Consider the following 123,068-nt stretch of genomic DNA (forward strand, 5'->3'; position numbering starts at 1 on the left):
ACATAATATTATAAAGCACTTTATAAAACTCTAAGCACTCTAGAAATACTAGCTATTAGCCATAGATCTAGAACTGGAAGGGAATTCAGAAGTCATCAATCTCTTATTTCAAATGCAAAGATGGAAGTCTATTTAGTAGATGCCTTATCCCATTCCTGTTATTGTTCAGTCATGTCTGACTCTCCATGACCCCATTTGGGGTTTTCTTGGCAAAGATACTTGCGTGGTTTGCCATTTCCTTCTTCAGTTCACTTTACAGATAAGGAACTGAGGCAAACAGGGTTCCTATAAACAGATAAGTGTTTGAGGCCAGATTTGAACTCATAAAGGTGAGTCTCCCCTATTCTTAGCCCAGTGCTGTCTATCCATGCACCATCTAGCTGCCCCACTCTTATTTAGCCCTGATACTTTGAACAGATGAAAATATTTCTAGGTTAAAAGATATCTATTAAATCAACCACTCAAAGGGCATTTCTACTAAGAGTATTTCAGAGGTGTGGCAGGAGACAGGAAGTCAGTTTGGATTGGTCATGCTTTGTGGGACTTGCATAAAACCACTGAGCAAATTTGGAATGATCATGCAAGAGTCTGGTAAGGAGAGGACACGGAACTATCCCAACCACTGTTAGATGGAGGTTGGCTGAGAGAGGAACCTCCCTCCTACACTCATCTTGACCAGAAGAAGATCTTGTGAATTTTAGAGGTGGAAGTATTTTGAACTTCCTATTGGCATTCCAGCCTTTGTCATGTCTTGGGACACTTGACATCCTATCTGCATTGGGTAAAGTAGACACACCAAAGGAGGGTAGCTTCAGGTATCTACAGGCAATCTAATAAAATTACAACACAACTAAGGGGAAATTAGCGAGTTCTCTACAACTTCCAGCAATGAGTTATATCCTTGGTCATATGTGCTCTCTACGCCTGGGTCTATTTTCCTCTGGACTGGAGATACTGGGCAGGAGAGTCACACACTTTGGACGGGATACGTTGTACTAGGGTTCTTACTATGCTATTCTAGCAAATTCCCCTTTCTAAAAATGAATTTTCCTTTTTTAAAAATAAGATTTTAAGTCCCACATTTTCTCCTTCCCTCCTTACTCTCTCTCTTCCCTAAGATAGTAAGCAACTTGATATATATATATATATATATATATATATATATATATATGTATATATATATATATCAAGTATATATATATATACATATATATATATATACATATATATATATATATATACATACATACATACATACACACACACACACACATATATATATATAATAAACTATTTCCATAATAGCCATGTTGTATAAGAAGAAAAAGAACAAAAGGAAAAAATAAGAAAGGGAAAATAGTGTGCTTTGATCTGCTTTCAGACACCATCAGTTCTTTCTTTGGATGTATATAGCAATTTCCAATGAATCTTTCAGAATTATTCTGGATCATAGTATTGCTGAGAAGAATTAAGTCTATCACAATGGATCATTACACAGTGTTGCTTGTTAGCCCTATGTGTTTGGCAATTGACTAACGAACATTACACAGATTTGGGCTGGTACAGAAATCTTCTAGTGAACAGATCCAGACAGTTGTTGGTATTGTGTACAATGTTTTCATAGTTCTTCTCACTTCACTTTGCATCAGTTCATCTAAGTTTTTCCAGGTTTTAAAATTTATTAAGTCTTGATGACTGATTAACATGAATCAGCAATCACAGGAACAACAAACTATATCAAACTATAAAATTAGAAAAACACTCTCAAAGTGCTAATGGAACAAGTAGCAGCCATCCTATGGCAACCTGACCTGTTAGTGCAAATGGAGGTGCCAGAGAAAAAATTCCTATCACTGATACAGAGATATAAGATCTATGGTCACTGGGATAATAAGTAGCAGAGCTGGGATACCACTCCAAGTCTTCTGATTTTAAATCTGGCAGTACCTTGTGGCAAATCCAATGAACTCTCTCCGTTTATTTATTATTTCCCCTCTGCTTGTGGCATCTGACTTTGCTATTCATACAAATCCTCCTCCTTTAAATTCTTCTCCAATCCATCAACAAGCTTTTATTAAATATTTATTATATATCAAGGATTATGTGAAGCACTGGGGATACAAAGAAAGGCAAAAACTACTCCTGCCTTCAAGGATCATTAAATTTAAAGCTAGAGACACTGGTTAACAGCTAGGGACATATAATACATATGTATGTGTGTGTGTGTGTATATATAAAATACAAGGTAACTTTTAAGAGGAAGACAGTAAGAACCAAGGGTACCAAGAAAGGCAGAAGGAGGTGTTTGGACCAAGTCCGGTAAACATCTTGCATCTTGTACGTACACAGTTATTCCTCCATTCAACTATGAGTATGAGCTACTCAGGAAGGAGGACTAGCTTTTGTTTTCCTTCATATCCCCCATGCTTAGCACAGTGCCTGGCACCTCAATACATACTTGTTGACTTGTTTTAACTGAATGTGGAAGGAAGCCAAGGATTCAAATAGTCAGGAACTATAAAGGGAGAGCATTACTATAACATTTCTGTCATCATCCCAGCCTGACTTCTGTTGAAGGGTCTTTGCTCTATTACTCTAGCCACCAAGAATTCCCTCTCTTCCATATACTGGGTGTGTTCCCCTTTTAAAATGTGAGCCCCTTGAAGGTAGGGGCTAGTTTGCCTTTCTATTTTATCACCACTACTTTGCACATAGCATAGTGCTTAATAAATGTTTTTTCACCCACCCACTGACCCAGCCATCTATCCATCCATCCAAGAACCCTCTCAGATACTGCTTCCCCTATGAAGCCATCTCTAGGAATAATACACACACACACACACACACACACACACACACACACACACACACACACTTTGTTTCTCTGTCTCAGAATCTCTTTGTCTCTCTCTGTCTCTGTCTCTGTCTTCTATCTGGCTCTTTCTCTCTCTGTATCTGTCTTTCTGTCTCTCTGTGGCAATCGGGGTTAAGTGATTTGCTCAGAGTCACACAGACCAGATTTGAACTCAGGTCCTCCAGGACCAATGCTCTATTCACTGTGCCATCTAGCTATTCCAATAGCTCTTTTTTTTTTTTTTTTTTTTTTTTTTTTGTTCTGCTACACTTGCAGTCTGCACTACACCATTTAGGGCTGAATTAGATACCATCTTCTCCTATAGAACACCCTGATCTCCAAAGAATTCATGCTTCAGGTCACCCAAAGGGCAATGGAGAGACACATGATGAGTGTGAGCAGGCTGCATTTCCAATAATAACTTGAACACAATTAAGTGACCTAAAAGATCTCATTAAGGAAATGTTGATTGCAGGAGCCAAGCCAGGCAAGTGGGAAGATTGAAAGCTACAGATGGATGGCTCCAGTGCTGCCCCAGGACCCAGAAAATATGGGGAGACTTCCAGAGACCTCCAAAATGTTGGGGAGGTTATGGGGATGTTCTCTCTGGGGGAAGGAAAAGAGAACATAGTTAGGTGTGACAAAGTGCGATCTGTCCCAATGAAGACACAGCCTATATCAGTGAGACTGGGATCCACAGACTAATTAACATAAGTATGTTATTTGTTATTATTTTCTGTGTGTTCCCTTTACCTGTCATGGAATCAACCAGCAGTATCCACTGTATACCAGACAGAGTGCTAGAAACTAGTGATACAAATACAAAGAATAAAACCATCCCTGATCTGGAGGAGCTTACATTCTATTAAAGGCACATAATACATACATATTGATGGATGTATAGGGCAAAATCAAAACAAATGCAAGATTGTCAGGTAATAATGGAGCTGGGGGATCAGGAAAGACTTTATAAAGAAATTGCATCACAGCAAGATAACTGCATAACTATGTATACATGTATTGGATTTAACATATTCTTTAACATATTTAACATGTCTGGGACTACCTGCCATCTAAGGGAGGGGTTGGGGGGAAGGAGGGGAAAAGTCAGAAGGTTTTGCAAGAGTCAATGTTGAAAAATTGCCCATGCATATGTTTTGTAAATAAAAAGCTATAATTTAAAAAAAAAAAATTGCAGTTTTTCCTTCAAGGAAGTGATTCTCCTAAGTGAAAGTGAGAGGGAATGTCTTCCAGACATAGGGAAATGGCCAGTGCAAAGTCATGTTGATGATAGAAGAGCATAGAAAGGACGTTTGCATGTAGCAGAATATAGTGTAATGAGGGAGGGCAAAATTGTAACTGGAGGATTTGTATATTTTCCACAAGGCAGCAAGGAGCCATTGGAAGTTATTGAGTAGGGGAATGCCATGATGAGATATGAAAATAAAGAAAATCGCTTTGGCAGGTGTGAGAGTGTGTGTGTGTGTGTGTGTGTGTGTGTGTGTGTGTGTGTGTGTGTGAGTGTGTGTGTGTGTGTGTTTGAGTTTGTGTCCATTTTTGTAAACCAGAATTTAAACATGGAGCTAGGTAAATAGAATCTGCCTGATAACTTGTTGACTTATAGGATGAATTGTAATAGAGAGAGATAAAAAATGGCCAAGTAGGAGGCCCCTGCAATATTCTAGCTGAGAGGCAATGAAGGCCTGACCCAGGGTACTGGCTACCTGAGGGGAAGAAGGGATCTACATGCAAAATGTCATGGAGTAGAAACAAATTGCGCCAAATGCAGCGCACCTCAGCTTCACTCACAGAGGCATGGAGAATCCCTCCAACAGTACTGGGCTCATGTTCTGAGAGACACATTGAGTCCTGTAGGGATGGTTCACCATGCGTGAATATGGTCGGCCATGAATTGACCATGTGAGTGAAGGAGAATGAGAAGTAGAAAACAGCAGGAGGCTTACAGAGCAGTCTCCTGCAGACCAGGAGACAAGAAGAATCTCTCCAACTAGATTTCAAACTCTTCCAGGAGGCAGGAGCTGTGCCTCAGACTTTAGATAATCTATTAATCACATAAGGCAAACATAATAGCCACCACCAGTAGCCTTTTGATGACCCTATAAGGTATGAGAGTCTCTTTGCCCACAACAACCCTGGAAAATAGGATGTAAGCACTTCATGGTCCTGTTTGAATTTCTCAGTGACTTCAGTGTTGACACTATCCAGGACATAAAGTTTCCACAGACTGCTGTGAATCTACCTTGGTATTTCGCTCCCAGGTCTCTCGTTGGCCCCTACCAGGAATGAAGATGACAATGAAAAGGATTGGAACTCAGAGCCCAGGTTTGAGCTTATCTCCTGCCTCAGACCCCAAGCTGAGAGAGGACGGAGGACTCCGGCTCTCTTTCCTGTTTTCACTCTTCCAGGCCTTGGTCCCTAACCCTAGCCAGACCTTGTGGCTTCCTAAAGTTACAGGGACTCAGAGACAGCCTCTGGTTTCCCTGGAGTAAGAAAACCCAAACACGGAGCCTCCAAAATTGAGGAAGAAATTACAATGTTACTCAGGAAATAGCTGCCCTGCTGTCAGAAGAGCTGTCCACTCTGCTTTTCCTTCTCCAGGGGGTCGCATTCTTTTTCTCATATAATAGCTCAATAAACAGCATACCCCATTCAGTCAACAAGCCTCTAGTAAGCACTTTTGATTACACAAAGGCTAGATTTTTCCAAAGGAAACATTTGTCCAGGGGTTATTACTCTTTTTCTTGTTAAGGACCCCTTGGGCAGTTTGGTGAAACCTGTGGAGTGCTTCTCAGAATAATGTTTTTATATGCACAAAATCAAATACATAAGATGACAAAGGAAACCAATTATAGTGAAATAAAGATTTTGTTGGACAAGTAGGTGGCTTAGTGGTTAGAGTGGAGTTAGGAAGACCTGAGTTCAAACATAGCCTCCGACGCTTACTATGACTTTTACCGTTATTCCTTATTTGTAAAATGAGCTGGAGAAGGAAATGGCAAATACTCTAGTATCTTTGCAAGAAACCCCCCAAATGGGGTCACACAGAGTCAAACATGACTGAACAACAACAAAGAAGTCATTATTATTATTATTATTATTATTATTTTTTTTTTGCTAAGGCAATTGGTATTAAGTGACTTGACCAAGGTCACACAGCTAGGAAGTGTTAAGTGTCTGAGACTAGATTTTAACTCAGGTCCTCCTGACTTCATGGCTGGTGCTTTATCCACTGTGCCACTTAGCTGCCTCAAAGTCATTATTTTTTCTATCCAAGTTCAAGGAGCCCTGAAGTCTATCCTTGAACCCCAGATTAAGAGCCTCTCCTCCTGGTCTGAGAAAGGAGGTGGATCTGAAGTTCAAGTTCGTGTCTGGTCCTGGAGATCCGCATAGACATAGCATGGGCTCCCCATCTCTCTGCCTCAGTGACTTGAGTTACAAAATGAAAGCTTCCTTTCAAAAGCTGAGCCTGAATTCACTCTTTGCTTCACTGATTCTAATTAATGAAGACATGGCAGAGACAATTCTTCTCAGTAATTAATTCCCCTTAAAATTTCTGTGTGAACATAAAACGGGGAAATTGTGCCAGCATTCATTCTTGGAGGCAGTTGTGTTGGGCTCAGCAGTTATTGCCCACCCTAGTGAGCTCTGGGACACCCCTTAAACCTTGTAGAGATGGCTCACCATACATGCCTGTATGTGGTCTTGCTAGGTTTCTGAACCTCCTAGGTTCCTTAGCTAAGGAGATAATATATATGGAGAATTCTTTGAGACAGCTGAGGCCCTCTCAAATTATTATTATTATTTTTAATTAAAGCTTTTTATTTTCAAAACATATTCAAAGCTAATTTTTCACCATTGACCCTTATAAAACATTGTGTTCCAATTTCCCTCCCCCTTTCCTCCCAATCCAATATATGTTAAACATGGTAGAAATATATGTTAAATCCAATATATTCATACATATTTATACAATTATCTTGTTGTACAAGAAAAATCAAATCAAACAAGGAAAAAAAAGGGAGTCTTCAAAGGTTGCTGCTGTAGGAAGAAGCTCTTTAGAGACCACCTTCCAACCAGGAATCTCACCCCCTGACCTATTCAGTCCTTTCTCTTTTTCCTCACCTATCCAGAAATATATTTAGTGACTGTATTTAAATCCTCTTCATTCTCTTAATTTGATTAAGGAGCTGAGGGGAGAGAATGGGGTGGGGACTAGCTTGGGCTAGATTAGAGAAGCTCAAAGTCTATCTTAGGCTAGGTGATAACTGAGTGAAGACAAGTTAAGAGCCCCATGGTATCAAGTGAGCACATAATTCAGAGGGAAGGACCAGGCCTTGTCATGGACAAGTATTACCCACCCCACTTTCTTTTATCCTCCCCCCCAGGAGAAATGGAAGCCAGAACAAGAAAGGAAGGGCTTGGAGGAACAACAGGAAGGAGGACATTTCTTGTGAGGAATACAGTGTCACAGTGATTTTTCTCTAGGCTGGGTGCTAAAAATTTCTGAGACCTCCTGGGTTCTTGCTTTATGGTGTTCGAGACCAAAAGAGATTGCCAGGGGAAGTACCGGGGAGCTGGAACAGAGAGCGCTTGGGAGGCATTTCTGGAGAGGTTATTTATAGGATGAGACAGAAGAGAAGGGTAGAGTCTTGGAGAGGTTTGAAAGGGAAAAAAATTTGGTCTTCAGAAGTGAAGGCCTTCCCCAGCTGCCTGCTAGTATCTCTCCCACCCCTATTAATTGTGCATTTATTTTTGCATACATTTCCAAACATATATATATACATATATATATGTACACACAAGCAAGCATTTATAGATATTTTTTAATTTAATATTCTGAACTTAACTACTTAACTTGTTCCCAAAGAACACATCCATTCACACAATGGGCTCCTCCCTAAAAAAAGGATTTTCTATAAAACTGAGCCTTTATTTCATGTTGTTTGACTTAAAAACATAAATTCCACATTGTTGTTGTTCTTCACTTATGTCTGACTTTTCTTGATTCTATTTGGGGTTTTCTTGGCAGAGGTACTGGAGTGGTTTGCCGGTTCCTTCTCTGGCTTATTTCACAGATGAGGAAACTGAGGCAAATCAAGTTAATTGATTTGCCCAGGGTCACACAGCTGGTAAGTGGCTGAAGCTGGATTTGAATTCAGATCTTCCTAAATCTAGACCCATTGCTTTCTTTGTCCACTGTACCATCTGGTTGTCCTAAGTTCCACATATTCTTCCATATATTTCCAAATATACAGCTTTTGAAGCAAGCCTTTATTAGGCATCTAGGTGCGGTGTTAGAATATAAGGATACAAATTAAAATCAAGATTACCCTTATCTCACTGGGGGGAAGATCACACACAGATACACACACACAGAGTATATAATATATAGACATTGTATACACACATATATACATATAAATATATGAGTATATTATATAGATATATTGTGTACATATATAAGTATGTTGTGTATATGTATTATATACTATATGTTACATATTATATGCTACAAACCTGTATGTGTATATATATACGTATCTATCTAACTTTCTCTGTATGTATTTATGTATGTAAATACCCTCCAACCTTCTCATACCAAGCAGAGACCAGGTAACCTTGTAAGGGAAGGCCCTGGCAGCCATGGGCAGTAGGAAAGTCCATGGTAGAGGAGGAGAATTGAACTGAAGGAAACGAGGGATTCCAGTGGGAATTGGGGTGGGAAGGGAGGGCATTCCAGGCATGAGGAACAGCCAAAGCAAAGGCATGGAGGTGGGAATGTCATGGATGAGGAATAGCAAGGGGGTCACTATGGTTGGATAGTACAGTGTATGGAAGGAGTAAGATGTGATAAGGCTAGATCAGTAGAATGGAGCCAGAGTGAGGAGGGCTTTAAATGTCAGGCAGAGGAATTGAGATTTGATCCTAGATCTAAGTGGGAATTATTGAATGAAGATGGCGTTGGGGGTTGGGGGGTGGGTAGCAGATGACACTGGCAGACTGGCCCTTTAGGGAAATCCCTTTGGAAGGTCATGTGGAGGATAAGCTTGGGATGGGGAGAGACTCAAGGCCCCGAGATTAGAAAAAAGCCTCCTGAGGCCCAGGAGAAAAGGGATGAAAGCCCGAATTAGGATAGGGTCTGTGTAAGTAGAGAGAGAATCAGAGAGCCACGAAATTTCTTGTGAATATAGGAAAAATGAGATTTGGCAACCGATTACCTTGGAGAAAGGGAGAGTGAGGAGTCTGCCCTGTTACCCCCAATAGAAGGGAAACTCCTTGAGGACAGGAGATTGTTTTGTCTTTGTACCCACAATACTTACCATGGGTCAAGGCACATAGTAGGTATTTATTTAATATCTATTCATTGATTGCTCTTGGTTAGATCAAAATGAAAATTTAAGCCAATTTTGCGGTCTGTCCAGCTACCAAATATAAATCAACATTTACAGCCCCACATTCAAGAGGCTGCAGGAAGGGAAGCGTGCCCACTTAGATGTTGCTGAGGCGGGGGAGGGAAGGGGGATTCTCTGTCTTTTTTCATCTTTCTGGAGAGCCATCTGGCAAAATGTAATGCGAGTTATAAATCTGTTTTTGTAGCCTTTGACCCAAATCCTCTACTTTGGGGAATATACCCTCAAAATATCCTACAGGGAAAAAAGCAATTGGAATAAAGATGTTCACTGAAGGGCTATGAATAGCAAGAAACTGGAAACAACCCAATGCCCCCACAATAGGGGAAGAGCTAAGGAAGCTCATGATGTCAGAGAATGTCTGAATGGGAAAGGTTCTTGGTGCACAGAATGCCAGATCTGGGCGGGATCTTGAGAAGTTGAATATCAGAATGGAAGAGACTTTGGAGGCTACCTAGATTCTCAATTTAGAGCTGGAAGGGACCTCAGAGGCTATCTAGTTCAACCCCTGCATTTTACTGATTGAGGAAACCAAGGTCCAGGGGGATAAAGTGATTTGCCTACAGCTACATGCTGTAGAATCTAGTAAAATAACCGAATCAGAAAATCTATTCAGAGTCTCAAGCATAAAACCAACCAAGAAGGCCGTTGGTGAGAAGAAAGATTCCATATGCACCAAGATATTCATAGTAGCATATTTTTTTGTGATAGTAAAAGTCTAAAAACAAAATAAATGTCCATCAACTGAGAAAGGATTCTGGAATATTCCTGTGCTGGAAGAAGTGATGAACATGATGAATACAGAGAAATGGGAAAGACTTACATGAACTGGTTGATATAAAGTGAAGGAACCAGACCTAGGAGAACGACGGACGCCGTCATGGCGACAGTGCCCATAGAAAGACCAATTACAAAACGGTTTAAAATAAATGTTGCAAAATGACAAAGAATAAGCTTGGCTTCCAGAGAAGAACTATAAGAACACTCCCCTTTGCTTTATAGAACATCACTTTTAATGTCTGATTTTTTTCAAAGGTTTAACCAATTTTATTGATTTTTCTGTTTCTCTTTTCCTAAGGGATGACTATAGGAGAAGGGGAATCTTCTGGGGGTGGGGGTGGGGAATCTAGGCAATGTGAAAACAAAAGATTATTAAAAGTGTATTAAAATGACATTTTTATGTGATTCATGTTGATCCATAGAAAGATGTAACATTGTGCATTACAGTTAACTCTTCGTATTATTCACTTCTCTTAGATCATAAGCTCCTCGAGGGCAAGAAGAGCTGTGAAAGGTAAAAATGACAGAACTTGGCAACAGATGATCTGTGGGGTTATGGGATGAAAGAGTGTCCTGAGTTAAGGACATGAGCCTGGGAGGAGAGAGGTGTTTTCAACAGTAACAGTAATTGGGAAAAGGGGAAGATTTAGGGGGAAACATGATGAGTTCTGTTTTGGACATGTTGAGTTTAAGATGTCTGTGGGATATCCAGTGCAAAGTATCCAATAGGCAGTTGCTGATCCATGACTGGAGTCTTGTTGTTCAGTGATATCTGACTCTCTGGGACCTCATTTTGGGGTTTCCTTGGTAAAAATATTGGAGTCGTTTTTTATTTCTTTCTCCAGATTATTTTTACAGATAAGGAAACCGAACCAAACAGTATTAAGTGATTTATCCAGGATCACACAGCTAATAAATGTCTGAGGTGGATTTGAACTTTTGAAGATGTCTTTTTGATTCCAAGTCCTATCCACTGCTCTGTTAAGTTTGGATAAATAGATCTTAGAACAAAACAAAACAAAACAAACAAAAAAAAAACCCCAAAGACAATGAACAACATAGAGATTGAATCCATGAGAACTGATTGCCAAATGAAAGAGGGAGAAGAGAGAAGGGGGTTCAGGGGATATTTTGGGAAAGGAAGAAGTATCGCATTTGATAGCTTCCTATTTTAATTAATCTTTTTTTTTTCAAACAGTTAATTGCTTTTATTCTCTCCTTTACTTAAAGCATTTTTTTTTAAATTTAAAATTAAATTTTATTTTTCAAGTAAGAAGGATTTATTTTCTCTCCCTCCCATGCCCATTCCCAGGGTGAAGGGAGCTTGTAATAATAATCAAACAAACCAAATTCTAGCATTGTCCATGTCCACAAATGTGTGTCTTACTCTGCGTATTGAGTCCCTGTCTCTCTGGTGAGATGTGAGTTCTCTGGAATCCAGTTGGTGGTCAATGTATTAAACAGAGATCTTGTCTTTCAAAAATATTTCTTAATTATTCTGGTAAAGTAGGTGCTAAGTTCAGTTGTTTCATATTGCTGCAGGAGTGGAAATGCTGTTAGTGCCCTTTGGGCAAAGCCCTGGTAACTCCACCCTTGTGATGGCTTTCTCCAGTGGGGCACCACAGTGATAAGGATTAAGTGAGAGATATTTGTATAATTCAAAATGGCCCGGGACAATCTCTGAAAGGCACCTTTGGAAATGAGCTCCCCAGGAGATTTTAAGGTGATCAAGTTGACAATGGAAAAGTACAAAGAGAACCCATGGGAGAGTTAGGTTCGGACCACATGTCAGGTTGGGTGCCCTCTGCAATGAAATATGGTACCTGGAATATTTCTAGGATACCTATCTCCATAACACTGAGCTCTCAAACAGAAATGAAGAAGGGAGAAAGGTGAAAGAAATTGACTGGATTCCAAGCAAGAGAGAGGGAAGAATCTTAACTTCTTTGGAAAGCAGCGTAACAGGGGCAACTTGCAATGCAATGGACAGAGCACCAGCCTTGGAGTCAAAAGCTTAGACTCTTCCTTCCTGTGTCAACTTGACTAGTCACTTACCTCTGTCTTCAAAAATGAGAAGAAAGGAGGAAAAAAAGGAAAGCAATGTAACATATAGAGGACTAGACTGGGAGTCAGCAAGATCTGGTTCAAATCCCTGCCTCACTGTGTGAACACAGGCAAAAAGCACTTCACCTGTCTGAGCCTCAGTTTTCTCATCTGTAAAATGGGCATGTTGCTAACCTAGATTACTCACCTCATGGAGTTGTTGTGGAGTTCAAATGAGCTAGCATTTGTATAACTCCCTAAGGTTCACAAAGTGCTTTTCAAATATTATTTTACTTGATCCTTACAACAGCCCTAGAAGATAAAAGTAAATTTTCATCCTTATTTTGCAATTGAGGAAACTGAGGCAGACAGCTGTTAAATAACCTACTCAGGGTCACAGAGCTTAGAAAGTGTTTGAGGCTGGATTTGAACTCAGGTCTTCTTGATTCCAAGTCTAGCACCTTTTACACTGACTGCTTGACTTACCCAGCCACAGAGTTCTCATGGTTTCAATGATCATGTCTATGCTGATGATTTTGAAATCTATTCAACTCTAACTTTTCTCCTGAGCTCTAGAATTGAATCTTTGTCTATCTCCTGGACTTCTTGAACAAGATATCTTCTAGATCACAGCTTCTTAAATTGTAGGTCATGATCCCATATGGAGTTTTGTGACTGAATGTGGGAGTCACAAAATTTGCCTCTATTGAAGCTCTCTAGACTTCAGTAATTTTTACTCCATACATCTATACTTTGATGGACCCATGATGTCCTTATTGGGGGCATTCCTTCTTCTCCACCTTCTTCATCTTGTGTGGATTCTTGTCCCCATCATTTCATAAGTCTCCCAGTGGATCACATGAAATTGAGTGGTGAGTTCTATTTCCCAGCTTCTTTCTCCAACTATTATGAGGTCTTGACATCAAGAATTAGAAAGATACAAGAGACTAATAGACTATTGAATTCAGGCAGAACTTGCTGCATATTGGGCCAGTCACAGCCATAGCTTCTTATATACCCAGGCAGCTCTGTGAGTAACTTCTTGACAAGGGGCATCAGGACAGGGATGAGGCAAAGGGATGGGAGGGCAAAGTTATTGACAGGTCCTCTGAATGCAGAAGCAGGGAGTGGGATTACCTGTGTAGGCACATGGTGGTTAGGATGGGAGAAGGGAAGTTCCAAATCACCATCAAAGTCAGATAATTTCAGATAAAGTCATGGAATCCTATATCTAGGGACTCTAGTCGTCATCTTGTCCAATCTCCTCATTTTATAGAGGAAGAAAGCAGGGCCCTGTAAAGACAATGAAGTTAAACATCAGAAGTGGGATTTGAATTCAGGGCCCTTGCCTCTCTAGCCTCCTGTTTCTTCTTTATAAAATGAGGGGATTAGACTAGATTATCTTTAAGATCTTCCCCATCTAGTTAAGAAGGTGATATTATTGAAAGGGCATAACTCTGTAGTTAGAGGGCTTGGGTTTAAATCTACCCTGCTTCTGTGGGACTTGTTTCCCCAGCTATAAAATTAGATGGCCCGTGAGGTCCCTTGCAGCTCTAGATTGAGGTCACTGTGACTTATCCAAGCTCATGTAAAGTTGTGTTTGGTTGGTTTTCAGGTATGTCCAGGTCTTTGGGACCCCATTTGAAAGTTTCTTGGCAAAGATATTAGAAGGGTTTGCTCTTTCCTTTTCCAGTTCATTTTCTAGATGAGAAAACTGAGGCAAACAGGATTAAGCTTGCCCAGAGTTATATAATTTATGTATGTGAGGCTAGATTTGAACTCCAGAAGAGGGGACTTCTTGATCCCAGATGGGCTGCTTTGTTTACTATTGTAACTGCCTGCTTTAAATTAGTGACATAACGGGGACTCAAATCCCACTCCCAATTTCCAGATTAGGGATCTTTCCACTAGGCTAGTCTATGTTCACAGAAGTACCACTAGGAAATAATCTCTAGTCCCCAGGAGCCACTGAGAGGAGTTGAGAGAGTTCTCATAGATCAGTATCTTTATAAGTGTGAGGTGGCAGCCAAAGAGTGAACTTGAATGAATGAATGCATGCATGAAAAAACACTTAATGAGTGCTTCCCTTATAACCTATATTCTGCATGTCTCCCGCTGAAGTGGCCTCCGGGATTGGAGATCACATTCCCTCCCGTACTCTTTTTCCCTTTGCTTTCCCATTAGATAGTCCAGAGGTCTGTGCTCAGTTCTGGGGGCCATGTTTTACGAGTGACATTGATGATCAGGAAAGTATCCAAAGGAAGGTAGGTGAGATAATGAAGGTCCTTACGACCATATGACCACGTTTCACTCTCATCCAATTCTTCTTGGCCCCATTTGGAGTTTTCTTGGCAAAGATACTGGAGTGGCTGGCCATTTCCTTCTCCAGCTCATTTTACAGATGAGGAAACTGAGACAAACAGAGTTGAGTGAGTTGCACAGGATCACACAACTAGTAAGTGTCTGAGACTCATGAAGATGTCTTCTTGATCCCAAGTCCAATGATCTATCCACTATGCTTCCCAGCTAGCCCTGAGAATATGATATATATCTTGAATATACAGTTTTTTCAAGTTGTTTCCTCCATTAGAATGTAAGCTTCTTGAGGGCAGAAGCTATTTTTACTTTATTGTGTCTCCCCAGAGTAACTATCATATGGTGAGTGCTGAGCAACTGACTATTGACTAACTGGTACCTTTGACCGACTTTGGCCATGGTTTCATTAGCTGGGTAATGCCCAAGGAAGTCATCTCATCCACTACCTTGCTTCCAAGGAACCTGCCCATTTTGATCGACCATTTGGAAGAAGTTGAGAGAGAGGAAGGTGTTGAGAGAACCATGGGAGCTGGGTTTTACTAGCCCTGTCAATGACTGGTTATGGGATCCTAAGAAAGGTACTTTTTTAGTCTGTTTCTTCCTTCGTAAAGCCAGGGGCCAGACTTTCAGATCCCTTGCAGCTGTGACATTCTGGCAATCGGGGCTAAGGTAGTTAGTCCGGGCCAGGCTCCTGGGCTTGAGAAGGGCTTCCTGCTGAGCTGAGGAAACACTTGACATTCTGCACAGCTTAGCTGGCTTGGGCTGGGAGTCTCCAGCAGGCAGGGTTTCATGTCTTGGGTTTCAAGACTGCTCCAGCTGCAGTGTGGGGAAGCAGGGTGGGAAAGTTCTTGCTTCTGGCCACTTTCCACACCAAGGATGGCTGTGGGAATGGGCAGCCTAGGACTGTGGTGCTGGTGCTGGTGCTTTCCCAGAATACCACAGACAAGGCCAGACAGCCGGTCTTCTGGAGGCCTTGATGGGAACAACGGGAAGAAAGAATGTTCTGACTTTACTGTTCCCACTCAAGCTCTGGAAATCCGGGGAGGGGGGCATGGCTTCCAAAGGTTAACAACTTCCTCCGATGGTCTCACAGATCATAAACCATGAAGACTCCAGACTCCAAGAAATGTCTGGTACACAACCGGTGCCTCTCTCTGTTCTGGCATTCTTTACTTCTTTCCCCTGCTGCCTTAAAAGGGATGCTGGAAAATTAAAACTGCAGATTGACCGCAACATAAAAGGTTAGAGATCATAAGATTCATTTCAATTCAGCTTAGTGAATTGATTAGACATCTACTCTGTTCTGGATCTCAGTTCAAATCCAGCTTTAGGCACTTATTAGTTGGGTGACCCTGAGCAAGTCACTTAACCCTGTTTGTCTCAGTTTCCTCATCTGTAAAATCTGTAAAAAATTTTTTGGAGAAGGAAATGGCAAATCACTCCAGTATTTTTGCCAAAAGGATTCCAAATGGGGTCACTGAGAGTCAGATGTGACTAAAAAATGACTAAACAACATCAATAATTATGTGCCAGGCACCGTGCTAGGTGTTAGGAATCAATAAGTATCTATCTAGGACCTCTTGCAGGCTAAGTCCTTTGCAAGGTATAGAGGATACAAAAACGAAAAAAGGACCTGCTCTCAAAGAGTCTACATTCTATGTACATAAATTTGTATATGTAAAATAAACATAATCAATAAATATTTATCAAGCAGCCTACTGCATGCCAAGTCCTAGGCAAGGTTCTAAGGATACAAAAATGAAAAAGGTCCTACTCTCAAAGAGTTTACATTTTATGTACATCAATTCATCTATATAAAATAAAACCAACCAATAAGCACTTATTAGGCACCTATTGCCTACCAAGTCCCTTGCAAGGTGCTGAGGATACAAAAATGAAAAAGGTCCTGCCCTCAAAAGGCTTATGCATCATGGAATGTTTGAGTTAAAGAGTGGTAGAGATACAAGGGACTGGAGAGATCACCTATTCTGATTCCCCCTACTTTACAGACATGAAAACTGAGGCCCAGAGAGGCAGTAACATTTGTCCATGGTAAGGCCAGAGTTGGAATTTCAAGCCATGCAGTCCTCTTCCCTGCAGTGTCGGCTCTGAATTTCAGAGCTGAACGGGACTGGAGGGTCAGTCTAGTCCAACCTGTTCTAGAATAAGACATTTCCTCCACCACAGGGTAATACAGAGACAAAGCTAGCAGTCAGGTATACAGCACCTGAGGATTTATAAGGTACTTTGCTTATATCACTAGAATCAGGCGTTAGTTTTCCCATTTTCGGATCAGGGGATTAGCCAAGTGGTGATTGTTCAGGTCACACCTCTAGGAAGCATGGGGGCAGTCTGAATCCATCCGTCCGCTGTTCAGTGGTCCTCTGGCCTTTACATGGAGGTCTTTAGTAAGGGAGAATCTATTATGATTCCAGGGCTTAAGAATCCAATTAAAATCCCATTTTCTGCAAGACTTCCATGTTCTCCAGTCCCCCTTCCTGCTGGCATCTTCCCTTTGAGATTACTCTCAATTCATTCTTTTTCCTGATTGCATCTTACCTGTCTCCCTTGGTAGACTGTGAGCTCCCTTAGGGCAGGGACTGGCTGTTTTTGTTTTTTGGCCTTTCTTCATATCGCCAACACTTAGTACAGTGTCTGGCTCATAGGATGTGCTTAACAAATAAATATTTGTTGACTTAACTTCTACCCACTGTTCCCATGATGCCTCCTGGGTCCCAGGAGAGTAAGGTCACTTCCTCTGTCCTGTGACATCCCTTCAGAAAGATGAAGATGGCTCCCAATTCCCCTGGAAGTAGTTTTTTTTTTTTTTTTTTTTTTTTTTTTTTTTTTTTTTTTTTTTTTTTTTTTTTTTAATTGTAACTGAGAGCCATCATTAGGAGCAGAGGAGAGAAAACCATTTCCCCAGCCTGAGATTCCTGGCTACATGGGAGGGAGTCAGCAGATGGGAGAGATGGTGGGAGAGCTCCTGCAGGAGGGAAAAAGGCAAACGTTGTCCTCCTTTCCAACAAGAGGGAAGCAGACCAGATCTACAAACTACAGGTTTGACCTTGATGTCTATTCTTGGCAAGTTCCTGTAACCTATTAAAGGGATGGCTAATGAACATGTAGAAAAGGTAACAGCAATCACCCAGAAGGGAATGAGTATTAAGCACCTACTATGTGCCAAGTGCTTTACAAATATTAACTCATTTGACCTCATGACAGCCCTGAAAGTTAAATGCAAGTCATCCCTCTTTTGGTTCAGGAAATCTAGGCAGCAGAGGTGAGAGCACTTGGATAGGATCATACAGTTAAATGTCTGAGACCAGATCTGAATTCACATCTTTGTGACTCCAGGTCTTATTCTCTACCCACTGTACCACCTTGCTGCCTCTAATAAAGAAACAGTAAGCCTGGATACCAGCCTTACCACATTTTCTTTTTTAGTAAGCTACCAGACTGATAATAATAATGATAATGGTAATGATAATAATACTTAAATGCATTTTATTATTTGCTAATGTTTTGCAAATATCTTATCTGATCCTAACAATTATCTTTGAAATAAGGTGATATTATTATCTCCATTTTACAGATTAGGAAACTGAGGCTCAGTGAGATCAGGTGACTCAACCAAGATCTCACAGCTAGGAAGTGTTTGAGGTTGGATTTGCACTCAGGTCTTCCTGATTGCAGGCTTAGTGGCCTATGCACTGTGATGTCTTCTGGTTTTCTCTGCTCCATCTGCCCTGCCACTGTGTTGTAGATGGAGTTTATCTGGATTTTAGTAAAAGATTTGACAGTGAATCAAATAAGGAAGCATTTATTAAGCACCTATTATATACTCATCTTAAAGTAGGTGCTAGAGAACAAAGATTAAGGCAAAGCAACCCTTGTAACTAAGGATTTCACATTCTAATACAAGATAAGTTGGAGGGATGTAGGTCGGACAGTAGTGCAGTTGGTACTGAGCTCTGGACACAGAAAGTCATCATTAATGACTGCATTGGTTTTTATGGAGATCTGCTGTGGAGTGACCCAGGGATCTCTGCTTGATTTAGGGCCACTAAGTAATGATAAAATTTTTTCATCAGTCATTAGGGACATATCTATCGCATACCTTTCAGATATGTAGCTGATCTACAACAGAGAAGAATAAATGACAAGAGTCATGACCTAGAAAGGAATTTTTTTTTTCCATTTATGGACCAAAATGCCTCTGGGGTCTCTTCCAAAGCTGATATTCTGTGAGCTCTTCCTTGAAATGAATTTATATTCAGACGGCATCAAGCTTCTGCTGAGGTTAGACTTGACAAGCACAGGGTCTCGGAATCCTTAAAATCCCTAAGGATACATATGCTGGACTTTTGATGTAGAAGGAAATTCAGATCCTCCAGAATCTTAGGAAAAAGTACCCACAAGCTCTAAAAAACAACAAAATGCCCTGAGAGCTTTCTTATTCAGGTGACCAGAGCTGTCATATTTGGGAATGAACAGACAGGAGAGAGGCAAACTTTGATCATCCTTTGCCCTTACATGGCCTCTTTGTCTAAAAAATAAATATAATTCTTGATAACTATTGTTTTTATATCCCCTATGTTTCTCCTATTGACCCCCTCCTCAGAGAGTCATCCCCTATAATAAAAAAAAAAAAAAAGGCAGCAAAAGTAATCAATTGAACAAACTCCCATTCATCTAAGTATTCCGGAGCCATGACCTCAAAGTGGCAGCTGCAGACTCTTTCTCACTTCTTCTCTAGGGCCATGCTTGGTCATTATAATGTCACAATATTCTGTTTTGATAGCTTCTTCATTGTGATTTACAATTACCTTGCTGTAGTAAGTGTATACATTGTTTTCCTGTTTCTTCTGACTTCCCTTTGCATTTGTTCAATCATCAAGAATTTATTAGGCACCCACTATGTGCCAAGCACTGGGCTAGGGCTTGGGACACAAGCACAAAGAATAATCTCTATTATCAAAGAGTTTCTGTTCTAATGGAGACAAGTATGTGTTAAAACAGAAAAAGAATGAGTATGAAGTGAATAAATAGAAATATATGTGAAGTAATTAAATATAGGAATATAGAATGAATATGAAATGAATAAATAGAAGTATATGTGAAGTAATTAAATATAGGAATATAGAATGAATATGAAATGAATAAATAGAGGTATATGTGAAGTAATTAAATATAGGAATATAGAATGAATATGAAATGAATAAATAGAAATATATGTGAAGTAATTAAATATAGGAATGTAGAATGAATATGAAATGAATAAATAGAAATATATGTGAAGTAATTAAATATAGGAATATAGAATGAATATGAAATGAATAAATAGAGGTATATGTGAAGTAATTAAATTTAGGAATATAGAATGAATATGAAATGAATAAATAAAATATATGTGAAGTAATTAAATATAGGAATGTAGAATGAATATGAAATGAATAAATAGAAATATATGTGAAGTAATTAAATATAGGAATGTAGAATGAATATGAAATGAATAAATAGAAATATATGTGAAGTAATTAAATATAGGAATATAGAATGAATATGAAATGAATAAATAGAGGTATATGTGAAGTAATTAAATTTAGGAATATAGAATGAATATGAAATGAATAAATAGAAATATATGTGAAGTAATTAAATATAGGAATATAGAATGAATATGAAATGAATAAATAGAAATATATGTGAAGTAATTAAATATAGGAATATAGAATGAATATGAAATGAATAAATAGAAATATATGTGAAGTAATTAAATATAGGAATATAGAATGAATATGAAATGAATAAATAGAAATATATGTGAAGTAATTAAATATAGGAATATAGAATGAATATGAAATGAATAAATAGAAATATATGTGAAGTAATTAAATATAGGAATATAGAATGAATATGAAATGAATAAATAGAAGTATATATGAAGTAATTAAATATAGGAATATAGAATGAATATGAAATAAATATATATAAATATATGTAAAGTAATTAAATATAGTTGGGGGAATCAGGAGAGACTTCATGTAGGAAATGATATTTGATTTGTATTTTTTTATTTTTTATTACATTATTTAAAATATATTTTTAAAAATTACATGTAAAAGCAACTTTTAACATAAAAAACTTCCAAATTCTTCTTGTCTCTCCCCTCATCCCTCCCTCCCTAAGACAGTAAGCAATTTGATATAGGATAGACATGTGCAGTCATACAAAACATTTTCAGATTAGTCATGTTGTGAAAGTAAAAAGACAAAAAAGCTCACACACAATAAAAAATAGTATGTTTTGATCTGCATTCCAATTCTATTAGTTCTTTTTCTGGAGGTAGATAGTATTTTTCATCTTAAATTCTTCAGAATTGTCTTGGATCATTATTTTGCTGAGAATAGTTAAAGTCATTCCCAGTTGATCATCCTACAGTACAATATCGCTGTTACTGTGTTCTTTGCTCTCATAGCTCTGCTCACTTCACTTTGTGTCAGTTCAAATAAGTCTTCTCAGATTTTTCTGAAATCTGCCTGCTCATCATTTCTTATAGCACAATAGTATTCCATCACAATTATATGCCACAGCTTGTTCAGCCATTTCCCAGTTGATGCGCATTTGCTCTATTTCCAATTCTTTGCCATCACAAGAAGAGCAGCTATATATATTTCACATATACCACAACCTTTTCCTTTCCTTTTTAAAAAACCTATTGGATTAGTTAGTGGAATTCCTAGGTCAAAGGAGATGCACAATTTGACAGCTGTTTGGGATTTGTTTCAAATTGCTCTCCAGAATGGTTAGATCAATTCACATTCTAGTGTCTGTGCATTAGTGTCTGAATTTTCCCACACCCCCTCCAATATCTGTTACTTTTCTTTTCTGTCATATTAATCAATCTGGTATATGTGAGGTGATTGTTTCAATTTGTCTTTCTTGAATCAATAGTGATTGAGAGTATTTTTTTAAATGACTCCAGAGAACTTTGACTTCTTCATCTGACAGCTGTCTATTCATATCCTTTGATCATTTATCAACTGGGGAATGGTTTGTATTTTTATAAATTTGACTCAGTTTTCTATATATTTGAGAAATAGGACCTTTATCAGAGATACTAGCTGTAAACAATTTCCTCCCATTTTTCTGCTTTCCTTCTAATCTTGATTACACTGATTTTGTTTGTGCAAACCTTTTAAAATTTAATGTAATCAAAATTATCCATTTTACATTCGTAATGCTTTCTCTCATTTGTTTGGTTATAAATTCTTTTCTTACCCATGGATCTGACAGGTAAACTATGCCATACTCCCCTGATTTGCTTAAATCACCTTCTATGTCTAAATAATGTACCCATTTTGACCTCATCTTGATATACAGTGTAAGATGTCAGTCTACACTGAGTTTCTACTAAAAGACTTTCCAATTTTTGTCAAATAGTGAAGTTTTGTCCCCAAAGCTTGCATTTTTGCTGTTTATCCAACACTATATTACAATGATCATTATCTACTGTGTATAGTGTATCTAATCCATTCCACTGATCCACTACTCTATTTCTTAGCTAGTACCAGATTGTTTTGATAATTACCCCTTTATTATAGAGTTTGGGATCTGGTATGGCTGAACCCTCATCCGCCTCTTTTAAAAAAGAGAGAATTTCTAAGGAAGAGTGTATTTCAGGCTTGTGGGATAGCTAGTGAAAAGAAATGGGGCTAGAGAGTCTGTCATATTCATTGTTTCTTATAGCACAAAAATATTCCATTACTTTCCTGTACCACAATTTATTTAGCTATTCCCAACTGATAGGATCTTCTATTTGTAGTTCTTTTCTATAAAAAGTGCTGCTATAAATATTTTGTTGTCTTACAGGCCTATCAGTGGAATCTTTGGGTCAGAGGATATTAATATTTTAGTCATTCTCTTTGCTTAATTCCAAATGTCTTTCTAGAATAGCCGAACCAATTCTCAGTTCCACCAGCAATGCATTAGTTTTGAATATCCTCTTCCTTGATGACTTCAACAAACATTACTATGGCAAAAACCAAGCAACAACAACAACAACAAATCCAAAATAAACCCCCCCCCCCCAAGCTGCTTCTAATTGGACAGGGAAACTGTACTATGGTTGATACAAAGCATATACAAATGTAAGGAGATTGCCTTGGCTATGCAGACAGAAAGCTACGGAAATACTACTTTGGTTAATGAATATGCAATCATGGGATATAATCATATTAACAATTTAAGTGATCATCTCTCTAAAGAGAGGGATAATTGAACTTAATGGAGAGATATCAGTTCCTTCAGCTTGCCAGGGATGCCCTAGAAAGGATTCTTGTGCTGGGAATGTGGTTGGATTAAATGGTTCCTTCCAGTGAAAACATTGGGTAATTCTTACTAAAAATGCTTATTTTGGAAAAAATATCAACATAGAAATTATAACACTCTTGAGAGATCCAACCCAAATCTTGGGGTTATTCTGAGCCAAGAAGACTTATCCTGATTCTTCCAGGTCCTCTGTAGTTCAGATCAGTGTTCCTGGAACTGGAGAGAAATTATCCCAGTTTGGGTTAAGAGATGTATAGATGACCTTTACTTGATCAAGGGTTCTTAACCTTTTTTAATGGCACTCTTTCTGCAGAATAATGTTTCTAAATACACAACTTAAAATGCATAGAATTACAATGGAAACCAGTTACACTGAAATGCAGTTAGCAAGATGTTTATTTTTTTAAGTTCATGGATTCCAGGTTAGGATCCCTTAGTCTAAACCCTTTTTCTCAGATACTTTTAAAATATCTCATTTCCTATTGTAGAATCTAGTTTATCTGGCTTTATCTACCTTTCCTCTATCTTGAATTCAACAGTGTCATAATAAATAAAACCAGTAAATGAAACAGGAAGGAGGAAGAGTCTTCCGGATCCAGAGTGCTTCTAACCCTGTACCCTAACCTTTAGGTTCCTGATTTGGGAATTTAATCTGGGGTAGTAGGGTTGGGGTGGAGGAAAAAGGAGAATGATTCATTCTTTGTCAGAGTCCCAGTTTTCCAGTGGTGACTGTCTCCAGCATGATGCAGCAAGATCAGGAGAACCCAGGCCTCTGACCTGGCAGGAAAGATGGGTTAGGCAGCATGTTAGCACACCAACCTTTGCCCTTATTTGCTCTGGGTGAGGGCAGCCCAGCCAGAAAGCAGACACTCCTCTCTTCTAGCCGTGTCTCTGCCCCATGTTCCCGATCCATCAGATATCCACCGTGGCTTGTGAGTGGGAACTACACTCAGCTTTCCACATTAATCAGCTGAGGGCACGTGGAGACGGCTGGTAGTCGAGAAGCCGGATGATCACTTCTAGAATGACAAAGAAGGTTTTTTTTGGGGGGGGAGGGAGGGGGGTTAAATGTCTTTGAGCACACCCATAAATGAAAGCTCCTCACTTTTGGCCACTTTTCAGAAGGCAGGCTTATCATTAACCAAACTGCCTTTTCTCTCCAAAAGTCTGGCCCCTACCCAGGGCAACAGGGCACACAAGCATTTAGGTTGGGTTGCCTGAGACCTGAAAGGGCAATGCCCCAAGGATGGGTGGGGACAGGTGGTTTTAGCCCCTCCTGAAGGTTCTGTCCTCAGCTCTGAGCCGGCAAGTCCCTTTTCAGGCTCTGCCTTTGTTGCCAATGAAATTGTCATTTTGAGGAACTTTCAAATGGAGGGGTGGGGAAAGAAGGAAGAAGAAAATCCTGTCTTCTGAGCCAGATTCAGCAATTTTCTGACTCCACAAGTTGCCAAAGCTGTCGAGGTATGGGTACACCTCTTTAGGGTTCCTTCCTCATTGTAAATGGCCAACACAGAATAAGCTCCTTCCTTCCTCTAGTCCAGTCCAGTCCCATATAACAAGTATTTATTTCCTCTCTATAAAGTGCCCATTGCCACGCCAAAGGCTGGGGGCACACAGACAAAATGAACATTAGTCCTCAAGGATGTTACATTTTACTGGAGAATGAGAAATTAAAAACAAAACAAACAAACAAAAAAAAACTTGAAAAAATAGATTGGCGACCCTACTGGGGAGGAGAAAACCAGGAAGAATGGAAGACTTTTGTTGTTGGGAATAATAGGGTCATCCTTGTGAATTATGAGGTTTATTATAATAGTTAGCATTGATATAGTATGTCCTACTTATCAGGCACTGTGCTAAACAATTATCTTCTGTGATCCTTACAATAGCCTTGGGAGAGATGAACAATATTTATCCCTATTTTAAAGATGGGGAAACTAGGGGGCAGCTAGGTGGCACAGTGGATAGAGCACCAGCCCTGAAATCAGGAGGACCCAAGTTCAAATCTAGCCACAGACACGTCCTAGCTGGGTGACCCTGAGCAAGTCACTTAAACCCAGCCTCAGAAAAAGAAAAAATAAAATAAAAAAAATAAAGATGGGGAAACTGAGGTTAAGTGACTCAGCCAGGATCACACAGCTGGTAAGTGTCTTAGGCTGGATTTGAACTTGGGTCTTTCTGTTTCCAGGCTTTATCCATTACTTTAGGTAATTGTGTGAGAGATTAGAGACTAGAGACATGAGAAATGAGAATTAGAACTGAGAAAAGTCAGCATTTTTACTCTTCTCCTTCATCCTGCCCCAGGCCAGAGAATCTTTACACTGATCTCTATTTCCCGATCTCTGAAAGTCTCTTCTCTGAAACCAGTAATATGGGAAACATAAGGGGAAATTTTGCATGCTGAAAGAGGCATTGAACTTCTGGAAGGAGGAGCAGCTAAATGAACTGGAGGAGGAACTGATTGCCACATAAAAGAAAAAAAAAAAAAAAGATTAAAAAGAATTTCTGGAAGACTTGCTTAAGTTTCCAAACCTTCATGGAAGCCCCTTTGACACTGGAGTGGATTATCATGGAGATCTAGAGAAGGTGTCTCATGTCTCTGGAATAGTTATGGGATAGACCTACCTGGAGGCAGGAGAATTGCTGAGCTGACCTCACTTCCTTTAAGCTCTATAATGCTAAATATTTTTTTTTCCTTTTTGGTAACTAGTATTTTATTTTTTTAATTACATGTAAAATAGTTTTCAACATTTTTTTTTAAAGATTTTGAATTTCAAATTTTTTCTTCCTCCCTCCTTCCCATCTTTCTTTCCCCAAATGACAAGCAACAAGCAATCTGATCTAGATCATACATGTGCAGTCATGTAAATGAGTTTCCACATTAATCATGTTGTGAAAGAACAAACAACTAAAGGGAAAAGCCACCAAAAAGTGAAAATAGTATGCTGTGATCTGCATTCACACTCTTGGGTCTCTGGATGTGGATGACATTTTCCATCATGAGTCTTTTGGAATTGTCTTGGATCATTACATTGCTGAGGAGCTAAGTCTGTGTGATTCTAAATACAAGAAATGGTTGGATCAATATTATCAGCTCACCCCAGAGGGGCAGAATAACCCTCTACCACAGAGGGACAGCAGGAGAGATGGCCTGCTCCTAGATTAGATCAGGACTCAAGGAGAACTGAGTTTTGCTCAAGGTTTGCTCCCTGAGTCCTTCTTTGTGTGACTTTAGGCAAGTCACTTTCTCTGAGGCTCTGGCCTTCAGTTTCTGGATTGGTTATAGTAACTCACAACTCTCAGATTGCTGAATGAAGTTGTAGCTGGAGTCAGGAAGACCTGAATTCAAATCCTGCTGTAGCTATGTTCCCCTGTCTGTCTCTGTTTCCTCACCTGTAAGATGGGGTTGTTGATAGCAGCATTCACCTCCCAGGGTGGTTGTGAGGATGAAATGGAATAATATTTGTAAAGTGATTTAGATTTTGTGAGCTCCTTCAGGTCCAGGAGGTATTTTGTCTCTATGGGTATCCACAGCATTTAGTACAGTGCCTAGCACAGAGCAGGTGTTTAATAACTGGTTTTTTTGTCTGACTGACATTTCTATAAAAGGTCATGTGGTACAATGGAAAAAGAACTGGCTTCGGAACCAGGAAGCCCCAGAAAACTTCTGCTTCACACTGGCTGTGAGCCATCCGACCTCTGTGTTCTGGGCACACTCTCTGAGACATAAATTCTTACCTGGGGGGCTGTGAATTGCTTTATATGTATGTATGTATATGTATATGTAAATATATGTATATATATGTATGTATTGACAATTATATTTTGATATAATTGTTGTTCTTTGTAATCTTACATATTTTATTTTATACATTTAGAAACACGATTTTGAGAAAGGGTTTGTAGACTTCACTCAACACTGTCCAAGGGATTCAGGACACAAAAGCAGGAGAAATACTCCTACATCTAACACTAGGAATGGAGAAGGTAGAACCTTCAATGTTCCAGGGAGTTTCCTACCTGGAGGCTTTCTATGCTAATGAAGCCACAGGTCCAGTCTCTCTCCCTCTCCATTCCCTGTCCTATCCAATTCTTTCTCTGACATGGACTTAGCAGCGGGGTAAGGCTGAGTAAGTCTCTGAGACTCTGCTTTTAACCTGTAAAATGGACATAGTAAAACTCTACTTGTAAACTCTGCCTGTACCCTGCACCTAGCCTGGTGTCTGGTACACAGTAGGTACTTAATTAATGAATATTTGTTGACTACTGAATGCAGCTCCCTCCAAACACTACAGGGACAATGTCAACTGGATTGGGATTCTTCTCAGGATGAAATAAAATAATGTATGTATGGTGCTTTGCAAATCTTAGAAGCGTTATATAAATATAATTATATATAACATAATCATAATATATTATTTGAGAGGAGAGATCACTTTCCCAGAGTGCTTTTATCTTTGCATAGGGAATCATAGTATCAGAGAAAAAGAGCAACTGCCTATTTTACAGATAAGGAGACTGAGGCACAGGGAGGACCCATTCCCATATCTCTGGTGTAGTCCGAGATGCTCAACAAAAGTCACCCAGCTGATAATTGGCAGAGTGGGACACCCAAACCCTTCAGGATGAAGGATTTGATGTGATCTCTCAGGCCCCTACTTTTCAATGCTGTGACATCTGGATATCCCCTTTAAGTAGAAGCTTGTTGCTATGCCCCTGGTTCCCTAGCCCCCTTCACCTTTCAGAGGGCATTCTGGGGGCTGGTTCTTTCCCAGCTGGCTGAAGATCCATAAAGGTCAGAGAAAAATATCCTTCCTTTTTTTTTTTTTTTACACAAATAAACAAAGCCAATGCATGTGCTAGAAAAGTTAAGATGTATTAATAGCCAGAGATTTTGTTTTCCCTTTCTGGTGCTTGTCCCATTCCACTTGGAGGAAAGATAAGAGAACACATAATGTTCTCCTTCACCCTTCTAACTAACCCCCACCCCCGGGACAGCAAGCCAGGGGGCAGGGACCATTCTGTTTAAAGTTGTCCCTAATGCACAGACTGAGAAAAGAGAATGAAAAGTTTACATTCAGTTATCCTTGGCTACTGTTGCTGCTCAGCAGAGAAACTCGATATTGTTTAAATCTTCCAGGCAAAAGGGTTGCAAGGCAACCTTCAAACAATAGAAATCACCCCAAACTAAAAAGGAAGGCTTTGAAGGTTGGAAATAGGGGTTTCTTTTTCTTTTCTTTTTTGGGGGGGCATTTTCCTTCTTGATGCATTGATTCCAGAATTGGGAGAGGAGGGAATATCTTGATCATTTGGCTATTTTTATTGCTCAGCTGGTCATTTCTTTGTCTGGTTCCTCTTTTAGGAAACCGAAAGTCCTTCTACTGACCAGTTTCCTTCTCCCAGAATCTCCATTTTTAAGGAAAGTATCCAGACCAGCCATGTCTTACTTCCTCTCCAGACTCCATTCCTGACTCAAGACTTTCTCCATTTTCTCCACCCTTCTCCATTTCCCTCATCATGTTTTCATCTTCTTATATATTTATCTTTCTCCCAGTAGAATGTAAGCTTTTTTGAGGGCAGGGATGCTCTTTGTCATTGTGATCCCAGATTTTTAGCCCATTATAGGACACATAAGACTGGCTTAACAAATGCTTTTGCCTTGACCTGGGAAGATGCCCCTAAATCAAACAAGGAGTGATGGAGAGAGCCATCTGCATTCAGAAAGAGGCCTATAGGAATTAGATGTGGATCACCACATAGTTTTTTCACCTTTTTTGTTGTTATTTGCTTGCTTTCTCATTTTTCCCCCTTTTAAATCTAATTTTTCTTATGCAGCATGATAATTGTGGAAATATGTCTAGAAGAATTGCACGTTTAACATATATTAAATTCCTTGCTGTCTAGGGGAGGGAGTGGAGGAAGGGGGGGGGAGAAAGATTTGAAACACAAAAGTTTTGCAGGAGTGAATATTGAAAACTATTTTTGCATATGTTTTGAAAATAAAAAGCTATTATTAAAAAAAAGAAAAAAAATGTTTGGAGGAAGCGTAGAAAATAAGAGAGGAAACAACATCCTCAAATCCCTGTATCTCATTCTCTCCTGGCACAGATAAGTGACAGTGAGTTGTTTATTTTAAATCAGATGTCATCATCTAAACAATTGAGAAAAAATATCAATTAATCAAGGGTAGACTGAGTTAATATAATAAAAATGAGAATTCTACCCCCTCCCCAATTAAATCATGGATGAATTAGAATAATCTGTCTTTCTTCCTTTTCCCCTTTCCCTCTACTTTTTGGCTTTCTCCTGTGGTCAGCCCTCCACCTTGGGATGGACAGAAAAAGGAAGTGGGGAAACTTCTAAAGGTTTAAAAAATGTTCTGTTGCTCCTCTGCTTTGGCAGACGTTTTAGGACTGCATCTTTATATTCTCCTGGACTTCTAGACTTTGTACCTGAGATTAGTTTGAAGTGGGAATGGGAGGAGCGTGGAGTGAGAAGGGGTGAAAGAAAAGACTAGCAAATGGGAAATCAAGATGAGTGCGATACCCTCCTAGCCTACTTTTGGAGCTTTATGGTCTCTCCCTTCCAATTCTGAAGCAATTAGCACACTCCTAGGTAAAGGGACACACTAAAACCACTCTTTCTTTGGTGATATTATCAAAGTCAACTTGTTTCCCTTCACTTTTTCACAGCAAAGTCAGATTGGGGAGGATTTTTTTTTAAATTTTTATAATTATAACATTTTCTTTGACAGTACATATGCATAGGTAATTTTTTTTTTTAAACAACATTATCCCTTGTACTCCCTTCTGTTCCGAATTTTTCCCCTCCTTCCCTCCACCCCCTCCCCTAGATGGCAGGCATTCCCATACATATTAAATATCTTATAGTATATCCTAGGTACAATATATATGTGTAGAACCGAATTTTGTTGTTGTTGCTGTTGCAAAGGAAGGATTGTATTTGGAAGGTAAAAGTAATCTGGGAAGCAAAACAAAACAAACAAACAAACAAACAAAAAATGCTCTCAGTTTACACTCATTTCCCAGTGTTCCTTTTCTGGATGTAGCTGATTCTGTCCATCATTGATCAATTGGAATTGAATTAGCTCTTCTCTATGTTGAAGATATCCACTTCCATCAGAATACATCCTCATACAGTATCATTGTTGAAGTGTATAATGATCCCCTAGTTCTGTTCATTTCACTCAGCATCAGTTGATGTAAGTCTCTCCAAGCCTCTCTGTATTCCTCCTGCTGGTCATTTCTTACAGAGCAATAATATTCCATAATTTACCCAACCATTCTCCAATTGATGGACATCCATTCATTTTCCAGTTTCTAGCCACTACAAAAAGAGCTGCCACAAACATTTTGGCACATACAGGTCCCTTTCCCCTCTTTAGTATTTCTTTGGGATATAAGCCCAGTAGTAGCACTGCTGGGTCAAAGGGTATGCACAGTTTGATAACTTTTTGGGCATAATTCCAGATTGCTCTCCAGAATGGTTGGATTCTTTCACAACTCCACCAACAATGCATCAGTGTCCCAGTTTTCCCACATCCCCTCCAACATTCATCGTTATTAGTTCCTGTCATCTTAGCCAATCTGACAGGTGTGTAGTGGTATCTCAGAGTTGTCTTAATTTGCATTTCTCTGATCAATAGTGATTTGGAACACTCTTTCATATGAGTGGAAATAGTTTTAATTTCATCATCTGAAAATTGTCTGTTCATATCCTTTGACCATTTATCAATTGGAGAATGGCTTGATTTCTTATAAATTAAAGTCAATTCTCTGTATATTTTGGAGATGAGGCCTTTATCAGAACCTTTAACTGTAAAAATGTTTTCCCAATTTGTTACTTCCCTTCTAATCTTGTTTGCATTAGTTTTGTTTGTGCAGAAACTTTTTTTTGGTGTAATCAAAATTTTCTATTTTGTGACCAATAATGGCCTCTAGTTCTCCTTTGGACACAAATTTCTTCCTCCTCCATAAGTCTGAGAGGTAAACCATCCCATGTTCCTCTAATTTATTTATGATTTCATTCTTTATGTCTAAATCTTGGACCCATTTTGATCTTATCTTAGTATGTGGTGTTAAATGTGGGTCCATGCCTAGTTTCTGCCATGATTGGGGAGGATCTTGCACGTATAGGCTGGCGTGCTGGACAAGGTACCATATCTCTGGTAGCCACTGATCTGGAGAGCTCATACAGGAAGAGTTAAAAGGCTTAGCACTGGAGGAGACCAGATTTCTCATTTAAAAGATGAAGAAATTGAGATCTAGAAAAACTTAATACTTGTTCAAGGTCACATAGCCAGAAAGTATCAGGACTGGGATTCTAGGTCCAGGACTCATACCAAGACTGGCTGACATATTGGTCATTTGATGGACTTTTAATAGGGATGTACATTATTTCCATGAACCCATTAGTAAATAGGGAGGCAACGGGGAGGTTGGTGAACATGATTAGGAATTCTAGTTCTTCCCCACTTTTTGGCTCCCTCACAATCAAAATTAAATATAAAATCCCCCACTTAGAAAAATTGGAACAAGGGGTTTGGCAATTGTCAATGTTGTAAAATTACCCATGAATATATCTGGTAAATAAAAACTATTAAATTTTTTAAAAATCCCGTTTAAAAATCCCTCATAATCTGACTCTTTCCCTCCTCCCCAGTCTTCTGACATCTCATTCCCCCTCCCTGTAGGTTCCAATCTAACAACACTGGTCTTCTTGCTCTTCCTTGCCCTAGACATTCCATATCCCAACTCTGTGACTTTTCTCTGAGGGCCTTCTCTCACTCTTGGAATTTCCCTTATCATTCCCACTCCTGGATTTCTTCAATTATCAGCTAAAAGACTGGCAAAAAGACTTTCCCAGTCCCCCTTAATGCTAATGCCTTCCTTTTGAGATTATTTCTGTGTTATTTGGACAGTTAAGCATTTATCATTCACTGTGTGCTAAGTACTATGTTAAATATTGAGGACACAAATAGAAAAGAGAATCCCTGATCTCAGGAAATTCACAGACCAGTGTATTGTTTGTACAAATGTTGTCTCCCTCTTTAGAGTGTAAGCTCCTTGAGAGGAAGGACATATTGTTGCCTTTTTTTCTGTATCCCCAGAATTAAGCACTATGTTTGGCACTTTTTAAACATTTATTTTTTAATACACATTGCTTTAGGAATCATCTTGGGAGAGAAAAATCAGAACAAGAAGGAAAAACCATGGGAGAGAAAAAAAAAACCCAGAAAAAAAGAAATGAACATAATGTATGTTAATTTACATTTAGTCTCCACAGTTCTTTTTCTGGATTTTTCCTGGCACTTTCAATAAATGTTTACTGAATTGAATTTGACCCGGCTTCTCTAGATGAGTCAGAAAGCTCGAGCCTCCAAGAGTTGGAAGGGACCTTGGAGTTCATCCAGTTCAAGTCCTCAAGGAGCATACATTCTAATGGGAGAGAGAATTTAATACCGATAATGTCAGAAAAATATAAAAACAGAATAGAAATTTAGATGGGATGGCACTAGGATCTGAGAGGACTAAGAGAATCTTCCCATAGGATATGGCCCTTGGTTGACTGCTTAAAGACATTTTACCCATCTGCAAAATGGCATTTTCTACTGTATGAATAAAATGAGAAGCGGGGACTGAAGGTCCGGGAATTGGAAGGATTCTGATTTTTTAATAGTTCATTGATTCAGAGACTACCATTCACCCATCCTCCACCCTCCCATCCAAACCTTTGATAAATGTGCTCTGCAATTGTCTCAAGCTGCACCAGACCAATTCATTCATCGATTCATTATTCTGAAAGCAGACTGGGATAGTGAGATCCTTCTTTTCTCCCATAACCTGTGACCCACCCCAAGCAGTCCCTCACAGAGAGTTCAGAGGGGAAAGGAAAACTGAGAGAAAGAAAAACAAATGATCCTCGGGGCTGCTGGCTTGGGACCAGAACCTGCTCGAGTTTCTGGGCTAGGGAGAGGTCTGGAAGAAGAGGAGACTTCGGAGCCCTCTGGCTTTTTTTGAGCAGACAGGGTTGTTGTTTTTCCTTTGGGGTAGCTCTGATTAAAACTCATGACCAATGTTCCCAAGCCTTTCAGAAGGAGCCTGGGAAGCCTTGACTACCGAAAAACAGTCACAAGCAGTTTGCTTAGGCAGTCACTGCAACTGGACCTACGCACTAGCTCTCTTTTCAGAATCGGGGTCAGTGTTTCTCCCCAGGTTCCAAAGCAAACTCCCAGGCTACCCTTCACCAGGACAAGTGGTACTGCTCGGAGAAAACTTCCCCACCGGTGGTCTTTGAGAACTCGCATGTAAAGACTGGCATGCTGGACAAGATACCCCCATTTATGGTAGCCACTGATGTAGAGAGCTCTCAATGCAGAAAATCAGAAGGCTTAATACTGGAAAACACCTAATTTCTCATTTAAAAGATGAAGAAATCGAGACTTGGGGAAACTTAATGCCGATTAAGCCTCCTATCAAACAGGCTGCCGAGCCTCTGGGGAATACTTTTCCAGACAAGAGCTTGATAAATACCACGTTTGGGTCCCAAAGGACTTCCCACTATTACACAGCCAACAAGTGGTCATCCGATGTCTGCTGATAGACCCCCCAATGAAGGAAGGTGCACTGGGGTCAAAGACAGCTCAGTCCATGTTGGATAGCTCTCCTTGTCAAGGCAGTTGCTCCCTGACATCAAACCCAAATTAGCTTTTTTTTGGTACCTTCCAACTGGTTCAGGTTCTGGTTCTGCCCTCTGGGACCAAGCAAAACACTTGATAACATTTCTGATATTTGAAAATAAGAGAGCTTTTCTTCTTTCCTCAGAGGCTGCCCTAAGATTCCTCATCCCCTGGCTAATCATCCCCATTTGAGACAGGAAGCTCAAGCTAGCCAAGTTTCTATCTTCCCAACACTCTTCACAGCTTTATCATTGTCCTTCCTAGAAGCGAATATGACTCCCCAGACATGGCCCGATCAAGGCAGAACCTGAAGGAGAAGAGACTACTGGGGCAGAGAGAACAACAAATCAAAGGCACAGAGGTGAGAAAGTCTGGAAAGCATTTAGGGAAGTCGTGACTGGTCCAATTTACAGGGAACATGAAGTACAGAGTACTGGAAAGGTCATGTTGGAACCCTGTTGCAGACGGCTTTCAGAGATGTGGGCTTAATTTGATGGAAACAGTGAATGTCCATCTGATACATACCCTGCTGTCAATGGAAATCCGATCACGAGAAGCCAGTGGCTTGTGATTGCCTCTAGGATCAAATATGAGCTCCTGTGTTTTAAGCCCTCCCTAATCTGGCCCTAACCTCTGTTTCCCCATCTCATTAAATGTCTCACCTTCCTGGGCTCTTCGGTGCTGCCAAATTGGCTTTCTCTCTGTTTCCTCACTAGTGACACTCCATCTTCTGGTCTCCACGTCTTTGAGCTGGCTACTTCACTGAGTTCCCTCCTAGCCTCCACTGCATAGAACCCCTTCTATTCTTTGAGCTGAAGCCTTTCTTGATTCCATTTGCCAGAGCCCTCCCCCTGAAATACCCATATACACACAGATTAGTTTGTATCTCTGTGTGTATGTATGTATGTGTATACACATATACACATAAACTAGTTTAGTATATAACATATAAATGAGTATGTTTTTTGATATATTTTTATATATGTATATATTTAAAATATATTAAAGTCTCTGTATGGCAGCTATGTGGTACAGTGCACAGATATCAGGTCCTGGAATCAGGAAGACCTGAGTTAAAAAATGACCTCATACTTATTAGCTGCATGATCCTGGTCAAATTATTTTGTTGTTTGCCTCAGTTTCCTCATCTATAAAATGGGGATAATAATAGCAGCTACCTCTCAGATTGTTGCCTGAATCAAATGAGAATTGTAAAGTCCTTAACAGAATGTTTAGCACATAGTGGGTGCTATATTTTAGTTGTTGCTAATAATATACATTTATATTTCAATTTAAATATTATATATATATAATATGTATTTATATTTTAGTTTAAATATAGTTATATCTGAGTTCAGGATCACAGTGGAAGGAAGATAAGAAGCAGCAGGCAAATATCGGGTTCCACATAGATGCCATTTGTCCCCCTGGAAGGATGGTGCAGTTTTTGGAGGGCACCCGGGAGACGGGGCTTAAGTGATTGGGTTCAAGAACTAGGGTCTTGAGTAGGCTTTAAAGGCGATAGATGCCAGAGGCTGTGTGTAAATGTGGCAATGCAAAGGCCAACCACCTATAGAAATGCCCAGAGTGGCTAGGACCAAAAGGTGGGCCCTGGGCCAAGACCCTACAAAAGAGCGAGGGGAGGCTGGGGGCAGGGTGCGGAATGGAGGTGCAAGGAAAGTGGCCCTAGTGCTGTGAGCTGGAGAGGAGAGCTGAATAGAAGTGACAAGGGCCTTTTCAGGGGCCTGGCAGAAACCCCAGGGATTAAAGAAGGGAGCAGCCAGCATGCAGTGGCTGGTGAACTTCCAGGGGTCTCGGCCAAAGGGCTGATTGAGTGTATCTAAACTTGGGTAACCCGACCTGGACTGCTCTAAGTCCCTCAAAATAAATTATGGCTCAAGTAATAATAGAAGCAGGAACGTTGGAGCTGGAAGGCCCTTCGGGTTCATCATACACTCCCTTCATTGCGCCTTAATTTTAAAATGCAACTTATCCTACATGAAACTGTCTATTTGAATCCAGAGGCACCCGGCCCACAAGGCAGGCTGCAGGCGGCCCTCAAGCCCCCAAGTGTGGCCAGACCCAGAGTAAAATATAACTGGGAAAACCTGAGTGATCATTTTGTGATTTTCTAAGCCATCATATGGCCGGCAGGGCTCTGATGTGAGGGGCTGTGGGGCACAGGGTGGATGAGTCAGATCACCGGCCAAGGAGGAAGACCCCCTCCAGGGCCCAGCTTTTGAGAGCAGAGAGATTCCCCTTTGGGTTGTGTATGGTGGTGGTGGTGGGGATTCGGCAGACAGACCCCATGCTAGAACACCACGGAACCCTTCTGTCCCGCAGCCAGCAAGCTCCATCGCTCTAGCTCCCCCTCCCAGAGCTGCCCCTTTCAGACACTCCCTAGATTGTTATTCTTCCTCTGCACATGTTTCCATGCTGAGGACAGCTGCCCCAGTTCTGGCTATTAGGAGATGACATCAGGAGGGAGAACTTTCAGGTCAGGTGCAAATATGGCTGCAGAAAAACAGGGAACAAAAAATGGAAAGAGGGTGCTGAAAGGTATATGAGGCAAGAATTCCTTGAACATGTGCAGACAGAGCTGCTGCTTGAAAGAAATCATGTAAGGGCCAGAGGCAGCGCGGAGATGGGGCCAAAAATGGGAGCAAACACCACTTCGTTTCCCTGAGAGCTGAAATTTGGGACGGAGTCTAATGTTGGCCCTGCGTGCTCTTTATTCAAGGATTCCCATCCTTGTTTGGTCTCGGGATCCCATTTTCTGCCTCTTATTCAAAATAAAAGGAAATGAATTCTAGAGCAGTTTATTTTTTAAGGATGATTTAGGGACTTCTAGAGCAGTGGCTTTAAGTGCATAAATGGCTTGCAGTGTCACAGGATGACAAAGGAAACCACTTCCATTGGAATAGCATCGTTGGATAATTAAAAAGCAAGTTCACGGCATCTGTGCTAGAGTTTGCCATGCACATGCACATGAGAAATAAAAATAGCTTCCTTAATTTAAGAGTAATAAGTCACTAAATACTCCCCTTCTCCTTTGACAAGCTTTTCCTACTGAATGGGAGTTCACGCACCCCGGGGAGGGGGGGCAGCCCATCTTTACACGTCCTTATCCCAGGATAAGGGATGAGATAAATAGGGATGTGGCTGACACAAGCCCAGCATATCAGGGCAGATAGCAAAAGTTGTTTTTCAAGTTTGTTTTTCACTCAGCTTCGAGGATGGATTAGAATTGATTTCTAAAAAGTTCAATAAGGACATCTAGATGGATAGAGTGTCGGGAATGGAAAGACCTGATTCAAATCCACTTCTCAGCTGTGTGACCCTGGTCAAGTCACTTTGTCCTTTTTGCCTCAGTTTCCTCATCTGTAAAATGGTTTGGAGAAGGAAATTGCAACGTGCAAGAAAACCCCAGACAGGACAAAATGCTTTTCTGAGAGCCTGGAAACCCAGCCAAGTGATCATGAGGCCCCTCCTGGGTGAAAGGCTCTTGGGAGATTGCCCTTCAAGGGCTAGCGGGACATGATAAGGGCTGAGCTTCGAATCCAGAGTCCAGCAGCTTTCCTATCACCAAAACGGCCCTATTCTACATAGCCTATCTCGGTGGTTTATTGTCAAGCTCGAATGAGAACATTTCACCTTATTCCTGTTGTCAGAAAGTGTTCCTGTTCATGTCCTGGAACAGTCAACATGTCTACAACCTGCATACAGGTGACAGGTTGTTCTAGAGGCTTAGAGTTCAAGAGGATGAGGACTAAAATAGCACATTAATTAGCATAATCCAACAAGCTTTTTCTTCTGCTAGAAAAATATATCTAGGGACCTGGAGAGATTTTAAAAGTGAGATTTAGGACAAAACAAACCTTTCTGACTACATCTATCTTCGTTTCTTTTCCCCGCTGATGGAGAAATGAAAACAGTCCAGTTGGGTCTAATTGTGCAATAATTTTCACTTCCTGCTCCCTGCCTAATTCTGTAACAAATGTGGGGAGGGAGAGCTGAAGTCTCAAAGCCCAAAACATCTCCATTATGCTAATGGTGAGTTTTCCATCAGACTTTTCTTTTTGAAACAAACCTGAAATCTGGTACGTGAACCCCTGGGTCATTTGTCCTCATTCCAAGCTTATGACTGATGTTATTTCAAGCTAATTCATCTGTTCACTAGTGTCACCATCCACCAGCTTCCCCTTTTAGCAAACTGGAAAGGTCATGGAATCCATCTTGTGAGTAAGGCACCAATTCCAAGAGCCAAGAAGGGCTTTTTTGATCCTGATCGCCAGCAAACTTCAAAATAGCAACATTGACGCCTAACTTTCTCTGACAATCCGATGTGACATATGAAGACTTGCGTTGCTCACTGCACTCACGAGAGAGAACAGCTATGAGCACAATCATCTCATATCTTTCCTCTGTATCATCAGGGCTTTAAAAAAGCAGATGCATTGTAACTATCTTAAGGTAAGAGGCCATCACCTCTTGATTTGATGTACTCAGACTGCTGGGAATTATTTCTGAGATTAGATTTCCAATAAGAAACTTAAATCTTAACTGGGAGGCAGTGACTCTGAAGGGTTGGTCCCAGTGGTGAAGCTAAATGAGGTTCCCTTTCTTTTCTCTGGAGCACAGTTTCTCCACTTTTTTGTGTATCCCGGATTCTTCTAAAGTCTGACAAAGTCCAGGGGCTCCTCATGATAATGTTTTTAAATGCATAAAAATAGCATAAGATTACTAAGAAAACCAATCGTATTGAAGCAGACAAAAACAAGTTCAAACAAAATAAATAATCCAGAAGCTCAGGCGCTCTAGAGGTCATTCAGTAGAGTTCTGGGGCCTCCATTCTAGCTCAGCAGGAGGGGTTGGCTGAGTGAGACCACTGGGGAGTGGGCACTTCCATATTTTTCGGCAAAAGACAATTCTGGCCATTTATGGGATGGGCCCTCCATATTCTATTTGACTTATTGGCAAATGTTAAATGTATTCGATTTGAAGTCTAATATTCCTTTCTAATTATACCACCTCATCTTACACCTGCAATAGTTGAGTATCCCTGACTCCCTAGAAACCAGGCTGTGATCAAGACAACTGGCCCATGAGCATTTCCACCCTTTTGAGAAAGGCTCTAAAATTTAAAAAAAGCTCCTTCTTGGCCCACATTGCCATGGGGGTAAAACAACACATTTCAGTTTCATCTTCCCAGAGCAATCACATCCTAGGAAGCATGAACTCTCCCCAGTTATAGCCCTGAGTGTGACAGTGCTGAGCCAGAGAAACAATGGACAGATTTTTTCCACTAAGCTGATCTCATGAGCTCTGCAGAGGAGAGCCATCAGTTCACTGAGTATTTACAGAGCAGCCTAGATGAGAACTCAAAGCACTTTCCAAAGCCCCTAAGAAACAGGATTAATCTAAATCTTCCTTGAAAAGTGAAAGATGAGTCACAATTGCTTTTTTTTTTTTCTAAATGAAAAAAATTCTTTGCCCAATTTAGAAACAATCACAATTTAAGAAGGTAGAAATCTAACCTGTCCCCAGCAAGAAGAGTATGATTAATAAAGAAAGGGTGATAGTATAAGAAAAGGGGAATTTAGAGGCAGCTAGTTGGCAGTGGATAGAGTACCACCCCTGAAGTCAGGAGGACCTGAGTTCAAATCTAGCCTCAGACACTTAAAACTTCCTAGCTGTGTGATCCCAATTGCCTCAGCAAAAATAAATAAACAAAAAGAAAGAAAGAAAGAAAGGAAGAAAGAAAGAAAGAAAGAAAGAAAGAAAGAAAGAAAGAAAGAAAGAAAGAAAGAAAGAAAGAAAGAAAGAAAGAAAGAAAGAAAGAAAGAAAGGAAGGAAGGAAGGAAGGAAGGAAGGAAGGAAGGAAGGAAGGAAGGAAGAAAGGAAGAAAGGAAGGAAGAAAGGAAGAAAGGAAGGAAGAGGGAATTAGAAGAACAAGTGAAAAAAGCCATTCTAATAGGGAGATAAAGTGGAAGTAGAAGAGTTCGAGAAGGGCAGAGTCAGAGGGAGAAAGAATTTTTACAAGTTTTTGCTGGAAACACATTAGATTTGTTCCCAATAAACAAACACATCTTGATCTAACCCTGGAGAAATACCAAGGTAGGATTTATAGGCACACAAAGCATGCTCTTGATTCATCGACACCCCAAACATTTGGATAAACCCCACTCTGTGCAACCTTGGAGGTATCTGAGTATGGATTTCTCTGGAGGCAGGCTCAGATAATAAAGGTTTAGAGAAACAGATCTGTGTGGCAGTTGCTAGAAATCCTTCCAGTCTTAGGCAGGTTGACAGAGAGGTGCTTATTCTTAAGCAATCAGTTCCACTGAACATCAAAGGAGGCATTCATCTGATTCAGAGTTTCTGGGGACAGAGAGAGTTTGGAGAGAGGTCCCACTGCCAAGGTGTCCTGGTAGATGCAATTAGTTTAACTGCCTCAGGAAACTGTGGTTCCTTTGCTTGGAGCTTTGTGTTTGTTTCCAGGGAATAAGAGACACAGCTTAATTTTGAAAATGAACAGTCCTTTCGCCTGGATTTACACTTGGGCTAAATCAGAGATGAAATCGAACGGGAATAAATGTAAAAGTCCTATATTTAGGCTGAAAAAAAAATCCAAAAGCACAAGATAGGGCAATCCTGGTGAGGTAGTAGTGGAGTGGAGAGGAAAGAAGGCAGGATTTGGAGCCAGGATATGGGTTTCAAATCTGGTGATTTTGTGATTAATGATGTGAATTTGGGATTAAGCTCTCTGGGTTTATTTCCTTAAGCTCCCATGACTCTGTGATCCAATATATGCAAAAAAGCCCCAGGAGTTTAAGGGGGACAGTGGGCTCAATATGAGCATGAGTCCCTGACACATTTTAGGAAGAGCACCGGGCGTTCAACAAACAAGCTGAAGGATCTCGGGATTGTACCCAATGAGGACCAGCCAAAGGAAGGGGAAATACTTGGCTTGGGGGAAGAAATCTCTGGTGGGGACACAGTGGATGTCCTCTGGGATCTGAATGGCTAAAAGGGTCAGACTTGGCCCCAGAGGACAGAATGAAGCAATTTAGATGTGATATAAGAAAATACTCTCTATCAAATGAGAGCTGTCCCAGAGGGGATGGATTACCCTGGAAGTGATTGCTTCCTTCTCACTGGAAGATCTTCAAGGGAACGTTGGTGGGTAGAGGGGACCCTTGGTCAGGTAGGGGTTGGACTAGGGGGCCTCTGAGATCCTGTAATTTCTGTTTTACATGCCTATTGACATGGTAGGTACAGCACCAAGTGCTGGGAATATAAAGACAAAAATGAAAATTCTGCTTCCAAAGAGCTAGGATTCACTGCTGGGATTTTTTTTCTTTTTGGCTGAGGCAATTGGGGTTAAGTGACTTGCCCAGGATCACACAGCTAGTAAGTGTTAAGTGTCTGAGGGCAGATTTGAACTCAGGTCCTCTTGATTTCAGGGCTGGTGCTCTATCCACTGCAATAAGGTGCCCCTTATTGCTGGGATTTTTAAAGCAACTATAATGTCTTTGACTTGGAAGGGATTCCATCAAGACTCAGCCATGTCAGAATGATATCTTCTCTTGAAGCTCTAATATTGCACGAGGACACAGCATATGTGCAAGTAAACCCAGTACAAAGGAAACTGAGGCAGGAGAGAGCCTTCACACATTGTGGGGCAGTGGGAGGAAGAACAAGGAAGACTTCAGGAAAGGAGAGGGCTACCTTTTACCAGAGGCCTTCAAACAAAAGCTGGAGTGACAACTAGTCAAAGACAGTCTTATTCAAATTTTGGTTGAATTTGATGGCCTCCAAGGTCCTTTGTAACTCCGAAATTGTAATTTTAAAAATTACTTGCCTCTGAGCCAACTTTTCCCTTGTGAAGAGTCCATTTATCTCAGAAACATTTTGTAGAAAAGAGAAAATCATCTTGTTTTCTCTTTCACTTTAAGAGTCCATGTTAACAACCTCATCATCACCCAGGCGTAGATGGACGAGTATGTGGTACCAGGAAAAGTAAACTTTATTTCTTAGCTTGTAAAATCCATTACCAGGGCATGATTAGCTCCTATTTATTTAATCAGGGCAGTATGGAGACTTAACTCAGACTTTAGTTCAACATCCACGAAAGAATGAAAATTTACACAGGAAAGCCACACCCATGAAATACCTGTTTGGATAAAAGAATAAATGTCAGATTAAAAAAATATCACGGGCTTTTGAATCAATGAAATATAATAGGACTGATATAGAAAGACTTATCACCACTGTCACTTGGAGGGACATGCTTAAAAATGCCTTAAGTGAGGGTAAGTTTTGGTAACCAAATTTGCTTGTGATCACTTATTGTTGACGGTCACAAACCATCTGGGGAGTAGGATCCATGCACTTGTATATTTACATGGGTATGAATATACATATGGAATCTTGGGATTGAAAAAGGCTCCGGGGGACCCTTGGAGGCCAAAGCCTCAGATGTGTACCTCACCAGGAAGTCCTTCTCCGAGCAGCCGTGACGAGGGACCTTCCAGCCTTTGCCCAAAGACTTTCAGACTTCACCCTCCCTTGTCACTGGAAATATCCCATACTATAATTAATCTATTCTATAACTGCACACACCTTAACCAGAGTGTCTTGGGCAACTCCAGGAAAACAGAACTCACCCCCATAATGTTCCTTCGTTTCATTATAGGACTGCCTTATCTGAGGGCCTAAATAACCCAACCCTACGGCTTTCAAGGCAACTGAGAAGAGCCAGTTGATAAGTGATAGACTGAATTTTTTTTTTAAAAAACTCTTGTCAAAAATGTCACCCCCAAAGGCAGAAGAAAACTTTTTTTTCTCAGATGAGACGGAGAGAGCACGAAAGTTGACCTTGAGATTGAAGCTTGAGATTAGGGTCAGCAAGGTTTTTTGCTCTCCTCTGGTCTGGCCAGGGGGGCAGTGCCCCTTGAAAAGGATCTGTCACAATGAGCAAAGTCCTCATTTAGACCTGACATCAAATCCCAGGGGACCCTGGCTTCCCATCGGACTTTGGGGGTTAGTAACAAAAGAGAAAGAATTAACCCCTTTTCCTTTTTTGTATGTAGAAGTACGCAAATCACACACACACACACACACACATGTGTATTTTAGTATAGTTCAGTTAAGGTTACTGAGAAGTACTCTGAGGGAAAAGCACATGAGCTTCTCAGGCCATTTTGAGGGCACTGATTACAATGCTAATAGGTGCATGTAGCAACGGAACATCTGGGCGGGGGGAAGGAGACAAAACCTGATAACACTATACATGAATGTTTAGCCATTTGCTGGATTCTGAGTGTTCGAGAAATATTATTCAGCAGCCCCAGAGAAGTCCTAAATTGGAAAAGCAGCTGAGTCCAAGGTCGCCTCTGTTGTTTCCAAAAATATCTTGAAACAAACGCAAGAGGGGCACTTGGCGGAATGTTATCTGGACATATATAGTTTCAATCAAATTCTTTAAGAAGTGTCAGAATAAAAGTTGGACATTAGTTTGACACTCCCAAGTCACTTGCAAGTGCATCTCTTTAAAGGTTGAGAATATCTTTGGCAGCTGTGAGAAGGACATTAAGACAGTTTATTCCCTCTCTCTCAGTAAAAATTAAGCCGTTGGAAACAACTAAAGCTTTGGGTTTTGTTTTTTTTTCTACTTTCCAATTCTCCACGCCACCCTCAGCCCCTCAGAAATAGAGGAAATCTTACCAAATTTGGGGAGGGAATCAAAAATCCTCCTAGTAAAAACACAGCTTTTTTGTCTTTATAGTTACGTTATTAAATCCTTTGTCACTACCAAAAAAAAAAAAAAAAAAAAAAAAAAAAGGATTAGGTATTTTTCAGCAATCTGGAGGAGAAAAAATAGCAAGTTGTAATCACACAATTTTGGAGCTAATGAGTTCTGGCAACTACTGATTGGACATTTGATGACCATCTAATGAGACAAACACCACTATTGTCTCACATCCCATTTTCTTGTCCATCCATGAATCTCCTCTGTAGATGACTGTTATCTTCATTTATTCAATAAACCTTAGTATATATTCGGTCCTGATTAAGACATTTTTTGGCCTTTGGAAACTGACATTCTAATTGAGGTCTTTCTCTTCAAGGTGTGATTGTTTTATTCTATTTAAAAAGAAGTGGAGAATATTTAAAGATAATTTTAGAGATTTCAAAACAAGTGGCCAATAGTTCATGACAATATAAGAAACTTGCTATATTTTGTCCTCAAATGATGCTTTCCAACCTGATCTTCCATCATTTTCCAATGGAAACCTTTAATTACCCCTTAATGGAATTTATTCCCCAGTGTTCTCATTGTTCCCCAAGTATGTCGTTCACGTTACTCTCCTCGGTCTTTGCCTCAATGGTATTTGTCCTTAAAGACAGTGCTCCAGAGTCTTCCTTGGCTACTCCAGCTAATGGTGAATTCTTTTTTCAGCTCACACATTACCTGTATCACTTGTGGTACTCTGTGATTTTGCTCAGGATCCTACTTCCCTCCCTCCCTCCCAGGTGACTCTGGACTCTCAGTGCTTTGGGCAATTTCAAAAGTCTCCAAGTTGGAGAGAAGGTGGCAGCTTTCATCAGCAGGAATGTTCTCATTGGGTGTTTCTCAATGCCAATAAAATTCTGACCGGTTCAATCCCATCCTTCCCCCCTCCCCCCAACACACACAGAGACTTATTGTTCCAGGCAGCCTTTATATACCTCTTTGCATCTCCCATAGTGCTTTGCTGTACAAATATTAAATGAATATAAACATTTGCTTGTTTATTTTACTGTACGAATACAAACCTGTATTTAAAAAAAAAAGGAAAAAAGGGCATAAAGTTGATCAAGCACGGCCTGTTTGGGCTGAAGCTGGACTTGGTCTTTCGAGATCATGATTATCTTTTCTAGATGTCTGCTACTAAGATGTCCTAGAATTTTGCCAGAAATCAAAATCATGTTCCTATGGTTTTTGGTTTTCAGTTTCTCTATTCTCTTCCCTTAAAAACATAAAAAAAAACCCCAAAATAATTCTTGAGCCTCTCCTGTTACTCTGCACTCAGGTGTTAGGCCTTCGAGAGTACTTTGGCTCTTATTCACATCATCTTCTTGCCTTGTGTTAGGAGTATTTGTGTCCGTGAGGTCCCCCCTCCCATGTTAATAGGAGATACTGAACACAGACACCTTGTTCTTTTTCACCTTTGTATGCAACAATGACCAACACATAGTAGACATGAAATAACGGTTTTATTATTGAATTGAATTCACAGGCTAAAACCTAGCTTATTGTTCAGCCATAGCTTAGAAGGCTTTGACTATAAGTTATATTTCAGAGGCAATGATTTGATTGGAAATGTAACTGAATCTCTATTAGTTGTGCTATAATGGGGTTCTGCTTTCCCTGTCACACATGTGGGGAACTCTCCCTGATTTGTTTTGGCTAGATTCAGCATTTCTACTTCAGGGAGACAAGAAAAGTGTAAATGTATTTTACTGAAGATTACGTGATTTAAGTAAAATGCATTTTTTGACATTTCAATGGATTATTTTATCTATTTCCATTCTCATAGTTTAATTCTGTAAACATAAAGATTTAAGTAATATTTTTTCAATAGTTTCAATAAGATCCAAATCTATAATTGTCATTTCCATGTATCATTTGACAGGTTCACATTTCAGCCAATGTATGTGTGATCTCGGAGCCTAGTACGATCTCCCTATACACACTGGGTGGTGAATGAAGTGAACTGGGTCTAACAAGTTTTTTCATTGGGTTTGTGTGCTCTCTTCATATGGCTAATTTTAATACAAAAATCCTGCAATTAATTTTACTTTTTTTTTTAAATTGGAAAAGTATTACAGATCCCTTTTCTTCTTACTCCTACCCCCCCTTCTCCACCTTTCCTTCTTAATCTCCCACTCCTTTTCAGGAGAACTGAAGGTAATACAACCAGGCTGTACAAGTGACAAACTGCCTCATAAGTCAGTGTGAGCTTCAGTAACATTAACATTGATAATATAGAAATAAATACTTCATATGTTCACTCCACTCTGTGAATTAAGATACAGCCGTTAAGAGTTGCTTCAGGGCCCCCAATCCAGGCTCCTCTAATAAACCTCTTCAAATTTAGCCAAGCTAATCCTTGGACAAACATACTGGGCCAGAACCTAAGGCCATTCTAGCTTGGAAGGCTTTGTCAGAACTTGTTTCCTACTATCATAATGTTTGAAATACAGGATCATTTCCATGCCATGATAATGACCTTGGAGAAAGGTCTTAAGTGAGTACTGCTTATTATATTGTCTTTTTCTTTCCATTGTGTAAAATTTATTCCAGAATTCTAGATTATAAAATCCTGCAACTAATGTTACTTTTTTTTTTAATTGGAAAACGGTGTTATACCATAGTCAATGACTATTGTAATTTAGTGATTGATAAACCCAAAGACCCCAGCTTCTAGAATTAGAATTAGACAAAATTTGCTGGGAAAATTGGAAAATGGTATGGTAGAAACTGGGCACTGACCCACATCTAACACCCTATACCAAGATAAGGTCGAAATGGGTTCATGATTTAGACACAAAGAGCAAATTAGAAAAACAAAGTTCCAGATTTGTGGAGAAGGAAGCAATTTGTGGCCAAAGAAGAACTAGAGCACATTTATGGAATACAAAATGGATAATTTTGGTTATATTAAGTTAAAAAGGTTTTGTATAAACAAAACCAATGCAGACAAGATTAGAAGATTTTCCAGAAAACTTGCAAAAATATTTTACATCCAAGGGTTCTGATAACGTTTTCATTTCTAAAAGAATTCTGATTCAAATTTTTAAGAATACTAGCTAACTAATAACTCTAACTGATAAATGGTCAAAGGATATGAACAGGTAATTTTCAGATAAAGAAATTAAAACCATTTCTAGTTATATGAAAAAATACTCTAAATCGATATTGATCAGAAAAATGTAAATTAAGACAACTCTGAGGTACTGCTACACACCTCTCAGATTGGGTAAGATGACAGAAAAAGATGATAAATGTTGGAGGGGATGTAGGAAAACTGGGACACATATATTGTTGATGTAGTGAACTGATCCAACCATTCTGGGGAGCAATATGGAACTATGCCCAAAGGGCTATAAAACTGTGCATACTCTTTGATCCAGCAGCCATTGCTGGGTCTGTAACAAAGAGATCATAAAAAAGGGAAAAGAACCCCCATTGTGCAAAAATGTTTGTGGCAGCCCTTTGTGTAGTGGCGAGAACTGGAAACTGAGTGGATGTCCATTAGTTGAGGAATGGTTGAATAAGTTATGGTATATGAAGGTTGTGGAATATTATTGTTCTGTAAGAAACTATCAGCAGGATGATTTCAGAAAAATCTGGAAAGGCTTTCATGAACAGATGCTGAGTGAAGTGAGTAGAATCAAGAGAACATTGTACACAGCAACAGCAAGATTATACGATGATCACTTCTGATGGACGTGGCTCTTTTCAACAAGTAGGTGATTTTGGCTAGTTCCAATGATCTTGTGATGGAGAGAGCCATCTGCACCCAGAGAGAGAACTGTGGGAGCTGAGTGTGGACCACAACATGGCATTTTCACTCTTTTTGTCGTTTGCTTTTTGTTTTCTTTCTCATTTTCTTTCTTTTTTGATTTTTTTTGTACAGTATAATTGTGAAAATATCTTTAGAAGAAATGCACATGTTTAACACATATGAGATTACTTGCTGATTAATGGAGGGGATGGGGGAAAGGAAGAAAAAAATTTGGAACACAAGGATGAATGCTGAAAACCACTTTCTTCACTTTTCCTTCTTAATCACCCACCCCTTTTTCAGAAGAATTGAAAGAAACACAGCTGGGCTATACAATAAAGTGATATACTACCTCATAAATCAGTGAGCTTCCATAACATTCATTAAAATTGATAATAAAGAAATAAACTTTTATTTAAATAAAACAAACATTTCTTTAAATACATAGTATGTGTAAATATATTTATTTAAATAAGTAACATATATTTATTTAAATCTATAGTAAGTATAAGTAAATGTATTTATCTAAATAGACAATATATAATAAATATCTTTAAATATGTGATATATAAAAGATGATTTAAATATAGTATATTATATTATATATATTTACACACACACATATATATACTACATATAATTACACATAAATATATATATATTTTTTGTTCTAGGTCCGTGACTTAATTAATGTAGGGGACTTTCAATGAGAAGGCCCTCTATTCCAATGTACACCAGCAACTACTCTTCGGTTTTAGCCTTGGAGAGCTGCCTTTGCAGGTTCTGCCCTTTGCAGGGTTCCACAGCTATCACGAGTCCAGAATTGGAATTTGAAGCTAGGTCTCTCTAACTCCAACTCTGGTTCTCTATCCACTGTACGATGACTTCTCCAAAATACCTTTATTGAGCTGCTCCTCCAGGTGATGCAGTGTCTTCAGCCAGGAGCAGGAGACTCCCCGTCAGGGAAGCAGTAAGGGAGGGGAAGGGTTGGATTAGATGGGCTGTAAGGTCTCTTCTTTTGCTCTGATCAGGTCAACTGCCAAATCAACTGGCCAGTACCTCCCAATGGAAGCAAGAGCTACAATATTTATGGGAAAATATGGATAATTTAATGTCCTATGCTTCTAATGGTGGATTCTGATTTCCCTCCACAGTTCCACATGCCTACAGCATGCCAAATGATTCTACCAACCTAGCAAGGAAAATGGCAAGTTCTCAGGGGAGTCTGCATTGGAAGTACTTTAAGATCTCCAACAGAGGGCACACATGAGCAGAAAAACCCAAACCCCAACAACAAGAACTCTGTAGGTCTCTTAAATGTCCTTCTGGCACGCTATTTTACTTTTTAATCTCTTTGCCAGAATGTGTTGGAACTAAACTCTAGATGAAGTTAACTTGTATTTTTTTGAAGCCTTAAGATGAGGGTGGGGTCAAGGATTAGAAAAACATAGATAATTTGAAATGACCCCTTTCCATCATCTCCAGACATGACACCCTACCCACTCCTGGACTGCATGCAGTGTGTGAAACAGCTTTTACAGGGAAAAGGGAAAGGGAAGAGACGCTGGAGCTCGGAGCAGAGGCACTGTACCGTTTCCTTCCTGGGCTGCTATGAACTGTCTGTCACCAAAAAAATATGGGGTTGGCAAAGGCCGTTTCGGGTTGATAGTCACCACAATGGGGGATTTAAAAAGTATAACAGACCAAATTTTAGGAGCGTTAATCATTAGGGTGCTGTCTTCCCGGCTCCCTCAGGCTAAACACTCCTTTATTCCAAAGAAGAGAAATGATGTGAACACCTGGAACCCTTTGCAGAAACAAGCCCTTGATTTACACTCCTCTCGTAGGTCACTAACTCTGGCCCAAGGCCTGACAACAAAACCCAGCTTTCAAGGTGCACTTTTAGTTTGTTTTCAACAAGATGGCCCATTTCAAATTCAACTCAAAACAGTTCTGGAGACATTTCTGAAATCTGAGCAATGTGTTTCTATAGCTAGCTTCCCCGGGGTTACCAGAAAGGGCCATTTCCCCCATTTTTCTAACAACTGTATGTATATTAAACTAATTGGGGGCTTCTCTGGGATTTCAGTGACTTGACATTTCATTCCCTCTCTGCCCAAGGACAGAAGCCGGAGGAGACCAAGGATTGCTTGCTATTTTCTTGGGCCCAGTTGGGTTTCCCTCCATCTTTCCGCCTTGTACTAGAGACCCAGATGCTGCTACACTGTCTGAAAATATAAAGTATATTATTTTGGAATGAGCATGAAGATTTACAACAAATATCACATAATATTATTTTAACTCCTTGAAATAAAAAGGCAGCCTTTAAAGTTGGATTTCTTCCTGATCCAGCAGAGCAAGCAAGGGGAGCAGTGGCCTTTTGAAAGGTACAGTTCCTACGCTGCGTCCCACACGACTGTTGGCAGCACCGAGTCTCAGAAGTAGGAAATCTGTTCATGCAGAAGCAGTTTTGACAGGCTATTGCCCATTTCTTCTCCTTCCTCCCCCAAGGCAGACAAATAATTTTCCAGGATGTGTCAATATTGTTACCAAATGTCCAGCGAGGCTATCCATCCCCAAGGGAAAAAATGTCATGAGCTCTTCCTTCTAAAAGGGTCATCCATAAAGGACCTGAGATAGTCAGAGGTTCTGAACATTCCAACCAAATCACCATCTGCAAAGTCACCAAACCCAAGCTCTTCGCTGGGTTAGCGTGTGACTAAAGCTACATGAAAATGGGAGCTAGCCTTGCAGCCGCTTCCATTTTTCCGCTTTCCTGGAGTGATGACTTCCTGCTTCAGTTGTGAAATAACTGTTGGAGCTGCCATCATGGCGCATCTGCAGCTTCTTTCTCAGCCGAATGAATATGGCTAGCACTAATCAGATTAGAACTTATCTACATGTCACTTTTTTTTTTTTTTTTTAAATAATGAAGAGAATGTTTTTTTTTCAGAGACAGTAGGAGGTTAAATGAAAACAAAACATTCATTGGGCTGGGTGTTCACTGACTTCTTTTTTGGGAGAAAATTTTTGTGGGAAGGGGAAGAGAGATGGCTTATTGAATAAGGCCCTGAAATTTTATTATATGTTATAATAAACATGCAATAGAATATTATGACATATTTATTATCATTTTATGAGGATATCCCATATACACATATATATATACCAAACTACATAATGAGTTCTTTAATAGTGTGTCTGTGTGCATGTGACGGCACCGTTCCAGGGAGTTCCCTGATGGAGCAGATGAGCTCACAGGATGGGGAGCTTCAGTGTGGAGCTTCCTGCAGGGAGGAGACAAGCTTGCTGGCTCATTCTCTCAAGTGTGGATCCACTAGAGATGAAACGGCTCACTTTGCTGGGCCAGAGTGGTGTGGAAGGAGCCACCCCTTGGGCCTGCTCATCAAAAGGAGGCATCACAGTGAGCGATTAGCCAGGGCGTGGATGACTGCCTTGAGACAGAGGCGCATAGGGAATGCAGGGGGAGCTTCCAAGATGCCTGGACCAGTGCTGGGAGCCAGGAGTCTCTTGAAGCATGGAGCCAGGAGAGGAAAATAAAAGATTTCTTCCATAAAGAGAAGGGGAGCTGCTAGCCAGTGCTAACTTCTTGGAGAGAGAAGAGAATCACGGGAAGCGATCCCCAATCATTTTGTACCTATCTTATATTTACTTCTTCCCTGGAATATAATTAAGGTCAGGGACCGTCTTGCTTTAAAATTTTTATCTGAGGCACCTAGAGCGGTGACTGGTCACATAGTAGGTATTTAAATATACTCATTGACTCATTGGAAAATACTCTTCTGGAAAGCAGAGCAGAGCTCCTCGAAGTGCCAAACCCTTAGGGAGGAGAGGATTACCCATGTGGCTCTTAAAGAATGAAAGCTGTGATAGGAAGGAACAAGAGAGTCAGACTACTATTCTGGTGATTTATTCAGAAGGCTCAGATCTCCACTCCCACCCCCAGGAGGCCTTTCACCACCCCTCCCAAAAAGAAAAGGTCACAGAGTCTTTCAGGAAGATTCCCTTTCCAGGCCAGCACACAGCAGGTAGTAGGCAGAGTAGAAAGGACCATTTCCGATACGATCTAGCTCTATGACCTTAGGTAAGTCATTTAAATCTCGTGTTTTTGGTTCCTCATCTGTAAAATGAGAACTCCAACATTCCTTTTGGCTCTAAATGTGATTCTACACTCCTCTCTCAACCATCTAAGTAAGTGAACTTTCCCCTAAAATGTCCACTTTGAGCAAAGAATAGGTCAAATGAGCATAGTCAGATCCTGCATGGAGACAGTCCCAAAGGTTTATCACGTTTCCTCAAACCTTAACATATGCACAAATGCTTTTTTTTTTTTTTTTTTTTTTTTTTGAGGCGGGGGGGAGGGGGGGAATGGAAATCTGGGTCTATGATTTCACTTGACGGAGTTCCCCATAAGAAAATTTCCTTCAACAATGTCTTTATCTTATATGTGTATAGTTTTTGCATTTGTCTCCACTAGATTGTGAGCTCCTTGAGAGGAGGATTATATTTTCATCTATCTTTGTATTTCTGGGACAATACCCAGGACATAGCAGATTCTTAATAAATGTTTGCTGCTCTCTCTATATACACCTACACGTCTATCAGCCCATGATATCTGGTACACAGTAGGTTTATAATAAATGCTTGCCTATCTATCCATCCGTCCGTCTATATCTATCCATCTGTATCTATCCATCCAACATGGGTCATTAAAATATTAAATACACAATTCTTATTCAATGCCTGAAGGCTCTGTGACTTTGCTGATGTGGGTCACTTCCCTCCTCTCCGATTCATACAGACTGTGGCCCCACTAACACCTGCCATTCTGGACCATTACAACCAACCTAGAACTAAGCTGGTTTAGACTGGTGTGTCACGGGGCCTGTAATGAAAGCCTTTCTAGATGAATTTGCTAGAGGTTGTCTTATACTGGTGCAATCCTTGGGAATTTAGTTTATCTGTCATGTCAAGGGAGCAGTGTGTATGTGGATGTCTACTGAATACATGAGTGGTCCTCAAACTTTTTAAATAGGGGGCCAGTTCACTGTCCCTCAGACTGTTGGAGGGCCAGACTATAGTAAAAACAAAAACTCGCACTCTGTCTCTGCCCCTCCACATAAATGTCCTCAGTGGGCGGAATCTGGCCTGCGGGCCGTAGTTTGAGAACCCCTGGAATATGTGAACATGCTGTGTGTATACAAAGGCACAAAGTTCACTAAATCAAAGATTTATGATCATTACATACCATCTACATATATATATATGTTTATATATATATATGTATATAAAAATATATATCAGTTCCTACCCTGAGAAGTTTCCACTTCACAAAATATTGTATTTCTGTCCTAGTGTGATTAATAATTTACCTACTGAATTATAGCCACAGAATAGTAATCAACATTAAACTAGTTAGGTAAAAATTCTCATCAAACAAAAGATGGCTTTTCCATGCATTATTTTACTGGAAGGAAGTTTATTCATTAAAAAAATTCCAGTAAGATATATCCCTGTTCTAGTGTCTATAGCTTCAAGCCATGGTTCCTTGTTTTTATGAATCTCATCCCCTTCTGCCATCATTGCTATCAGAATTACTCATCATCAAGATGCTTTCACTTTCTTAAATCCAAATTTAAATATAGCCTTCTGGTTTCTGTATTAGAGAAAACAGACATCAAAAACCACACTTGAAATAGTACTTCTTACAAGGCGGAAATTCTTCTTGCTCACTAAGATGACCATGACACAAAAATCCTTGGACATGGAGAATCTGTGGCAATCTTATTCTATGACTGTGGGCAAGTCACATTATTAATCTGAACAATAGTGTTCTCACCTCCAAAATAGGGATAATAATATTCTAGTCACTATCCCACAAGCCTGAAAATGTATGCAAATATTTTTAGTACTATCTATAAATGTCAACCATTGTTCACCAACACTCACTGGACTATATATTTCTGTGCATGGCCAACATTTTAATAGAAATTACTTCAGTTATGGGTTTAATTCAAGTGTTGACTTGACATTGACCCAATCCTAAATTATGATGACATTAAGACGCCCAGAGCTGGGCTCCATTAGTCCAACCTTTCACTCATTTTCTAGATCAGAAAATGAGGTTAAAGGACGTCCCCCAGGTCATAGAAGTAGCAGCAGATGTAGCGTTTGAACTCAGTTTTTTCTAATTCTTTAGTAATTTCTTCCAATTTTTGCTTTAATGCTTCTTAAGCACTAAAATCAGCTCAATCTGCACATGCTCAAACCTAAAGACAAAAACTGAAGCAGACATGAAAAATCAAATGTGAGACCATAAAATGATGAGTCCTTTCCCTTGAAGGTCCCAAAATCTAGATGAGAAAAAATCCAAAGTACAGACAGTTTCAAATTATCTTGACCAATGAGGGGGCAGATGGGTTTGGAGTAACATCCTGTACTCCTAAATCCCATTTACGACCATTTGTGTACAAGATGATGCTGACTTTGATAACAGCCATGTCCCTAAAAGTAATAGTTCCCGAGGCTTCTTTCCTCGAGAACACTTTTGCTATCGCAGAACAAACATGATATAGGAAGTAGAAGACTTCTTGGTCTTTGTGACTCGTGTGACTTTGAGGCGATCATTCCATCTCTGCCTGCCTTGGTTTCTTCATTTCTAAGATTAGGAGGCTGGACTAAATGATCCTTGATAGCTCTAGATTATAATTTCACACAATGCTCCTTAAATTTTCATTCATGCTACAGTTTGAAAAACTACTATAAAAATGATACATCTTGACACTAGTACCTATTGTCATTTAAAAAACAAACAGTCATGGTACGTGCAACAAGTTTTATTGGTCTTTAAGTTACATGAACAGAACAAAGCTATTAACACATTAAAAGTAATTTTTTTATTTATATTTAACAGAAGAAAGAGAAACTCTGAAGTAAACTGAAGGAACTGATGAATCTCAGATAAATGTTTCTTCAAAACAAGAGAGAAAAGTTCTTAAAAGATTCCTCTAAAGTTAAAAAAAGATTAAGAAAAACATTAAGACTTTGGGGTTATTATGCTTTTTTTTTTTTTTTTTAATAGAACTGTTACATGTTTCTTAACGGGCACATGTTTAAATATCCAGGTTGTAAAACTTAGTCACCTGTCCAAAAAAATCAGAAGACACCACTAATGTTTAAACAGAAAAAAACTGCCTATTCTTTTAAATAAAAAAAAATGAACAAAATTCCAAATTTAAGCCCTATATTCAAGATGACTTTCCATGAAAGATCATCAGGAAAAAGCTAATTTACTGTAACCAACATAGTCTATAAAAGTAACATTGTTTTCAGGTAAAAAAAAAAAAACAAAAACCATAAAACAAAAAACAAACAAAACAAAAACCAAACACCACGGGGAAAAGATTATGGCTAGTACCCATTATCACCCCAAAGAGATCACACATGAACTCATAGGATCAGTCGGTCCTCGCCTCCCTCCTGAATTACCTGACCAATGGAGGTTTGGCTTTGCTGTTTCAGAAAGCATTGTTTCTTACACTCCATCAATTGTTCAAAGTCACGCCACATTTTAGCTTGCTTCATATTGGGACCATGACTTTCTCGTACGGTTTTTTGTTTTTCCCGAAGTTTCTGTTACAAAATATCAAGGACAAGTGAATCTAAGCAGCAGGATAACTTTTAGTCACAAAAGTAAATACACTGAATTTCACACGTTTTACTTTTAGGGCTAAACTCTACCCAAGCTGTCCCTGGAATTCATCAAAACTGAGATCACTGAAATAAGTAAAAGAAATTTAATTGTAATGAGATATGAATTTAAAAATTTAAGTGTTGACAGAAAATATAGCTTGCAGAATAACACAAGTGAACTTCGGTGGTTTAGCTTGAAATATTCAATGTGAGCCCAGAAAATGAAAATTCTCCCAAAAACTTTTCCTAGAAAAAGGGAAAAGGTCTAATAATGGTCAACAATAGGAAATATGTAGATAAGCAAAAAACCCAATGTGTACTGCTTTTGTTACCAAGGACTGGAATAACTTAAAAGTGTGCCAGGGGTAGTTTATTATTGGTTACTTAATAACTGTTTATGGACTTGTTTAAGAAGAATACAAACATATATGTGACAATAACAGCTTCATTATCGTGTTTAGTTAAGAGAAATATGGGAAGGTAGAAAATGGGTTGACTGTAAAATGGTCAGTGATACAGATACAGAAACCAAAGAAAGGCACTATAATATATAAAGAGAAGAGTGAGCAGAGGAACAAAAGGGAACCTACATTTATAAAGATAAAGTATTTAAGAACTAAATATATCCTAAAGGAGTAAAAATGCTTTCAGAAACTGCCTCTCCAAACCAAAAACCACTCATCATAGGACAGTGGTTAATTCTATTAACCTATCATATAGGTTAATTTATAACCTATTAACCTATAATTATATATATTATAAATTTCAGCAGCACATAGGAATTCAGATAATGAGATAGACACAGAAAAATAAGACAGTCAAAATTTATACACAAAATTCTTTGAATTTCTACACTTAAAAAATTTTAAAGTTATGTTGAAATTTTGCAGCTATATGTACAAAATAGACTATCTTCTCTTGTACTTGCCCGGTAGACCAAATAAATTAAAAGCTAAATTTGGCCCACAGCCACAGCAAAACAGAACAGCAAAAAGAAAGAATTAAGAAGATATGATTTGAATGTATTCCATAAGCCACTGTATAACTAATACATACAGTCACTTAGGGTTTAAGTGGTTGTTACTAATAAAACTGCTTAAACTTTCTATTTTGTGCTAGTTAACAATAGTTTTAAGCAATTCAAACAAAAACATAAGTTTAAGATGCTACTGTTTCAATTACAACCTTTCTTAGGTTATTTTAATATTTAAGTACATAAATATGCTGAAGTCAGCTCATGAGAGCTGACTGCTAAATTTTTAGTGTGACCACCACCAATTCCACGAGTCAAGCCTTGATTTATTGTTTTGTTCATTCTCCAGACTAAAGCAATGTTAGTTGGGTTTATTTAACTTAGCAGTGTGTGATGAGTACATTTTTTTGAGAGGTGATTGTTAAGCATTTACCTGCACATCACCGTTGTTTGAGAACTTATGATGATAAAAGAATACTTTATGAATACAACTAATTCTTTTATGTAATATTATTTGTAATATTATGTAATATCACTCGGTCTTTTGAGAATGAGAATTGTTTTGTTTGTACTTGTAAAGCTATTACAAAATTATGGGATGTCACCAAGTAAGATTAGCAAAGTTTCTGAAGGTGAACTAAAGATTCTAGGATAGGAAAATTTTTTTTGGACAAATCTATAGGGTGATTTTAGTATTAGCTAGTTGAATGGATATAGATTTTTGCCCAGGTTTTTCTGAGGAAATTTCCCAGATGATTGATATATATTCTAATCTGGAGCATCCTGTATCTTTCTTTTTTAGAAAGACCAACTTAGTTGTGGGTCCACCCTAGAAGTGGAAATCTGCTTTTGAGAAGTGTATAAAATATTGGGCTAAATGATTAACTGGTGAATGAGGAACAAGTTTGGCTTTGCTAAATTCTACTACAATAATTCTCTTTAAAGATCCTCTAGTTGCCAAAATGAAACCCCAAATTGAAAGACAAGAAAGAATTCTGAGATCATATCTATCCAGTTAAATTTAGGCCTACAGAAAAACTAGAAGACTAAAAACATTTTTATGTAATATTTTTTCCTAAGCAAAAAGGGAGAATTTAAAAAATAGAAAATGATAAGATACATTTAGAAAAAGACATGTGCAGCATATCCCAGGCATGTCAGTTGTAATAATAACAATGATGACAACAACAACAACAACAACAACTCATATTTCTAAAATAGGGCTTTTTTTTCATATAGCTTTCTAACAAAGGCAGGGAAAATATTATAACATTCATTTCATGGATGAGGCTGTGATAAATTCAGTGAATTACTCCTGGTTATTCAGACAATGAAATATGCACCAATTCCCTGAATCTCCAGGAATACTGTCATGTATATATCGGGGTAAGTCTATACTAGCGATAAGTCTATAATAGTGACACTACAAGCAGATACTGAGTTTTCTAAAACCACTTGTAATTCAATATAACAAAAGCTATTTTGCTTCTCTAATGGGATTGATAGTGGTAGTACAAAGAGGGAAAAAATAATCTGAAACTCAGAATTAAAGAAAAATAATCTGGAACTCAGAACTAAAGCAAAAGGAGAAAATCTGCTTTCAAAGGATCCCTTTCATTTCCCCATTGGTATTAAGGAGTTTTATGTACAAATTATATAGGAAGATTGGCTCCATATCTGCACTATTATCCACACTGCTACTGTGGAAATCATTTTCCATTTCTGATGTTGACCTTTGGAACAATCAATTTCTTAGAAGTTGATTTAATTGAAGTAAATGATTATTTACACCATGAAAAAACCAATATAAGCATGGATATTTTTGTAATTATTACTAAACTATACAAGTGTTAGAATTTCTAACCATTTTATTTTTACTTTTAAGTTAGCAAGGAATGAACAAATCTTGTTTTTAAATATAATGATCATTGCTGGACTCAATTGTCACACAAGTTGAAAACTACAATATATTTCAATCATGTAATTAGAATCTCCTAATAGTACTTTCCAAAGAAAACTGAAACTCAACAATCTTAGCAGTCAGTGAATGAGCAAGTCAGTACTAGGCTAATGATTCACAAATGCCAATATCAATTGTAAACTACATGAGAAGTGAAAAAAACTGGGAAAAAACCCCATGGATTATTCTTTTCTATGTAACATGAAGTTAGAAGAAAAGAAACTAAGCAGAAGGGATACAGGGCAAGCCTGAAGAGTTGAGTGATTTGTCTAAGGCCGTGTTGATGGCTGCAGAACTGGGTCAGAACCCATCTCCAAACTCTCATTCAAAAATTGTTTCCATTTCCCTAATGCTAACTCTTAATATTATTGGTGACCTTTTAATATATTTTGATTATTTCTAATGACTCAGGGACTAAAATCTTTATGTTAAATAGATCTAATATTACTTTATTTGGTTGGCTATTCATACATTTAGGGTCTGATTCTCAACATCTTTTCTACTGATCTCTTGGTCATTTCAGTGCCCAATGACTCCTCCATGAGATGATGGGCAAGAGAAAAAAAATAATGGTAACATTGAGAAAAGTAAATATTATTTTCAGCAGCTCTGATAGGGAAGAAAAATGAAACTAATGTATATGATGCAGCTTTTGAATTATTATAATTTGTGTTAACTGATTAGTATACATAATTAAGAATTGTCAATAATCCTTTAAACTTTGAGCTGGCAGTTCCTTATGCCATTATTTGGGGATGTTAACTAACTAATCAAGAATGCAATATTTATGCTGTTGAAGTATTTTTTCAGAATAATTCATGCTATCCCTATTATGAAAAACAAATTCAGAAAGAAGAGTTAAGATAATCCTTAAGGAAATCAACAAGGTATAAGAACTTTTGCTTGTATCCTATACAGTACTATCTGAACAGGTGATCACAACACGATTTGTATACAGTAGTCTCTATTGTGACAGATGGTATTTTTGAATGAACAATGTATTCTTACCTTCCCAAGGTTTTCTTGTTCAGCAATATTCTTGGTATACTGTTCCCTAAGGAGCCAAGATAAGTTAGCTTCAATTTATTTGAAATGATTGCTCATATGACTTAATAACATTAATATTTCTATCTCAAGTTTTATATAGGTTATAGTACTAATATGAGGAATACAGTATCTATCCACTTATAGTATTTTAATATATATAATATGTAATATAATAATAATTATCTTCCTTAACTCTATTTAGTTCCAATAAATGGTCATTTAAGAAGAAAAATAAAGTTACAAATATTTTAAAGAATATTTTGTGATTTCATGAATATGTGGAATGCCTAGTGAAGAGACTTCTACTCAATGATCCATATCCTCAACCAGTCTGTCCTTTGGTTTTAGAAAGCTACCAATGGCTGAGTGACCTGCTCATTGAAAAGGCCTTTATTTTTCACTCTAACATGCTGCCTTTCACAGAAAAATTAAGAGAACGAAACTATTAAACACTGTTTCTGTTTAATCTTCCTTTAAGACATTAGCAATTCCTATAAATGCCACTTTTCATTATTTTAAAGAGATTGCAAAATAATTTGTATTTAAACTGAGAACTGGTACGAAATAAGCATATATGGAACTGCTTTTACACAAAAGTTCCATTGTAACTGGAAATATGCTCATCAAAAGAAGAGATAGTGAGGTATAAAGGGACTTATACTGGAAGAACAAAGGAGGTGAACTCAAAAGATGTGAGATTAGGTCAAAACTACAGAAGACCTGGGAAGACAAAGCAGATACAGGGGATACCATATCTGGAATGCATACACTAGAATAACTGAGTTTTCGCTAAATTTGTTCAAGAATATGTTATATTTTGAACAAAATAAAATTTAGAAAACAATCTGAGGAATTTAAAAAAAAAAAAGAAAGATTTGAGTAGTCTTAAGTGAAGAGAGATGGCCATTTAACAGACGGTGAAGCAGACCTGGTTAAAAGATGAGAGAGTTAAGAGGATACAAAATACTGGATCAATCAAAAGTATCCAGTAAGTACTTACTATGTACAAGAGCTTGTACTAAGGCTGAGGATATAAGAACAAAGAATGAAACAAGTGAAGATAAAAATGTGTGAATAGAATGAATAAATATGAGAAATTAGTTAAGGGCAAACAAAACCAAAATGCCATAAAAACTGAAGGATAGAGACATTACATAATGATTACAATTATATATCCTATCTCATACCCTGTAGGTTGCTCCCAGTTCTATTCTTTCTACAGAATAATGTTCTATAAAAAACTGTGTAGGACAGTACAGTCCATGCTCTGATGGTATTTGATTGCTAATGTTAGTAATTCCACTCTTGTTTTTAATTCTGTAAATCTGTAAACAAGGTCATGTAGGATCCTAAGATTCAAGGAAAAATCAATATAGAAGTCTTATAACGAGAAGATCTGTAGTAACTAAGAGTAATGGTACAAAAGTACAAATCTAGTAGGTTTATTTTCCATCAAATGAATTAAAACTAAGTGACAATGATAATCACCTTGTTAAATGTGACAATTTTTAGACTGCAGCTCAGTTAAAACTTTTCTTAGAGAATAAAGATTTTATGAAAACAATCCACTGATTGTGCTAGAACTATAAAAAGTCTCAATTCAGACAGTGAAAAGTCAAGACTTGAATTTGAATATCAACCTCACTACTGTGATTTTGGACAAGTCTCAGTTTCTTCATCTAAAAATAGGGATTACAACATTTGTACATTGTACCTTACAGTTATTGTGGGGAAAATACTATGTATATGTTAAGAAACAACTGTGATTTCTTATAATTATTGTAGATTTCTTTCAGTTTTGCAAAGGGCAAACATTTTTTAAACAACAACAACAACAAAGAAACTTATGTCCTTTTTCAAAATAAAACTGGGACACCAGACACAAATCGTAAACCAAACTAATCACTTTTATCTGTGGCTGTACCAGAAAAAAGCTACAAATCTTTGAAACGTATTTTAAAAATATTTCTCATTAGTAATATTCAAACAAATATGGGTGGAAACCATAACAATGAATTACACTTTGTTTTAATGTTCTCATTACATATAATTCTATTCTTGACAAATACTATTGAGGAAGAGGAGAAAAAACAAAGAAGTGGTAGGAGATTATGATAAAGAAATGAAGCAAAGCATCTTAACTGGAAAACTGATCAGAAAGTTCAGCAGTAGCATTTTCTTCTTTACTATTTATAATGACAACATTGGAAGGAATGTAACTTAATTTTTTAAAACTTTCTATTTTGAGAGACCAAAATTAACTTTTCACATTCCTTAGCATTGACCATGTAGATTTACTTGAGCTGAGTTGACATTCAATAAAGACATCTGAATAAGTACATTTTTGGTCCAATATAGCCTTAGGAAAGTGCTTGTTCTATAAATAGCATACTTTGAGTCTCTCAAATTCCCATACAAATTGAAAAGATTCAAATTCTGAAAAGAAATCCTATTTCTAGTTCCATTGTCTTTCTAAGAAAACTATCACTTCAAAATTATTGCTATATGGATGAAATATAAAAAGAGTCTTACTCCCAATCTGGAAGGTCAAAGTAAAATAATTATTTTCTGGATGGGAAAACTCCAACTTATTCTGTTGACAATTCAAAGAAAACAGCTTGTATTTGTGGTGTGGTTTACTTATCATACTATATCTCTAGCACTATCAAGAGCTGAACAAAGCCATGCAAAGGCTACTAGAATTTGTACACTTTTTATTCTTCACCACACCTTAATAGGCACTGCATATAACAGGGCTCAATAAACTTTAATGTTGAAAGTACAGCCATTTCTGGGGTACAAAATAATAGCCAGGCAGAAAACTGGGGCTTAGCCCACAAGGGATGTATCCAAAGAAGCAAAATTCCATGTTTTCCAAAAGGTTTTAAATCATGGGATAAGATGGATCCACAGCAAAGACTGAAAAGTTTGAAATGTGTTGGTATCAAGATGTCCCCAACAAATGGCATAGGAGTGTGATTTCCCTTAGTGCTGCCTGAGTTAGTCTAAATCCAACTTGAAACTATCATTCAGTGGGCTGGAGACATCCTATTTTAAAACAAAATTTCCTTAATAATCTTTGGGATCCATCACTTAAACATGTTTTTACAAGAATGAGACTTGGAAGGGACCTTAGGAATCATCTTGTGCCATTTTTACAGATGAAAAAACAGTGCCAGGAGATCTTAAATAGTACAACCAGTTGGGTAAAAAGAGAAAGCACTTATTAAGCATTTACTCTGGGTGGAGGAGACCCTATGGACCTCTGACTCCAAAGTCAGTGTTTTTTCACTTATCCCAAATTTCTAGGTTTTAAAATCCTAGAGTAGAACTGCTTTTGTTCCTAATATGAAATCTGCAATCTAATTTTCTTCTGAGAAGTTTTTTTCAAGTATATATTTTAAGTAGAATGATTTGGACCATGATTTTTCTAGTGATTTTTGGGTTATGGCCATATAAACACAATTGATCAACTCAGCAGAATTTAACTTTTAAAAGGTCAAACCAGCAACTGAATAGAATGGACAGTTGAGTAGAATTGAATAGTTTGCAGGAACAAAAAAATACCCCTCAAGATTTACATCTGAACAAGTGAACTTACATTTAAGAAATTCTATAGATCAGAATGGAAGTTATTGGGAATAAAAAATGTACTTGCCTAATTGCCTTTCGTTTTTCCTGCTGATCAGAGGAAACATAGGCCTTCATCTCATCAGTAGCACGCCGCAGCTGTACTTCTAGATTCTAAATGGAAAGAGAGTGCTTTGGAGATACTGCTGATTAAAACTCTCTCCAAAGTTTTTAATTCATTTTTCATCTTACCTTAATCATGCAGTTTGTATAATGGTATCGACTTTCTTCTTGAAGACATTCTTCCCGAAGCCCTCGAACTTCCTACAATAGGATAAGAATGGGCAACATTCTTCATGCTAAAAACAAACAACCTTCCGTTTCACTAAGCACAACTTAAAAGATGTAATTTTATGACAATTTTTCCTTTAGTGTTTTAACTTAACTGAAATACAATAGATGCTATCTACTATATATGTGAGAACTTTCAGGTATACATGGTTTATGACCATGGAGAAAGATGTTAGTTTGGTCCATAACACAACAGTGAGGCAATGACAGACATCAAAGTTAGAAGAAAAGTCAATATTCAGAAGATAGCTAGCTGGAATAAGACTTTTCCATAGGTAATGAATTCCAGTTTAACAAAGGCAAAGGATAATGATCACAGGAAAACACCGGCAAAGTAGTACACTGACTAACCAATGTAAGGAATACTTGTTCACCAACACTGTAGGGTTGCTGGAGGATGTGTTTTGCAACTGGAGGAGTTAGGGCTTTTGTCGTGATTAATGCCATTAATTCTGTGGCTAAAACAATTCTTCTCACCTGCTCAAGTTTGGACCGATTACTTTCTAGGCCTGCTGCACAGCTGTCATACTGTGTTTTCTTTTCCTCACATTCCTGTGTCAGTTCCTGGTAGGAAAAGAGCAGAGAATTATAAAAATGAAAACTGGAATTTAGCTTTAAAGCAGCACTTCTTGTTAATCTTGTCACTGAGCTCTTATACTCAGAATTATTTCAGTAAACCAAGGGGGCATAGGTGAATCACTAGAGTGGCATTTATTCAAGTTGCATATTAAAACATCAGATGAATAAACAATATATGCTTTTTCTTTTAATGTTTATATGTTTATTCGGTTCCATCACATTTGTCTTGTGCTGCTTAAGAGTCAAATATTTTATACTTTAAAATTGATGTTTATCATGTGTACAACAAAGAACAATATTAGAAAAAATGTCAGATCAAGTTATTTAGGGTGTTAGGGGAGTGCCCACAGAAATGTCACTTTAAATATATTAAGAAAGATTGTAAGTACTAGTAAAAATTCACTCTATTTTGTAAATACATTTTAAATTCCATTTAAATTCTTTCTTTGCAAAACTAAGATTTTATGATGAAAAATGAGAAATCTATCAGTTATGTTCCATGGACAATGCTCAAATTTTTAGTACTTTAATTTTCCTTGCACTAAAAACCTGTGCCTTATGTATTTAATATTTCTCCCAACGAACATACTTTTAAAACATTTATTTATTTTTTAATATTTTACCCCACTTACACGTTTAAAACAATTTTTTTTTTTTACATTTGTCTTTAAAACTTTTTTGAGTTCCAAATTTTCTCCCTTGTCTCCACCCCTAATCCTACAAAAACCTCAAGAAAAATAAAGTATTCAAACACAATCAGTTCCTTCTCTGGGTATGGATAGGATTTTTCATCATAAGTTCTTCAGAATAGTCATGGAGCATTGTACTGCTGAGAACAGCAAAGATCATCCCAGAATATTGCTATTATTTTGCAAATAGTATACTTTACTTTGCTTAAGTTAATGGAGGGATTTTCTAGTTTTTTTTTCCCAAGAGTGTCCTGTTCATTATTTCCCATAACACAACAATATTCCATTATAATCACACACCACAATTTATACAGCCATTCCTCAACTGATAGGCATTCCCCCCAATTCCCAACTTTTTGCCCTGAGAGCTGTTATAAATATTTTTGGTAATATGATCCTTTTCTTTTTTCTTTTTTTAAATTTCTTTTGGTATTCATGCCCAATGTTTAATACACCAATTCTTAAGGAATAATTAATACAAATTGATGTTTAATCCCTTATTCAACATTCCTTTATTGAAAAGTATTTTTGTTGCATTGTGGTCAATGAAGGGCGTTTATTACCCCTTTTCGTTCTGTTTAGAAGTTTTTCTATGCTGTGATGGATAGTCAATTTCAATAATAATAACAGCTAACATTTATATAGTATTTTAAGGTTTGTAAATTGCTTTTCAAGGTTTCTCATTTAATTTTTTTTATAATGGTGCTTCAACCAACTGAAAAAATATGTAAGCTCTTTTTTATTTCCATGAGAAATTAATAATATCTAAGTTTTCTAAAATTCTGTTCAAGTCTTTAACCTCTTTTTTTGTTTAATTTTTATTAGATTTGTCTAGTCAGAAAGGGATATATTGAAATTTCCCACTATTACAATTTTATTATTTATTTCTCCCTGTAATTCATTTAGTTTTTAAATATTTAGATGTTTTGTCGTTCAGTGCATTTATCTTAAGTACTGATACTGACTCACTGTCTATGGAACCTTTCAGTCTAATGTAATTTCCCTATTTCTTTAAAACAAGTCTATTTTTATTATTGTATTGTCTGAGATCATGAGCTATCCCTTTTTGTATTGTTATGTTTCAAGTTGTCTGAGCAGCTCTATAAGAGGATGAATTGCAAAGAAGGTTCTGGTCTTATTAGTGATGGGAGTTTCCTCACTTGATAGTCACAATGAAATCATGGGTCTAATTTCTATCCCTGTAAAGGATTTAACATGATATTTTTCAAGTTATTGGTTTCTGATTGATTTTAAATTAGAGCAATAAATAAGAGTACTGAGCAGCTCTGCTGTATTTCATTTTATATCAATGCCACTAGTTAAATTTATCAGAACATACAAGTTAGTAAGTAAACAGGCTGTCAGTTCATGTGAAATTTCCTTAAAACATGCTAGAGAAACATCAAAATTATCTTGGAGCCGGAAGTGAAGGAAGAGCTCATGAATTTAAAAAAAAATAGTCATATCATTTAGGAATATGATTAAGTGGCCCTGAATTCAAATCTTGCTTCTGGGCTTTACTCTCTGTGTGATCCCTGTCTCAGTCTCCTCACCCTAAAACAAGGAGAGATTGGATCACATGCCCCCCTCCAAGGTGTTGCCCAGCTTTACATCTGTGGAGTCAATTAGAGCTAACTGGAAAACACTGAGCAGTAGCAGACAGGAATCAGGAGTGGAAATAGCTCCTGAGTAAACAAGAAGCAATGTAGATTCTTTTAAATGGGAGTAGCTTTTAAAGAAAATGCCTGAAAAAGGATTCAATGGCATTGGAGAATTAATTGAATAGAATAGAGATATGGTTATATCTCTGTATAAATGAGAGGTAGACAATACTATATTGCTGGAATTTGGGACTGGGGCAATGTACAGAGAATGAATGGCATGCAAATAATCAAAGAAAGAAATGACATTCATATGTATATGTAACATTTCCAAGCATTTAACTATGTTTAAGGTGTATAATTTAGTATGTTTCTCACCACATGTGTAATCAAAATATGAAATTACAGACAGCATATATAACTTGTAAACCAGACATCTGTTTCAGATGGTTTTTCTAGGCCAACAAGGACAATATTATGACCTTATATATGTTACTTCAAATGCTTTTTCAACTTAAATTTTTATATTTAACTCTAACGGTTCAATGCATTCGAATACATATTTATTAAATGTCTAACATGCATAATCACTGTGCTAGCGCTGGAAGAAACAAAGACAAAAAATAAAACTGCTTCTGCTCTTAAGGCGTTTACATTTCATTGGGGGAGAGATAGTGGTACACATTTAATCAAGTAACAACCAACCAAGGACCATGTAAATCAGATGTTGTGCTAGACAGTGGAGTAATAATACAAAGAAATTAAACTTTAAACTGACAAAAAGCTTCCCTTCTAATGGGAGAGACAAGATGTACGTATATAAATACATACACCATCAAGAGAATGTGAAATAATACAAATAAATGCAAGACCATCCATTAGAAGGTAGTTTGAGAGACAGGGAATTATCAATTGAAGAGATCAGAAAAGGAAAAAAGAAATATTGAAACTGCATTTGAAGGAAGGAGACAGATGTGATGAGAAGGGCATTCCAGGCATAGAAGACAGCTAGGTCAAAGGATTGAAGACAGCAGATAAGAGTTTAGTGTAAGAGGAACAAAGAAAAGTCAAATTTGGCTGGACCACAAACTAGAAGACTATTGTACAATGAGTCTAAAAAATTGAGATAAGATTGATCAGGGCTCTAAAAGCTGAAGAAAAGACTTTATATTTGATTCTAGAGGCACTATGGAGCTTCTGGAATCTGGCGACTATGGGAGTGACATGTTCTGTAGAAGTCAAATTGGGAGGAAATTATGAACAGAAAGAACAAATAAGAGTCTGTTACAATTACCAGGCAGGAGGTGGTTATCACAGTTAAGGTGATGAGCAAAGGGAAGGAATGAGATGGAAGAGGTGTTGTGGAGCAAGAAATGGCCAGATTTGGGGACCTATAAAATACATGGAAGGAGAAGCGGAGTACCCAGGTTCCGAACCTTGGAAAACAGAAAAATGGTGCCAGAAGGAAAGAAATGTGGAAAGGGGCTGGAATGTGGGTTAATGAAAATGAGTTGTTTTGGATTTGTTGAATCTGAGATTCCTCTGGGACGCCAATGTATTCAATAGACATACAGATGCTGGTGATGCAGGACTGAAGCTCAGGGGCTAGATGTGGTCTGGATAAATAGACCTGGAAGTCACTGACATGGAACTGATAATGAAACCCATAAGAGCTGAAAAGAAGATAAGGAGAGAAAAGAGTACAGGGCTCAGCGCTGGGAGAATACTCACATTTAGTGGGTATGATCTGGATGACAAAATAGCAAAGAAAACTGAGAAGAAACTGTCAGATAGGGAGAGAACCAGGAGAGAGTAGTGTTATGGAGGCCTAGAGAGGAGAGTGTATTCAGGAGCAGAGGCTGGTTAAAAGTGTCAAAAAGTTAAATAAATCGCAAGGCAAACTGAGGAAAAACATAAGCCCGCACACCCAATTGTCAGGGGTGTTGAAAAAAGGTGAGAAGCCCTCTAAAATGCTCTCAAAAGTCCCCTCTAACTAAAACTCCAACTTAAATCGTCCTAAAGTCAGGAGTCAATAAAAGTCAAAATGAAGAGGCCAAGGCAGCCACCTCAGCCCAAGGCCAGCAGCTGCTGGGCTGCCAGCCTGACACCTCTGCTCACAGCCAGCAGCTACTGGGCTAGCACTAGCAGGGATCTGTTTCTGCCTGAGTCTGACACCTCTATTCCAGAGCAAGATAAACAGGGATCTAAAAAGATAGGAGGGAACAGCAAAGGAAATTTCTAACTACTTTCATGAGAATCAGAAGTAATCCTGCTTTATCATTCATGCAGCTTATTTCCACTGGACTGAGACCAATAACCATATTTTGCATAATTATAACTTTTGCTGACTGGACCCTAGCTGTGGGATGCACAAGTGGAAGAAGGGACTTTCTACAACTTAAAGCCTTGAAGCAGTATATCCCCTTTCATGCTATTGGGAGGAGCAGGTTTTGGGAATCCAAATAAGCAACCTACCCAGAGTAGTGCTTTGTGAAAATTCCATGTGTACAGAGAAGACATCAACACCCTGTGGTGACACAATTTTGAGTTGACTCAGCCATATGTTATGTTTTAAAAAAATGTTATCTTAGCAAAATGCCTTTGCTAAAGGCCAATTGCATCTACTGGCTAACTGTTAATAGAAAGCACTCCACATGGGGACTTGTGAGCTACGGTGTTAGAATGCAGGCCCCTAGGATTATCTTTTAAACTCAATTGTAATAATTACCCTCTGGGGACCCCCAATAAGTTAGGGAAGTAATCCAGAGGGAGTGCTACATTTATTTCTCATCATTTTCTACAGTTAGTAGAGTTTAACTATTAAAGCATATTCCATCTAGCCTATGCTAAAACTCATTCTAGGCATGGTAGGGTATAAAAGTTATTGTAATTTTGTTGTGCTTCTATGGACCTTCAATAGTCCTAATACTGGCAACTGACATTATTTAGTCACTGAAAAAGTGATGGCTTTAATAATATGTTTTAGAGTTATAAATTCAAGACATAAATAGCATTATTAAAATAGAGAGGATTCAGAACTAAATCTATGGTTTAGTGGAAAGATTACATGAGCTCTTACGGGTTTCATGTAATCTTTTGGCTGAGGCCAAAAGACCTGGATTTGTGGAGTACACTTACCTTCAGTGTGCTAATCTTTAAAGTGGTGTTAAGAACTAACTTTCAAGTAATGGCATCCCATTGCATATCCCAAGGTATGACAGCATTCATTATGACAGGGTTAGCTTGGCACCATTCCACATCAGCATGCTCTCAGGCTTCACCTGGCCACAGGAGAGTGTGACCACATATTTATAGCACTTACTTGCGTAAAAGTTAAATTGGGAATGTCACCTAACTGATTTGTGTTTAAGATAATTTCTTCAGATAATCTAAAGTCTACAACAATTAAGTAAAATAAATTACACAAAATCCCTTTAATGATACATAATTTACTCTGTTTCTGATGAAACAATTTTTATGACTAGCCTTAGTAAACAGGAAAGAACACATTTACCATAGAGAACATAAAAGTATTTAAAGACAATGTCTCCCCATATGGGTTTCCTACCTGGCACTTCTGTCGCAATTGTCTTAGCTCTTTGATAATTGGGGCTAATGCTGACTTCTTTTCAGCCACCAGTGAATTCAGTTTTTTTACCTGTCATGAAAACAAAAAGCATGAACAAAAGTGCTGCTGTTAGATTAATATAATCTCTTTGGAATGAAGGAAATATTTTTAAAAGTTTGATGAGAAGAAAAACTGAAAAAAATAACATGTTGAAGATTCACTAAAAGTTAGTTAGAATCTCACCCCAAAAGCAATTATTTTCACTAGGCACTATAGAGAACCTGTTTATTGGTATAAAAACTTTTCATAAAAGCAGTTTGAAAATGTATGTCACACTTTATTTGGAAAGCATTCCTCTTTCTTTTGGCCTAGAACTGGTTTTTTTTTACTTTGTTTTTTAGTTTGTTTCCTAGATACCCAAGAAAGGAAGAGAAATAAGTCATAGAATCACCATTTCCGACATGCCATCCAGAGTCCGGCCTTTCACTTCATCCACTTCACTCTTTAGTGCCGATACCCTCTCTAGCTCCTCCTGGGTGTAACTGTAGCCAGAGATACCCTTTTTGTCCTCAACAGTTTGCTGAAGAGCAAAGAAAAGAGAAAGAAAATCCCACAGAATGCATATGAAAGCCCTGGAAATCCACAAAACAAATTCATACATTTATGACAAGACATCAAATAGATAAATGAACAAACAATGAGAATCCTAAAAGAACATTGCATATCTTGAAATCCAAGAGATTTAACACGTTAAATTTGTATGGGTACAGTCACACTTAATTACCTACAGTATGGAAACTAGAGTTTGTAGATGTATGCTATTTTTGATTATTATGTAAAGAGACAGATGCTAAAAGTAGCAGTTTGTTAAAAAAAAAAAGTTTATCTATAATGCAGTTATTAAATGAATCCTTCATAAAAAGGCAAAATTATTCATTCTTTTAGAAAGTGTGAAGGGTCACAAAAGCCTGGAAGAGATTGAAAAGAAGAAGATGAAGATTGAAAAATATAAAGGCATACTATTTAAAATAACTAGATAGCATAAGGTTGGAATATTGCTGTGATGTAGGAAGTAATGACTTGGTAGATTTAGAAAAATATGGAAAGATTTAAATTTATGAAGGATGATGTTATCCATCTTCAGAAAAACAGAGGGCAAATAAGTGTATTAGCCTTACATAAATGTAGATGAAAGTACATGTATATATATGTATATGATTACAGATATCTGTCTATCTGTATGTATATATATATAAATATACATGTAGTCTTCCTGGGGAAGTTGGTGGAGAGGAAAGGGAAAAAAAGAATAAAAAAATACACAGCAGAAAACCTACAAAGAAAGGATGAACAGTTATGAATACAATGTGTATATTATATAATCATGTGTATGTAATTATATATAGGGAATATTTATTATATAGGCTTTCTTGGAATGGAAATTTATTGTTGCATATTTTGAGTCCTCTCTTTTGTTCTGTTGTACACACATCATTTTTTCTTTTTCTTTTTCTACTTTGAAATTTAAAAAGTTTTTTAAAAAAGATACAAAAAGACTTTTAAAAGAAGAAAGCCACTGGGAACTTCAGAGAGAACAGTGTCTAAACACTAGCTAGCGGAGAGGGGAAAAAAAAAAAAAAGATTGAGGAAGGAAGTGGACATAGATAAGAACTATACATTTAAGGTGTGTGTGTGTGTATATATACATACATATATATATATATATATATATAAATATAGTAGTATGGTCAAGGGACAAGATTTCAAGAGATGGGGTGTCGTGTTTAGTGACATACACCTTCAAATTTGTTTTGGGTTCTAATATCTTCCATGAGAGCTAACTAAAATGAGAAATGTGCTCAAGTTGGGGCTAAATAATTTAACAGCATCAATCTTAATCAGGAATTTTTGTAACATTAAAAGTATCCCAAAACTCAAGTGCTTTTTCCCTTATAGTTAACCAAATAACACTAATTTCTTGGTTTTACCAGGAAAAATGCTGACTTAACAAAGAGGTACAAATCCATGCATTTTCTTGCTCTCGTGTTAAGAACCACCTAGGTGAGAGCTAGACGACATTCTGTTACCAGCTGGTGCTGAATGTTCTCGTGACGCTGCTTTAATAGTTCTTCTGTCCTCTGCAGAAGGCCAAATTCCGCTTTAAATTCTGCTATTATTTGATGCTTCTTTTTGAAAACTGTACTCTTACTCCGAAGTTTACTAACGTAACGTTTAAACTGGAAGAAAGGAAAATAAAGTAACATGTAATTTGATTTTCAGAGTGGAAAAGCTGTTGAACTTAGCCTTATTTTCTCTTGTACTTGAGGCCTCTAGTGGATAAAGCATGGGACCAGGCAAAAAGAACTGAGTTCAAATTCAGCTTCGGACACTTAGCTTATATAACTCTGGGCAAACCTCTTGTCTGCCTTAGTTTCTTCACCTTTAAGAATAGGGATAATAATAGCACCTACCTCTCCTTGGATTGTTGTGAGGACAAATCACATCAGTAAACCTCTTTGCAAACCTTAGAGTGTGTATAAATAATAATAATAATTATTGTTATATTTCCCAACAGTTCCCCAAACTTTATTTCATACGACATATGCTAGGTGATAGCAATCATTTGGCTTAATTAGGAAATTTGAGAACACCATATTTTAAAAATACTTAAAAAACCACATATCAAATTAAAATATTCTTGACAGTTTTTACTTATCATCTAAAAAAGCCCCCAAGATTTAATGCAAACATGTGAAATTTTGGTCCTTTTTATTCACTAAGACCTTACAATATTCCAAAGCAAAAAGAATGTTGTATAATAAGGCTCCAGCAATAGAAAACAAATGGCTGGAATAAGTTTTGAATTACTGTATCCTCTCTATGTGTTAGAATTTATCTATTCCTCTGTTAAAATGAAATAAATAAATAAATGAGTCAGAGACAAAAAGAGAAGGAGACAGAGGAGGAAGACTATAATGTTAAATGGAGGTAAATGGCTGTGTTCTTTCAGTAGCAGAGTTTGACACATATTAGGATTAAAAACAAAGTTTAATGACTGTAGTTATTTCTAATGATTGTAGTTATTTCTCATTTGAGAAATTCATACATACGAAGAAGCTGTGATCTTTGTGTCTGAGTCATCAGGATAAAATGCACCTTCAAGTGCTGGAAAACTGTAGAAGACAGTGTTGTTAGAAAGACTTAATAGGAGAGAAATCTGATAAATAGTGTTATGTGATTAAGCTATCACTATTAGTAAAAAGGGTCTTTATAGCCAAATATGCCATTACTAAGGACAGAATATGTATTTATGAAGCTTGTGCCAAATAGCCTTTAAAACAAATGCCATGGACAGAAGGCAGTAGTATTTAAAGGAATTAATTTAAGGGCTAATAACATATAACTCTCAATTGGTGGCTTTCAGGGAAAACACCTGACAACTTTCCAACCAAACAGAAAAGTTTCTAATACTTCTAAAACTGCAGAATATAACACAACATACCTTTTTTATAAGCTCATACATATGTAAAAAAATGCTGCTCATTTCAAATACTTTTTGCTATGTACTGAATTGTATACATACTATTAACAATAATTTATTAATGAAGCTCTTCAACAGAAAGAACTTAGCTTGCTTCTTTAAGAAAACTACCTGGGACAGCTAGATGGCACAGTACAAAGTATCAGCCCTGAAATCAGGAAGACCCTCAGATACTTCACACTTCCTAGCTGTATGACCCTAGGTAAGTCACTTAAAGCCCAATTGCCTCAGCAAAAACAAAAGAAAACAAAATAAAATAAAAAACTATCCATAATAGTTATTTGCATAATGTCTGGCATATGTTAGGCACTTAGGAAATATTTATAGAATCCAATCTTTCTTGAAATTTTTTTTTTTTTAAAAAACATTCAATGTATTAAAGGCTAATTCTTCTAGCCTTAACAATGAACATCAACTTTAACATTAAGGTTTTTTTTTTTAAACTTTAAGGTTTTAAATAACACATTTTACTTAATAAAATTAAAATATTTGTAAGTTGTGGTTTTTCTCAAAGTATTACCTGATTTTTGAATATGCAAAAAAAAAAAAAAAAACTGCCAGACAATTCATAAGGAACTTAACTTAATCTTGCAGTGCCAGGTTTTTGGCCATCTGAAAAAGATTTTCTACTTTAAACTTCAAAAAAAATTTTGGAAGTCTTATTATAAATAGGGGGGGGGGGAGAAAGATGATTCCAAATGTTTTGTTAATGAAGGCTAGTCCATTCATAGTAAATGAGAACCAGTTTCAAAAACTTAAATTGCCCAAAAGTTAACTAGTGTCTAATAACTTGTGAATTTTCCTTTTGAAGAATCAATGCTTAAGTCTGACATAACCATAGATTCAGAATCCCTAGAGTAACTATATGTTCTATTAAAAGTGTCCTGGGCAATGTGCCCAAAATGAAATCAGCTCTGTTCATCTGCCATCCTGTGTAATATCTAGGCCAGAGCTTTTTCTATCTTGCAATACTCCAAAACTATTTTTAAAGCAAAAAGCTATAAAAGTTTTTGGTGAAAGAACAAACCTGCAAATTACTCAATGTGCTCAATGCAGAATGGAATACATGAAGCTTCTGACTCCATCCCATTTTACATTGTACATACTCCTGATGGCAAGGAGAGTCAAGGTCAAATAAATCATTCTACCATACAACAAAGTATGAGCTGGGGAGTAATGTTGACTGCTGTCATTTCTTCTTTTTAAATTACACAGTTAAATTATGCATTTAACAAGAAAAAAAATCACACACATTTTCAGTACTTTTGTTCTTGGGGAAAAGAAAGGATTCAGGCATTCTAGAATAGTACTTCTTTAACAAAAGAATTAATATTCATATGCTCCCCTCAAAAAAAGGATGTCAGTACTCCAGGTCAGAGATACGCAATAGGAAAATGTGTCATAGGATAATTTATTCTTGGAGTTGTTCTAGTTTCTTTCTTTCTTTCTTTCTTTCTTTCTTTCTTTCTTTCTTTCTTTCTTTCTTTCTTTCTTTCTTTCTTTCTTTCTTTCTTCTTCTTTCTTTCTTTCTTTCTTTCTTTCTTTCTTTCTTTCTTTCTTTCTTTCTTTCTTTCTTTCTTTCTTTCTTTCTTTCTTTCTTTCTTTCTTTCTTTCTCTCTTTCTTTCTTTTCTTTCTTTCTTTCTTTCTTTCTTTCTTTCTTTCTTTCTTTCTTTCTTTCTTTCTTTCTTTCTTTCTTTCTTTCTTTCTTTCTTTCTTTCTTTCTTTTTAAAGTGGGTCTCTTTGCTTTTTTAAATGTGTTTCTTGTAAACAAGAGATTCTGGGATTGATTTCCCTCTTTCTTCTTATTCTTTTTGTTCTTCTTCAGTCAAGTCTAACTCTTTATGACCCCATTTGGGGTTTTCTTGACTGAGATACCAGAGTGGTTTGCCTTTTGCTTCTATAACTCATTTGACAGATGAGAAAATTGAGGCAAACAGAATAAAGTGGTTTTCCCAGGATCATATAACTAGCTTCTGAGGTGGCATTTGATCTCAGGCCTTCCTGACTCCAGGCCCACTGATATTTCCACTGTGCTACCTAGCAGCTCACCCCCTTAGTCTAGGGCAGTTTTAATGAACGACAGAAATCCTTCTGATTCAATGGTGTACTATTAGTTCAGAAAAAAAAAATCACAACTATTTTAGAAGAAATGTTTTCACAAAAGAATAGGTATATTTTAATCATTATAACAATTGTAAAATCATTCAGAAAAGGGTTTATCTTCATCATCTGATGGCACAGTTTTACTTGTTTCTTTACAAATTGACACTATGGAGATAGGTAGAAAAAGGATTGTTGAATACATTGCTCAGTCATTGATTAAGGATCTACTGTATAATTTAATGCACTTCTCTAGATGTATGTGGGTAATGCAAAGATAAATGGGATAGGTGATGACTGCACTCAAGGGACTTAATTTAAAAGATAAAAGTAAAAGATACACAGAAAAATATAATCTAATTTAGAATATTTCCCAGGGTTCTGCCGTACCCAGATCCTGGTCACTTGCTTTTTAGTCTTTCTAATCTTCTTCCTAAAGTCTTTTCTAGAACTCCAGAGGTCAGATTTTGAATCAGAATGACACAACTCCCCGAATTTATCCCCCCCCCCACTTCTTCAGCTTCTCCACCTTATAGTGAAGCAGGTTTTTAATGATATAACATTAGTCTCTGACACAAGGTTGGTCCTCAAGGGAGGTCCTTTAATAATCACTATGGTATGGAGTAGCTGACAATGAAACAGGAAAATAAGTACATTAAGAAAGAAAATAACACAAATATACTACTAATAATAACACTATATATTTAGAGAGGTGAGTCTGCGATAAAGGATTTAAGACCAGAAGACTTGGATTCATATCCAGACTAACATTTGTTATTTATATAGACCTTGGTAAGTTATTTTACCTCTATGTAAAATGGAATCGCAAAACTTGTACTATATCAATATCACTGGTTGTTGTGAGGAAAGTGCTTTGTGAATCATAAAGCGCTAAAGAAATGATCATTATTACCGAATGACCAAGAAATTGGCAAATATTTCCCCAAAGAAATGGGGATCCTTAGACTGAAGGCTAGAAGGGATCATGGGGATCATCTAGTTCAATCTACCCAGAAAGATTGTTGATTTGCCTAAGGTCATAAAGGAAATAAGTAGGATAGGTAAGATTTGAAATCAGATCCTCTACTGTACCTCTATGAGGAGCACACTCTTCCCCCAAACTAAAGAAATTAAATCTCACAGTTATTTATGTATTTATTTAAAAGATTTATGTGTTTATGTATTTATTTTTAAGATTATTCAAAACTGTGTAAACTGTACAAAAAGTACATAATAATTAAATCTACTTATCTTAGTTGTATAGACTTGGCTATGTAAAGTTCATTCATGTACTTATTTAAATTTAAAAAAAAATTTCAGTTCCAAATTCTCTCCCTTCCCCCTACTAAATCTCCTACCCATTTAGAAGGCAAGAAATATAACGCTGACTGTACATATGAAGTTATGCAAAACATATTTATGCATTAGCTACATTGCAAAAAAAGGGGGAGGGGTAAAAATAAAGTGGGAAAAAAAAAGATTTCACTCTACGCTCTAGATTCCATCAGTTCTCTTTCTGGAAGCAGAAGGCATTTTTCATTACGTGTCATTGTAATGATCAGAGCTGCTAAGTCTTTCACAATTGATCACTGTAACACTATTGTTGTTACCTTGTGTGAGCAATGTTCTCTGGGTTCTACTCACTTTGCTTTTCATGTAAGTCTTTCAAAGTTGTTTATTTTTTTATTTTTATAGCAAAACTTCGTTTAAGAAGTTTTAAACGTGGATCACAACCCTATATAGGATCATATGACTGAATGTGGAAATTGCAAAATTATGATTTACTATCAGTAAATTTGTATTCCTATTTTATGGCTTATATATCCTGGCTTGTGTAAAAATTTCTCAGATGAAAAGGAATCTGTGATTAGAAAAAGTTTAAGCCCTGTTTTCTAGAACAATAGTATTTCATCACAATCATATACTTGTTCAGCCATTCCCTAACTGATGGGCATAACCTCAATTTCCAATTCTTTGCCACTATAAAAAGAGCTGCTACAAATATTTATGTACATATAAGTCCTTTTCATTGTTCTTTTATCTTCTTGGGGTACAGGCCTAGGAGTGGGATTATTGGAACAAAAGGATATGCCGAGTTTGATAGCCTTTGGGGCATAAATACAGATTGTACTGCTGAATGCTTGGACCAGTTCACAACTACACTAACAGTGCATTACTGTCCCTATTTTCTCACATCCCTTCTAGCATTTGTCAATTTCCTTTCCTGCCAGGTTAAGCAATCTGATGAGTGTGAGGTGGTACCTCAGAGTTGTTTTAATTTGAATTTTTCTAATTATTAGTGATATAGAACATATTTTCATTTAATTATTGATGGTTTTGATTTCTTTTGAAAACTGTCCATTCATATACTTTGACCAAGAAAGATTTGGAAAAGAGATGAATAATTTCAAAAGCTGCTAGGCTTGGTGAATTTTTCGCTATAATGGGTTTTTCTATGATTACTATGCTCAAATACAGATTATCTATTACATAATTTTGTAAGATATACATATATATATATACACACACATGTTTATATATATATATATATATATATACATATATATATAAATGTTAATAAGTTGAGATTCATTAATTAAATGACCAAATTTAGTTCCAATTTTTTATAATTTTTAAAAGGGACCTTTGACTTTTATTTTTTTTCTAGAATATGACATATTCCTTTCAGAGAAGGACAAAAAGATTTTTGAATGGCTGTTTTGGGATCTAGTAACAAAATTATTACACCAAACTTTTTTTTCCCCATTGATAATTCTTTACTGTATACATTTACTGACATAAATGGGTTAAATGACTTTTTGAAATCTACCTCTTGATAAGGATAGCATGTTAAGGAAAAATTCAAAGATGTTTGTGACCTAAATACTCTATCTTCCCAGACTGTTACTATAAGCATTTTATTCAATGAAACAAGCATTTATTGAGTATGCACTAGCACAATGCTAGGCCCTGATATATATGATGGGGTAAAAGGAGAGAGAAATGGGGGGAAGACACTACTTGAGAAGTATATGATAGAGGCAGCATTTAGCAAAGTCCTCCCAAATTTTTCTCCAAAAATTCTAAAAAAATGCCTCAAGTTGAATTCTGGACTGGTAGTACCCACAAAAGAGCGGATGAAACAATCTTCCAGTTCAAGACAACTTGGGAGGTCAGCAGGAAAGGTCTATCTCATCTGGGGGGATGATAGACTTTGGGAGTTCAGTGTGGCTTAGGCAGCACAGGCCATGCCTTGAAGGTGGCTTGCCAGCAGCAGCAGCAGCTTTAAGAGCTTTCACCCCCTGGATCATGGTTTTGTGAGGGGGGAAAGTGCTGTCTAACAATTGGCTGGAAGGAGAACACACGGGACCCTTTCTTGGCATTGGGTCCCTGTTATATTACCCATATGCAATTCTGGATTGCAGTCCCAGAACCAAAATAATTGCCAGCACTTGAAGCTGGTTCCAGGGTGGAGAAGAAGAGCTTGTGGTTGCTTATAGGAAAAGTAGGGATCCTAGTTTAAATTCTAAGCTTGAGAAAAGTATTAGCAATTGTGGCTTGCAGGAAAGCAAAGAACCTGGTCACAGTTCCAGGGTCAGGAGGAATGCTAGTGCTGGTGACTACAGGCAATAAGGTCCTTTCCTGGATAAAGACCAGAGCACTGGCTGGGAAAGCAGTGACTACATCTTTCCTTACATCATATTACCTTGGAAGCACCAAAAACCTACATGTCTCCAATTCTAGCTCAAAACACTGCATCAAGAAAAGAAGCTTAGGATAGCACCTGGGAGGCAAGCCCAACTTTAATACAAAGTTCAAAGTCAGGAAATAGGCCAGAGAAATATCTGTTGTTATTGTTTAGTTATTCTATGTGATCCCATTTGGGAGCTTTCTTGGCAAAAACACTGGAATGGTATGCCATTTCCTTCTCCAGCTCAGCTTACAGATGGGGAAACTGAGGCAGATGGGGGAAGCGACTTGTTTAGGGGTCACAGAGCTAGAAAGTATCTAAGGTGGGATTTTACTTATGTCTTCCTAATTCTAGGCCTTCCACTCTATCACCACCTATGTGACCCAACAAAAGGTCACTCAGATAATAAGTGTCTAAGGCCAGCTCTCCTTGCCACTTAGCTGCCCTACTGTGCACTGGAAAAATGAGCAAACATTTCTGATAAACCCAAAGACCCCAGATTTTGGGATAAGAATTCACCCTCTGACAAAAACTGCCATGAAAATTGGAAAACAGTATGGCAGAAATGAGGCATTGATCAACTTCTCACATGCCATACCAAGATAAGGTTGAAAAGAGTTCACAAATTAGACACAAAAGATGATACTATAAGCAAATAGGAAGAGCAAGGGATAATTTATCTGTCAGATCTTTGGAGAAGAAAAAAATTAAAGTCAAATAAATAAAGAATATTAAAGAATGCAAAATGGATGACAACTGATTACATTAAATTAAAAAGATTTTGCATAAACAAAACCAATGCAGCCAAGATTAAAAAGGAATCAGAAGGCTGGGAAATAAATTTTTACAGTCAGTGTTTCTAATAAAGACCTCATTTCTGAAATATACAGAGAACTGAGTCAAATTTATAAGAATATAAGTCATTTCCCAATTGATAAATGGTCAAATGATTTGAACAAAATTTTCAAATGAAGAAATTAAAATCATTTATAGTCACATGAAAAAAAGGTCTAAATCACTACTGAATAGAGAATTACAAGTTAAAACAACTCTGAGGAATCACCTCACACCTATCAGATTGGCTAAAATAACAAGAAAGAATGATAAACATTATAGGGGATGTGGGAAAACTAGGACACTAATAACATTGTTAGTGGAGTTATGAACTGATCCAGCCATTGTGGAGAGTAATTTGGAACTATGCTAAAAGAGTTTTAAAACTATTCACACCTTTGATCCAGTAATGTCACTCCTGGGTCTGTATCCCAAAAAGATTATAAAAGAGAAAAAAGGATACAAATGCAAGAAATAATAAGAAGGCTAATTTCAGAAAAGCCTGGAAATATTTATATGAACGGATGCTGGGTAAAGTGAGCAGAATCAGAACACTGTACACAGTAATAGCAAGATTATATGATGATAAACTATGATAAACTTAGTTTTTCTCAGCAATGAGGTGATCCAGGACAATTTCAATAGGCTTGGGATAGAAAATGCCACCTGTGTCCAGAGGGAGAACTATGTGTGTCCAGAGGGAAAACTATGGAGACTGAATATGGATCAAAGCATAGTATATTCACCTTTTTTTTTTTTTTCTGTTTGTTTTTTTTTTTTTCCTTCTTATGGTTTTTTCCACTTTGTTCTGATTTTTATTCTACTACATGACAAATGTGGAAATCTGTTTAAAGTGACTGTATATGTATAATCTGCATATCAAGTTGTTTGCTGTCTTAGGAAGGGGGAGGGAAAGAAGGGAGGAAAAAATTTGGAACTCAAAATCTTATAAAAGTGAATGCTGAAAACGATCTTTACATATAATTGGAAAAATAAAAATACTATTGAGAAAAAAAACAAGAAAAATAAACAAATAACTAAAAAAGAACCTGACAACAACAAATTACTATGATAATAGGGAAGATCAAGACAGAAACCCAGAAAAATTATGTCAAAGAAAATACAAGTAAAACCTTAAAGAAAAATGTGTATTTAATACAAGTCCAATATGAACTTCTGGAAAAGCTGAAAAAGTATTCTAAAAAATCAAATAAGAAAAGTAGCGGACCATTGGGAAAAGAAATGAGAGAGATACAAGAAAATTATGAAAACAGAGTGAACAGTTTGGCAAAAGAGGCACAAAAAATTCTGAAGAAAATAATTCCTTATAAACCAGATTTAGTCAAGTGGAAGCTAATGACTCCATGAGACACAAACAATAAAACAAAATAAAAAAATAGAAGAAAATATGAATTATCTGATTGGAAAAACATCTAAGATGGAGGAAAGCTATTTTAGGAGTTGCCAGACTACCTGAAAGCAAGTCTAGATATCATAATTCCAGAAATTATTAAGGAAAACTACCCTGATATCCTAGAACCAGAGAGTAAAACAGAAATGGAAAGAATCTACTGATCAACTCCTACAAGAGATCTCAAAATGAAAACTCTCAGAAATATAATAGGCAAATTCCAGAGCCCTCAGATTAAGGAGAAAATACTGCAAGCAGTCAGAAAGAAACAATTTAAATATCATGAAGCCACAGTACGATAACATAAGATTTAACAGCTTCCACATAAAGATTAGAAGGACTTGGAATGTGGTATTTAAGAAGACACCAGGGCCAGCATTACAAACAAGAGTAACCTATATCCAGCAAAACTGAATATAATCTGTAGGGGTGGGAGGATATCAAATAAAATAAAGGATTTTCAAACATCCCTGATTAAAAGATGAGAGATGAATAGAAAATCTGACTTTCAAATACCAGACTGAAGAGAAGCATAAAAAAGTAAATATGAAAGATAAATCATAAGGAAACCAATAAAGTTGTTTATAGTTCTATATGGGAAGATGATAATTGTAAGTCCTAAGAACTTTACCATTATTAGGGCAATTAAAAGAAGTGTTAAGATAGCCAAAGAGCAGAGGTATGAGACAGTTATGAGGGAATGATTTTAACAATTAAGTTAAGGACTGAGAAAGGCCTGAGGACTAGGGGAAGAGGAAAGGGAGAAGAATGGGAAAAATTATCTCACATTTAAAAAAAAAGTAAAAGGAAGAGCCATTACAGTGGAAAGAAGATTGGGAATGGGAATAGTGGGAAACACTTAAACCCTACTCTCATTAGAATTGGCTCAAAGAGGGAATAATATATATACCCAACTGGGTATAGAAATCTATAGAAGGGGAAGAAGGACTGACAGGAGAAAGAATAGATTAAGGGGAGTAGTAGTCAGAAACAAAACAAACTTTTAAAAGAAATAGGAGGAGGAAAAGGGAGGGGAGGGAAGAAAGGAAGGATTAAAGGGAAAAACAGGATGGAGGAAAATGTATAGTTAATAATCAGAACTGTGAATGTGAATGGGTTAAACTCAGAATAAAAGCAGCATAATGGAATAAAAACAAGAATCCAATAATTTTTGTTTACAAGAAACATATTTCAAACAGAGACACTAGAGTAAAAATGAGGGGCCAGAGCAAAATCTATTGAGCTTCAGCGGAGGTTAAAATAAAAAAAGCAGAAGTAGAAATTATCATCTCGGGCAAAGCAAATGCAAAAATAAACCTAAAAAGAGACAAGCAGGACAATTTCATTTTGGTAAAAGGTACCATAGGTAATGAAGTAATAAAATATTAAAACATATATGCACCAAACTGAATAGTATCCAAATTCTTAAAAGTTATAGGAAGAAATAGGAATTAACTAGTAAGGGACCTCAATTTTCTCTATCAGTACTAGATCAATCTAATTATAAAATTAATAAGAAAGAAGTTAAGGAGATGAATAGAATTTTAGAAAAGTTAGATATATCTTTGAAGAAAAGCGAATGGGAATATAAAGGAATAAACCTTTTTCTCAGGTGAACTTTTGCAAAAACTGATTGTGTATTAGGGCATTAAAACCTCACAACCAAATACAGAAAAGCAGAAATATTTAATATATATTTTTCAGACCATAATTCAATTAAAATTGTATTCAATAAAGGGATGAGGAAACAAAAATTAAAAATTAAATGGAAATTAAACACATAATAAATAAGTGGGTCAAAGAACAAATCATAGAAATAATCAATAATCTCATTAAAGAACAACATACCAAAATTTATGAGATGCAGCCAAAGCACTACTTAGGGGAAAATTTACATCTCTAAATGCTTATGTCAATAAAAGAAAAAAAAAAGAAAAAAAAAAAAAAAAAGAAGAGCAATAAATTAACCATGTAACTAAAAAAAAGAACACCCTAGAAAATAAACAAATAAAAAACCTCCAATTAAACACCAAATTGGAAATCCTTTAAAACAAAGGAGAGATTAACAAAACCAAAAGTGGATATACTTTGACCCAGATCAAAGGAAAATAAAAAGACCTATATTTACAAAAATATTTATAGCAGCTCTCTTTGTGATGGCAAAGAATTGGAAACTGAGGCTAAGCCCAACAACTGGTGAATAGCTGGACAAGTTGTGGTATATGAATGTAATAGAATACAATTGTATATAAGAAATAAGAAGACAGATTTCAGAAAAACCTTGGAAGACTTAAGTGAATTGATTCAAAATGTAGTCATCAGAACAAGAACATTGTACATAGTAACAGCAACACTGTGTGATGAACAGCTATTTTTTTCTCAGCATTACGACGATCCAAGAGAATTTCAAAAACTTCATAATGGAAAATGCCAGCCACATTCAAAGAAAGAGAATGTAGATGAAAGCATACTATTTTCACTTTTGTGTTTGTGTGTGTGTTTTTCCTTTTGGTCTGTTTCTTTTTTCACAACATGACTAATATGGAAATATGTTTTTTACATGATTACACATATATAACCTACTTAAAATTCTTACCTTTTTAGGGAGGGGAAGAGAAGAAAGGAATGGAGAAAATTTGGTGCTCAAAAATTTAAAAAAATTAATGTTAAAATTATTTTTGCATGGAGTTGGAAAAAATAAAATACTATTAAAAAAAGGATCAAACACTATGACCAGGTAGGATTTATACCAGGAATGCAAGTATGGTTCAATCTATCAGCATAATTGACCATGTCAATAACAAAACCAATAAAAATCATGACTATTCTTATTAAAAACACTAGAAATCACATGAATAATGGAGATTTCCTTAAAATGAGAAGCATATCTACCGGAAACCATCAGCAAGTATTACATGTAATGGAGATAAGTTAGAAACCTCTCCAATAAGATTATTTGTGAAGCAAGAATTGTTATCACCACTATTTATTATTCAAGATGGTTCTAGAAATACTAGGTATAGGATTAAGACCAAAAAAAAAGTAATTGAAGGAATTAAAATAGACAATGAGGAAACAAAACTATCACTCTCTGCTGGTAACATAATAGTATAGTTAGAAAAATCGTACAGATCAACCAAAAATCTATGTAATAATTAACAATTTCAGGAAAGTTATTTATTGTTGTTCAGTTGTTTCAATGGGGATTCACTTCTCAGCAACCCTGAGATTTTCTTGGTACAAACATTGAAGACTGGTTTTGCACTTCCTTCTCCAATTCAGTTTACAGATGAGGAAATTCAGTCAAACAGGGTTAAATGATTTGTCCAGAGCCACATAGCTAGTATGTGTCTGAGGTTAGATTTGAACTTGGGTTTTCCTGAAGGCCTGCTATTCTATAGATTATACCAGCTAACTGCCCCAAGTTGCAGGACAAAAAATGGTCCCAAATAAACTATCAGCATTTCTATAGCTAGTATGTCTATAGTTGACAAAGTCCAGAAGAGAAAGAGGATAAATTCCATTTAAAATGACTGCAGACAATATAAAATACTTGGGAGTCTGCTTGCCAACACAAACCCACAAACTATATGAACCAAATTACAAATAACTCTTCACACAAATAAAATGAGATCTAAATAACTGGAGAAATATTAATTGCTCATGGATAGATTAAGCCAATATAATAAAATTATAATTCTACCTAAATTAATATACTTATTTAGAGCCATACCTATCAAATTACCAAAAAAATTTTATAAGGCTACAAAAAATAACAAAATTAATTTGAAAGAACATAAAGCCAAGAATATCAAGGGAATCAGTGAAAAAATAAAGTGAAAGAAGAAGGCTTAGCAGTACTAGATTTCAAACTCTGAAGTGGTAATCATCAAAACAATCTGGTAGTATCTAAGAATTAATAGTGGTTGATCAGTGGAATAGATTAAGTATACAATATACAATAACAATATAGTGTTTGATAAATCCAAAGATCTAAGCTTTTGGGATAAAAACTTATTGACAGAAATTGCTAGGAAAGCTGGAAAGTAGTTTGGAAGAAACTAGATACAGACCAACATCTCACAATGTATACTTTGAAGGTCAAAATGTGTACCTGATTTAGATGTAAGGGGTAATTTATAATCAAAGTAGATGAGGATGGAATATTTTCCTTGTCAGATTTATGGACAAGGGAAGAATTTATGACCAAACAAAGAGATAGAGAGCATTAACAGAACATAAAATGGGTAATTGATTACATTAAATTAAAAAGTTCTTTTATAACACAGAATCAGTAGTATTTCATATGCACATTTCAATGTTAAACTTAGTTGTCAGCTCATCATCTGCTTTTAGGAAATCAGTCTTTGAAAATACACATGATACACATTAAAAGATATTAAAGTTTTGGATAAATTGTCAAATAGTAACAACTTGGAATTACTGATGGTTCTGTGCAGTGAAGATGATGGTATTTTAACTGGCACGGATCCTCATGTGATTTCATTTAGTAATTAATGGGTAGCAGATTACAGTTACTTAAAGCCAGCATTTTAAAGGCATAATCCTCCCTGAGGATAATTAATTCCATCTCCACATTGACCTCCTGAACTTTAATTGGAGAAAACATTTATTTTCCTTATCTGTTACAAAGATGGGATGTAACATAATATAGTGATGAATTTAGAAGCTGATTCTTGCACATAGTTTACAAAGTGTACAATAAAGTACGTAAGTATATTTTTAATATAAAAAGGTACACACTTTACAAAGAATATTATTTATCTGAAATAAAAGAATATACCATATTTTTAAACAAGACACAAGAATATCTGAGTTCAGAATAAATGGAATGTAAACAATAATAATTTAACAACATTAATAGCTTCTGAATGTCTTAAGGTAAATCCAGATATGTTCGAGGAGTTAAGGAAGAGATGGTTACTGTTTAGTTAGTCCAAATAGTAAAGTAGTAAGAGATTTGCAAGAAATTCAAAGGCAGGATAAAACTCTAAGCATTCTCCTCTGGACAAAACCATTGGGATTATCACTGGAAGATGATAAGAAATCACACACATCAGCAATATTTAGCACAGAGCCCAAATAATAATCTATTGTTACATTAAAAGGAAAAAAAAACCATCTTATGGCATGCTATCAAGTTGGTCAAATTAAGTAAATTATTTATCAAATATGAATTGCAAGCTATTTTCTAGGAAGCTTGCCATTGGGTAGGAGAGGCCATTATAGTATATATTGCTAATAATTTGGACACTGTTTTATTACAAAGTTACCATGGGACATGCTGAGATCAAAAATGTTAATGCTTTAATTCATACCCAAGGGTGCTGAGAGAGCATTCAATCATGTAAAGCTGCACTTTATATCTGAACTACAGCAGAAGTTTGGTCTCAACAATGAATTAATGCATGTTAGTGCAAACTTCTCACTTCAGCAACAATTCCATAAAATTAGCTTCTTTGTATGTATTATATTTGTAGAGGAATTTGACAGTAGCATTCCCTCTCTTTCCATTTAATATGTCTATAGAACCTTTGGCAGAAATGACTAACCTCTGTGCCCACCATATATATATATATATATATATATATATATATATATATATATATATATATATATATATATATATATATATATATATATTTTTTTTTTTTTTTTTTTTTTTTTTTGCTGAGGCAGTTGGGGTTATAAGCGACTTGCCAAGGGTCACACAGCTAGGAAGTGTTAAGTGTCTGAGACCAGATTTGAACTCAGGTCCTCTTGAATTCAAGGCTGGGCCTATGTTTTAATAGACACAAGCAGGCTGTCTCAATTATAACCACCTTGTTTTCTTCAATACCACCTAAATATCCACTTCAGAAGCTAATGTTAGGCCCATTTTTCATATCTATAGTCCATAACATTGTCCCCTTTAGGTAGCTACCACTGTGGATATTTATATGGAAAAAAAAAAAAAGATCTCTGCTCCTTCTGTAAACTTCCTACCTTTATCTCTAATGTGACAAGTTGCCATTTCCATAGCAACGAATTGAAGACTGGCAAATGAGAAGCAATGGGATAATAATATATTTTGTACTGTTTATCTCAGAATCACAAAATGCTAAAAATAGCCTTATTCCCACATTATATAGATGGAAACAGGTAAAGAGAAAATAGGACAACTCATCCAAGGTTATACAAGTCAGAAAGAAAAATGAGATAAGCTAGTACTTCTAGTGTATGGCTTCCATTTCCTAATTAGACTCTATTCTTATGTCACTTATACTACACTGTTACTTTTTTCAAAGCTCATGTAAGCTATAAGAATAGGCCAAGGACAAATATCAAAGTCTATTCAGGAATTGGATAGGTAAGGCATGAAACATTTTCATCATTTTATCAGGGTATTATCTTCTCTTTTTGATCCTAGACTTCAAGAGAAAATGAAAAAGCAATCTTTTAAAAATTTTTGGCAGTATCAAAACCCTCCAATAAATCATGTGGCCTCTTAATGGCCTGCTCTGGATCAGTCAACATACTTTATTATTTTATGCCCAAACAGCATTCTTTTCAAATAACCTACCCAAATGGTACTATTAACTAGACAGATACCAGCCTGATCTTCTACTACCTGTATTATAAGTCTGATCAGCATTAGAAAGTCAAATATAAACAGAATATGTGGTAGATGGATCACTGATCACAGCTACTGTTGGATGATCCATGAAAAAGGATCTGATATACTGAGAGAAATCTGTCCTTTTTTGAACTCTGAATTGGGGCACTCCTCTGATACAAATTCACATTATCAGCTAAGGTCTCTGTATTGCCATATAAATCAAATATCACCAGCTGTTGTTATATTTCTCAAAGAGCTTAAAAAAATTCTGGCAAGGAAGTCAAATATCTTTCTAGAATGAAAAGAAAATGCAAAATTCTCCCTAAAATTGAATTTTTAAATTACAGTCTATGACCTGGACTGTATTGTTTAATGTGCTACTTTATATTTCATCAAGTGAAGTCAAATTTACTTTGATTCTATTCTGTTCCAACTCTCAGGAACATTTAGGGCCGCCAAGCCCTCCTCTGAATGCTAAAGAGTACAATATGATTTGAAAGGATCTAAAAATACCAAAGGTTTACCCAGGGATCACTTGTAACTGAACCATCTCTCCTTTGAAGTGTCAAAATTTGATTTCTAATTTTTCAGGATCTGACAGCTGCCATTACACTTGCCAGCTTTCCCTGGGTTCATTGTCCCTTGGAAACTCTTTGTAAAGATTTCACAACCTCGCAGACGGTTTTGTTCTAGAATTTGTGCCGTTTGCTGTATAACAAAACTGGTCAACCACCTGCTGTTGATGTAAATATCCATGCTTCCCCCCCCACCCCCAATTTGGCTGTTATAAATAGTAGAAATTTCCTTGTTATGCTCATGGAGAAAGCAGCATAATAATGCCAATAATCATAATGTTAATGATAACAGCTGGTATTCTATAACACTTTAATGATTGCAAAATGCTGTACACATGTTATCTCATATATCAGTCCACTTGAAACACAAGCTGGGACTGACCTTTCCCTGGAGAATTTGCCGAGAGTAACCAACATGGGACAATGGTGATGGAAGAGAGTAGGGAAAACGCTATTGTACATATGAGGCCATGTGCACCTAAAGAGGTGAAATAATTTGTCCACTCTGGCTTACAGCTTACTTCTTGCCACTAGAACAAGGGAAATCTCAAAACAATCACTGGGCTGCCAGAGCTGGGCAGGTCAGGTTCCAAGGGAAGTATTATTAGGAATGAGAAGTTTGGGTAAGAAGTTGTTAAAATGCAGAGATATGAAAAAACCCAAAAGAGAAAAGCGGTCCCATCAAGCAGCTATAGCATTGGATCAAAAGATGAAAATTTAGGGGCTTCATTTCTAAATCCTAGCAAGAGGTCTTAGAATCCAAACTCTAACCTAATGGAGGGACACTTTTGATAAGATGCTTGAGTCTATTTGAATACTTCCACCAAAAAGAAGCTCATTACTTGATAAGGCATTCCATGATAAATGGTTCAAGTTATTTATAAGATCTCATCCTTCTCAAAGGAGTCGAGTGACAAAAGGGAGAAGAGATATACGATGATAGTTAGGAGAATGGGTAGGTACAATTCATTTTGGTATATAATTTGAACTTAATATTGAATTGGTCCTAATTCTTCCCTCTGAGGAACAAAGAACAAATTTTCTTAAAGCTACTTCCTCTTTCACATGAAGCCCTTAGATCCTGTCTTCACTTAGTCTTCATGATAAACCCCAATTTTTTTTTTTACCCATTTTCCCACACAATTCACTTTATCTCAAAGGAGTTTCTAGTACCTTCATCATTCTGACACTCTCCTTTAGAACAGTCTTATCTGTCAACAATCTTCTAAAAACATGATACATGTACTGAATATATTACTATGGATACTATGAACATTGCATTTCTATGAGCACAGCCTAGGACACTACTGGCTTATAATGAGTTTGTGGTAACTAAAAGCCTCATGCATTGCCATGCCAAGGCATTCACCCATCCTATATTTGGACAACTGATTTTTCAAACAGAAGCAGTGTGGTGAGCTGGAAACAGTATTAGGCCTGCAATCAGGAGAGATCTAGGTTTGAAAGGTATCTCTCTAGTGATCATAGGAAAATCATTTAACCTCTCTTTGCTGCCATAATTCATCTGTAAAATGGGGACAATACCACTTTTAGTAGGGCTATTAATGAGACTCAAATGAAATGACATATAAAGTGCTCTGCAAACATTAAAATGTGATATAAATGTCAGCTAATTTTATTTAGCCTAAATTGATTTTTTCTGTTGTATTTGTTATCACTCCCAGATTTATTTTATCTGAAAACTTGCTAAGCATGCCTTCATTCACAGGGAATTCAATCCCCTACCCCCAATTTATTAAACCTATATCATTTCACCCATATCACTGATAAAATATCAGGGCCAGGGCCAGAGGAGGAACATCTTATGATACTTTCCTAGAGACCGTTCTCAGATGACAGTAATCAATGATCCTTGATTATACAATCAACTACTAGTAACTCACCTGTTCGGATCATGAAAATTGAAAGTAATAGTAGAGGAGGCATTTTACTCACTATAAAAAGTAAAAGCATGTATTATGCTTCTTAAGACGCCATTCAATTCAAATCCAGGCAAACTTAGCTTACCTGCCAATAGCACAAATATGAAATGTAAAAGTTGAAAATATAAGTTTAAAAAGGAAAAATTCTTTCACATCAAAGGTACTTATGCTAACAGCAATGTTGTCAGATATTTTCTATCTTTTTTTTACCCCTTTTATTTCTCTTAAATACACAAAGAGAAGGCAAGTGAAGAAAGTGCTGGGTTGGGAGTAAGGGAAGTCGCCTGGTAATGTGGCCTTTAGTAGCCACTTTGTTTCAATTTCCTCATGCACCCAAAGGGGATAATACTGCTTTTACTCCACACCTCTTGGGGGTTTGATGAGAAAAGCATTTTAGAAACCTTAAAGCACTATAATAAATGGGATTCCTATTACTCACTTTGAATCAGAAAGAGAAGGTAAAAGGGAGAAAGGAAACATCTTTTAGATGGGAAAAGTTGCTTTCAGACATTTTTGATTTTCAACTGACTTGTAAAACCACAGACACAAACTCATCCTTAGAAGGAATGGACTGAGGGTAACTTGGAAAGATATCTCTTTGATAAATAAACACAGTAAGTCAGGCATAGGTTAGGCAATAATGAATGACAATTGATATCAGTGAGAAAAATCACTAAATATTAAAAAATTTAACTTGAGTGGTTGACTACTGATTAAAGTTATCATCTTTATCTGTTCGTAGGTTTGTCTGATAATGATTTTTTTTGGCCATGGCAACCCAAGAAAATAAAGCCAATTTAGAAAATGGTTCTTCTGCTTTTGTGGTGGCAGAGGGGCAAGAGTAAGGCAGAAAGTGCTTCTTTAAGAAGCACCATGGGTTTTTGACTACCAATAAACTTCAGTTTGATTATTAGTGCTCCAGATTGAGCCCCTTGTTCACTCCTTTGGATGCTTCTATCATGTCCCCAAAGCTCCTCACCAGGAATGTTACCATCCTATAAGACTGCAGAACAACTCACCAGTACCCTCTGCCCCTGGAACTCTTCTCTTTGGAGATTCTCTCAGTAATTAAAAAAAAATATTAGATCAGATTTTTGCCCCCAAACTTTTGAGTGAAGAACTCCTCCCAAAACTTCCATTTAAAGAGAACCCCAGGCCAGCCATTTTTAAATTTCCCATCAGGTTACAATTCTCTTTCCCATTATTATTTCCCTATAATATCTGATTGATTCCCTGGCAGGTACTGCCTTCCCAACCCACCACTGGATATGTTAATAAATGCTCACTGACTGATAATTGCTCAATGACTAATAAGTAAATATGTTGCTAGAGGACATAAATAATATTAAACTTGATATACATGCTATGTTCAATCATTTTTCAGTTGTGTCTGCCTCTTTATGATCCATGTGGTTTTTCTAGGCAAAGACACTGAAGTGCTTTTGCAATTTCCTTTTCCAATTCAAAATAGAGGCAAACTGAGTAAAGTGACTTGCACAGGATCATAAAGCTCGTAAGTGTCTGAGGCCGGATTTCAACTCAGGAAAAGGAATCTTCCTAATGTCAGATCCAGCATTCTATCCACTGTGCCACCTAACTGCCCATATACATGAAAAGAAAGGTTAATTGTACAGAAGGATGGTTCACAGAGTAAAGAAAAGATCTGATAGAATGGGTTTTATCATATGCCCAAAGGCAACAGAAAATAGTATTTTGTGAAATAGCTACTCATCAATATTATATTAGTGAAACATATATTGCAAAAAGATCACCATGAAAATAACTGCAGCTGAAGCACCAATACTGGCTGCTGAAGACAAAGTAGTCAAGAAATTCTATGGAGAAATCGTCACACCTTCCAATTAAATCAACATATACTATGATACATGGTACAATGGTGGGAAAAGTGAGGATGGTGAGGAAATATATGGGAACAAGGAATGAGAGAATGAAAGACTTGTAGATTATACAAAAGCTTTATGTCTCAATATTGTGATTACTTCCAAAAAAAATGTCTCAATATTGTGATTACTTCCAAAAAAAAAAAAACTGTTTGTATATTATATGACCTAATAATACAATAGAGAAACATTATATATTAAAGGGCAAAGAAAGACTTGTTAATGATGTAGGAATTATCTCTGAGTTAGCTGTTAATGTACAGTTAGACTATCAACTCATCAAAGCTAAGAACAGAATTAGTGTTTTGTTTTGTTTTTAGAAACTGAAACAACTTATTTAAACTTATAGTTGAAAATCAAGAATGAATTATAAACGAAATGACATCAAGTAATTTTGCCAGTGATTTAACCAATGTGAATTAAACTCCACAATGAGACCAACATGGCTTAGTCAGCAAGTGTCAGACTTACTTATCAAATGGAGGGAGATGATGCCAAAGGCAACACTGGGATAGAATATAAGCTCATTTGTAAAATCTTATGAAGAAGCGTGATGGATGATTCTGAGCAGTCCCATTAAGCAGAGCGAAGCAATGGAGGGCAAAACAGGTTTAAAGAAAACTTGGCAAAATATTCGACTAAGCAAAGTCACTGCAAATGCATTAAGGGATTAAAAATGGAAGAACTATAAATGAGGAAAAAAAGATTTAGGAAAATCACTTAAAATTTTGTTTCCACTAAGAACAATGAAATAACACTTGGATCCTAAGATGATGGCTTCAGATGTACTTACAGAAGGAGAAGTATCACTGAAGAGAAAATAGTTAACACAGTTAGACTGAACTAATACAGAAAAGATCTATGCAGGAAGTAAGATAATTTTGAAGGCAGAATACCCAAAGCAGTGAAAAGATATATAAAGGTGGGGGAAAAAAATCCAAGACTTTATATTAATACTGAAAAAATTCCCAAGAACTAGAACAGAAATAACTAGTGATCTACATGATGACTTTTTCAGCTATACAAAAAAAAAATCATCTATATGTGTGAACCAAGGACACCCTTGATGAGAGTCTGCTTCACATCCATACATCAAAATCATTCAAGATTCCTTGGAAGAGGTGGCAGAAATAGCTCTGTTTAATGACCTTTTAATAATAAACATCAGCTGGGACATAATGGGGAGACATGTTTATCAGATTTATTCATTGCTGTAATGGTAACCCAATAAACACTTAAAGTGCCTACTATGTGTCTGGCACCGTACGTGCTAACTATAAGCTAGGATGGAGGAGATCTAGCAGAGTTCCTGCAGGTGATGAAGTCCTCCAGATGTTCCTGTTTGCAGATGACATTGTGCTAATTGCATCAAACCTCAAAACACAGGAGAAGCTCCTGAAGGAAATCTGGATTCACTTCAAGGAGTTTGGTGTATCCTTCCATAAGGAAAAGCCAAGTAGTAGATGAACAATATCCACTGCCCATATTTCAACATGCATTTAGATAGATTCTAATCCAGAGATAAGCATGCTGAGGACAGGCAGTACAGATGAACAAGGAGTGGGATACAGAATTGAATATAGGAGAGCAGTTTGGATTGGGAAACTGCAAAGTTCTTTTAATGACTCCAAACTTTCTAGGAAAAGTGAATTCCACACAGAGAGCAATGGAGAGATATACAGTAGATATAAGCAATCAAAAAAGAATTCGGAAGGAGAATAGGAATAAAATATATATAATCAGGGATTTATATGTTAGGAAGGGAAAATGATTCAACTGTAGCAATGATGTACAGGTAGGACAGCCAGAATGTTCTACCTGTACCCTCATGATATCATGAGGAAGTGAGGAAGACCTCAAGAACATTGGGTAGACCCTTTTTTCATAACTTTATGGGAAGGATTATTCATGAGAGGTAGGTACAGCAGGTTGTGATTTACATTGTTGGAGAGAAGTCTCATATTGATGATATTTGAGATCTACTTGAGTATTTGACTAAGAATAGTAATTTTAATTTCAAAACAATGTAACTCAAAAGAAAAAAGTCTCTTTTTCAACATTATTGGGGTCCATGATTTGATCCATCAAATCCTATAATGGTGTAAGTAGCTAGAATAGAAATTCATAAGTAAAGAACTCCCATTTATTTGGTGGCAATGTATATTAATTGAAGGCAAAGTATTTAGGTGGAATTATACAGCTGCTTCAGTTTTGATTTTGAAACTCCCAAACAGAAAGATATAGTAAATGCCATAGTAATATGAGGGGTCAAGGTAATATATCTTTTAGCTACTGCTACATTTGCTATGTACTGTATAGAATCTACTTCCCAGCTGTAGATGAAACTATGAAAAAAATGAGAAACTTTCCTGAAAATCACATATATTATATAATACATATTTTGCTTCCCACATATTTTCCTATGACCTATCACCTTATCAAAGTAGGAAGTAAAATTGGCATATCATAATTTGCTCTTCACAAAATCACGCTGATTGCTCCATAGTACTTTTTGTTCTTAGTTAATTGTCAAATGATTATTGGATGGTTTGTTCTAATAACCATCTAGATATTCTATCAAAATCAACTCTACCTATCAAACAATCAAAGACATCTTTTTTTTTTAACCTATTTGAAATAAATGAGCATTAATTTGCCCTTTCCTAGTAATTAAGGGGCTTTTCTTGTTTGCCATGCTTTCTCAAAAATAACATAGAATATCTTGGCATATAATGCTCCTTTTCTAGTACAAAGAAAAGCTTTATTGCACCAGCAGATGGTCTGATTTTACTGAATTCTAAGCATCGTGTCAAACATGTCCTCATCCATGCACACTGCCTATGAATTATATTCCATTGCTATGCAGCACTTTTTGTGTATGGAGAAAAAGAGCAAACTTTTAGGAGATGGCAGGATTGCTTGTAAAGCAAAACTATTGGATAATAAGTCATTCCCCCCTTGGACAGGAAGGGGGATGTCACAGAACACAGACTATCAACTTCCAAACATCATTAAAGAGATCTCCTTAGCATCAGGACACATGGGCCTTGATGCTAAAGGTCAAAGGGAATTATTTCAAGCAATTATTGTTTTCTTAGGGTCATTGGAGACTACTCCCTTGATATATCGAGGGGGGAGCTGAAGGAGCACAATTAATAGCACCCCAGAGTAAAATAGTATTGAACTAAGAATTAATTTGGTCTTGAAATGATGATGGTATGTTGCCAACTTTAATATCTTCAAAGCAAAAAAAAAAATCAAATTTTTGATAATTTTGATGATTCAATTCTTGGTTCAAAGTCTCTCTTTTCATCACAAGTACCATTAAACTCATCAATTCTGACATTCATCATTATAATTCTTTTTAAAATCTTTGCTTCATATTCTTCATCTCTTTAATTAAAATTTCTTTCAATCTCTTGATTATTCACTCCTACTCAGTGTGTTCATCATGACCTGCAGTTGGCCAACTTCTCCCTATTCCCATCTCCCGCTTGCCTTATAGGTCTGCCAACTGTGTTTCCTACTGCTCTAAAATGCCTTGCCAAAATATCTTCCCTTGTTGCTTTGACAATTCCCAGACCTGAGTAATCCCTACTGCCTGCATTTTCAACTCCCACTTACAGATCGCTATTCATGGTCAAAAAGTAAAATAAAATAAAATAATAAAACCTGATTGATTTAGTCCATTATAAATTGATGCTATCTAACCTCAGTGGGGCCTCACTATGGGTCTGGCAATTTATTTCTTGATGACTCCCCATAGTGACTATTACAAACTGATTCCACTGTCAATTTCCTAACTCATTCTCATTAAATGGGCTCACATCCTAATTTACAGAAAAGAAAAAGGGCATTCATAAAACACTCCCTTATCTTTCCTACTTTCAATCTCAAAATTTCTCTAAGTCTATCCAAAATAGTACTTTATTCAAAGTGAGTGCTCAATAAACATTTGTTACACTTAATTATATGCCTTTTTGAATTAATTATGTGCCTCTTTTGTTAATGAGACAGCTAAGTGGCATAATGGACAGAGCACTGGACTGGGACTGAGGAAGAGCTGAACAAGATAATTGCATAAATATGTATTCATATATTGGATTTAACACATTTTTACCATGTTTAACATATATTGGATTACTTACCATCTAAGGGAGGGGATGGAGAAAAGGGAGGAAAAATTGGAACACAAGGTTTTGCAAGAGTTAATGTTGAAAAATTATCAATGCATATGTTTTGAAAATAAAAAATTTTAATGAAAATAAGGAAGACCTAAATTTAAATCCAGTCTCACATGCTTAATAATAGCTGTATGAACCTGGGCAAGTCATATAACTTCTGTTAGTTTAGTTTCCTAATTGGTAAAATGGAGATAATAATAGTGCCTACTTCTTAGGGTTGCTATGAGCATCAATAATAATAAAGTGCTTAGCATAGTGCCTGGCATATATTAAGCTCTATATAAATACAAAATATTATTAAGAAAAGGCACACCAAATAAACTACAGATGGAGTTATGAACCGGGCCAACTATCTGAAAAATAATTAATAATTATTTGAGATAAGTTACTCTTTGATCCATCAAATCCTATAATGGTGTATTAATCCCATATACCAAGATGTTCGAAGCTATTAAGAAAAGTTCCACATATACCAAAGCATTATAGTAATATGTGATGATTTTATTGTCACAGAAAAGTGGGGAAAAGGTAAATGCCCATTAACTGGTAATGACTGAACAAAGTATGTTATCTGAATTTAAAATAATGTTATTACAGCTTAAAAAATGATTATGAGGAATTTGGAGAAACATGAGAAGACTTTTATAACACGGATTGAAAAAAGGAGAATACTAATAAACCCAGGGAATATAATAAATTAAAATGACACTAAAAGCTGAACTCTTAATTAATTCAATGTCTTCAGAAGACTGATGAAAAAAGCATTGAGGAGAGGTGATTGACTGTGGAGACAGAGTGACATCTACAATTTCAGAGAAGGCCAAAATAATGTAAATTTGTTTTGGATTTTTTTTTTTTTTATTCCACTAATTTGTTACAATGAATGACTTTTATTGGGGCAAGGGTTGATTTCTTGAAGGTATTGGGAAGCGTGACATTGATTGTCTCTCCCCCAAAAGAAGAAAAGATGATCCATAAAACATATAAATATATGGAAGGGAGAGAAGGAAGTTCAGAAGAGGACCCAGAGGAGATGGGCAGTGAGTACTACCATATTATCACTTATACAGAAAAATCCCAAGCCTAAACTGTATGGTTTCATATGCAATCCTCTTTTTCTATTCTTTTTCTATTCTAATATCATGGGGAAAAAAACCAATAAGCTAAATGATCAAAGACAGTTTCTGTTTGGATCATTGTTCCTAAATCACTTGTCATCTTGGGCAAATCACCTAAATTTCCTGCTTTAGTTTCTGTAAATGTGGAAAATGTAATTTGTCCAACACAACTGGTCAATTATGAGGAAAAATGTGAAAGCAATTTAAAAATTTAGAAGTACTATTAAAAAGACATTTAAAAATTTTTATCAGACAGATGATTAGTTAGATTAATAGTTCAAGTTATATTGATCAAGAATTGTTGAAATAGAAACTTCATAGTAAAATTTCTTTTTCTAAGCAATTTAAGATCAAAGAAATTAGTAATCATTTTAGTTCAAAATCCTCATTTTACAGATGAAGAAACTAAGACACAGTAAGAATAAATGACTTCCCCAAGATCATACTGCACAGCCACGACTAAACTTCAAGTTTTTTGACAGAAGTCAGAAAACAACAGTTTGATGTTTTTACCACCATGTACCATATTGCCTTGGCCAATCCTATGGACAATCTACAATTAGACATTTATTATCAGACATCCACTTACCTCACTTCATTTTGGACATTTCTGATTTGTCAAGTTACTAGTAAACCCAATAATAAAGATAATTTGGTTTTAAAATAAAAACACTTTATGATATTTAAAAATAATTAATTTGAAAAATTCTGAATGTCACTTTATATCAAGGAAACCTCAGCAATGCAATGAAAATATTTTTTGTTTTAGAAGTTTATAAAGTACAATCTCCTATTTTATTCAGTTTCATTATTTTAATAAATTAGAAATGGGTGTTTAGATTACATCAAACTTTGAAAGGCAAGTACTTACCTCATCTCCTTTTAGAACCTCAGTCCCATCAAACTCTCGGGTCTGAGTTGCTTTCATGGACACTTCCCGCTCCAGGTTGGACAGTTTCTCCTTGGCTTCTTGGAGTTCCTCTGCTTTGGCTTCTTTTTTGCGAGAAATTATTGATGCCTGTTTGTTCATTGCAAATTAATGTTATCAGTCTAACAAAACAGTGCCTTATTACTCACCAATAAAATTAGTAAGATAGTAGTAAAATAATTCAATTGCCAATGTGAAAATAAGTCACTTTGTGAATAATACGATACATTAACAATATTGGGGTTACTCTAAATTCCCTCATACATTTTAAGTTCCTTAAATCAGAGTATATAAAGAAATTAAGTATTAACCCAATATACACTTAGTTAAGAACGTAAGCACATTGAAATGTTTGCCAAATAGCTATTTTATTTGGTTAAATTTTAATAATTCAAATGTAAGTTTCACAAACAAATGTTCCATTGATTGACTGTATTTAGACAAGGTTTCTACTAGGCTGATTTCTGCTTATATCCAAGACTGCCAACTTTTGTATTGCCTTGGAACTATTGTGAGACTTCCCCAAATGAGCCATGAAACTTAGGTCAAAATATCTGGCAAACTGTCTATATATGGAATTGTGCACATAGTTTTTTGAAAATATTCAATAGCAGCCGGTATTCTTGTACAAGCTTTTCAGAAAATGCCGCAAGGTCCCCAGAGGTCTTTATTTAGTAGCTTAGACATGGCAAACAAAACAAAAAAAATCCAAGGCTGGATTTCCACCTAGAAGAGGCACCTACGCTCTCTCTAGTTGGCTATGATGCAGCACACTTGCCAAAACCCAACCTATCATATAATCTAATACAACAAGGATCCATAATTTTGTCTTTCTACCACTGACCCAGACCACAGCTTATTAAGTAACTATGACAGAAAGATTTATCATTCTTCAACCAAACCAGGATAAGACTGGGGATCCTCTAGAAAACAATCCAAGACTTGCCAAGCTTTGTGTCCTACCAGAATGGCCTTTAGGAACCAATGCCCAATGGGGCATCAGAGTAGGATGTCAGTGGAGGACAATCTATTAGTTATTGCTAAAATAAAGAGTTCTGAACACTGCACCTTCATTTATGTATGCAAATCAAAAAAAAAAAGACCTAACCAGAAAAGTTATGATACTTTAAAATTAGTTACATTTTAGGAAAAATTTAAGGCCCAAAGGAATCTTTATGAAAAATGTAATAAAATCTCATGTTCACACAGAGAAGCAGAAAAACAATTCTACAGAAGGCTAGTAATTATCAGGAAACATATTCAGTTTCATACTTGAACACACACCTTTTGTAGTTTTTCTACAAATGCTTATCTGTAGATTAGTCCTAAAAAAGAACATTTGTTTTTTACTTCCTTCTCACTTGAAACTTGTAGATAGCACATTCCAGAGGTTTTTTTTTTTTTTTTTTTTTTAAAGGCAGTTCTGTGATAGGATTACAACTTTATATGCACTAGGCAGAACAGCTAGAACCCTTACCTGCTGCCGGTACAATGAAAGTTTGCCTTCAATTGGCTCATTTCTCATCATTTTCTTTTCAATGAGTTGATTGATCTGAGTGTTCACTTCATTTATCTGAAACGAGGTTAAAAAAAAAAAAAAAAGAAAAAGAAAAGCTAAGATTAAGGCTTTTCCATGCTTTCCTGGGTTGGGAATCCTTTTGATCAAATATCATCAAACCAAACCATTCTTTAACTCTATAGCTCTTAGTAGTATTCACATATATAAGAAGCAATACTGTTAATTATTTAATAGGAGAAACTCTCTAAATGTAAAAAGTTGTGTGCTACACATAGAAAATGTCTTTTCATGTACACTGAAGTATTTGGCAAAAGAATAGCTGAGCTCCAACATAATTTCAATTACTTATTGCTATAGTACTGTTCTATATTGTATCACACTGAATTTGCAATTCAGGGCATTTTCATGTAATTTCTATAAGTATTATATGTGTCATAAAAAAGATTTTATAGATCTTCAGTGGAAAAAAACAGCATATATATTTTATACAAACATATTTTTAAAAAATCTAAACTTGCCCAAACCTTGAAGACTAAAGCTGATCAATCCAGACTTCAGATATTAAAAGCTTTTTTCAAGTAATAAATAACTTTATGATAATGGCATGGCTTTCAGTCAGTTTAACCTTTGCATGGATCTGTTTTAGATGTTTCCATCAATTGAGATCAGTTAAAAGGATGAATGGGACAGAAATATACATTATCTTCAGTGATTTATAAATATACTTTGTTTTTCTATTATTGTTTCTTTCTTTTTATAAGGTACCTTTAGTCATGAAGTATTGGAATAGCAAATCATAAAGTTAAAATTGTCTTTCAATACATATCATTTTAAAAATGTTTCTGATTAATGTTTATTACTTTAGAATCCCAAATCCCAATATAATCAATGGGATGTCCCTGGGAATTACACATATCTGGCATAAAATAAATTAGCTTTAAAGTGGAAGTTAGCTACGATGTTGCCATTTGAAACAAAAATATAAATGAAAGATGATTAAAAATATAGATTATTTTTATACTAGAGATAACTATATTAAAATGTAAAATCTAAAATGATATATATGCATAAATTAAGATATCTTCTTTGTAAATAAATTATTTCCTCATTTTCACAATCATTTTAGTAACACAAGGACACAAATTAAATTAAGGGCACCACATTTCACAATTACTCTAAAATTTTTTTGTAATAGCTTTTAATTTTCAAAATCCATGCAAAGATAGTTTTCAACATTCACCCATGCAAACCCTGTGTTCCAAGTTTTCTTTTCTTTCCTCTTTTCCCCCTATTTCCCTCCCCAGAAAGCAAGCAATACAATATATCACAATTATTTTAAAGGAAGTAATTCTTGCTAAAATTTATAGATCCTAATTTTAAGAGTTAAAATTGGAATATTTTATAAAATATACTTTTAAAATAAATAGGGACAGGATGTGATTTTGGAGGGGATGTGATAGGATAGGGAGTAAAATTTGTTCTGCAATACCTTGGCTTCAAGTTCAAGGAGATCAGAATGTCCCATAGCTGGCTCTGAAACTACTTTTTGTAAGAAATGCATTTCTTTTTTCTTATTATCCAATTCTTTAGGAAATTTTTCAGACACCATATATGAATTAAATTTTATTTCCTCTTCTAGTCTCTTCATTAAACCTAAAAATATTAAATTAAATTAGTGGGCAATTCAGTTGCAAATGCACACAAGATGTGCTCCAGGTCCTCCATCTCAGACAGGAAGCCCCAGAAGTCCCTGGTTTTGTTTAAATCATTCAATACAGTATATAACCAAGTACAATGTAAAGGTACTTAACAAGTGCTTTTAATGATGATATGATGATGATAATCATAACTGAACAACAAAGTTTTCTGGAATGAACTACAAACTTAAAATGATACATTCTCTATCTGATCCTCTCTTTTTAGTTCCCCTGTTTAAAAGAAAATCTAAGAAAAAGAGATATGTGTCTGTGTCTTTGTGTCTCTGTCTCTGCTACTTTCAAAGTAAATACAAATAAATAAATGGAATTCTTGAATAATAGTCTGACCTCTGGTCAAAGAATATTTCTATTTCTGTTGTATATGTTTGTTCAAGTTTAAGGCACTTTTTTTTTTAAAGCAAACTCAGCCCTACAAGTCATAGAGTTTTAGTTTACATTCTAAATGATGCAAAAAGATACTAGTAAGGTACATTTGTAATCATTCATACATTCACCAAACATTGTTTAAAGACCAGATACTAGTGTTATAAAGCATGTTAGGTGCTAGGGATAAAAAAAAATCTAAAATGGTTCCTGTTCTCAGGAACTTACATTTTACTGGTAAGAAACAATATGGACACACAGAAGAAAATACAACATAATTCTTATGATTAGGGATGTCAAAAGAAGCCAGGATAGGTGCTCTGTAAGAGATGTATAAGCTAGACCTGGAAGGAAAGTGGGATTCTAAAAGTTAGAGGGGAACAGAAAGCATTCTAGGTGTGAGGGACAGTCTGTGCAGAGACACAGATTTGGAGACAGGGCAAATGCATGAAGCACAGAACTGTCTCATAAGCCTGGAAAGGTAGGCTAGAGCCAGACTGCAAAAAGTTTTTAAATATCAAAGAGAAGAATTTGCGTTTTTTTCTAGGGGGAACTAGGAGCCATTGGAGCTTTTTCTCAAACAGGAATGAAATGGTCAGGTTTGTGTATAACTACTAAATCATCACTACTTTAAAAATGGCAATAATAGTCTCTGATGGAATTTCTTAATTTCAAACAAGTAATATGACATTGCAAAAACGAGTTAAAACCTGAAACTATTCACAATTCACCTAGGCTCTAAATATTTTCATATATTTTATCTTCTAAAGTCTTAGTCACAGAATTGGGTTGCAACTTAAATTCTATAACGACAGAATAATTTTTTATTTTGACACAATGTATTTGTACATATACATACAAACAGGTTTTTTTAAAAAGCTTCATTGCATTTTAAAACCTTAGGCTAAAGAGTTAAGATGGAAGCTTATTTCTCAATATATATTTTCATATTAGCCATGAAGCAAAAAGTAAATAGCAAAAAAAAAAAAATAGTATATTTAAATCTGTATTCAGAGTTCTCTCCTCTCTTTGGAACTGGTTTGCATTTTCATTGAGAGACCTTTGGCATTGCCTTGGATCATTGTGTTGATGGGGTAGTGAAGTCTTTCCCAGCTGATCACTGTTACAATATTGCTGTTACCATGTATAATGTTCTCCTGGTCCTGTTCACCTCATTTTGCATCAGTTCATATAATAAATCTCCTCAGGTTTTTTCTGAAACCATACTGATTATCATTTATTATTTAGTACTGTATTCCATCACAGTCACATACCACAACTTTGTCAGTTATTTCTCAATTCATGAGCCTCCCCCTTCAGTTTCTGGTCTTTTGCTGCTAAAAAAAAAAAAAAAAGCTGCTATAAAAATTTTTGAACATATAGGTCCTTCTGAAGTCTTTGGGATACAAATCTAGCAGTGCTATCATTGGATCAAAAGATAGGCACAGTTTTAGAGCCCTTTGGGCATAGTTGATGGAAGCTTATTTCAAATCTTTCCATTACACACTTACAAATTCTTATTTGGCTTTCAAAAAATACTGACTTTCCAGTTTTAGGTAATCTACATACGTAAATTACACAATAAAATTGGCTTAATGCCTTGAAATTATTTTTAGTTATGTTCCTGAACCATGTAAAGATATTAACAGCAAACCTCATGTTTTCCATTAAGGTTTTCAATTTTTTTTTGTTTGGTTGGTTTTTTTTTTTTTTTTTTTTGTTTTGCTTTGCTTTGGTTTGGGTTTTTTTGGTTTGGGAAAGAACTGAAGATAGAAAGTCACAAAATAACTAAGTAGTATTCCTATCAAATCTTTTTGACCTAGATTATTTCATTATTTGGGTTTTCCTTCTTTTAAAAGTTGAAAGACATACTACACATGGAAGAAGGCCATGTGGAAGGAGAAAGAATTATGAACATGATTTGTAAGGCTTTGGAATTATGAGGAAGATTGAATTTAGAAAGGGTAAATTTGAGAGGATTTGAGAAGCTAAGGGGAGAAAGGTCGTCATTAGAAAAAACTTGAAGAAAAGGAATATAAGGACTAAGGAAAAGGCAGCTCTTTAGTAGAACAAAAAGTAAAAGATAAATTTGTGGGAAAAATACAAGAGAAAAGAAATCTGCATGTAGGTAATGAGGGCCTACAAAATGAAAAGAGTGAAAACTGAATTACAGACCCTCCACACAAGCAGCTTGCCATGTTTAAACTAGTAGCAAGAACAACACACGCTGATCTCACTTCCAGCAAAGTCTGCTGCTGGGCAGAATGGCATTTCTCCTCCTTCAGTGACCAAGCAGGAGACTTGGCATAATGAAATACGATTTCTTCCTTTACCCCAAAGGCAAGAGACAGATACATAATGAAATGGTTTTCTCTTTTCCCAGGCAGGAGAGCTGGTGTAGTGGAATGGCATTCCTCCTCTTCCTAGGAAGGAATGGCATTTTCTCCCAATCAAACTTTGGAGAAGAGAGACTGGTATGTATTAGAATGGCAACTACCTACAGACCTAATAACAATACTAATGAACTCAGCATAAAAGTGTTGCTGCCCTCAAGCAGCTTACATTTGGACAAAGGTAACTTTAGAGACTTGGACAATACCAGGGGAGCCTGGGAAAGGCCTACTACAGAAGGTAGCAATGGACTTGCATCTTGAAGGAATTCAGGAATTCTGAGAAGCAGGGGCGGAAAGAGTGGCCATTCCAGGATAGGCAGTAACCACAGAATGCACTGAGGAGAATGATGTATAAGAAGATTGGAAAGATAAGTTGCAGCCAAGCTGTGGTGAACTTTAAATACCAAGACAATGAGTCAAATCAAGAAGAGTTCAGGAAATTCTTACTATGTTCAGTTGAACAGAAGAATTCGTATTTGATCCTATGGGTAATAGGGACAGGGGCTGTGGGATGAGATGTGGTCGAGTAGACCTTTACGAAAGCCAAAGTCAGACCGATAAGCTGAAGGATACAAAGGAGCACCTGAAATATTAAAAAAACAAAAGCAGGGTGTGCTGGATGGAACCTCTAAAAAGATTGAGGGAAAGACACTGTTAAAAACCACATAAGATAAAGGGGAAGGATCAAAATCTGTAATAAGAGTAGGGAGGACAAACATCAGTCAGATCCCAGATTCATCAAACTCTCAAAGTACAACTAACTGACCAACTTGTATCTTCACCTATCTTCTACCATGAATCAATGCAAACAAGTGTGAAAAAATGAGTACATTTTTTAAAACCACATTTTCAGATAGTCAAATGAATCTATGGTGTCATCAATTTGGAAACTCCTGTCCTACAATGTGGATTACAACCATCCAGGCCTAAAACTCCTGGCTAGGTCCTCTCAGTTCACCATGTGGGTCCATATTTTAACATGTGGAAGGCATTCCTTCCTTTCTCCTAACATTGCAAAGGCACTCTGGCTGTCTGCCTATCACCCCCTGCCCTTACCATGGGATCAGCCCATCTTTGCTTGTCATATAATTCCCTGATATTGTCTTATGCTCCTGTTCTCTGGAGTTTCTCACTCATTATTTGCTGTATTCTGTTCCTAACTCCTGCTCCCTTGCTTTCTGTAGGATACTCATTTTTAATTCTTTAAAAATTATTGTATACTGAGTCTCACTACCATGTGGCAACATTAGTAGAATGCTGTTATATATTTAAAAAGGGGTTTTGGCTTTTATGGGAAGTTTGGGACTATTAGAAGAGCTTTCCAATTTCTTGAAGGTAATCCAGTTTTTCCTTTCTTTGCAACTTTCGGGTCCACTCACTGCCCATATCTGTACCGTCTATGTCCCAGACACACATATTGACGGTTAAGGTGTCAATTCAAATTCATATTAATCTGGGCAAAACTCATTCTTTATTTTCTTGGTCTTTCCTGTGTGGTTCTTCAGGCTAAACTCCTTTGAGCGATTACAGATTTTTTTCCAGGAAGTATTGAAGGTTCTGGTGTCTGATATCATCTGCAATCAGGAACACCTGGAGAACCTCACCATCCACATGGAATCCCTTAACATGTTGGATCTATTTCACCATAGTGAGTACCTTCAGTGAGCAGAGATCTGTTTTGTGCTTTGTGTGTTTATAATCAGATCCTATAAGTATGTATTCTACAACATACTTTATGATATTATTTGGTCTCACAATGTCCTGCACCTACCATCTCCTTTCTGAAAATGTTCATGATATTAATGAGGCTTCAGTGTAATCTCCAACTCTCTGGAGCCTCTCTCACTTCTTTTTCCTGATTTCTTTTCCAAATATTTTTCCCCATCCTCATCCTTTCTTCCCTTTGCATTAAGATGACCAAATGTGAGATTACAGACAGTGATGAGAGAAAATAAGAAGACACTAGAAACTCAACACAAAGTAGTTTTTAGATATCACCTCCAGATGAGGCAGTGGATAAAGCATCGGGCCTGGAGTTAGGAGGACCTGAGTTCAAGTATGGCCTCAGACACTTACTAGATGGGTGACCCTTGACAAGTCACAACCCCCATTTGCCTCAGTTTCCTCATTTGTAAAATGGCGATGATAATAGCACCTATTTCCCAGGATTATTGTGAGGATCAAATGAGATAATTATGCTTAGCCTCACATAAAGTAAGTGCTATATAAATGTTAGTTATCATCATCATCATCATCATCACCACTGTTTCTGGGTTGTTGTGACAGCACCTACCCCCATCAAAAGCATCACCAAGGAGTAACCTTAGAATAAACCTAACATTGACAGTGCTTATGAACTGATAATGGTGGAAGTCAAGACAAGGTCCACATGCCCTCAGAAGTTACCGGTTCTCCCAAATACCGAGTTTTATGAGGAATACAGCTGAACAGATTTGAGTGCTACTTTCATATCTGAGGATGATGCTACTGATCCCATCCCACAGCTATGTGCTTTCAAATATCCTTCCACTGCTTTGTTCTATTCTACACTAATTTTCTGGTCTTCCTTCTGAATCCACATCATACTTGAAAGATGCCAGGAAATGTCATCTATCTATGATGGAACAGAAATTTTCTCAGTGCAAAAGTCAGCAACAGATTGGAGCAAGTACCTTGGTCTCATTAACACTATAGATCCAACTAATGAAGCTGTGGATAATATTCAGTTTTAATGGCCACACATGTGTGTTACAACTGTATCTCTAAAACACCGATATTTAATTGATGATCAACTTGTGAACTTTAAGTATATTAAGAGGATCCAGTATTCTCCCAATGCCTTTTGTCTACTTACTTGTCCAACTATACCAATCCTGACATATTAATATACCATATGAAAGGTATATTATGCTCAATTTAAAACCTAGAATACGGTAGTAAGGAAATCCAAGACAAATATTTCACACTAAGAATGTCTTTGTTAATGTCCTGATATCTGGCTGGGAAGCTATAAAGTGTTCTAAATTAGACAGATATTCCTCAACTAAAAGCTCATTAATTAGCACCCACTAACAAATCATTAGTCCTCCTAACAAAGCACAACCAAAACATCTTTTCTTGTTTTCTAACTGGAAGTCCCCAACATGACACCATCTCTTACACTAGGTGACCTTCACTTACTTTCTGGTTTCGCATCTGCTGCTGCATGCCGCATACTTTTCAGCTGATTCTGCACTCTTTGCAATCTTTGCACTGCATGAAATAACTTCAAAATACAATCAGATGAATTACTTAAGATATTCCACTGAAATGTTCCATTTATAAAATCACACAATGAAAAATACAAACCTCCCATGATCATTAATAAGGACCAAGAAATGATTTTATTAAAGTCAAATATAATGGACTCAATTTTCACTTATTTTCAATTGTAAAGAAACTTTTACAGCTTTTTTACCTTTTATTTTCTGAATCTTATTTTAATGGGTTTCATTTTCCTTTTTATAATTTATAGAGGTTTTTATTGAACTGTGAAAATTCAAAACAAGCTAATAGTGTAATGGTCATCACAAAAACTATGATAGTGCAAGCCTGTGTATTAAGAGAAGTATCAGGTCCAGAGTAATGAGACATAGTTCTGCTGTTGATAAATACTTGTTAATGAAAAAAACTTATATGTTTACTTCTAGTCAATTTTTTCAAATGTAAAGAACCTGAGTTCTAGGCAAATATTGTGTTTCATTCTGAAGCCTGGACCAAGAAATTGCTCAACTGAAGTAAATCGTTTGTAATGCTGGATCAAATATAAAAACACACATATGAACTGCCAAATTAGCAGTAAGAGAACTGGTTTGAAATCAAATACATTTTACTTGTAGCCACTTGGATATCAAGATAGGGCTCAATAAGTTAAAGTCCCTACTTTATTGCTGAGCATAAATATTTAATTTCGAATACCAATTTCTTTGTATCTTTTTGAGGATTTTGACAATAACTAGAGTTCATAATATACTTCTATGAACACTATCATATAGAACCAAGGAAATCCTAAAGGATTCAGGGATCTTATCTGATAGTGAGGATCTCAGACTAAGCCAAGTAAAGTGAATGATGATTATGAGGATGACTCCCAGAGGCCATAAGGTGACAGAGCTGCTAGTATTTGGATCTTGGTTAACCTGGTTCAGCAATAATGATCTATTTAATTGTGGTGACACCTGAAATGGGGGGCAGGGATTTAGGACCAACTGAATCAACATTTCAAATAAGAGCAATACCTACTTCCCACTCTAAAATATTCTTTAGTATAGTATTTTTATTTCATCCTAATGCTAGAAGCCAAAATGTTGGCATAGACCTGAGGGAACTTTTACAATAAATAATGAAATTTCACTTTTCTTTTTATGTGGATTATTCTCAGAAACAACTATGTGTTGCTTACTGTTATTACAGGGACTTTCTGTTAATGAATACCTGGTTCTTTTGTTCCTGTTTCTGTTGTGCTAAAAATTCTTCTCTTTCCTTTTCAACTCGAAGTTGTCGTGCTATTTTAAGCATCCGTTGATGATTCTGCACTGTCTCTACCTAGAGAAAAAGCAATTCATGATCCATGTTACTGTCAGGTCTGATAACAAAAGTAGGATGACGACCATGCAACTCAGAAATCCACTGACCGTTTTCTTTTATTAAACATTAATGTTTCCATATGACAGCAAGGTACTGAACTCAGGGACCTTTAAAATCTCTGGTCTTCTGCCTGCAGAGATTTCTTCTCTGTCAATTAGTTACTTGATTCCATCCTGGTATGAACACTATGCTCATCTTAATCCTTGTTTGCATTCCTAAATCTTTTCAAGTCCTTGGACTGTGACACTTATACCTTATATTGTTAGGCTTTTTCCTTACCCTTTTCTTCAAACGTTCTACTCTTTTAATGAGCTGATCTTTCTCTTCTTCCATTGCACTGATGTCCTAAAAAGCAATTTAAGGAGACACTGAAAAATCTAAACAGGTTGTGAAAAACATATGCATAAAACACTTTTGCTACATTTTTCATAGCTACAACATTAAGGAAAATAGAATCTCTTTCAGAAGGTACACTTTTCTATTTTCTCCCTGGGGTTGTTTATGTAGGGAAATTTAGTTGGCAGCATGATAGTCAATCAAGAAAAGCAACTAAAACAGGTTAGAACAAAACAAGGTAAGGTTTCCAAAAATATGTTTTCTATGTTAGTTCCAAATATAAGAATGACATTTTTACCAAAAACTTTTCATAATGGAGGCACACATTATCTTAATCACTCAAGAAGTACTGCAATTACCTTGATTTTGCATTGGTTAAACCCATTCTAAACAAAAGCAGAATCAAAATGATCTATAATCTGCCAACTTTCCATGAAAATTATTTCAAGACAATAGCCTTCTTAAGAAGTTTTATTAAAAAAATCTATCCCCTTTTTGAAAATGTCTACCTCTTCCTTCTAACCAACTCCAAAGAGGATAAAAAAAGGATCAGTAGTTTACTAACTACAAACATTTTAAAAAATCCTATAGTGGTTATCCATGTAGTATACAAATCCATGCAGCACACAAAAAGTAACTATTAATGTCTTCTTCAACGAAGACCCATTCTTCAGAATACATTTGCCAACTTTTATTGTTAACTTAAAGTCTACAATTTACAATGAATGAGACTGAAACATTCTCTTCATTAGAGGGGAAAAAGTAATCTCAAGCTACTTAAATATCCTTAAAATTGTTCTCATTTTCTCTTGTACTTACCCTTCGTATTTCTGCAGTAGAAAATCCAGATGTTTTGAGTTGTTCACATTCTTTATGTAAGGTTTTGAAACCTTCCATCAGTTCTTCGTACTAAAAACATAAGTAAATGAAATCCATAAATGTATCCCAAATCCAAATGGTTTTTAATTAGATAATATTTAATAAATTACATTCTAAGTATAGCATTCTGAAAACATGGTTGCTAAACCACAAGGCCCTTAAAATAGATTTTTAAATCAAGCAAGAATACACAAAAATAGGGTTTTTTTACTCTATAAGATAAGAAATTAAGTATTTTTTTCTTTCCAAATAATATTCTAAATAATTCACATTAAATATCCAGAACTTCTTCCTGAAGAAGATAATCAACATTTCCTCCTCCCTGAGGCAAATGGGGGTAAGTGACTTGCCCAATGTCACACAGCTAGGAAGTGTTAAGTCTGAGGTCTCAGGTCCTCCTGACTTCAGCGCTGGTGCTCTATCCACTGAACCACCTAACTGCCCCCATATTTTCTTAATTATAGCTATTACTAAATGATCTATTGAGTGCATAAGACACTATAGTCCCCTTAAACCAAAAGGTGACTTGGGAGTATAGTATACATACATAATATAAAACATATCATACTGAAGAAAGTATATACAAAATTCATGTTATACTTGAATAAAGCAAGCTAAAATAACTTTTGAGTATCAATGTCATACCAATTCAAAGAATTAAAATTGTTGATTTTCAACGTTAAACTTGTTTTATAGGAAGCAAATCTTTATAATCTATAATTTAATTAACTGACTATATATAGTAAAACTAATAAATTTCCTCTAGAGGAATTCATTTCTTACAATATTATTTTTAGAAGAAATTCTTTTGTATATATTCAGGGTTATAATATGGTAGAGAGTTGAGGTATATAAACAAAGAATTATAGGTTTTTATCTTTTAGAAGTTTTTGTTTCATTATGTTTTCTATGTGGTCAAATCAGTAATGATCAGGATTACAAAATTATCTTGACAGGATCAAAAGTCCCCTCTATAAAACCCTAAAATGTCCCATGTTGGAGTTGGTTGGTATGATAGTAAACTTAAATGATTAACTGCAGAAGATTAATTGCCTTATGAAGTGAATGGAGAGACTGAAGGCAAGAAGAATCCTTTTGAGTTACAGCAATGCTAGAAAGCTCAGGATTTATTCCTCTCTAGGTTCTACTCCTGACTGTCTGGACTTCTCCACCATCTAACTCTGCTAATGCATTCTCCTCACCTTGTAAATACTCTTCACTTCAATCCCTTTCCTTTGCTTGGTTGATTCTTTCTAGAATTTATTTCCATTTTAAAGAAAGTGTCCAGGACAAGACATATCTTCATTCCTCTCTGCTCCATAATTGACCCTGGACTTCCTCCATCATGTCCCCTTGTGGGTACCTTCCCCATCCCTCACCAACATTCAGTAGATATGATATGTTATTTTCCTCTTTTAGAATGAAAGCTCCTTGAGGCCAAGGATTCTTTATCTACTGGTATTGTATCCTCAACATTTTGTGCAGTGCCTATCACATAATAAGAGGTTAATAAATGACTGTTGAGGAGGCAGCTAGGTGGCTCCTAGTGAACAGAGGTCTGGGCCTGGAGTTCAAATCTGACCTCAGATAATTACTAAATGTGTGATCCTGGGCAGGTCACTTTACCTGTTTTGCCTTAATCCACTGGAGAAGGAAGTGGCAAACTACTCCAGTTTCTTTACCAGGAAAACCCCTGTGGACAGTATGGTCCACAGGATCATGAAGAGCTGGAGATGAAGATTGAACAACAATGACGATGACACTTGTGGACATAACTTGGACTCTTGGAAGAATCCCAATTGTAGAGTTAGAGGGCTTCTCAAGAGACATTTCAGACCAACCTATAGCTGGGCCTTTCCAATACTGCTGACAAAGGGCCACCCAGTCCTGCTGTGAAGATCTCAAGTGACAGGTCTACATCTCATCTCACTTTGATAGAGCTCTAAGGAAGTTTTTTTTTTCTTTTTCTTTTTAAAAATTTTTATAATTATAACATTTTTTTGACAGTACATATGCATAGATAATTTTTTTTTTTTTTTTTACATTATCCCTTGTACTCCCTTCTGTTCTGAGTTTTTCCCCTCCTTCCCTCCATCCCCTCCCCTAGATGGCAGGCATTCTCTAAGGAAGTTTTTTCAACCAAAAAGTCTAATTTTGTTTCTTTGTAACATCTATTCACTGTTTCTAATTCAGATCTCTAGTATCTTTTTTTTTTTTTTTTTTTCTGAGGCAATTGAGGTTCAGTGCTTTCCCCAGGATCACACAGCTAGGAAGTGTTAAGTGTCTGAGACCCTATTTGAACTCAGGTCCTCCTGACTTCAGGGCTGGTGCTCTATCCACTACACCATCTAGCTGCCCCCAGACCTCTAGTATCAAGCAGAACAAGTGCAGTCCTCTTCTGGGTGAAGTCGACCTATTCCTTGGAGATTATGTTTCCCCTAAGTCTTCTGTCCAGTCTGGGTGTTCTCAATTACTTTAATTGATTCTCATCTGGCATGATCTCAAAGTCCTTCAGCATATAGGCTGCCTTCTTCTGGAGGCTTGAAAATCTATCAAGATCCTTCCTACAGCATGATGTCAGAACTGAACATAATCACCCTGCAATTGCTCTCCAGCTTGCCTTGGTTTTGATTCTACCACCACCATCATCATACATATCCCCCTTCCCACCTTTCCAGGACAAACATCATCATGGATATTGCTTCAGCTCTAGTTACATCAAGCCCTTTGGTTCTCCTGCCCCACTGACTGGACCTCCCACAGCCTCCTTTTATACAGAGCTGCCCTGTCTTGTTCCGATTGCCATCATCATCATCATGGCCCACACTGGCCCCTCCACTTCTCAGCTTCCTTTTATTGGTTTTCCGTCATTAGATTCTAAGCTCCTTAAGGGCAGGGACCGATTTTCTTATTTGTATCTCCAACACTTAGCACAATGCCTGGTACACAGCAAGTACTTAAAAATGTTTATCATATCACTTCCCATCTTCCACATCATTCTTCTCTTAATACAACCTAAGATCACAGTAGCCAAGTCATGGGGTTGGCAATTCACTAAAAACTTTCAAACAAACTTCACCATCTTGTGTGCTTGATGCTGATTTCTTTGAACCCAAGTATAAGACTTTTTATTTAATATTTCTATTAAATTTTATCTTATTAGGTCTGATCCAACATTCCAGTTTGGGGAAAGATTAGTCTGGCATAGCCCATTTTTGTTAAGAGTCATGTTCGCTCTTTGTGATACTAGATTCCTTTTCTAATAATCACTAAATATGCCCTCAATAATATACTCTAAAATTTTGCTAAGAATTAAAAGAAAACTCAGTGGCAAATAAATCAGGACAAACTCCTGTGGTGCTCTAGATCTTAATGATCTTTCAAAGATCACCAACAATGACTCAGTAATCACAATCTGCACTTCCTTCAATATCCTACTATACTGTACCTGAAATTAATGATCTCAACTCACCAAGGAAAGGCTATCTTCATAATTGAGTTTCAAATACCAATATGTCCTTTTGGTTGGGTCTGTTGTAATCCAAAATTGGAATTAAGTAGTTCTGTCTTCTCTCCGTTTATCTATTATCATTATCTCATCAGTCCCTAATCCATCCCTGATCCTTCTTCTTTCCCTCTTGATTAAAAATCTTGATAAAAAAAAATCCCCTTTCTTCCTTTTTTATTTTCCTTACCAACCTTACCAAAGTATGAACTTGAATACCTCAAACAATAAGTACCTGTAGTTTCACATCTTTTCCACATATATGCTCCTTCCCTTCCTGGATAATTGGTGAGCTATCTATTCTAACAAAGAATAAGGGGATAAAACTAACCAGAAAAACTAATCAGAGCATCTAATCATCTAGTCCAGTCTCCTCATTTTATAGGTATTCTAGTCTACCTCCTTCATTCTACAGATGAAGAAATGGAGGTCCAGATTCTATTGCTGACCTTCCACCAAAGGTTTTCAATTAGGAAGGAACACTTGAACAAACTTACAAAGGGAGAGAAGAATGTTGATACTTACAGAGTACTTTCAAGTTTATAGAGTGATTCAATAAAGGATATCTTCGATACTCCCTTTTTATATACGAAAAAAACAAGGTCCAGAAATTGGATGACTTAACCAGTTATATAGCTATTAACTTCAGTGTTGGAGTACAAACCTGATCTCTCCTGATACCAGACCTAACACCCTTTCCACTCCTACCATGGTATCCTAGAGATATCTAAAAAATACAGAGATAGGAGAACAAATCATTTCAGGAATGAGGGATGGCCTTCTCCAAAGACATGGAGATTACAAGGAGCATAATAAAGACAGAAAATTGTAAAAAAGTCGAATTTAATTAGAACACAGAGAACATTAAAGGAAATACTGTGAAATAAAGTAGATTGCAGGAAAAATTCAGGCTGCAGAAAGCCTTGAATGCCAGACCAAATAGTATATGCTTTATTTAAGTAGGCAATATGGAGCCACTGAGAATTTTTGAGCAGCAGAGCAACATTGACCAATGTTTTAGAAACATTACTTTGGCAGTTATGTGGGGGATAAATGGGGAAGGAACCAGGATCAGGAGGACCAGTTAGGAGGATATTACAATATTCCAGATTAGAAGTGATAAGCGCTTGAACTAGGGCAATGGCAGTAGAAAGAAAGAGGTGGATGTTAGAATTATTTCAGAGGTAATCAGTTAAGGCTTTTCAACTGATTGGGTAGAAGAAGAGAGGAAAGGCAGTCAAAAATATTTCATTTGTCTCACTATTAAGAGTTTAAATTCTTTAAATATAAAATGAGACTTTTAATTCTTTTGTATTTCTCCCATAAAACTATCTACTACAATGTTCTATCTACTGCTTAAAAGATTAATTCTTAATAAGGATTTTGAAGTACTTTGGTTTGTCTTTATATATAGGACATTTATATGGGAACATGATAGTATAAGTTCATTATACTCTCTCATGTTTCTGAATGTTTCTGTTCTTTATTTTAACATGAAACATAATTCTTATAAACATTTCAACCTAGAAATTCTATAAGGGAAAGTAATTTGCTAATATTTCTGCTGACATAAGACTGAAAAAATAAGATAAAAATCATTCAACTATTTGATATATGCAAATTCTTAGAGAAATGGTTAAAATTTAATATTTTTAATACTTTCTACTTTTATGTGTATATTTGGTATCATGAAGAGAATTAACATCCATTAGAGTAGGTTTAGAAGTTCCCTAAAGTTGGCTTTAAAACTCACAGTTTACTTAAGATGTACCTGTTTATTAGTATCAGCCACAGTTTCATCCTGAAGAAATTCAGCTGGGACCTCAAGTTTTATTAAGAAACGAGCTAAGTATGCTCTTTTCTTTAGCTCATTAGTCCGCTGAAGAAGCCAGTGTAGAACTGGATGAATTACAGGTTTACTTCCAATAACCAGACCCTGGCGAAAGGTACTCCTAAACAAGAGAAATTCATTGATTTAACAACAACAACAACAACAACAACAACAACAAAAATAAAAAAAGTCTGATGGGGAAACTGAAGCCAGAGATATATTTGCTCAAAACCCAATTACTTTCTGACTACTGTCAAAAATGAAGTTTGTGAAGAATTAAAGGATGGTTATTCTGAAACAAATCTGCCTGTTATCCAAAAATTGAAGTATATAATTAATAATAAGCACATAATAAGCATACAGTACCAATTTTATTTGAGAACCAGGATAAAATTTGATAATGGCATTAATTGGTTCAGTCAACCTTAACTAACTTTTCAATTGCTTCCCTTAAGTGATGTTTATGTAGTTATTTTTTTAAATTTGAAAGGGAAAAAAGTGATGAAATATCTCAACAAAGAAAATTTGATTAGCTAGGCTTCTTTGATGAAAGCAAAAAACTGGCCCACTTAAAAATGCTCACAAGACTTCTGAATGACAGAACAGAAGCATAATGAGGCATAATATTACCTTAAAATACAGTGAAATTCTGAACTAGCCTTGACAGACTGACAAAGTTTTGAATTTATTAAATTGTGTATTTTAATGAAGCAAAAAATGAGCAGATCCTTACATGTCAGTGGCATTTCCTGGAGGTTTATATTTAAGGATACCAAGAAGGCTCAACATCCGTTTAGCTGTCTGATCTGGCATCTCCTCTCTTATATCAACAACTTGCTGGTAAGTAAAGAAAAATGAACACATATTCACAAATATGGAACAATGGACACATTAAAAAGAAAAATATGTTGATGACATTTGTTCTTTTATTGCAGATTAGGTAACACAATAGTTTCTTATAAAGCAGGTATTATTTCAGAAACATTCAAGGTCCTCAAATTAAACATACAAATAGGGCCAGGAGTCATATTATGGTTGTCAGGTTAAAATAAAATATGTGTATCCAATAAAGGAAAGGGATTAGCGTATAAGCATGTGGTAGCCTGCACCAAAACAGCAGTTATTGTGAAAGTGTTTTCATTCCAATGCCAAGTATGCTCACCCCTGGAAATGGAGAAGAATTCCTATATAAGGTACAATAGGTCACAGAATTAGAAGAGTAGAAGGGCCCAGTAAAAAGCCATACTAGAAATGGAGGCAGATGACTTGATTTCAAATCCATCTGCCACCTGTGATGCTGGGAAAATTGATTTCCCCTCTTTGTAAAATGTAGATTCCAGCTTCTTAAACTGTGGATTGTGACCCTCACACAGGGTCTTGTAACTAAATGTGAAAGTCACGAAATTACAATTTATCATCAGCAAATGTTTGATTTGTATACCTATTTTATATACCCCTATACCTGTCTTGGATCACAAGTAGAAAATTTACTCTGGGCTAGATAACTATTAACTAGATCTAAGTAGATGAGAGAGATAAAGAAATGTCTAGTCCAATTCCCTCATTTCACAAAGGAGCAAAATGGAGCTTTGGGAGATTCAAATTACTGGCCCAAGGACAGACACAATGAGATCAGCAGCAGCACCCAGATCTGATTGCCTAGCTCAGGGTCCCTCCTCTAACACTGTGCAGCCCAATTACACCTGTAGTCTGAGAGACTAATGTAGGAGATATAGACATGGCCTTAATTAATTTCTACTTGAGTTTTCTGTTTCAAATTTCACTTTTTACCTTCGGGTCAATCTCAGCAAGAACATCATTGAGAACTTGTAATAGTTGCATTGGCTCCAGGGAATCAAATGTGATTAAATTGTAGTTCTTCTTAAAAGGCTCCTTATTGAGCTTCTCCACAATGAATTTGATTTGATCACTCATAATTAGGTCCTTAAAATTATACTAAAGAACAAAAATACAAAGCTCTTCGGTGATAGAAATAAAAGTTACAAAAGATGAATATTAAGAATCACAAAGCATATGGAAATGCAATACGGTACAACACAGCAAGCATAATTTTGAAAAAAAGAGCATCTGTATTCAGAGAAATCAGGGTATATAAATGACAGGAAAAAAAGAGTTATAAAATTAACTGATGTTCACCTCTAATAACCTTCATTTCTACCTCCCTTCGCCTATCAGTGGCATAGTTGGATCTATTGCTTGAGATTATGTTCCTCTTAAAAATCTCCCTCTCCTCTGTTCTCAGAGCACTGAACCCAGGGTTCTCCCCAACCTCAAGCCTTCTTTTTAAAAATTATTATTATAGCTTTTTATTTACAAGTTATATGCATGGGTAATTTTACAGCATTGCCAACTGCCAAACCTTTTGTTCCAATTTTTCCCCTCCTTCCTCCCATTCCCTCCCCCAGATGGCAGGTTGACCAATACATGTTAAATATGTTAAAGTATAAATTAAATACAATATCAGTATACATGTCCAAAGTTATTTTGCCCCAAGCCTTCTTCTACCCCACCCCATTCTTCCAAATGTCATTTCCTCCATGAAGTCTTCCATGATTTCCCCAGTTGGATGGAAACTCCTTCCTCTTAACACACTAGTATTTTGTTGGCATTTCTCTTCTACACTTAGTATATATTTGATTTTTATTATAATTATTTCTTACTTTTCTTATTATTTTTAAGGATCTTATTTCATCACCTTATTTCATCACTCTGGAAACTTGTTTCATTTGCTGATATCTCACCTGGGAAATAGAGTTTCAATACACAGTTGGGGAAACCTTGTATAGCCAAAATTTCAATAGTCCTTATTCACCCCCTCCCACTACATTTTAAAAAGGGAGCAGGACCACATCTAAGTATATGCAAAATAAATACAAGATAATATGTGTGTGGGAGAGGGGAAGCAATAAAGGTTCCAGAAAGGCCTTCTGTAGGAGGTAGAGTTTGATCTGAATTTCAAAAGAATATGGGACAAAAACAATCATAAAAATTAACAGTGGCTTGTAGGAATTTCAAAAGAATAAGGGACAAAAACAATCATAAAAATTAACAGTGGCTTGTAGGAATTTCAAAAGAATAAGGGACAAAAACAATTATAAAAATTAACAGTGGCTTGTAGCCAAGGACTAGAAATATTAAGACCAGGACGAACTCTGAATTGTGACTATGAAGGAATCTTAAGAAATCTGATCTATACATCTATCTATATCTAAATCCCTCTATCTCTATATATTAGCACAGCTCTGTTAAACTACCAGTTTTCCATCTCTGATATGTTACTACTCAAGCATAGAAAGGAATGGTGAAATTTTACTTACCTACCAGCATAGAAAGCAATAAATTTTAACTGAATTTGTTGATAGGATCTCAATCTGAAGTAGGCATATAAAATTTTGCCAATGGGAGTTAATATTAAATATAGAAATTACTTGAATTCTTAAAAAGTCTTAATATCAAATACTTGAGGTACTTTGTAAATAAAATTCTTCTAAACTTTGAAAGATTTCTAACTTCATCAATCCCATTGACACAGATCACCTCTTTACAAATTAATGACTTTTGGATTGCTGCAAAGCCCCTCTCCCCCCAGATTCATTAATTGGTAGTCAACCTCCAGGTGATTTAACGTCTCCAGAGGCTGGTCAGACACAAATCCATTAGCTTGGTATATAATTTGCTAAAAAGCCTCCAGTTCCAAATCTCTAATTCTATGACCTTGTTGGCATAACCAATTCTCAAGTCACCTAGATGGCACCCAAGTAAATCTTTAGTAGAGGTTGGAAAAAAAAAACAGACCAAAAAAAAAAAAAAAAAAAAAAAAAAAAAAACAAAAAAAACAAAGGAGAACAAAGAAACCCTTTTGCCCTCTCTCCAAAGGCAATAGTGACAGTAGGAAACCATGATTTTAACAAGGGATTTATAGTTTGGGGAGTCATTTCATAAAATGAAAGCCTTTACATAAATGGAACTTCCTGATAAGTACTCAAGCTTTTCATGTTTTAAAATGATATTTAAGTACATACCCAATTCACAAATTGTATATGAATCACTTCTGATGGGTTGTGATCTGCACCTGTAGGAGTAAAGCTAAACCAGTTAAGACCCCAGATCAAAGCTCAACTTTTCATTTTATGGCCTTTAGAAAAGCCAACTTCTGCCTCCATAAATCCTGGTAATGATTTAAAAAAAAAAAAAATAACCCTCCACAAATGAGCAAAATGACTTTGCAAAACAGTAAAAGGAATGCTACTTCTGGTCCTCTGTTTTCAAAGGTTTTCTTATCCCGATTTTCAAATGCTCAATTTCTCCCTAATGAAGGCACACCACGCACATGACACTGATGTGCTGAACAGGTAGGCCCATCTTTCTGCCCACTGGGTTCACTGCTCTAAAAATAAGTAAAGCAATTAATCTCCAAATTTCATCAGAAGGTCATCCCATGAACTCACAAACCATTTACCCAAATTAGAATCCAAAGGGACGAAGAAATTAAAACCAGGGCATCATACATTTCTCAAGTAGCTTAATGCCGTGGAAAAGGCAACGGATATGGAAGTCAGAGGCCCCAGATTCAAATCCCACCTTTCTCATTTACTCCTATATGACCTTCAGCTGTAAGATTAGGAGACCGCCCTAAATGGCCTCTGAAGTATCCTCTGCACCTTACCAAGCTCGAGAAAGCATGTAACCAAAAGGCCTGGTGAGATAGGGCTGAAAAGGAGGTAAGCTTACAGACCCCTCTCCCCAAAAAGCCCAAATCCTGTGGTTTCATCTCCCGCCTGACTTATTTAGAGAAGAAATTCACATGCTGCTGGATCTTTCCAGCTCTGAGGTTGATCATCCCCCTCCTCAAAAAAAGCTGCCGTATAAGGGGGGACTCTCCACGTAAATCATTGAGAAAGTGGGGAGGGATTGGAACACTCGGCAATGGAGCTTCAAGGTCTGCTGGTCCCTCTTTTTGCCAATGGGAAAACAGGCCTTTTAGGGCAACTCCTTCGTTTTTTACAGATGGGGAAACTGAGGCCCAGAAAGAGGAAAAGATTATGTAGGTTTAAACCTAGAATGGACCTTGGAGGCCACTTAGTCCAACTCCCTTGTTTTTTTTAAGTGGGAAAACTGAGATCGGGAGAATTTGTTAAAATATTACAGATCTGGAGCTGTTAGGGAGCCTTCAGGGCCATTTAGTCCAACTCCTTCCTTTTACAGATGGGGAAACTGAGGCCCGGAGAGAAACCGTTTGTCTCAGCTCTGGCACTGAGGAACTTCGAGGCCATAGAGGTTACCCGCCTTCTTACAGATGGGGAAACTGAGGCCCGGAGAGAAACTGTTTCAATATCACAGATCTGGCACTGGAACCTCAGATGCCATAAGGGCTCCCTCCTTCCTTTTACAGAGGGGGAAACTGAGGCCCGGGGAAGCGAAGAAACTCGCTGGGCCAGGCCCTCAGCCTCTCCCGCCCCGCTCCCCCCGTCCTTTCTCTCGGAACCTCCCGCCCTCCTCCCCGGGCCTCGCCTTGGCCCCGGAGCCTGGAAGCGTCGAGGAGAAGGATAGGGGGGCCTTTCGGGGCGCTGCTGGGGCCCCCAGAGCCCGGAGCCCGGAAGGGGTCGCCGTTACCTCCGCTTCTCCTCTCGACGCGATTTTTTTCCCAGGGTTGGGACTGGGGGCGGGGGGGGGAGCCTCGACGTGGGGCTCCTGGAGACAGAGCCGCTTAGCAACGGTTGCCAAGCCGGGGTGCTTTGTCACTTCCGGTGGGGCGGGGCGGAGGAGGAGAGGGCGCGCGCTCTCCCGTCCACCGGTTCTCCTGGAGGAGCGCGTGGCCGGTGGGGGAGGGAGGAAGGCGCGCGCCGAGCTCTGGCCGCAATGCGCGTGTGCGGGTTGCGAGGCGGGCCCCGGAAGGCTGCAGCTCTACACGCCGCAGAGGGCTGCACCCGGGCCTTAGCACAGTCATTTTCTGCGGAGGGGGCTGAAATTAAACCGATCGGAACCAGGCCTATTATATGCATGTTATTGTTTTTAAAAAAAAAAAAAGATTTAAAGTCCACACCATTGCCCTTCAGGGCTCCGCTGGCTCTGCACTAAGACGTGAGAGGCGGCTGGCTGCGGATGCAGCATCCCTGCGGGCTGAGTCTCTCGGGGTTGCCTGCCGGGTCACGTGCTGCTGGGGGTCGGAGACCCCCGCTCTGCAGGCAGGAAACCCAGCTACACACATCCCTTCTAAAAGAGGGGTCTCGGGAGCTTAACCTGAAGTTTGCACCGCTCTCTAGAGCCGGGTTTTCTCTGAGATCCTGTGTATTTTTATTAATCTCTTGTTAATTTCCTCTCTTTCCAGACCCATCCTGGAGGGGTTTGTGCCAGCCCCCGTCTCCCCTCCCCCCAACCCCTCTGCAGGTCCCCGATATTTTACCATTTCTCTGGGTCTAAGTCGCCTGAACTTCTTATTTTTGCTTTAAACACAGCGACTCTGTGATTTATCCAGATATCTCTACTGTAAGGGGGAAGAGAAATTAGACCAGAACTGGAAGAAGCTTCTCTTTTCTTCAGAAAATAGAAGACAAAGACTCTCAGATTCAGGGACCAAGGTCAAGGTCACACTTGCTGACGCCTTTTAAGCGCTAGCTCCAATTTCACCTCTTTGACCCGGATGTCAAATACTACACTAGCATCAGAATTTTAACTCAGATCTTTTAAATCCAAACCTTCCCCCCCCCTTTTTTTTTTCTGCGGCTTTCTGACTCGGCTCAATCCTTGCCCCTTTGGTACAGCAAACCCAAGGGATCTTAATGAACACCTCGATAATCTCTAAGGTCCCTTCCAAGGCCAGAAAATTCGAGAAGCGCTTTTTTGGAGGAAAGAGACAAGTGAGACAGAACACAGAGCCCGCATGGACGCTGCTGAAACCAAAGCCCAAGTTGTATTTTAGTTTTAAATTCAGATTTTTCATCTTCTCCCAGAGATATTTCTGGATTGCATGCAAATATTCAAGGAATGTCAGGACAAAAGATGCTATCCCGGCTGGGGGCACTTCCGGTTCATGTTCGTTAGATCCTAAGAAAAGGAGCGCCCCGCCACAGGAATGAACTGGGAAACAAAGGCTTTCTGCTAGTCAGTGACTTTAATGCTCTTATCGCTGGGATTGTTTACAGATTAAAAAAAAAAAAAAGTAAATTTGAAACTGAAATAAGGGCATTTTTTAGGCAGCCCCAGTTTTAAATTAAAATCCCTGGAGTGTTCTTTTACAATGATAAATGCTACTAGCAAATTTGTTGACTTTCTTAAAAAGCAAATAGTATCCAAGGAATGTGACAGGCAGCAGATAAATTCATGTTCCCGGCGGTTCCTGAGAGTGTGTCTAATGCTACAGAGACAAGCTCCGTTCTGCTGCATAGAAACGGAGGGGGGCGAGGGGGGCAGGGCTCAGAGCGGGAAGTGGGGGAGGGGAAGGAGGGAAAAGAGGGAGGAAATAAATATAGCTGCAGGCACCAGACAGACAGACAGACAGATGGATGGATAGCCATAGGATGCTACTCTGTTTCAGGTTGTACACTGAGTGCTTCACAAATATTGTTTCCTTTAATCCCCACAATAACCTTGGGAAGGGACCGTTATGATCCCCATTTTACAGCTGAGGAAACTGCAACAAATAGAAACAAAGTGACCTGTACGCGATCATACAGCTAGGAAGTCTCTGAGACTGGATTTGAACTCGGGATTTCCTGAATCCAGTCTCAGCGTTATCTGCCTCCTCTCACAGATCTCGGTGGGAGGCGGCAGCTCGCCCTGTGACCCTGAACATAAGTCCTCTGCTCTCTGCACCTCAGCTTCCTCTCAGATGTCTCCTCAGTTCTCATCTATCCCTACCCACAATCCTTTGCAGTTTCCTGTGGTGTATTACCTTCCCTCATTAGAGTGTAAGTTCCTTGAGAGCAGAAACTTCCTTCCTTCCTTCCTCCTTCCCTTCCTTCCTCCTT

The 123,068-nt window shown here is 36.9% G+C and overlaps 1 protein-coding gene across 14 annotated transcripts; it reads right to left on the minus strand.

Annotated features, from left to right (window-relative positions):
* Nucleotides 1-53,855: 53,855 nt before the first annotated feature.
* IFT81 (intraflagellar transport 81) lies at nt 53,856-120,970 on the minus strand. Of its 14 annotated transcripts, none has more exons than XM_074297659.1 (22): nt 120,613-120,970; nt 119,124-119,173; nt 116,872-117,036; nt 115,814-115,917; nt 115,021-115,201; nt 113,914-113,976; nt 109,685-109,774; nt 108,809-108,874; nt 108,377-108,487; nt 107,084-107,168; nt 100,919-101,082; nt 99,388-99,483; nt 97,854-98,000; nt 71,152-71,301; nt 69,516-69,644; nt 69,065-69,154; nt 63,105-63,191; nt 62,529-62,600; nt 62,365-62,450; nt 58,668-58,713; nt 54,523-54,666; nt 53,856-54,041 (listed from the first exon to the last, which is right to left on the minus strand). In XM_074297659.1, exons 3-22 carry the CDS (start codon nt 117,013-117,015, stop codon nt 53,991-53,993), a joined length of 2,106 nt encoding a protein of 701 aa, XP_074153760.1. In that variant the 5' UTR covers nt 117,016-117,036; nt 119,124-119,173; nt 120,613-120,970; the 3' UTR covers nt 53,856-53,990. The 14 variants fall into 14 exon arrangements, 11 of the variants coding, with proteins under 11 accessions (XP_074153760.1, XP_074153768.1, XP_074153788.1 ...); XM_074297667.1 differs by having other exon boundaries at nt 58,668-58,706; nt 62,361-62,450; XM_074297687.1 differs by lacking the exon at nt 113,914-113,976 and adding an exon at nt 117,797-117,842 and having other exon boundaries at nt 120,715-120,851.
* Between the last annotated feature and the right edge of the window lie 2,098 nt (nt 120,971-123,068).

The sequence above is a fragment of the Sminthopsis crassicaudata genome, chromosome 1 (assembly GCF_048593235.1).
Source record: "Sminthopsis crassicaudata isolate SCR6 chromosome 1, ASM4859323v1, whole genome shotgun sequence".
Taxonomy (NCBI): Eukaryota; Metazoa; Chordata; class Mammalia; order Dasyuromorphia; family Dasyuridae; genus Sminthopsis; species Sminthopsis crassicaudata.

Coding starts and splice junctions, on each gene's coding strand:
- IFT81 (XM_074297659.1), bottom strand. CDS start 117,015: ATGAGTGATCAAATCAAATTCATTGTGGAGAAGCTCAATAAGGAGCCT. Junction 115,918..116,871: donor TTGCTGAGATTGACCCGAAG/GTAAAAAGTGAA, acceptor TTTACTTACCAG/CAAGTTGTTGATATAAGAGA. Junction 54,667..58,667: donor AACAAGAAAACCTTGGGAAG/GTAAGAATACAT, acceptor ATTTTGTAACAG/AAACTTCGGGAAAAACAAAA.